Below are 112,227 nucleotides of genomic sequence, written 5' to 3'. Positions count from 1 at the left end.
TTCAGGACCCACAGTTTTAGAAACAGTGTTTCAGGACATAGTGATTCTAGAGGAATCAATGCAACAGTTACTGGTAGGTGTGGAAGCTCTCCCTTGCTAGTGTTCTTAAAGCAAAGGCTGATACTGGGAGTGCTGTAGCTACAGAGTTCCTGCTTTGTGCAGGATGCCTGACTCAGAGCTCTCTCTGTCATTTTTATCATCTTCTAAGATCCCTACTCCCAAAGGGGACATTGGCGAATCCATATTCTGAATCTTTCCTTCTCTGACATTTTTGCAATACTGGTGGGACTACAGAGAGCAGCAATTTTATTGTGTCTCTCAATAAGAAGGATATGTTGCTGTGCTATGCCTTAGATCATATCAGTGAGAACTCCTTGGTCCTGTTTTAGAAATGAACAATTATGTGTGGGGGATTATCTTATGCCAGGACAAGAACTTTGTTATCTTTCATCTCAGACTCTTTCAACCCATTCACATGCCTCTGTAAAACAACAGCGTTTGTGAGAGCTGTCAACTGTTCAGAAACCTGTCATCCTCTGCATGTTAACTCTGAATCACAGCTAATAATATATATCAGCCAGTATATACCTTCACCTTTCTGCCTCCACTATAGCCACATCCTGCAGATGTTGGGCTCTCCAACTTTCTCCCCAGCCTACCTTAAATTCTAGATACTTCTGAAAAGTGTGGTGTCTACTCTTTTTAGAAAGCGCAATGAGTTGAATGCAGCGCATGAAAAAGTGCTCCTTCTATTACACAGATTTACACATGCAAATTGTCATGCATATAATGAAAATTATATTGCATATTTAGAGTCCTGTTCTGTCCAGTCTCAAAAGGATATTGAACTGCAGGAGAAGGGTCAGAAGAAGGCAAGCAAATTGATTAGGAATTAGATAACTTTGCTACAAGACATAATTTAAGGTAAGTACCTACAACTAATGACTGAATAAAGGTTCTTGAGAGCTATTGAGTAGATCTTGCAGATGGCTGCTTACCAATTTGTTTTAGGAAAGTTATCGATGCCGTCTGCCTTGTTATCATTCTGTTCTTCCCAGGCTGACTGGACTAGTAGTGGTTGAATCTACCTACTTACCTACCTATTGCTGGTCTAGTTGCCAAGTCCCTCCTAAGGTGATGCAAACATACATTTTAGAAAAGATTTACACTTTAAAAACATGACATCCATTGTATATTGAAGTCACACTTGTGATACGCAGAAGAATGGCAGGAGCTTTCCCAGTCTCCGTAATTACAAATGTGTCTACTGATGGCCATGTGTCCTTACAACATTATATAAGCTGGCAAATGTTGCCAATGTTTAGAGTAACAAGATTTGAAAAGCAAACAACCATTATATTTCTCTCCACAATTCACCATGATCAATGCAATTACAATGCAGTCTAGATCAACAGATAGAGGAAGCCATTGAGACAGGAAGAAATGTAATTAACATAAATCATGCTAAAGCTTAATTTGGTAGAACAGTGTGATTTATGTAGCACTTTTATCTTCAAAGTGCTTCATAAAAGCAGAAGGTAGATATGGGCAGAATTTTTAAAAGTGTTTATTACTATTACTATTATTATTATATCTATTAATACCCCACTTTATCTCTCCAAAGGGGACTCAAAGCGGCTTGACATAAAAGCATTAGTATCCAATTTAAGGAGCCTCTGGTGGCGCAGCGTGTTAAACTGCTGAGCTGCTGAACTTGCTGACTGAAAGGCCGACAGTTTGAATCTGGTGAGTGGGGTGAGCTTCTGCTGTTAGCCCCAGCTTCTGCCAATTTGGCAGTTCGAAAACATGCAAATGAGAGTAGATCAATAGGTACCGCTCCAGCGAGAAGGTAATGGCGCTCCATGCAGTCATGCTGGCTACATGACCTTGGAGGTGTTTACAACACAGGCTCTTCGGCTTAGAAATGGAGATGAGCAGCAACCTCCAGAATTAGGCACAACTAGACTTAATGTCATGGGAAAACCTTTACCTTTACCTATCCAATTTAAAATATACAAATATACAAACATTAAAACAGAATTAAACACAAATAGTATGAAAACATTCAGTTAAAATCCATAACACGCCCTGACTAGATCCTAAACAGATTCACCTTTAAATGCCTGTTTGGATGAAAAGGTTTTAGCCTGCCAGGAGGTGTCTTTTTGTAATATATATAATCATCTTATGAGCAGCCTGCTTATTTAAACAATGGGTTAAGCATTGCTATCATTGTGTTGGAGGACTGGTCAGAATTCCAGAATTTTGTACTCAAAATGGTCTTGTAAACCCAGTATTACATGGATATAGCCATTAAATTCACTGATGAATATTACATGGCTATAGCCATTAAATAAACCATCCTGACTTGCAAAGCATCACCTGCTTCCTAAAAGAACTACTCAGTCCACCCCCACATTTGCTGACAGTTCTTCCCAGAACCTTTTACCAGGCAAAACATAAAACATTGTAGACAAACAAACAAAATAAGCCCATATCACAACTGGCTATTGGCTAACAATTTAGATATACAGATTTTTAATGCTGTTACTAAAAGTTTACCAAGGAGTGAACAGTTTCTACAGACAGGCAGACAGACAGACAGACAGACAGACAGACAGAAAGAAAGAAAGAAAGAAAGAAAAGAAAGAAAGAAAGAAAGAAAGAAAGAAAGAAAGAAAGAAAGAAAGAAAGAAAGAAAGAAAGAAAGAAAAGAAAAGAGAAAAGAAAGCCCTTTGATCACTGGTCATTGATAAAATCTGGAAAACTTTACTATCCTCTATGCTCTGAAAGAATCTATAATGCACTTTGCTAGACTCATTTATCGACAAGTAGCTTCATATGCCATTCATGTCAAATATTTGATCAACAGGGGTCACTTTTTTTTGATACTGTAGTACCACTTGATGCTCACCACATTGATGCAGTCATCCCATTAAGTTTGTGAGAGCAAATCAAATAGGATTGTTGGAGAGGTAATGATCTAAGGAAGGAGCTTGGGCAAGTTGCACTCTTTCAGCCTTAGATGAAGACCACGGCAAACCATGTTGACACAAAATCCTTAAGATCAGGCCACCATGATTCAGAGTTGACTTAATTTAGAGTCCAAAGGATGCAAACTTAGTTACACAAGTGTAATAGTCCAGGCTGATGTTCTTCCATGCTCCTGTATCTTGTACTTGATGTAGTGGTTGCCAACCTTTGGTCCTTCAGCCATTTTGTTTCCAGAATTCCTGAGAGCTGGCTAAGCTGTATGGGGCTTTTGGGAGTTGAAATCCCAAACACTGGTGGGCCAAAAGTCATACAGTGGAATTCTCCCAGTTTTCAATTTAGGAAAGATTATGTGTGCGAGAGTGCATTTAGGTGCCTTCAAGTCATCTGTTAACTTATGGTGGCTTCCTGAATTTCATTAGATTTTCTGAAGTAAGGAATACTTGGAAATGGTTTTCCAATGATATAGCAAACAGCACCTGGTATACATTGGTAGTCTTCTATACAAACACTGATCAGGCTGACCCTACTGAGTTTTCAAGATCGCATGGAATCTAGTGCCTGCACTAGATTTCAAAGACAGCTTGGAAACTATTAATTTAATCAGAAACATCATTTAATTGGATTGTCACATATTCCTCCATCATGGCCTCAATTTTACCTCCTGCTCATCTGTATACACAGTATTGTTCAGAACCTTCAGCTCTCTCTGTATGCCTACCACCACACAATCTCTTGTAAACTTAACTCCTGTATTTTAGCTGTACAATCTATACAATCTGTAAACAAACTTTCTAGCCAGTGCATCCAAATTAAAGCCAGTGGGACATATTTCTGAGTTAATATATTTAGGCCTGAACAATAAAGCATGCATGCAGATTGGGAACATTTATGCAAAATAAGCACTTTAGCAGACATATGGAAGCAGCATAATTCCTTCTGGGCAAAAAATTGACTTTGCTTGATGGAAGATATAGGTCTCTTTAATACAGAACTTGATTATGAAGCAAAAAGAGATGCAAACATCAAACTCCAGTATAATTTACTGTCCTAATACATTCTGACAAAATATCTTTCTGAGGATATAAGGCAAATGTTGCATCTTCTCTTTTTTTAAAAAGGAGCTTCTATGGACATCTAGTTTATAAATGAATATTTTGGCCTAAATCCTATTAGTTAGACATACTGTCCAGTGAGTCAATCAACAGTGCGGTACAGGTATAACATGTAGTCAATCTGATTAATAGAATGGATGTTTCTGTTCTTTGTAATTTGGTTTTTAGAGCCTACATCATTGCATTTCAAATGCATGTTGCTTTATTTTATACTTTTTTTACCTTTATGACAATATTACTGAAGACATACTTGCACTTTGTTTTGTGTTTAGAAGAAGCACATTCTGCTCAAAAGGCTTGAGATGAGAAGATTTGGAAGCCAACCTGTTTGGTTCATTATTATTAATATTATTGTATTTAACAGTTTTTAATAGTTTTATTGTATTTTATATATTTATTTGTTGTTTTAATGTGATATATTTTAGACACTATATATTCACAATATGGCACTGAAGTGGCCAAACTGTAAGCTGCTCTGAGTCTTCTTCGGGGTGAGAAGAGTGGGGTAGAAATATAGAAAATAAAAAGAAATACATTCATGTGCGTGATGCAACCAGCAGCAAACTAATATATAAATAAATAAAACTATTTAGTTTGTCAAAATACAGCACAAGAGACTACTGTCACTATAATCTCTTAAAAGGTGCAGCTTTAGAGACACAACCAGAAAAGTAACCACACGTTTCTTGCTCTCAGAAAGTTTTATTTTGAAAAACCAAAAAAGAAGTAAAAAAGATACAGAGAACGGGGGCTCCAGTGGTGCACCCAAAATGGAGGGACCTTGAATAGTGACAATACATTTGCTTTTATAGTTTCACAGTGCTGTGCCACCCTTTCGGGACATCAATCAATCATTTTCAGGCACAAATGGTTAAAAGACAAACAGGAAATTTCACATCATGGTCCTTATCTTCTGCCCTGCACCCTTTCTTCATCTAGTTCTTATCTCTATAAACTCTTCATCCCAAACCCACCATGCACAAGGCTAGTGCTGGTGCAAACGGGGCAGAGGAGAGTCCAGCTTGTCAAGGCCATCTGTGTCTAGCAGGGCGGGTTACAGGGTGCTCTCACTGCCAAACTCAATCATAATCAAGACTACAATTCTAGACTGGATTAGAGATTGGATGAACCTTAAGAAAGAAAAACTACGGGTATGGCAGCATGGCGACTGGATGGGTGCTCGTGAAGCTCGCGAGCACCGACCTCTAAACAGACTAGGCAGGGTAGTTTTTTCGCCCCCTCTCCTGGGCGGATCGAGTCCCTGGGAGACTGCGAACCCACCGAGACCCTTATCGCGGATCTTATGGCTGATCCCCCTCAAGGAGATTAGCGGAAAGATCAGAGAACGGGCGGTGGCAGCGGGTCTGATGAGGCTGTGGACAAGAAGGTCCAAAACAGAAGCCTAGCCATACTTCCAAAACCAAAAATGATATAAGATGAACCGCAAATGAAACGTAAGAGTGGATCGATACACAGACAAACAAAAATGCAGTCAGAAAGACTGAAAGCCTGAAGGCAAAAGAAGAAAGAAGAAAGAAGCGAAGAAGCGAAGAAACGCCTAAGGTAAACCCCCCTTAAAACTTTGGATGGGAAAAAATAGAAGGGTATCTAAATATTTATTCTAAATAAACCCAAACAAGCGAACAACAACGCAAGGGCTGAAAGGCAAACAGAACTATACCCAAAGGAGTTGCCATTAAATTGCCCTAAAAGCCATATTCTCAGGACTGGGAAGGGTTAAATACCGACCTTGAGAGCCTGGAGTTTAGTCTACAGAAATCGAGCGTCATAGAAAGCCTCAAAGACCCGGATGAAAGCAGAGAGCGGAAGCCCGTAAGCGGAAGAAGGGATAAAGGAAAATCAAGAAGGTCAACCCTGCCGCAGGAAGACTGGAGGACTCAGCCAAATAAAATAAAATAAACAAACAAACAGCAAAGTCCTGATAGGAAGAAGGGAGTGAGAAGCGGAGAGTGGGAAACACCGGGCAGACAAAATAAGAAGCACGGAAGGGAAACAGGACGAGAATAACCAGCGGTAGAAGGGAAAAGACCGGGACGCGAAGCAATCGGAAAGAGGAGAGACGAAGCAGAAGGAGGCGTCACGAGAGAGGTCAAAGAGGAGAACGAGGACGAGAAGCAGACGGAGGTGAGAGGGAAAGACAAGGAGGAGAAGTAGACGAGCGTGAAAGACGGGGGCCACGAGGACGAGAAGCAGACGGAACGAGTGGAGGAGGTAGACGAGGACGAGAAGCAGACGGGTGAGAGGAGGCAACGAAAGAGAGAGGAGTAGATAGAAGAAGGAGAATAAGAAGAGAGAGACAGTGAGAGGGACTAGACGCGACGAGAAGGGGTCGAGCGGCGGGGGAGAAAGGAGGTAAAAAGAAAAGAAAGACTGGACTGTAGGAAATCCAGAAGGTGTGGAAGGGACAACTTAGAAATACTTCAGGGAATGGCAATGAAGAGAATTAATGCTAAGCAAGTCAAATGCTTGTAAACTCTATAAGGATTGATACAAGATAAGGGGGAAAAGCAGTGTTAAATATATATATATATATAATTAATAGATCTGCAATATCAGAAATAATATCTAACTTATCTGGAATAAGAATATATATGTCCAATTAATTAAGTAGTTTATCAGTGGTTTAAAATATACCTTCTACAGACTTCAGTGGGGAAATTTATTAAGAGATTGTGAGGAACTGAATAGATAATTACTGGGCGGGGGCTGGTTAAATAGGGGGAGGGGGAAAAAAGGAAACGTATATATACTTATAAGCACTTATTCTAATTAATTATTTAACACAGGAACTGCATAGCACACTCAACAATAATCAAGAAATAAAGCTAATTGATTGTGGATAGATATAAACATCCAAAAGAAGAATATACCCCCTCAATAAAATAAGAAGATTAAATTAAGCAAGTAGATAGATATATAAGAACTCAGAAACAATTAGAGTTCTCTAATTGATCGGGTGAAGAAGCCCGAGTATTACACTTAATCCCCACACCAGAACAAAATAGGGAAGATGTCAACGCAGAAACTCAAGACAGACGAAAAAAAGATGACCGGAAGAAAGGGGTCCTTCTCGGAGGAGGTAAATTTAAAAGATCTGATGAAGGAACTTCAAAAAATTTCGGAAAATCAAAGAACCCTCCAAGAACAGATGACAGACATGAGGAAAGAATTATCAGAAGAATTCATAGAAGTGAAGAGAGAAATAAAAGATCTACAAAAAGAAATGAAAGAAGTAAAAGAAGATAAACAAAAATTGGGAAAAAAAACAAGACAAGTTTCAAGCCAAACTGGAAAGACTAGAAGTAAAGAATAACAAACTAGAGGAAAGACAAGAAAAATTGGAGAGGAAAGAACTAGAATTCCAAGTAAGAGTAAGAAACATCGTGGAAGAACCAAAAGAAAATCTGAAGCAAATAACGACCCAAATTTTAGCAGACCTACTACAGATACAGGATGAAGTAATGGAGGACAGTATTGAGAAAGTGTATAGAGTAACCACAAATTACTCAAGAAAAAACAAGGTGGCGAGAGACGTAGTCGTACAGTTTGAAAGGAGGAAAACAAGAGAAGAAGTGTTAAGAACTAGTAATAAAAACACTATCCGCTATAAGGGGCAGAAGGTAACGATACTGAAAGAACACCCACCTAGCACAATGCAAAAACGCAAGAAGTATCTATTCCTCACAGAAGAATTAAAAAAACGACATATTAGATTTAGATGGGAATGGAAAGAAGGTCTGATGGCAACGTATAATCAGGAAAGGGTCTGGATAACTTCAGAGGAGAAGGCTAAGGAATTCTATAAGAATTTAATGAAGAAAGAAAATGGACCAACTCCACCAGATCTAAACTCAGAGAGATTAAGAAAAAAACCCAGAATCACCTCACCAGACAATACCCTCTATGCAACGACCCCACAAACTTCAAACCTAATTTGTCTAGAAGAAGAAGAAGCAGAAAAAGAAGAAGAAGAAGAAACCACCCAGCACTAAATTATGGAAATAAAATGTCACTCAAATAACGTTAACGGTTTGAATTCACCTAATAAAAGAAATAGTTTATTCAAACATTTGAAAAAATCGAGATTTGATTTAATAGCACTCCAGGAAACCCACATCTGCCATAGACACACCACATATTTAAGTCAGACAAATCTAGGAAAAGAATTTATATCCTCCGCCTCAGAGAAAAAAAGGGGGGTGGTCTTATATATAAATCAAAAATTAAATCCAGAACTAGCATTTAAAGATGATGATGGAAGGATGGTAGGAGCAAAAATCAAAGTGGGTAACCAGACAACATTAATCTGCAACATCTACGCGCCAAATGGGTCAAAAACAGCCTTTTTAGGAAAATTAAAAGACAAAATAATAGAGCATGAATTCGATGAATTGATGATCTTGGGTGATTTCAATGGGGTTTTAAATCCAGAATGGGACAAAAAAGGAAATATAAGCAAAAAGAACAAGGATACACAATTAGGCAAGCTCCCAAGAAATTTTATTAAGGCACTGCAGGACTGGGATCTTAAGGATGCCTGGAGGGCACACCACGTAGTAGACAAAGACTTTACATACTTCTCGAATAGACATAATTCATGGTCTAGAATAGACATGGCCTGGATGACCCCTTCATTGATTCTAAAAATATCCAAAATAAAAATTACTCCTAGGTACACCTCGGACCATTGTCCATTAGAATTTACGATAAATAAAACAATTAGAAACCCAAATTGGAGATTAAACGGAAATTTAATAAAATCAGAGGAAGATATCCAAAAGAACAAAAAAATTTTGAAGGAATATTTCGATCTGAATAATACGGAAGAAATATCAATCCAAACAATTTGGGACGCAAGTAAGGCGGTCATGCGAGGCCATTTTATTCAACAAAAGGCCCAAAAAATAAAATAAAAAACAGAGTTATCAACAATATAGAGGAGGAAATTAAAACAAAGGAAAAAAAAATTAAAATTAGAGCCAAACAACATCAAAGTTAAACAAGATTTGGAAATTTTGAGGAAACAAAAAATTCATATAGAGTTGGAAGAGACAGAGAAAAAATTAAGGCTTATTAAACAGCAACAGTTTCAAAACGCCAATAAGCCTGGCAAATGGCTAGCCTGGAAAATTAGGAAGAAAAAACAAGCACATGTTATTACTGAAATCACCACAGGAGGAGTCAGCTATATGACGGAACAGAGCATACTGACTCAATTTAAAATTTTTTACAGCAAGCTGTACTCGAGAGACCATATAGACAAAGAAAAAATATCCCAATTTATCAGTAAGCAAAAACTGGCAAAAATATCAGAGACACAAAGGGAGCTTCTAAATAAGGAAATAACAGAGAAGGAAATTAAAGCAGCAATAAACAAGATAGATGGGAATAAGGCCCCGGGTCCGGACGGACTAAGTGGCATCTATTATAAGGTTTTTGCGGAAGAAATAACTCCGTATCTCAAAAAAATTATGAATGGTATCTTAGAAAACCAAAAAATCCCAGATTCGTGGAAATACGCATTAATAACTACGATCCCAAAAGAAGGTCAAGATCTCAAAAGTGTAAAAAATTATAGACCAATCTCCTTATTAAATGTGGATTACAAAATTTTTGCGAATATATTAGCGGAGAGACTGAAAGACTTTCTGAAAGAGTGGATAAAAGAGGAGCAGACGGGCTTTCTACCAAAGAGACAAATGAAGGACAATGTGAGAGAAATTATAAATATAATTGAATATTATGAATTTACAAGAAAAGAGGAATTGGCATTACTTACTATTGACATGGAAAAAGCATTTGATAATTTAAATTGGGATTTCTTCAAATTATTACTACAAGAATTGGATATGGGGTACAAATTTACAAACGCAATCAATCAAATTTACGACAAACAAGAGGCAAAAATAAAAATAAACTCATTAGAATCGAAAAGTTTCAGTATATGTAAAGGAACTAGACAAGGTTGCCCACTGTCCCCTTTGCTCTTCATCTTCTCTTTGGAAATTCTATTAAATAACATTAGAGAAGACCCCAATTTAAAAGGTGCCAAAATTAAGAAATATAATTATAAAATCAGGGCCTATGCGGATGATCTCATTTGTATAATTGAAGATCCAATTAAGACAATTCCAAATTGGCTATCTAAAATAAGAGAATTTGGAGAAGTTTCGGGTTTAAATTTAAATATGGATAAGACCATGATCTTGCCAAAAAATATGACAAAAAAAAGGCAAGAAGAACTAACAGTAATCTCAGGGATACAGACCAGGAAAAAAATAAAATATTTAGGTATAACGTTAACGGCAATAAACTTTCAATTATTAGAGAATAATTATGACCCCATATGGAGGGAAATAAAAAAGGACTTAGAAAAATGGAAGTATTTAAATCTATCATTATTAGGAAGAATCTCAGTAATAAAAATGTCTATTCTGCCCAAGATGTTATTTTTATTTCAGAACATCCCTATCGTTAGAAACTCACAAAAATTCAAAAATTGGAATAAAGATATTAGTAAATTTGTATGGTTGGGCAAAAAACCTAGAATAAAAAGAAGTTACATGATAGATGAAAAAAAAAAAAGAGGAGGGCTAGGGCTTCCAGATCTCCAAACATATCATGACACATGTGGCCTTATATGGGTGAAGGATTGGGCTACATTGGAGAACACCAAAATCATAACACTGGAAGGTATAGATCTACGTGCAGGTTGGCATGCATACTTATGGTGTGGGAAGAAAACAACGGAGAAAAAATTTGGCAACCATTTTATCCGTTCCTCACTCATAAAAATTTGGGACAAATATAGGAAGAAACTCTATTGGAAAACACCTAGATGGATCTCCCCATTAGAAGCATGTCAGAGAAAAGAAACAGGGGAGAAATATGGCCCAGATACAAAGATATCTTAGTGAAAGAAAATGGAAAACATAGTCTACAAAGTCAGGAAGAAATAAATCGCAAATTCCCTAATGTTGGATGGTTCCAATACATGCAATTGAAAGAATATTATAATAAAGATAAAATTCTAGGATTTGAAGAGAGGGATAGTTTCTGGGATAAGGTAATGAAACTGGGAAAAAAACAAACATCCATAATTTATACAAAACTAATTGAATGGGAGACGGAGGAAGTAGCAATAAAAGAAAACATGACCAAATGGGCTAAAAACTTAGGGGAAAAAATGTATTTAGAAGAATGGGAAAAGGCCTGGAATTCCAGACTAAAAGCAACTTATGCCACAGAATTGAAAGAAAATTGGATTAAAATGTTCTACCGCTGGTATTTGACCCCTCAAAAATTATCAAACTATTATAAAAAAACTTCAAACAAATGTTGGAAATGCGGTGACCAAGTGGGGACATTTTTCCACTGTTGGTGGACATGCAAAAAGGCGAAGAAATATTGGAAGGAAATCCATCAAAAAATACAGGAGATGTTGCAAATTAAGGTTGAGCTGGACCCAAAGTATTTTCTATTGGGTATGCTCAATATAGAAAAAGATAAAAATAAAGAAATTCTGTTTAATTACCTTACCACGGCGGCCAGAATAATATATGCCAAGGATTGGAAAAAGAAAGAAACTCCTGAGCTAAGCAGTTGGTTAAACAAAGTTTTGGATATTATGAATATGGACAAGTTGACTTATTTACTAAAAAATAATAATGGCATACCAAAAAGGCAAACGGATTGGGGCTTGATAAAGAAGTATTTAAGAGAAAAACAAATAATGATGCTAATTTAAATAAACAATTATTAGAAATAGATCAAATGTAAGAGAATACAAAATATCTGTGTATGAGATGGAAGTCAATTTTTATTTTGATTTTTTTTCTTTTTTTTTCTCTCTTTTCTTTGGATCGGTTGTTTTCCGCGGGTTCTTCTGGTTGGATTCTCTGTTTTTCTCTTTTTCCATTTACTCTCGCACACACCCCTCTCCTTACCCCTCCCTCTCTGTTTCCACTATTCAGCTGTAAATTTTATTTGAAATTCCAATAAAAATCTATTTTTTAAAAAAAAAGAAAGAAAAACTACTTACCTTGGAGGGTTATGACTTGAGAGTGGGCTGGCATTCGTACATTTGGTACTAAAGAGAGAAAAAAGAGAAAAATTTTGGAAATCATTTCATTCGGTCCTCTCTATTTAGAATATGGCAAAGGTATAAAAAAATTTTTTATTTAAGGACGCCACTATGGTTATCGACTATGGAAGCCAAACAAAGAAGGCTTTTAGGGTGGTCTAACTGGCCAACATATAAAGATTTGTTAATGAAAGGTTCACCAACCCTGAAATCCCATGAAGAGGTGAAACAAAAATTTACCCATATTTCCTGGCTACACTACCTGCAGATTAAGGAGCAATATAATAAAGACAGAGAAATTGGATTTAGCCAAAGTGAGCAATTTTGGGACAAAATTCTAGTAACGGAAAACAAGATAATCACAAAAATTTACAATAAATGATTGGAGTGGGCCACAGAAGAGGATACAGTAAAAAATTGTATGATTAAATGGGCTGAAAACATTCGAAGACCAATAACCTTAGCTGAGTGGGAATCAATTTGGACTAAAAAACTGAAATATACATATGCAATGGACCTGAAAGAGAATTGGCTAAAAATGTTTCACCGTTGGTACATTACACCAAAGAAATTAAATCAAATGTACAAGAATACAAAAAAATTGTTGGAAATGTGAAGAACAAGAGGGAAGCTACTTTCATATGTGGTGGTCATGTAAAGAAACAAAAAAGTATTGGGAGAAGGTCCACAAAATCTGCCAACAGATACTCAAAATAAATTTTCCTAGGAAAGCGGAATATTATCTATTGGGAATAACGGATCAGGATATCCATTTGAGTAATAATGATGACATCATATTTACATATTTAACAACTGCAGCTAGAATTAGTTTTGCCAAAAGATGGAAGTTAAAGGAAACACCAACTATGGAAGAATGGCTGCAGAAAGTGAAAGAGACAAAGGATATGGACAAACTAACTTTTTTATTAAAGAAAAACACGGGGACCCTGATAAGATTTACAGATTGGTCTAAAGTGGAAGAATATGTAAGAAAAAGAAGTTAAAGGTTAAACGATGAAGGATGATTCATTTCTGTGTCGCTTGTTGTAAGCGTATAGCAAGGTAAAGAAGTAATGACTAAGCTAACAAATAAGGACAATATCCCTCCCTTTTGGTAGGGTTCGTTCTTTACTTCAGATAAAGAGGTTAATTCAATATAGTTTTGAATTAATATAGCAAAGGCGAAAATGGAAGTCTTTTTTTAAAAAAAATTTTTAAATTTTTTTTAATACACATATTTTTTCTTCTTCTCTCTTTCTCTTTCTCTCTTTTTTTTCTTCACTTTCTGTCAAAATTATTGTTCTCACTCTTGCGTTGTTATTTCTTTATTATACACACCAATAAAAATATATACAAAAAAAAAGACTACAATTCTTTGATCTTGTTTTCTGGATAATAGGTCACATGTGGCTAGGAATAATTGTTCAGTAATCTAGGGATATGGGAATACCTGTGTGTGGGGAGGAGGTGGTCAAAAACCAATTTGTGGTCCTTTCTTCTTAAACCATAACTGGTTAGAAAACCATGTTCAAGGTGTGATCAATGGCTGTACTTCAAGCTGGAAGGAGACCTTGAGTGGAAGGCATCAGGTTCCATCCCTTGGCCATTACTCTTCAACATTTTTATCAATGGCAGAGATGATGGATGGAGGTAGCCATGAGTGCAGACTGGAGCAGATATTTCTCAGACTGTGAAGGAATTGACCTGTGAACACACACTAAGGTGTATACTTCCTGCACAGCCACATACTGCTAGAGCTCTTTTTCCAAAGTTGGAGCTTCTGGTAACTGAAGGAGGAGGCATGCATCCCCCATCCAACCTGCCATCCCCCCCCTTAAAAAAAAAAGAATGAGTCCTTCCAGATGTCAATAGGAAGGAAGATCTTATTTAACAAAAGATTAACCTTTCTTTTATTTTTTTCTGTAGGTGCAAGAGGGAGTCCCATACATGATGGTTGACAACAGCTCTAAGAAAACATCTCTTATTATTCATGACCATCTGTTCTGAAAAAGCAAATGAAAAAGCGGAAATGTCAGTTTGGATTTAGCAAGTGAGAGGATGGTCCCTGAAATACCAAGCTGTGACAGCTGAGACACAGGGGTGGGTGTTTGCGTCAATGTGTGGTCAACCAGAAAAAAGTGGTTACACTGGCCTGGCAAACAGGTGGCACAGAAAGTGATTTCCAAAACCACAGACAGCAGGCATGTCACGACTAACACCAGTAATAAAGTACAACTCCTATCTCATCCTAATACTATTGCAATCATTTTACTAGCCTACCAACAGTCTCATATGTTCCTACACCCACACATACTTGTCTTAGTCATTAGTAGCATATGGAAGGGCCGTGGGGAGCCAGTCTTCTTCTCACTGGTGAAGTCTTTTTTGTCAGAGCACCCAAAAGCAAGCCATAACTGCAAGCGAGTAGCTCTTACCAGGGCTAGGTTTTTCTTCTGAGAGATGAACCTCAAAGGCCAGCGAGGAAGTTTGGTGGAACAAGGTCCATTATAGAAAAAGAAAGTGTCTGAGCTTAGAATTACATGACAGTTTTTGAAAAGTAACCAATTGCTATTACGTGTTGCATTGTTGGATAAGCAATCATTACATTATCTGTTATGCTATTAGTGCTTTTCTACTACTTTATGTGACTTTCTGAAGAGAGGAAAAAGTATCATGGTTAGTAACAGAGTGACATGAAACACAAAAAGGTGCTGCTAAGACCCATAAAATAACTTTTAAAATGGACCAATACTAGTACCAATGAAGCAATTATTAATCTAGTTATTTATAAAACATAATTTCATTTAACACTTGTTACCCAAAAGCAACTAGTTAAAGGAAATGGCGTTGCTTGTAATGCATTACTTCTATAGTAATTGAAATGGGGGCACTGTGTGGCTGCATATTGGAGAGTTAAGCATATGTTTGTGTGGTGCTAACAGAAAAAAGAAACTGCCCATGAAGTAGAAAAGAATGAGGCTTCTGTTAGGCTGTAAACTTGTGTACTGTATATCTATTAAGTAAGCATTCTTGAACACAGTGGGGCTAACTGCCAAATACAGTGTTCCCTCACTTATTGCAGAGGTTACGTTCCAGGACTACCTGCAATAAGTGAAAATCCATGAAGTAGGGACACTATATTTTAATATTTATACATTATTTTAGTAGTTATAGACTATTTTAAGTCTTTCTCAACCAATCGTGTGTTGATAAATCGCCTCTTTCTCCTCCCATTGCTGCTTGGGTTCCTTTTCTCTCCCTTCAGCTCCCTTCCTTAGGCTGTAAATTGTAATTTTTTATGATTTATAATATTCTTTTAGAGGTTATTGAAAAACTGTAAAACAGAGAATCTGCAAAAAGCAAACTGCGAAGTAATGAGGGAACACTGTATATGTAAATAGAGACTGGACAAAAATTTTAAATGCTCATTTTCAGCATTTGTTGTTTTCACATATCCTTTGTATTCAAAAACAAAGAGGGGAAATTTTGTAATCAGGTAGAGAGGAAATACATTGTAAAGAGGGAGGAATACTTAAAATGAATCACAATTCAGTGGTACATCAAAGCATAGCAAAGTTAAAAGCAAGTGAACGTTGCTCTCAGTGATTTATTGGTTGCATAAAAGTATTTGTTGATTCCAAAGTGGAGGTTACAAAACAAGCTGAGGCTAGATACTACGAATAGCGCTGAACCACAACACTGTTAAAATGGGTAGAACAGTTTCAAATAATTGTTCATACAATACTGTTCAAGATGCTTGTACTCAATCTTGTATAAGGCAGCATTAATTTGAACCAAGGAATGTATTTCTGTATTTGTTTCTTTTTAAAAAGATCTAATATCTATTGTGAATTATTTCAGAAAACAGTTAATTTTCTGTGTGATATCTGTATTCCAAGAGTTTAATTGTCATTGTACATCATCATCAAATTCTTGATAATATTCTTTACACTTTCCATGCCTTCTCACATCTGAAGCACAAAGGTAGCAAAAATATTTCCTTGGACACTTTTGGAAGAGATGTTTGAATCACCATGTTTTCCATGTTTCTATGTTGATGATCTACCAGCACAGAACACCAGTTCAGGTGTTGGTACGCTTTTCTTTTTTTGGGGGCAGACACCACAAAGGGTCCTTTGGCATCTCAAAGACTAACCTTTACTGTGCCATGAACCTTTGTAGGCAATAGCCTACCTGATTGTCCATAGTTGACCAAATATGCTTTATTTGGTGGCAGCTGATGAATCTCATGTCTGGGATTTGTAAACCTACTCCATTTTTCAACATAAACTTTAAAGGACTTCTCTAAGGTAGTGAACCCCATCCTCAAACTAGGTTCAGTACCCTGAATAGCTGCTCTTTATCCAAAAGCTGTAGCACATTCACCATCCCGTGCTCTAACTTACAAAACTTAGCAATAAATACAATGATATTTAGTCTAGCTCTAGAGTAGAACCATTGAATCTATAGGACTTACCTACTTGCAAGTGTGGAGAAGAGCAAACCACAGACCACTTACTGTAGCCCTGCCACATGCGCATGGGAGGATCTTCTTACAGTGACACCAGAGGCACTCCAAGTGGCCAAGTTCTGGTCAAAGGAAATTTAATATAATGCCAAGTTTTTAACTTTATGGTTTTTCAATACATCATTACTGTATTCTCAATTCTCTTCTGACACAATAAATAAATAAATCTACATGCTGACTCTGACTCACCATTTAACAACAAATTTAATTATTCTTTTGTAGCTAGGACTAACCAACAGGATTTCAACCACTGTTGTAGCTACAGCAGATGAACACTGCTACTCTACTGACATTTCTACAAATGGAAACATCCGTCTCACCATACTGCAGCGCAAGCAAAGCTGTGACATTGAGTATAACCAAATTTTTGGGAACACTCCATCAAAATGTGGATGTGATAACTAAATACCATTTAGAGCATTAGATGCAGATGAATTGAAGCAGAGTACTAGACTTGTGTCCATTGTGTCAGGCTCACTTCAAAGGACCAGTCTGAACGCAGATCAAAGATAGCTGCTCTCAAATCCAATCTTTATTGAAGAATACATGACTTTGGAAAAAGTCGAGAATGACCTAATGTTTACATACAACCATTTTTATCACCTTTGTTGCAACGTCACACCACACGTAAATATCATCACTAAATCCCACCCCCTGTATCACATTTCTACTATCCCCACACACTCTACCAATTATAATTGTTTGTACTTTCAACCCCGAGTTCCCAGGCTCTTCTATCTTCTTCTGCCAGGTGTTTCCATGAGACATCCAGGATTATTTATGTTATGACTCCAAGTCCAGGGCTTGGAAATTCAGCCCTGGGACTTGGTTCCATGACACCATTGGGTAAAAATATTACAGACAAAAACAGATTAATACACAAATACACAGTAATGCACATCTCTTACTATTGAGCATGGGTGACTCAAATGGACCAGTTACTTCAAATTATTTACTTTTCAAATACATCCCAGTTTGGTTAGCTAGGTGAGTGCTTTTATGCAATGGACAATACATGAAAGTATCTTGCAATTGACCACCTACTTTTCCAAGAGTACAGCCATACTAACTGATTTGTCATATAATCTCTTCTTATTGTGGATAGTCTTTGCACCTTAATGCCCTAATCCCATTTGGATGCCATTTGTGTTTTAACACAAACAATAAATTTGTGCTTCCAGTCCCTAATGTACAAGTAGGTTTCTTGCAGCTACAGCTTCAAATTGTTTTCTTTGTTATCATAGTTTCCCCACTGTCAAATGACTAGCTTCTCTGAATTTTCAAATCAAGCTGCAGTGCAAATGAAACTCCATCTAGCTGTAAACAGGACTCTTCCTTGTGTGTTGAAAAAGGGATAGTGTTATATTTGTGTGAGATAAAGTATGACTGTAATACTACTTTAGCATTTCTTTCTGTTACAGGGGTGGGTCCTATCTGCAACTTTGGTATCTTTTCCATGTATCTCTGTGGCAGAGAAAGAGTGCATGTATAGGTCTGAATGCTAGTCATAGTTCTAACTTCAAAATCTTGCACCAACATTAAAGTGGAAACCTCCTTTCTACCATATTGTAGGGCAGGTGGGATGCAACATATGAGACTGGCAAATATTCTGGACATTAATAAAACATTAAATCCAGAGGCATTTATCTATGTGCTGATTTATAATTGAACAATTTATCCTGTAGATTGCTCTAGATGTGACTAACCGATGGGATTTAGGTCATAGTTTTATAATTACTATACAGAATTGGAAAGTAATTTCAAATAAAAGGAGAGATTATTGGGCACAAATAACAGATTTCATGTAGCATTTTAGTGTCAATTATCTATTTGTTCATGGATAGGTTTTCATAAGACTACAGTCATCAGATGTGTTAGATGAGCATGTGTGTCACTCTCAGTTAGCATATGAATAGGCCATGTTGGGTTTGTAGAGGGAGGAGTTGTAGGCCAACATCTGCAAGGCTGCAGTTTGGGGAAGGCTGTCTTGGAGTGACTATTGAGAACTTAGGCACGCATTTACTAAAGTAAGACCACTGCATCAACTGGACTGACCAATACATTGGATGATGAATCAACACAAAGCTAAGTCCAATTGATGCAATGGCTTGATTCAGTGGGTCTGCTCTAATTTACACAAACAAATCACCTATGTTGGTGACTATTTTTCATCAGGTGTTTATATAAATGGGTTTTCCAGACAGAGTCCACCTTTTTTTTAGATTCTGTACATCCTGGAAACGTTATTTCTCTCTAAACCTGGGCCTGAAGAAGAAGTAAAAAAAAAACCCCTCCTTTAAAAAATTAATTTTTATTTTATTATCATTGCCTTTTAATACATTTTCATCACATTATTTACACATATTTCGGTTAGGTGCAGATATTCATAAACCTTTTGTATAAACATTTATAAATCCTATTATTAGTGTTTCCACTTCTTTTCATTTGGTGCAATTACATCTAGGATATTTTGTATCCAGCATTTCTAGATGTTATTCATTTATTTTGTTTATATCTTAAACTTTTACATATCCTTTATCTTATTAGTATTTACTACTAAATTTCTAAGCAGACGATAATAAAAAATAGAGAAAAATAAACTAAAACTCCCGTATCTTCCCCATCACCCACCTCCCCAACCACATTTTCCGCTATATTGTTATTTTTAGCCATGTGCACAGTTCTCTTACTTTCTTTACAATATTTGTATAGGTTTTTTTTTTACCCATTCTATATACATGTTTTCCATTTGTTTTTTGTTTCCTCTATTTTCTCCTCTTGCGCATCCTCCTTCATTACACTTGTCATAATTTGGAATTGTACTTGTTCATATATGTAATTGTTCCAGTTCTCCAATGTCCACTTTTTTTAAAAAAAATTCCACTCTCATGAAATTGCTGCTTGTCCAGCTCAAATCATAATTTTAAACCGTTCTTGTTCCTTTGTATTAATTCTCTTGTTTCCTAATATTCCCATTAGTATTGTGTCTAAATTTACTTGTATAGGCATTTTAAATATTCTTTCCATCGTTTTTGTTATCATTTCCCAGAATATGGTTACTTTTGGACATTCCCATCACATATATGAGTACCATCCCTCATTCTTTCCGCAGTGCCAGCACATTGAGCTTACTCCTTTTATTATATACTAGATTTGCCCGGCCACGCATTGCTGTGGCTTATGGGAATCCTTTGTTGGCCAGGTGGAATAGCAGTGAATAGCCTTGCAGTCTCAAAGCCTGGCCGTTTTCTGGAGTAGCTCAAACTTTTTGTTGTATGAACGTAGAGGCATGGATGAGGGGTTGTGCTGCCAAGTTTAGTGTTTCTGGGAGGTGTAGTTTTGTTGTTTTGTCCTAGGCCGAAATTTCATTATCCTTTTATATATATAGATGATAATTGAGCTAAAGTCATACAACATTTTAGCATAAGTTTCCTTTCTAATTCTTTGTATTTATCCATTCTGATTTCCTTCATCCCCTTCATATCTTGTATCATTTGATTCATAAGTGAGTCTTCTCTTTGTCATTTATTTTGTGTTGTTCTTATCATATAGTCATTGTCCTTTACCATCAATTTGTATATTGCTCCTGTTAACTCTTTTTTGTTTTTCCGTTCTTTTAAAGATATCTCCCCATTCATCTTTCTGTATCTTTCCTTCATATTTTCCTTGTTTAAGTTTGTTATATAGACCTAATAATCCAGTTCTTATCACCCATCATCACTATTACTTTGCCTATAGAAATTAATTGGCTATTCAGATCATACATATCTTTGATTTTACCATATCCTTTATTTCTCATTTCTTCCCACCATCCCAGTTCCCTCTCCTTCTCATATACTCTCTAGAAGTGCCCATAGATATTTCTTTGTTCCATTTCTTGATTGATCTTTTATTTATTTATATTGGTAGAACTTGAAATAGGTATATTCGTTTTGGGGTGAGGAACATCTTAACTGCTTTAGTTTTATGTGAAATGCTTAGATTTTTATTTTTCCACTTTTTTATCTTCTTTATAACTTTCTTCCATGCTTCTTTGTAGTTTTTTCTGCCATATTCCCTCTCTCTATATATGTATTATCACTCCTATATATTTCATTTTTTTGTACCGATTTCCATTTCTGTCATTCTATTTATTTCTGTTTTTTCTAAATAATTTACATCAGCATACATGATTTTGGATTTTTTAATATTTACTCCTAACCCCGAGTTTGTTTTAAAATCTTTTTAAAATAATTTTTAAATCTCTAATTCCATATACTGGGTTAGTCAGAATTGGCATAATATCATCTGCATACAAATTAACTTTAATTTTCTTCTCCACCCATTTTATATCCCTCTGTTCTAAGTGGTGACAATGGGCATCCTTGCTTAACTCCCCTTTGAATATAAAATTCTTCTGATGTTCCCTCATTTACTTTCACCACTAAGGTTCCTTCCCTATATATTTCCTTAATTGTGGTTTATGTATGTTTCCTTTAGTCCAAATTTCTTCATTACTTTCCATAAGAATTCCCAGTTGTGTCAAAAGCTTTATATACATCTAATTTTAGTAGTGCTAGTTTCTCCTTTTGTCTATATCCTAATATGTTTATAATATTCCTGATTGGGTGTCCTGTCTGTCTACCTTTAATAAATCCATACTGATCTTCCTTTATAATTTTGGTAGTATTTTTCTTATCTGTTGGCCAATATTTTTGTGAACATTTTATAATCTTGGTTCATTAAACTGATTGGTCTGCACGAGTGTGTCTCTCTTGGTTTTTTGTGGCTTAAGGATTACTATAGTCTTTGCGTTTCTCCATGTATTGGGGGCTTTTCCTTCCCTCAATATGCTATTAAATAAATATTTCATTTCTGGTGCTATTATTTCTATTGTTTCTTTGTAAAATTCTGCAGTGAACCCGTCCACTCCTGGTAATTTGGCTTGTTTAGGATTTTTTTTACTACATCTTTTATTTTTTGTATTGAAATTTCCCTACTTAATGTTTGTCTTTCTTCTTCTGTTACATATATATTTATTCTTTCATCTTAAAAAAAAGGGAAAAAAGAAGGATTAAAAACCCCTCCTCACTCCTGAATGAAAAACAGAGGCCAAGTAGGGACACACCTATTGTAAACAAGTTGGAACTGAACAAGGTATTATAAAAAGTAGACACATACAGTAGAAAAAATATGATGCACCAAACTTTTAGAAAGATGACAATCAAGATAAGTCTGCTACAATGTCAAAAGAAAACAGAGTGTGATGGTATGTCCATTTTACATTACAAAGTCACCCCACCGCACCTTCTACTATTCAATTATGTAAAGTTCAGAAGGTTGTTACACATTAGAATAATAAACTTTTAATATACAAATGTAATTAGTCATCATACCCTTTTCTTCAGTCCTGCAGTATAAATAGCTTTTTGAGTGTAGTCTGTTTATTCCAAAAGTTAACAAAGAACAGGAGATAAAGAATCATACATAGCCTGCAGATGGTAGGTACGCCATTGTAATTTTATCGTAACACATCCTGGAAGGCTCACACAAAGTCTGGCAAGAGGTTGGATGTGGAAGAGTCAGGTCAAAGCCAGTAAGGCTGTGGTGATTACAAGGAGCAAGTACTGTGAGCCAAACATAGGGATAAATAGAGGCATTGGTCCCTTGCTGTTCAGGGAGGTTCACCGTCTTGGTGTGTTGCTCTTCAGCTGCTTGACTTAGAAACCTGGATTGTGATTAGTGGTGGATTTGAATGCTCTTGACCACTTCAGCACTGTGTGTAATGTCCCATTCAGATATTAATCGTTCCTGTTAGAATCTTTGTCATCTTGATGGTGTACAATTAAAAGATGAGATTCATGAAACCTCAGCTTTAATGTCTACTTAGCAGTTCTGGCTGAATTAGAATAAGCACTCCCAATTCCTGATAACTGAGAGCTGCCATGACACCCCAGCTCTCCAGGCACCTGCATTTCACAGGCACAACTGTAATAAGAGGCCAAGAAAATGTAAAAACCAATAACCACACACATATCCTTTTCATAATGCTGGTTTTGACCTAAAGACCTGCTATGGCTTAGATATCTATGCACTGTCACCTTGAAAAATGACTAGCATCCTGTTAGTGATGTAAAAGGTTTCCACTTCCCATGTTGGCTCATTTGAAGAGTCTCTTGCCTTTGTGCCCATACATTACCTAGCAGCCATAACCTGGGCATAAAGGCTAATGCCCTGGGTGGTGTCAATTCTGCTGCTTCCTATTAGTCATAAAGAGAGGGAGGGGAAGGCAATTGATATAATGCAGGTCCAACTGCTCTGGGCTTCTGGAGACAGGAAAAGGTGGGTGTACCCCATTTGAGAGCACAACCCCATTATTTCACTCATGACCAAGTAGAGACCAGCTGCTTCATCATCCATCCCTCTGATAAGCCATGATAGTAGTGATGGAGCATATGGACTTATGTGTGTGGAGGAACATGAATATGTAGGATCTCACATTTAGTTGAAATGCTGTTTATTAGTAGTGTCTAGCCTGAGTGGAAACTGAATTTGAAAACCAAATAAAAATGCTTTTCTCGCCACACATCTTAGCTATTTCTTTATTTTTTGTTCCCTACTTCTTGTTCTCCTTTCAATGAATTTTGAAATCTTCTCCATCTTTAATACAATAAACAAATCCCATCCTAATCTTTAAGGCAAGAGCTGGAGGGGAGCATTTTAATGATTACCCCAGAGTTGTGCAGCTTCCTATCCTTGGAGACTCATCCAAGTCTATGATTTAGACAGTACCCAAAATCACTGCAACATAAAAGTATTTTTATTGGCTATTTTCAATGTTATTGTTAAAAGGGAAATTTTAATCATGATGCTGGCACTCAAACTTGTTTTGGGGTATTTTGTCTTATTGAATTTTGATGCTCTTTCTCCACACACCCTTGAGGTGTTCTAAGGAAAGCAAATGAATTAATTAGGGAAGTGATGCATTAATGCTTTCGTATTGATGTAGCTTGTGGCTGTTATCCTAGTGTACACATACTGTAGCATCTGCATAATGTAAGCATTGCTAGGTTATACATTTTATAACCCTTTACGCCAATCTGATCTCCAGTGAGCACAGTCATTGGCCATATGAATCAAAATCTAATGCGTTTGGATAGTACCAGGCTAAGAAAAGATGGGTTTATAACCAACCTTTCTTATCTCGGCTAAACTGGGGTAATACATGTATTACATGTATGTTGTTTTGCTCCTTTGGAAACTGCCCTGAGTTCCTTCGGAGAAATAGAGCGGTATATTATATTATTATTATTATTATTATTATTATTATTATTATTATTATTATTATTACATGTTTTCAATGATAAAATTTGCAAATATTTGTACAGCTTATAGGATCAGACTCATTCCTAATCAGCTGTAGCAAGTGTTATGCATTCCAGATTCCCAGACCTCTTTAAAAATCAGCAAAATTCAGTTTTGATTTGCCAGTCATTTTCAACCCTGATGTTTACCTATAATAATTTCTCCTGCTCTATTATTTTGGATTGTTTTGTTACTATACTTTTATAGTTTTAATAGACAATGCCTCAAGGGGTTCAGATGGTGAGTGCTGGTCTACTAAATTTCCAGAGTGAATTCCCAATGTCTCCCTTCTGTTATCCTTCACAGAGTACACCAAAGCTTCCACCTCATCGGCACACACTCACAAATCACCAGTCTTGTATTAAATGGATCTTTGGCTTCTGTCAATCCAGATGTCCCTCCTTCTGTTCAGATGATAAAACCATTCCCACTGTGGTATTTTGCTCTGTAGAAGGATCATTTAACATCTGGTTAGCTATAGGAAATGAAATGTAGAATATTTTGTCCTCCAACCTAAAAAAAGTACCACATAGCAAAATTTGCTTGACTCATAATGGCATTTGCTAAGCTTCAAAGAAGAGGAAGGGTTTTTCTTCAAAAGTTAAATTCCCAATGTCAAATGGGTTTACATTCAATAGTTATAGTTTCAACAGCAATGTTTGAAACTGATTGCGTGTGACACCTGTAAACGATGAGCTTTTTAAAAATAATAATAATAATAATAATAATAATAATAATAATAATAATAATAATAATAATAATAGTGTTCTGAGTAGGGCTTGGTTTTGTGTATTTTTGGAAGTACACAGCTAGACAAAGCAGCCAGTACTTGACCTGCAATAGAACTGCAGACACCAAGTCTTTTTCTGGTTCATGCTCACAGATTGGAAAAATTACTTTTGGAAATAACTCCAAAACCTCGTGGACAGGCTGAGTTACCGTTTCTGGAAGTTGTAGTCTTTAAAAGTGACTTCTCCAAATGCTTCTCATATCAAATGTCAGAATTGGTTGAGGGGACCCTGCTGACATTTCCTCCCCTGAAATCTATGGAAATCACTATTTCTTCAACTTCAGTGACAGGATGCCTTTTAATTAAAAGCAAGCTTTTTCATGTTTTTAAGGGTAGTTTCTCTCTTATCAAAATCAACTATGCACATCAGCGGATTTTGCAAATTGTTCAAACTTTTCCTGAGATACATTTAGACTATTGGACTCTTGTGCTAATTTTGCTTATGAAGAAGGATGTCCATTATGCAGAAAAAAATCTAAGAAAACTAAAAGATGACCAATTTATAAATACTCCTATATGGATCTGAGCTTTGGTAATGAAATTGCCACTCCTTTGTTATTAAAAGGCATATATTTAAATTCCTATGGTGTGGCTCTCAAAGGAAAGCCATCTAATTCACTTAAGGATCTAAGGTGAAACATTTCATGTTCTGCACTCCAAGGGTCACCACAGGAAAAAGCTGCTATGTCCAGCATCCCTCTAACTCAGACATGGGCAAACTCTGGCTGCCCAGGTGTTTTGGACTTCAACTCCCACAATTCCTAACAGCCGGTATGCTGGCTGGGATGTCTGGAAGTTGAAGCCTAAAGTAACTGGACGGTCGATGTTTGCTCGAACAGCTTTTGATATAGACCTGAAGTCTGGTTTAGGCCTGAATTCAAAGAGGCTTATCTCTGAGTAGACATGTAAAAGATTACACTCTCATAGACACTAGTGCTATTTCTGGAACACTGGGTTAAATGAGACTTCACTATAATCTAGATAGTCATTTGATGGATGCTTGTGGATTTTGTGATCATGCTGTATACTCTCTGGTTCACACTTACTATAGTATATAAAGTAAGACAAAAAAGACCACTGGACATAATTTTTCTTGCACGAGTTCTTGATGTGAGAAGCTGCTTCATCACAGGCAAAAAGCAGATCCACTTCATGACAAACACATAAGAACTTAGTCTGTAAAAACTGTCATACTACAATAGATCGGTACATAAAGTAGCCTCTTAGTTGAGTATCCTGTTGCAACTTCACGCTGGTGTTATGCAAATTGTTGTACTTTCTCAGAGGTTGCACAAGGGTGAGGTATCATATTCAGGGTTGCACACACCCCATGAAGCCAATGTACAATGTTGCACTCATGGTTGCACTGCCTAGGAAGTTCTGCCAGTGTGGATCTTTGAAGCAAATAGGGAGTTGTACTAACGATGCAGAACAGGAAAGTGAATGCCATGGCACCGGTTGGTGTGATTAGTTACACGATTCTGTAATTCGGTAGGCTCTGGAATAGCCACATAGGTGTAATGCTCCATGGTGTAAACAGTGAATAGAATATTGGCCTTGTTCTTCACTGCAACGCACTCACATGACACTTCTAGATTCTGGTCCACAATGAACATGCATGTGACTCTGATTACAGGTTGCAATGATTGTAAAGCAACTTTCCTTATTACCAAGTTCCTCTGAAGTGAGACTTGCTTCCCAATGAATCTGACAAGGACTAAGATACAGAACTGTGATCCAAAATGCACCTAATTTGAAGCAAGATCAAGGCAATGGATTAGACTTCCAAGTACACGTGTTTAAGGGGTGAGTGAAGTCAAGCAGATGACAGACCTCAAGCTTTCCCTTCTAATTCTCTTTGCTAGAGGAAAAACCAGGCCAGTGGCAAATAAATTTTAAAAAGACAGTTCTCCAAGCTGGTGATGTCAGAATAATGGTGTCAAGAGAGGCCATCCCATTTTTTCCCAAGATCCTAGAGGGAACATTTGTATTAATATGGCTTCCACACATAGGTGTTTAGTTCTGAAGCTTTCCCAAGGCTTGTGTGGTCTTGTTTGGCAACTGACTTTTAATTGTTTGTGTCTTTGCTATTGCTGCTACTCCCTTTTTGTGAAGAATATTTGGGCAAGTAGTTTTTGCTCTTAGGTGTCCTAAAGTTCATTAGCTAATAATATCCATGAATAGGAAGAATTCAGGCACCATACTGAATTATTCAGTAAATAATTGTGCCCTTAGCTTCGTCGAAGTGGGTGCCACATGGAGACGGGCTTCCTCAAGGTGGCCAACATCTGGTTCCAATGGGTGATGCCCATGCCCCCTGCAGCTGGGCCTATGACAACATGGCCAATGTTTTCGGCTCTTCCATCATCGCAACATTCTGCCACTGTCACCCGAAGAGACAGTTCCTGTAAAGACAAAAATGGATATTTGCAACACTGTTGTGTGCAGCTTTGCTACCTTAAATCTGTGAATACCCTGAGTTATTTAAATAATCAAACCTTTTTTTTTTACTAATAAAAATACAATAGTGCAAATAGCAGCTTGAAGTTATATTCAGGCTTACATTTCAAAAGCAAGAGGTTTGGAAACCAGAGTTTCTATTCTACTGCATCTATCATGTTTGAAACCACTGGAGACATTTCAAGTTTCAGGGTATGGTTGTGTGTAAGACTAAAATGATCAAGGGTCTGGAGAACAAGCCTTATGAGGAGCTGGGCATGTTTAGCCTGTAGAAGAGAAGGCTGAGAGGAGACATGATGAGGGCCATGTATAAATATGTGAGGGGAAGTCATAGGGAGGAGGTAGCAAGCTTGTTTACTGCTGCCCTGGAGACTAGGACGCGGAACAATGGCTTCAAACTACAGAAGATTCTACCTAAACATGAGGAAGAATTTCCTAACTGAGAGAGTCCGGCAGTGGAACTGTCTGTCCCAGAATGTGGTGGAGGCTCCTTCTTTGGAGGCTTTTAAACAGAGGCTGGATGGACATCTATTGGGAGTGCTTTGAATGCAATTTTCCTGCTTCTTGGCAGGTGGTTGAACTGGAAGGCCCACAAGGTCTCTTTTAACTCTATGATTCCATGAGACATCCCTGTGTCTCTTCTGAAGGGATGGGAAGTCTATGGTTCTCTACATGTTTCAGTCTCTTTGTCACAGTGATTCAAAAAATCAGGAGAGCCAACACCTTCCAGCCCAGCTACTCTTTTGTAACTACATCTGCAATCAAGCCCAAACATTTGTGACTAAAATAACTAATGCATTTTTACCAACGTCCTCTGCATTTACATAATTTAAAACTTGATTTTCTTCTGCACTCTTGTATTTTATAAAGTGCAATGCACACTTCAGGACTTCATTAATGTAATGAGTAAATATGAAATACACTGGAAAATTACTGAGCACAATAGGCCCTCACATCCCACAATAGGCTCACACATCCAAAGAAGAAATAAGTCATGATACATCAGTGTTAAAGGACCGGACATGTTTATCTTTCATTGTATATCATCACATTCAGGCTTTCAGCTTATACAATAACTGTGAGGATGAGATTTATGATGCTAGTGACAGAAGTCAGCATTTGCATTTGCAAACAGTGACTCAGGTGTCAACTCTATTTAAATCTAAGGAAGTAAGGGCTGCAATGAGCTTTGTGTAAAACTATATAAAATAATCAGAACTATTTCAGAACACTTACCAAATTGAGCCATGATTTCCATTTTGTTTTAAATTATTTGGGAAAGCAAGCAAACAAGGTGAATGTAACGTGAATTTCAATGGCACCCACAGGATACATGTTCTTTGATCACTGAACTTTTTCATGAGCAGAGCAAAAAAACTGGCATCTCACCAGAACACTGCAACACCCCAGAGATAGCACTGTCATGTCACAGATTTCTTGAAGTGCCAGATGGAAAAGACTACATGCAAAAATTGTGGTGGTGGTGTTCTATCAAGGATCTCCCACTGACATGGTCTGTTGTGCCTAGAAATATCTTCAGCACTTGACATTCCTTCCAAAAAAAATTAGCCAAGAACTGCTATGGTTCCAAAAATGGCACAGCAGAACTTGTGATTATTTTTTCCCATGTGAATAATGAATGCAGGGATCAGGGCAACTATAGAGGAGCTTGTGGGATTGTTTGCTGGGTGTGCAAGATTACTTGGTTCCATTTGAATACTATGCATTGGTGAATCAGAGTGATGTTTGCCTCTGGTTTGAGCATTTGCAATCAGACATTTCCTCATTTTCATGAGTACAGTGTCCAGGAATAATAATAATAATAATAATAATAATAATAATAATAATTGGAAAACTGAACTGTTTGTTGGAAATGAAAGCTATGGACTTGTCAACATCAGGAGAGGAATTTTCCAGGGAGACTCATTGTCCCCTCTGCTTTTCATTATTGCCATGATCCCTCTGTCAACAATCTTACAAAAAACAAATCTCGGCTACCAAACATCTAAGAATTCTCACAAAATTTCGCATCTGATGTACATGGATGACCTGAAGCTGTATGGAAAAACAAAAACTGAAATCCAGTCTCTGACTAACACTGTCCGAATTTTTAGCACTGATATCAACATGGAGTTTGGTTTGGACAAATGTTCGACAGTGGCATTGAAGAAGGGGAAAATCATTGAAAGTGAGGGCATAAATATGCCTAATGGCCAAACAATAAAGTGTCACCAGCCAGAGGCCTATACATATCTGGGCATATTACAGCTGGACAACATCAAGCATGAACATGTGAAGACTGTGGTCAGTAAAGAATACACACAAAGGGTCAGAAAAATTCTCAAAAGCAAGCTCAATGGAGGCAACACCATCAAGGCCATAAACACCTGGGCCATGCCTGTCATAAGATATACTGCTGGCATTATAAACTGGACACAGATGGAACTGGACAATTTGGACAGAAAAACAAGAAAACTCATGACCATTCATCACTCACTGCACACTCGCAGTGATGTTGACCGGCTATATCTGCCTAGAAGATCAGGGGGCAGAGGACTCTTACAAGTAAAGCAAGCAGTCAAAGAAGAAGAACATGCCCTGGCAGAATATGTAAAGCAAAGTGAAGAACCTGCTTTGATTGAAGTTAAAAATCAGAAACTCCTCAAAGCACAGCAGACAAAAAACCAGTACAAGAAAGCCACACTACAAACTAGAGCTGACAGCTGGCACAACAAAACATTGCATGGAAAGTTCCTTGACAAAATTGAAGGAAAAGCTGACAAGGAGAAGACCTGGCTCTGGCTCACGAATGGGACCCTGAAGAAGGAGACAGAAGGCCTGATCCTTGCAGCCCAGGAGCAAGCCATCAGAACAAATGCAATTAAGGCCAAGATTGAAAAATCAGCTGATGACCCAAAATGCAGACTGTGCAAGGAAGCTGATGAAACCATTGATCATCTCCTCAGCTGCTGTAAGAAAATTGCACAGACAGACTACAAACAGAGGCATAACTGTGTGGCCCAAATGATCCATTGGAACTTATGCATCAAGTACCACCTGCCAGCAGCAAAGAACTGGTGGGATCACAAACCAGCAAAGGTCGTGGAAAATGAACACGCAAAGATACTGTGGGACTTCCGAATCCAGACTGACAAAGTTCTGGAACACAACACACCAGATATCACAGTTGTGGAAAAGAACAAGGTTTGGATAATTGATGTCGCCATCCCAGGTGACAGTCGCATTGATGAAAAACAACAGGAAAAACTCAGCCGCTATCAGGACCTCAAGATTGAACTTCAAAGACTCTGGCAGAAACCAGTGCAGGTGGTCCCGATGGTGATGGGCACATTGGGTGCCGTGCCAAAAGATCTCAGCCGGCATTTGGAAACAATAGACATTGACAAAATTACGATCTGCCAACTGCAAAAGGCCACCCTGCTGGGATCTGCACGCATCATCCGAAAATACATCACACAGTCCTAGACACTTGGGAAGTGTTCGACTTGTGGTTTTGTGAAACGAAATCCAGCATGTCTATCTTGTTTGCTGTGTCATACAACATCGTTGTGTCAATAATAATAATAATAATAATAAAAAACTTTATTTATATACCGCCCTATCTCCCGGATGGGACTCAGAGCGGTTTACAGTCATAAAAGCAACACAAACATTACATAACAACATAATACACATTATTAAACAAAGTAAAATAATACAATTATAACAATAAATCACACTTACATGACCAGATCAAGGGGACGGGAACCATAAAGGAAAATCTAATGCAATATATTCTGGCTCAGAAGTTGGCGGTAGTCCAATATAATTACTCAAAAACCTGCCGACACCACCAGGTCTTCAGTTCCTTACGGAAATTGGATAATGTAGGGGATTGCCTGATCTCTTTTGGCAATGCATTCCAGAGCCGGGGGGCCGCTGCCGAGAAGGCTCTTTCCCTCGTCCCCACCAGCCGCACTTGAGACGGTGGTAGGAGCGCGAGAAGAGCCTCCCCGGAAGATCTCAAGGTCCGCACTGGCTCATAGGAGGAACTCATTCTCTCATCTTCAAAAAGAGAAGGGATAAGCCACAACAGTGGGTCTCGGGCTGGTCGCTATGGTAACCTAATCTTTTTTTTTTTTTTTTTACTCGGTGCCTCTGCTGAACAAGGTTTCCTCCTTATTATCACTCTTTTGAAGATGATTGTTTTGGAGATGTTGCATTGGCTTCCAGCACAGAAGCTTTTTGAATGACTGAAGAGCAAATGAAATTATGTATTTGGCCTTCCAGCTGATGCAGTGATTCTGTTTGCATCTCCCGCGCTGGCTTTTCTTTCCCTTTTCCAGGGCTTAATTTCAAAGCCTCTGCCTTGCATGCAAGAACCCTTGTAGGCAGAATCTATTTCCCATTTAGAAAAAAATTGTGAACTCAGAAACACTCAAAAGAAGAAAGAAACTCTAATCAGCAGGAATAAGGAGGCAAGAATGTAATATCCCCCTGCCTCTTGAGATGGGAGCTGCTACTTTCTAATCAAGAAGATTAGAATGCATCTGAGGGTCACACTCACATAATTGTTACCATAATCCACATATTATGTGGATTTGGCTCGCAACTGACGTTAGCATGGGCTTCCTCGGGGCAGGGAACCTTTGGTCCTCCAGATGTTTTGACTACAACTCATGCTGTCCTATTACAATTGACCAATGCTGGCTTGTGGCTTCTGGCCACTGAAGACTGAAACGCCTGTAGGGCAAAAGAGGTCCACATGGCCATATGAACTGGCTCTGAGATAAAAAGTGTCTTTGAATCCATTAATAAACCCCTAAAGGGAGGTTTGTGGGATAAAACAATGAACTAGTTGAGAAATAAACACATGAACCTCTCAGTGTTCCTGCAACATCTCTCAGTTGAGCAATCTGCTCCTATAAACTAGCTCCCATTTCCATCATGAAAGTTTAAACTGTATCTTAACCCTGACAGCTGTGACGGAGAGGCCCTGTTCTACCTTTCCATGCCATTGCTAACCCCAAAGCAACTTCAGGCTGTTCCACAAATCCCACTTTTGAGGCCAGTGAAAACTGTCGTGCTTGAATTACCAGTGTTGGCCAATCTCCACCAGGACATGCCAACACGTAAGGGAAGTTTCTGCATTACTGTGCACAACTACTTCAGTCCAGCCTTAAATTACTGGAAGTGCACTTGCTTTCCATATACAAGATACATGTCTTTATTTTATTTTATTTTTTTAAAGGGGAGGATGAGGGAAAGGGTTAAGAGAACAGTATGCAGGTAAGACCTCTGTCTGAAACTCTTCACTGCTGCTAGTCATAGCAGAAAATATTAGTCTAAAAGGTCTATTAATTTTGATTCAGTTAGCTTATTCATTCATTTATGGGAGAGTCATCTAAATTAAAATGTTATTTGAATAATAAACGAGAAATCTATGGCCATTTATATGTTTGGTGACAATTTCTACCACCTAAACTACTCATAATGTTGATTGGGGCTGATGAGGCCTGGAGTCTAGTAATATCTAAAAAATCAGTTATCCAGCCCTTACAGTGGATAAGCTTGTGATGTTATGGATAAGGTCAGGGTTGCAGCAACAGAACCACATTTCTATCCTGCCATAACTTGAACAAATATTGACACAGCAGCATACCAAGGGTGTTTATCCTTGAGTTGGGCCCCAATACCAGCAGGAAAGTATAGGTCGCAGTACAACATCTCACTGGATAACAATGTATTTTCACTTTGGCACAGGATACTCTTACCTGTAGGACAATTGCTGGCACTGAAAAAATCATGGCCTCATTAAACACTGGATTGGCTTCATCTCTTTTCACTGCAGTCTTTTTCTTGCTGATTTTCCGGCCATCCTGCAGTAAATATACTTTGACGAAAGGATCTGAATGAACGGGAATAAGCAAATCATTTGATTTGTATACAAAAAAAAATTGACTAGGAAAATTTGCAATACTTTATTTCAGTACCTATTTCCACTATGTATTAAAATGTATTATTTAACAGGCATTAAATAGCTTGACTCTGTACACACTGAAACCATTCCTGGGCTTGCCCCCATGTTAGCTGCCCGAAGTCCCTTCAGGGAGATGGAGGCGGGGTACAAAAATAAAGTTGTTGTTGTTGTTGTTGCTACTGCTACTGCTGCTGCTGCTGCTGTTGTTGTTATTCATCAGCCTAGAGAAGAACACTTTTTAGGCCAGGTTTTCAGGAGGAAGAAATGTTGTGACATGCATTCAAATCACCTTTCGTTAGATTGGGACAACACATGTATCCAAATATCTAAATTTTGAAGCAGATTATTTGGCCAAGAACTCACTTACATCAACCAAGAAAATCCAGTTAATTAAAACTGAAAACTACTGGAACACTACCGAGACCCTTCAAAGGCAATCACCTCCTACAGATTTGCAATTTCTGCTGACTGTTATTTAAGTAGCCCCAGCATGATTCCAAAGCAATAGGTTCTCAAATATTTTCATGACTTCTCTGCTGTGACAATTCCCTGGAGATGACCAGAGATGCTTCAAAATAGTAAGTGAATATCCCTTTCCCCTTTCAATTCAATACCTTTAAGGTGAATCTTTCATTATCAGAAGAATGTAGCTAACTCTGGGAGCTATGACCACAAACAAATTTATTTTCTGATGTGTCTCTCATTATTACACCTTTTAGTTAACCATCTTGTTCAGGAGATCCAGGATGGATTCCTGCTGAAAATGTGGATGTTGGATGAAGGCTGATCACTTAAAATGTGACAATTCCCTCCAGGAATTGCCCCAATCACTCTGACTGATAGAAGCAGGGACAATCTTATTAATTATGAATTCTTTTCAAGATGGAGAAAAAGGCCGTGTCTTTTCATTTCGGTGCTACTGATCCATGCATTAACTCAACAGTGATCAATTCAAAACCTTTTCCTCTAGCATCTATTTACATCATTGTGGCAGAATAAATTCTATGAATGTTATAAGGATTTATGGATAAGCAAATTACATTTACCCATAAGTTATTACATTTTTTTGAATTCCAAATTATTCAATCAATCTAAAACCTTAACTAATGAAAGAAAAAGCTATGTATGTTTTTAAAGATAAAAATGGATTGGTTTCCGGCTCAAAAACTAACAGACAAGGATACTTTTTGTAACTCTGCTAATAATCAAGGGAAAGATTTGTGTGCAACACTATGAGTAGATTATGCCATAGTGATTACTCATCTATCATTTCAACAATCTACCCAGCATTGCATGAAGAAGGGATATGCAATATTTGAAGACTCTTTACTGACCTGCAGACATTTTGCCATTCGTCCACACAAGATTCTTGGCTTTAACCACAACTACAGTCAATCTCTCTGCTGTTGGTAGATAGCTAAGAGAAAGCAGGATTTCCCCCACTGAATCCCTAGCCTGCAAGGGAAAAAGGTAGAGGCTGTTAATTGCTCATTAGTCTATCCCATTAGTTGTGTAAAAGAAACAGAGGCAGAAATTGCTTCCTGGTCAATGGCATTGGGGAATATAAGAAGGACAGGTTGCTTATCTATAAACATGTTTCTTTGGGTGGTCTTCTATGAATCCACACAATATATAGTTACTGCGCCTGCATAGGCTCCAACTGGAAGCTGTCCAAGCTGTGATCTTTCAAATTTTGGTGGTAACCCTGCCCACTCCTCCCCAGGGCATAAAAGGTGCCCTGGCTCCACGTTCCCCAGTTCCTTTGCTGCTAAGGCAGCTAGAAAGGGGGAGCTTTGCATAAGGGGGGGGGGGAGGAATGGGAGGATTTGTGTGGATTCACTCAAAGAAACATAGTTATAAGTAAGCAACATGTCCTTTTTCTTCATGATCTCTGTGAATGCAGACTAGCAAGCTTAAGTCACAGGTAGGTGGGACATATGCCAAACCAACAGCATGTAGTGAATAAAACAATGTGTTTCTTTATTGCATAGAAAGAAGAAAAAGAACACATCAACCATGTCTTTGTATCAAAGCAGTGAACGAACTTGGATGAACCAAGATATGGAACACAAAACAACAACTCAAGTACACTGCCTATAAAAGACTGGGTCTGTGTAAGAATAGAGAGAAGTAGAACATACTGTTTCCCCTTTCTTATTCTTATTCTTTTGTACAACACCATTCTCTAATGTGTGTTTTGGATAAGTTCTTTTATTTTCTTTTGTAGCCTTCTGCTCTTGAGGCTATTCACATTTTCAACAATAAACAATGTGAAACATGCTTAACTGAGTTATTTTGTTGGGAAAAAACAGCAGGAATTTCACTCATTATTGGAGTAAGAAGTGTGCACACCTCAAGTCAAGTGACACAGGATGCCAGGACTGATCGGCCAAATGCAGTATCTGAATAAGATCTCAAGTCCAGTCTGTAATGTGACACAAATGTCATTGTGTTCACCCATATGGCAGCCTTGCAGATGGTGTCCAGCAGAATTCCATGAAGGAATGCTGTAGAGGCTGCAAGGCCCCTCGTAGCTCGACACCGGACTGAGGTGGGGGGGGGGGGGGGGAGGATGATGAGCTAATCTGTAGCAGTTCAATCACTGCAGCTCAGAGAAATCAGATGGGACTCGAGCAATTTCCAAGGAGTCGAGGAAATCGGGAACAAGGGAGGCTATGTTGATTTCTCTACCCGGGCTTATAGAATCATAGAATAGTAGAGTTGGAAGAGACCTCATGGGCCATCTAGTCCAACCCCCTGCCAAGAAGCAGTAAATTGCATTCAAAGCATCCCCGACAGATGCCCATCCAGCCTCTGCTTAAAAGCCTCCAAGGAAGGAGCCTCCACCACAGTCCGGGGCAGAGTTCCACTGCCGAACAGCCCTCACAGTGAGGAAGTTCTTCCTGATGTTCAGGTGGAATCTCCTTTCCTGTAGTTTGAAGACATTGTTCCGCGTCCTAGTCTGCAGGGCAGCAGAAAACAAGCTTGCTCCCTCCTCCCTATGACTTCCCTTCACGTATTTGTACATGGCTATCATGTCTCCTCTTAGCCTTCTCTTCTGCAGGCTAAACATGCCCAGTTCTTTAAGTTGCTCCTCATAGAGCTTGTTCTCCAGACCCTTGATCATTTTAGTTGCCCTCCTCTGGATACTTTCCAGCTTGTCAACATCTCCCTTCAACTGCGGTGCCCAGAATTGGACACAGTATTCCAGGTGTGGCCTGACCAAGGCAGAGTAGAGGGGGAGCATGACTTCCCTGGATCTAGACGTTATACCCCTGTTGATGCAGGCCAAAATCCCATTGGCTTTCTGGACTCCTCATGCATGTGTTTGAATGTGATACACATAGATGAGGTAGAGGGTGGTGTCGCCATGATCTATCACGCCAATTGTGCCGAGGCCATTGAACTCAAGGTTGACAGAGGCCTGGATGGCACCAGGCAAGTTGACTACTGCACCGTTTGGGTTGGTGGGCAAGAAGACTTCAAGACTCTAAAAGATGTTGAGCCCTTTGAAGCAGCCAAACTCCTCGAAGCAGCCACTGATAGCACTGAGGTAAAAGCGGCTGTGGAAATTGATGGAGCTAAGGACTACTGGTATAACAGTGCCTTTAGCCTAGCCACCTGTTCTTTCTCGCTTGAGCTGTGAAGGCTTAGAAATGGCAGCACAAGCCGACCACATGGCCCTCGCCAAGGCAGAGCAAGCACTTGGCATAGTCATCGGAATCTGGCATCTTTGACACACAGTTGGTGCAATGCTTGACATGTGTCGTTGACATCTCTTCAAAATTCCAAAGAGAGCTGCACAACGGAAAAAAGGACCCGGGGAGCATGGAGGCAGGGCACTTTTTATCCCCTGCGGAGGAGTGGGCGGGGTTACCACCAAAATTTCAAAGATGACAGCTTGGAAAGCTTTCTGTTGGAGCCTGTGCAAGTGCAGTAACTCCATATTGTGTGCATTCACAGAGACCACAAAGAAAAATGTAATTGAGACAGATTTTGTAGACACGATTCAGTATTTCGATGACCTAAAAGGTGGCCAAGATCTCCACTCTTTTCAGGGTTCTGTAGACACCTTTCTGATCCCTCAGTTGCAGTCTCTAATGAATTGCCTGAAACAAAGTAATAGCCTTGCATTGGGAATCGTTGAAAAATAATGATTGACTAACAACACATATCTTTCTCCATGACATTTATGACCCAGGGCCAGCCCTGGCTATTTTGCTGTTTTAGGTAGAGTTGTAAATTATGCTTTCCATACACCCCACTCAAAAGCTAAGGCAGAAACGTTCATAAGTTCATCTCTCCTTGCATGTCAGTAAGAAGCCAAAATAACTATAGTAATGTTCTGAAACAACAAGTAAGCAATTGGTTACTCTTACATGATATCCCAAATCAGCTGCCTCAGGCAAATATCTCACCCTACCTTATGGGGGAAAGAAGTACCAAGACAGCTAACTTACCTTGTTCATGTCTTGTAGATAGAGCCATGCATTGAAAGGACGAATAGAGAGATCTAAATCTGACAGCTTCAGTTCAGCTACCCCAGTGCTGATGTTCCTCTCATCTTCATCAATGCCAAAGACAGAAAACCTTAAACTGTTTTCCTCCAAGGCAGAAGGATCCAGGGGAATTGAAAATCTCTCATCAAAGAAAACAGAGTACGCACTCCTTTGGATCTGCACAAGAAACAGGAAGCACAGGAGAAGGTAAAAACCCCACTCAAGTCACAGGGCCCTGCCCTGCTTTCACCTTTCTTTTAAAGAAGAGGTGTTTAGGTTATCCTTACATACTTCAAAAAGCATCCATGTCATCAAAGGAGCAAATTGGGGGATCCAAAGGGTTAAAGTATCTTCTCACTATATCAAGTCCTTCTGATGAGTATGATTACAATTTATTTATTTACAGTATTTATATTCCGCCCTTCTCACCCCGAAGGGGACTCAGGGCGGATCACATTATAACACACATAGGGCAAACATTCAATGCCCATAAACACATCAAACAGAGATTGAGAGACACACGCAGAGGCAAGTTAACGTTCTTCTGAGGGGATGTTCGATTCTGGCCACAGGGGGGAGCAGCTGCTTCATCATCCACACTGACGGCACTTCCTCATTCCAGGTCGTAAATTAGTTAATCTTGCCTCCCCACTTATAAGTGGTACCTTATCTCCTACTTGATAGATGCAACTATCTTTCGGGTTGCTAGGTCAGCAACGAGTAGGGGCTATTTTTTATTTTTAATTGACGGGTGCTCACCCCGCCACGGGCTGGCCTCGAACTCATGACCTCATGGTCAGAGTGATTTAAGGCAGCTGCTCAACAGCTGCGCCACAGCTGTTAATATGTTAATATCCTCCAATGTGACCTTGGGAATAGTGAGTGTCATAGTCTATCTAGAAGGCACCACAATAACAGATCTGAATTCACAGAGCTGAATTTTCCAGGAACATGTGTGTGCACACCTTGAAGTTTCTGTTGAATACATCATCTTATTAAGCTCCCCTCCCCCTAAGAACAACACAGCCATTAATATGAGCTAGTCAGTTCTTTGAAGAAGAGACTTTTCCTCTTCTTTTGAAGTCCTCTGGAAACGACTGGATTTCTTTTGCTGTAAAAAGGTGATGGAAAATGTGTTAGCAAAGCCCTTTCTGTGACTCTTCAGCTCTTATTCGAATAATGACATTCCACACTCACACCAGCAATGCCAGAAAACTGGGGAAAGGGAAGGAGAAATCACAAACCTACTTCACCTCAATAGCAAAACTTGATCTCAAGGAGTACTCTCTGGAGAGCGCTCAAAGACAAGGAAAGGAGAGCAAAAGATAATGGATAACTGGCCCTCATGCATTGAATAAACCTAAGCAATTCTAAATACATGTTGTATATGCAAATCTGTGAGTGTCAACAAAACCAACCGCTGTTGAAATAATACATTCTTATGAAACATCTTGGAGAACCTTAGCACACATCAATAGGTAAGAGACTTAACGGGGGGAACTTGCTCTTTTACAGCCAAATACAAGAATACACCACATCTATAAATTTATGCTTTGTACATATATATGATCATACCATACAACAAGTAATTGGACACCTGAAGTAGGATTAATAATCCAGCAGTATTTGATTTTTTCCTTTAAAAATAAATAAACCAGATCACAATGTTGAAATAAAATATAAGAATCCAGGACATCCACTACACAGAAAGATCATGGAATAGACCATCTACTGCTCAAATAGGAAAAGCAGAATGAATAACCAAATAAATGGACCTTTACAGCATTATTACGCCATCATACCTTCAAGGGGAAGTCATATCATCATGTTCTCATTCCCCATTTTATCTTGAGAGTGGTCTTGTGGTGAGGAAGATACAATAAGAGATGGCAACTGGCTCCCTAGTTATAGGTCATTCAGTCAGCTCCATTGCTTAGTGGGGATCTCAATCCTTGTTTCCTTGCACTACCTATCAGTATCCAACCCTCACTGGTTTTCTATATATGTACATAAATGCTTTGTTTGTTTGCGCTCTCAGTGTTTAGATCTTCTCTTTAGCAACACTACAGAAATATTTGCACTAGTGAGTGTATCCTGGAAATATTGCTGACATTTCAGGATTGATCTCAAGGAAGACTCCCTGGAGAGTGCAAATAAGCAAGGACCATGTTTTACCCCAATGTCATTTTTTAGAATCCAAGGATCTGCTTGCCCCTTCGCTATTTGCCTCAGACATCTAGGCGCTTCCTGTATTTCTGTCTCAAAGACTTCCTATACACTGTTGATCGTGCTAATTCTTTTCAAATTGCTTATTGATTCCCTGACTTCTGGTGACACACAGACAGGTCTCATTTCATACTTACTGCCTGCCAGCCAGCCATCCTGTTTACCCAGCAACCTGCTTCCAATTCCAGGCCACAGTCAGATGGGGAAGAGGGATTTTTGAAGATCTATCCCACTCTGTGCAAAATCTATAGCATGCTGGCTTCTGTCTGTGAATCCTCTTTGACTAATGCACTCAGCACACTTTGCTGATTAAGCAGTTTTCTTGTATTTACCCTTCAAAGCATTTGCAGCTAGCAACTCTTGATTTCACTACTTAAGCAATAATAGCTTCCAAAATCCAGGGATTTTGTGCCTATGACTTCTTTAGGCCAAACCTTGTGTCTATGCAGATAGGGACAGCTCTCACTATTTTGCTTCTTGAGACAAAAAACGAACTAGTGCACCTTTCCCCTCCCCATGTATAACCAGGTTGGCATCTGAATCTTGCTTCATCAGGATGGCTTCCTCCACCATCTCAGAGGATGGTCGACTAACCTACTGAAGTGAAGGGGAAGCCACAAAATCCATTGGCAACTTTGGTTACAAGCAGCAGGCCTTTGGGAAGGTGACTGTTTCCAAGCAGGATGAATCAGATGACTAAATGAATAGGGTGTGAATAAGTAGCATAGTCTGGTTAAGGAACAATAAAAAGGATATTGCTGGCACTTCATTTAAAACAGAATGACAACTTAGAATTCTACTTTTAAGTAACTGAATGCTTGGACAGAAGAGAGCTTTCTTTTTATCACTTTCTACACACATGGCAAGTAACATAAAAATGTATTACACTGAGTGAAGAATTTATATACAACCCAAAACAGTTTTCTTGATATTCCTCTGAGAATATAAATTTATATAGTGAACCATTTCTGCTCTGCTCCATTCTCCCCCCTCTCTGTCTCCCATTCCCAGGGTACGTGGGAGGTTTGCTAAATAAATGATCAAGCTTGCAGTGCAGAGACTGTCGCTTTGCCATTTGAAAGGAAATACTGTAAACAATGTCCACTAGCAACACAAACACTCTGCCTTATTTGGGTCCCTTCCACCCCTGCCTCCCTTGATGAAGGTTACTAGTTTTATTAGATTGTTATTTAGTGAAAGAGATTTTTCGTTCTGTCAAAAAACTACAACAGAAACAAATGCTCATGGCAGAGAGGTAAGTGTTGGACTTGGAGAGACCTCTGCTCAGACCCAGAAACCCAGGAGATATTCTTGAGTAAGTTATACTCTCTCAGCTTCAGAGAAAGGAAATGGATGGGGCTTCCATGTAAGAAGCAGGTACAAAGCAAAGAATAGAAAAACCACTACCACCATTAAAAGCACTGAAATTACAAGAGACAGAAGCTGTATCTACATCTAAACCAGAAAAATACTCCAGAGCAATCTGTTCTGGAGTGCTTTGGATAGTTTACACATACAATTCACATAGCTAGCTAGGCCAACAGTGCATCGGCACCAGTGCCCTGTCCCCCTGTCCTCCTGACCAGAAGCGACTCCTCAGCAGAGACTTGCTGGTGCAATTACTTTTGTGAAGCCACAAGAGGCTGAGCAATGTGACCACCATAATGGACCTTGCCAGCAAGACTCTGCCAGGGAGCTGCTTCTGGTCACCAAAGCAGCAGTGGATCATTTTGACATGTGGACACTGGATTGCCCCTGATCCAGCTCTCAACACATCAAAACATTGAGGATCACTCCAAAATTTCCTGGATGCTCCAGAATAACATGCAGTTCTTGTGATGAATTAACAGCTTCTGCAGCAGAACCAGCCATATATCACTGTGGACTGTTTACAGTGAATTGAGGTATGATTTATTTTGCCTGTGTAGAAACAAGGAGAGTGAAAATGAGAGAGCCAGACATGAAAGAATCACATACACAAAACACTGAAAGAATAAGCATGGAAACCTCTACCATGGCAGTAGAAGGAGAGCTTTTTTACAAATTTGAAGGCAATAAACAGCACATGGAAACTGGATTAAAGAAGTACAGAACATCCTTCAAAAAAGTTGGCAGGGAAATCTGGAAACTACTAACGCCTGCATTGTGATGGGCCTGAATGTGGAAGAATTTTAGCCCTATTCAACCATTTATTTGACTATGCATTTGATAAAATGCATTTGATTCAGACAAGGGCTCGGGCTGTGGCGCAGGCTGGAGAGCAGCTGCAATGAATCACTGCAATGAATCACTCTGAGCATGAGGTCATGAGTTCGAGGCCCGCTGGGAGCCTATGTCTGTCTTGTCTTTGTTCTATGTTAAAAGGCATTGAATGTTTGCCTATATGTGTAATGTGATCCACCCTGAGTCCCCTTCGGGGTGAGAAGGGCGGAATATAAATGCTGTAAATAAATAATAAATAAATAAAACTGAGAAAGAAAAAGAAATTACATGCAGTCCCTGCCTGCCTCTGTCAACTTTGCCGCTTCATGTCTGCATCAAGTCAATGCTACTCTCTCTCTCTAGTAATCCAGGAAACTAACAGATTTTAATTAATTTTCTAATAGATTAATTAAAATTAATTGTTTTATTATAAAACAATAAATTCACATTTTTATTAACACCAAATTTCACATGCCTTAGTTTCATTCTTCTGGAACTATATAACACATACTCTTTTTGTTGTTATTACAGAAAACAATTGCCTGGTATTACATGTAGGCAAAAAAAGGCTAGTAATATTTTTGATAGCATATATTTTTTTCAAATATTATACTTTATTGCACTTAATTCTACAATTCTGTCAATTTCCTGATGTAACAGAAATGCCAGCCTTTGTCATTCCAGCAACAACCCCTGCTCTGTTTTGGTATTCTCGTTTTCTCACACCTATATTTTGCTTTGACACTCTGTGATGTGGAAACAGCCTTTCTGCTAGTTTCCAGGTCCAATTCCTCAAATAGAACACCTCTCTAATGAAGGCTTCTGGGCTCAAGCTGTTGTTCAATGCGCCATTGCATTTTTTTCCCCATTCTGCTTCCTCTGGCATCTCTGAGTGCCTGACACAAACCCCTCTGGTGCTTGGAAAAAAACAAAATTAGTCCAGAGAACTCAGCAAGTGCTAGCAATTGTGCGAACATAAAACTTTCATCATTTCTGAACAGCAGGGCACTATGCTGAGGAAGAATGTTAGCCATGTGCAGCTGTCACAAGGCTACAATGCAGGAAGAGCAATGGATTTTCATAGAAGAACAAAATATTTAATATGACCTGAGTTGAAATCAGGTTCTGTTGAAATCAGGTTCTGTTGAAATCTTTCCAAGAAAGTATATTCCACATTGGGATACTGGAGTCATGTAACAGTAAGGATTGAAGAGAGCATGAAGGTACCGACTCTATCCTTTGCACTATAGTATTCATATCCAGAACCCCTATAGTAAATGCAATAATTAATAACTCATTTAATAGCCTCAATAGGTGGATAAATTTGTTTTTATGGATTTAAAACAGTAAACATCAAATTGAACCATGTGTTTCAAGAAAGCTGGAACACAGCTTCTTTGGATGACATTCAATAGCCACAGATAAGAACAGGTGTTGGATGGTAGTACAGTAAGACCATGTTATGGATTGATGATGATAAATGGAAGCTCTTACATGTGTCTGCGATCCAGAGTCACCCACAGAACAATACTCAAGTTTGCAGAACAAAAACATAGGAACTTTACTGAATCCAACAGGTCAAAAAACAGTAGTATTTACAATGGTCCCTCTGGTCACTTACAGAAGTTCAAAATCATAAACAGTCCTTTCTCAGTCCACAAATTTGCTTCAGAGAAGAATACAGTCCTGGTTCTTCACCCTCTTTTCTCAGCAGCAAACAGGTGTCAAAAATAGTAAGGCCTCTCCAGCAGTACTCAGCCAGCACTGAAAAACTTGTCCAAACTGGTTTTGCAGTAGCAGAACAGAAACAGTATCAAATCAATCCCCAGGTTTTTGCAGGCTCAGCCAATCAGCTTCATGCACTTCATTTTTCAGTTAACACACACACAACATAGTGCCTTTGCAAACCATGACAGACCACTGTATTTGCCAAGGATACATTCCTGGCCAGACAACAGTTACCTGAAACTGCAAACACAACCCAATGCCAACAAATTAGCTGACCACTGCCGCTAGAATAACATAGAGTTGTGGTGGGGGATCTAGAATGCCCTGGAAGTCAAATGAAGTCTAACACCAAAGGGTTTCATAAAGATATTCACCCCTACCCCAATTTTTTTCTATAGCCATCACATCAAGGAAGAAGTTGATTAGATATGAGCATAGCTTTCACAGAGTTGCCACAGCATTGTTGACATCATTTAACAACTATATTTTGTTCTCATTCTCACTCACTTTCCTCCAGTTCGTAATAAACTAAATATCCTTCTCTTCCACTGCCTTGTTTCATTTTCTTCATTACAGCACGTCACACTCAAGGAACTCTCTCAGCAGCATCTTAATGCTAGAGCTTTTTGGCAGCGTCTCTTACAGCCTAGGGCGTTTAATCACCCAAATAATGTAAAATAGCATCTATAACAAGAAAACCCTCAAGCAAGAAAACGGTAACTAACATATCACTAATACAATTGTTCCCCAAACTTTTGTTAAGTTGTTATCTGAAAATTGGAGACAAAAGTCTTTATTTTATCTTTCCCCTAAGTTTTAGAGGGAGAGAGAGGGGGGGGGAGGGGGGGGGGGAGAGAAATATGTGTGCTTCAGGTACACCACCTGCAGAATATGACTACTCAGATTATTTCTCATCTCCACAAATTGCTGCTAATATATTCATGGAATATAATTAGAAGCTGTACAATTAGCATTACTAATGAAGGATGGCATTTTTATTGCAATTACAGATCTACATATGGATTCATAGCTGCCTTTTATTCAGTATGAGTACATATCATTACTGTAAGAAACACTCCCTCAATACCATCTTAACGGATAGTAGAGCCACAATGGATAAGGAGATCTATTCAGTTCCCAATCTAGGTGTGATATCGAGAGGTCAATCACCCCCTGCTTTCAAGTTAATCTGACATGCAGCAGGCAGTTCCACAGGTCCCAAGACCCACAATTGGATGGAATGGGGTGGGAACATGATCCAGTCTGCAGCCACTCATCTCAAATGCTTCTTCTGATCTCTTTCCTAACCCCAACCTTGTAACAAATACCCTAATAAAATGTTTCCTAACTTGCAACTTTATTCCTGCCTTCTGATATTTTGTGTCCTTTTTCTTCCAAAAAAATAACAATAAAACCTTATAAACTACCTTTTGGGGCCGTGGGAAGCCACTGGCCAACCCAGGGGGCCTCCATAGGCAACCTGGGGGGAACAGAACCACGTTTCTCCAAACCGCGGATACGAAAACCTCAATAAGCCCTGTAATGGCGGGTCCGCCAAAACGCTCCGTTTCGGTGGCATATTCTTCCTGGCTAAATCCTAACACTAACTGCTATCTCACTTTTTGCGCCAAGGGCTCCTGTGCTCGGAAAATAACCTTTTTGTTTAAGAGCCAAATTTAAAGGGACAAAAACAGCTGAACGGTGGTAATCAAGGAACCGTTGAAGACAGGAAAGCTGGACATAATCCTATCAATGTCTCATCCAAAAAGATAATAACTCTAGACTCCCCTTGTAGGCGAAAACCTCGGCGGGTCGATTGGCAGCCCGATTGCACATGAATCATTCATCAGTACATTGTCTCTTCCTGTCCCGCCTCCCTGCCTCCTGATTCGCTGCCGCGGAGACGAAGAAAGCCCGTGATTGGTTCCTGGAGCGAGGCGGGAGACCAAGCCTCCTCCCAGCTGGGACGCGCCGGCCAATCAGCGGCCAGTGGGCGGGAGGAAGAGGGCGGGAAATTTGAAGAGGCTTCACTTTGAAAATTGTATAAAAATCTCTGTATCCACATGCTTTGCCTGACGGACTATCGCGGCAATTGCATCCGTTTCAGCTGAATCGCAATAAAGATCACCTCGGTGGCATTTCCTTCAACTTTGGCTGAGTCTTTCATTTCATCTCAGGAAAAATCAATAGATCTATAGATTGGGCTTCCCCGGCTCGCTAAAGTAGCGATCCCTCCTTGTTGGGATCATATTGTCTCCCCTCACTGGGGCAGACTTCCCAAAGTTCGCGGTCGATTTCAGGTGCAAGGAGGAGAATGCTTCCTGTCCCCTCCCATTAGTCATCAAGTATGCTCCCAGTCACAATTCCTCATTGCAGCATTGCTCACTGGTAGGAATGGGATTCTCCTTGCTCCATAAATGGGAGCTGAACAGATCTCCTTTGTCTGAACTGGCTGCTGGAAGTTAAGATGGGCTGAGCGAGTGAGACTGGGAGATGTTACTCAGTTACATATCTGTGGATAACTGTATAAACAATAAGACTAATTGTACACTTTCTCACTTGGCTGTTTTTAAAATCAAAGGTATCAAGAAAATTTTGAAATTCAAATTTAGTTTTTAAAAATCCATTTATATTATTTTATTTTATGAAGTCAATGCTTTTTGAAAATATGCCTTACTATCTTACTTTGATTAGACAATCGTTTTCAAAATTCTCAGTGGCTGGTTTTACTTGGAAAGCTTGGAAAAAGTAATTTTGGACTACAACTTCAAGAAATCCCCCAGCCAAGCATGGATTCTGGAAATGGCAGTTCAAACACAATTTCCCAAAACTCTACTCTTTTTATTGGTGGTCCTTTAATTGAACATCCTTTTAGCTAGCAATCCACTTTTTGTTTTTTGAGACCCTTTCAACTGGAAATGCAAGATTTGCTTTGCTATGAAATTGCTATTGAGCTTTTCCTAGGGTGTTGGGCCATACCATCATCCTAAATGAATAAAGATCTTGTCCTAAATAAAATATGCCTATACCAAATCTTGCACTTGACAGCTACTAAGATACTCAGGCCTTTCTAGGAAGTTCATCAAGTAGGACCATTAACCTCATCAAAGAATCCCTGAAAAGATCCCCTGACTGACAGATCTTTCACACAAGATCTATTCTCACAACCTCTGAGAATGCCTGTCACAGATGTGGGTGAAATGTCAGGAGAGAATGCTTCTGGAACAGGGCCATACATCCTGGAAAACTCACAGCAACCCAAGATCTATTCTACTGCCAAAAGCAGGGTGAGGTCTAGAAACAGCAATGGAAGAGGACTTGTTGCCAAGGATGTATGGATGACACCGCCATAAAAGTATTATTAAAAAGTTGTACCAGAAACACTCATTTTAAAATTGAAAATGTATGAAATTTTTAGAGGCAAATGTTTGGACTGGTTTTTTAAAGACTTCGGTGGGAAAACAAATAGACTAACATGTATAGAAGTGCACAGTTTGGATCTTGCAAAAATTAAAATAAACAGTCACACAGACAAAGGTACACATACATTTCCTATCTGGAAAAGGTCAGAGCCACATTTCAAGCACATTTCAAACATCCTATTCAGTAGTTACAAGACTGTGAGTTGGATTTACAATTGTTCAACTGTTAGGGACTGATATTTATAGATGTTAATAGCTGAACCTGATTGGGAAACTCCCTGGATGGAAAGGTAAGTTGATGACAGAGTTCCATCATAAGTTGATGGCAGAGCTCCATCATTGGAGTTATATCTGACAATGCAGTTTCTCAGTCAGAAGACCTGATACTGATATTCATACCTCTCAGTAGCAACCATGCCTATATAGATAAGTGAAAAATCCTGAACTATGAATAGAACTAATGAAGAGCACAAAGAAAAAAGAGAAAGGATGAGCATACTGTAGCAAAGAGACAGCTTTAGTACAGACTACTTATGTGTTCAATTCACAGCCAGCTTAGCAGCAATGTTTACAGTTGCCTTGCCAAGTCTGTGCTCTAGGGATATAATTCATTTCCACTCATTTTTAAAGGCCATTTGAGATGAATGTTTGCAAACATCTGAAACATAGTGAGCGGTCAGAAGCTTTATCATAAGTTTTGCAGGATTTCCTCGTATTTTAAAATCATAGAGCCAATTAATATGTGTACTGATAGACAGAGGCGGCCCTAGGTAATTTCGCCTTGTAGGCGAACCCTAGTGGCCATGCCCCCCCCAAATTGCGGCCCCCAAGCCCTGCACATACCTTCAGCAGTGGTGGCAGCAGCAGTGGCGGGGACCATCGGCTGCCTCCTCGCCAAACGCGGAAGGCCTCAACTGAGGCCTAGCTCTTTTCGCAAGGTCTCACAAGGACTCGCAAGAAGAGCTAGGCCTCAGTTGAGGCCTTCTGTATTGGGCGAGGAGGGAGCGATGCCCCCCCCCCCCCACTGCCGCTACCGCCACAGTGGCGCCTCAACGGTGCCCCTGGGGACAATGTGCCACAAGCGGGCGCTTACATTGGCCATTATGTTGGGCTGGCTCTGCCGATAGAGCAAGAAAGATGCTTATATGCTGGATCAGACTTGTATGAAAGCCGTGCAGGCGGAAGATGACGTGGATATTTTTCTGTATAGGTCCTACAGATATATATTAGTGTTCTGTGGGACACAGTCATGCAACAGAAACTCTCAAACCAACAGAATTGGGAAACACTCCCCTTTTGAACTATAACATCAATCAGCATGGCCACTGGTAATGGTGGCTGGAGGATTATGGGTTCTGCAATTTCCAAGCCCTACATGCTATAAGATAAATCTGTGTACTGGCTTTCTATAATCAGAAGACCAGTACACAACACATATGCTCTTAAAAATAAGTTCAGAGGGCAGCTGTAAAAGAAAGGGACAGAACGCTCATTTAAGGGACAAGTTAATACAGTATCTGTATAACCTTCTTTGTAATGAGAATCTGCACTGCAGGTATGTATATAAGCCACCACTGTCAAAGAACTGACAGGTCAATTGTCTGGATTGTCACAGCTTGACAAATATGATCTGAAACATTTTATTCTATAAATTATCTTCTGATTCATGTTTCATTTTTGTTGCTTAGGATGTCATTTCAAATATCTATCTACTGAAACTATAAGCAGTCCCCAAGTTGCGAACAAGATAGGTTCTGTAGGTTTGTTCTTAAGTTGAATTTGTTTGTAAGTTGGAACAGATACATTTTTAAGTGTAACTCCAGCCAAATGTGTGTGTGTGTGTGTGTGTATATGTATATATGTATATATATATAGCCTTTGGATCGAATAGGGAAGGATTAACACGCCTGTAGAATTTGTTTTGCTGTCTGTGCCCCTGTTCAGAAGATTTTCACCTCCCTTGCTGTCCCTGTGAGAATTGGATTTTGAAATATTTGGCTTGTTTTGACAACAAAGATTGTCAAAGGAGTGAGTTTCCCTTCCGAAGGATAGGTTTCTCTCACTTCCTATTGTCTCACTCCCATTCCTAACTATGAGTCATTTTTAAGTCAGACATTTGTAACTTGGAGACTGCCTGTATATGAAGACAGAAAGTGGATTTTCACAGAGCCACTATATAAAACTGTTTGAAAGTAGTCAGATCAATGTTTCTTAAGCTGCTTGTTGTGAGGTGTTAGCAATTAACATGTTTCCCAGTGTGCTAAGGACATGTATTATATTTATGCCAAATAGTTACAATTATTTCTACCTAGGAAACTTTGTAGGGACTAGCAGATGATGGCTTGTGAACCAGCCTACCACCTTTTTGATCATCATCATTATTGCTGTCAACGTAACAACCACAGCCATCATCTTTATCCCATTTTCCTCCCAGTGTGGAACATGAGATGGCAAAAAATAAAATAAAACTGGGATTTACTGCTTGTATAAAGTGAAGCTGGAGAGCCAGTGTGGTGAAGCAATATGAATGTTGGGTTAGAACTTAGGGAGAGCAGGATTCAAATACCCACTCAGACATGGAGACTGGCTAGGTGGCCTTGGGCAAATCACACTTTCTCAGCCTCAGTGGAAGGCAATGGTAGACCCTTTCTGAACAAATCTTCTCAAGAAAACCCTATAATAGGGGCAACCTTAGGCTCACCAAAGCTCCCATTTATTTATTTATTTTCTTCTACAATTGTCTTGCAGGTATTACATGTTTGGTCACCGTAAGGTGTAGTATAGTGGTACAATTATTTTCTCTCCTTCCCCCATCTATTCTGTTGGTTTCTCATTTCCTGAATAGGAGACATTACAACTTTATAAAACAATTGTAATTCATACAACAGCATCATAAACTATAACTGTTTAAACAAATAGTAAGAAAAAACTAATGCAAAAAAAGATAACAACAAGGAGAAAACTTATTCTTAGACAAGTCCCTTGGTATTTGCTGGGACTGGCTCAAGGATTGCCCCATGATACCTAAATCTGTGGATGCGCAAGTCCCATTATATACAATGGTAAAGTAAAAAGATGCCAATTTCATAAAATAGCAAACTCAAGGTTTGATTTTTGGGGAAAGGTTTTTAAAAGTTTTTAAACTGTAGTTGATTAAATCCATGGAGGGCTGACTTTAAATTAAACATTTTGGGCATTTGCCATTATATTATACAATTCATGTTTGGCCTTAAGGAACTTCAAACACCCAGCGACAATGAAATGTGCAAATCATCAACTTTGTCCTGGAGTTAGCCTTCCACTTTACACAATATATCACAGCAGGGTGTGAGATGGCTGTTTCCTCAGAAGAGTAATGTTAGCATTCTCAGTGGTGGTGATAAATGAATATGCTGCAGATCACAGAGTCTCTGTCTCTCTGAAGTCCTTGACAGTTTTCCCATGATGTCAGGGATTTTGGATGCTGCCAAGCAGACAGGCTGAACTTCAGCAGGGGACTTGGATGCACTTCCAGAAACATGCAAGATGACAGAACCAATGTGGCATGGCTTTAGGCCAGCAAAACATTGTGATGCACAAAACCATTAGATTAGGTTTTACTCTAGTTTGCCAGGCAGATCATTCCTCACACAGATAGACTGCATTCTTGTTCTTAATCAAAGCCAACAGTCAGCAATTACCCAGGCCCATAGTGTGCTTTCCATGTCTTAAAACATAATTTTAGCGTAATGTAGACGTACAAGAAATTGACAGCATTGAACCAGAAGCCAGGCACAATTAGATGCCACGTTTGCTTGTTACACACTAACTGATGACAATTGTCCAGTAAAAGCCTCTCTCGAAAGTGGAACTCAGATTCTTTCACTCCCAATAGCTGTTTGCCAGGAATGTAAATAGGATTAAAGTGAAAGATGAAGTGGGTATGAAGTCCACTGATGGTACAAAGGCACAGACAGCTTCCTAATCCAGAGGAGCATAGAATCACGTAATCTTAAAGATGGAAAACACCACAGAAGCATCTAGTCCAATCCCTTTTCATTCAGGAATATACAACTGTATCATTCCTGAAATATGTCCATTCAATCTTTTCTTAAAGATTGCTAAAGAAGGGGAATCCACCACCTCCAAAACCATCTATTTCATTGCCAAACAGCTCTTAAAGAGGTTCTCCCTAATAATTAAATGGAATCTCTTTCCTGGTACGTAATTTGAATCCATTGATTCATGTTCTAGTCTCTGACGCATGAGAGAACAAGCTTCTTCATTTTCTACATGACATGCCTTCACACATTTAAAGATATCTGTTATGTCAGTCTTCACTTCCCCAAGCTAAACAGACCTGGCTATCTATGTCTTGTATTCTATTTTTGCCTCTTTTTAAATTTGGCTTTTAAAAGATTTTACAGAAACAAGCATATCTGACAAACAATTAATCTCAGATCCACCACAACAAGGTACTGACCGGATATTTCCTGGTTATCCAAATAACAAATCTCCAACTGATATGACAACTGGCCAACACACATTTTGGTGCCTCAAAGGTCAGACCTGTTTTTGGGTATACAGTATTTTACCTGCTAGTCCCTGGTATATTGAACCCATTGATGGAGGATATTGAAACTGGATTTTAACTTTTGTGGATTGTTTTGAATTGTATGTTCTTGTTTTATTATGTTTATTTTTTTTATTATGTTTACATTGTTGTATGGTCAACTGAATGTTTTGTTTTATGTTGGAAACTGCCCTGAGTCCTCCTGAGGGGATAGGGTGGTACAGTATATAAATAAAATTTATTATTATTATTATTATTTCAAAAATATCACCAGTTGTCCCCTATCAACTCTAGTTTTTGAAATTCCAAAACATATGACATACACCAGTCTTCCATTTGCTCACACATAGAAAACTATGATAACAGCATCTAAGAAACTAGAAATGATGTGGTCTAGTCTATCAAACACAATTTTCTGAATTAGTTTCCCAAATAACCCCAGGAACAGGCCTAAAAACCAACACCAAGAAGAAAAATTAAGCAAACATGAGAGAGAAGATAGCATTTTTGTTTGCAAAACTAACAAGCTTTTTGTTTGCATAACAAATAAAGCTTGTACCAAGTTTCATAGAATTTAGAGCATTGTACATAATGGGAATTGAGCATCTATGGATTTTTAAGATCCAAACCCCAGTGAATATCAAGGGCTCACTGTAACTGAACAGAGGTTATAAAAGAGAAAATATTAAATTCCCCAGTTATAATTATTATTATAATATTTATTTATACCCTGCTTTATCTTCCCCGAAGGGGATTCAAAGCAGCTTGACATAAAAACATTAGTGCAGCATTTAAAATATAAAAATATTAAAACAGAATTAAAGATAAACAGTATGAAAAAATTCACAGTTAAAACCATTCAAGGGCTGAGTAATGCTAATTCAAATTAATCACAAAGTGCTGAGGGAAACAACTGGCAGTCAAAGGTTGCTGTGAAGGCAATAAGGCATGCAGCCTGATTTTATGAATGCTTACTCAGAAGTAAATCTTAATGACTTCAAGTAATTATGCACTGGTTGCAATGGATACAGAGTTACAAGTATGACTGAGTAGGTCATATCAAGCAAAGGCCAAGCAAAAACCATTGCAACTACAGTATTTGAGTTACATTCCAGTGCACACCCCGGTATGATGAACAGTTGGGAGACTATGGATTACACATAATCTCTCAATTTAATCCTGGTGCAAGGATTAAAAGGGAGTGGGGAGTGGGAAGAGAACCATGACTTGATTCCTAACCAGAACTGGCCCAAAACCAGAACAATTGCTGAAGCATAAATTAAAGACCATAAATGTTCTGGTTTAAATCAATGCAAGAGGAGGATGTGATGCCATTGGGACCAACATCTCTTCTTGCTGCTTTTATCCATAGTGGAGAAGACAGATGTCTACATACATCTGAAAAGTCTTTAACTGGAAGATTACCTAAACATTTTACAGGAAAACATTAAAAAGAAAAAAAAATCCAATGCGCCTTTATTATCTGTCAAAACAGACTGAGAAAACTAAAGTCATAATGAATTATAAACAGAGGTGGAAATTTACAAATAACAGTAGAGCATAAATATGAGCCCCTGATGGCGCAGCAGGTTAAACCACTGAGCTGCTCAACTTGCTGATTGAAATGTTGGCGGTTCGAATCCAGGGAGCAGAGTGAGCTCCTGCTATTAGCCACAGCTTCTATCAACCTAGCTGTTCAAAAACATGCAAATGTGAGTAGATCAATAGGTACCACTTCTGTGGAAAGGTAACAGTGTTCCATGCAGTCATACTGGCCACATGACCTAGGTGGTGTCTATGGTCAACGCTGGCTCTTCGGCTTAGAAATGGAGATGAGCACCAACCCCCAGAGTTGGACACAACTAGATTTAATGTCAGGGGAAAACCTTTACCTTTACCTATAAATATGCAGTATTCATCTATGGAAGATTCTCTTTCAGCCAGAGCAATACTAGGATATTTTTCAGTCGGTATTTTATAAATTGTATATTCCCTGGGCTTGCTTGGAAATGCAAATCCTTTTGTGTAGCAAAGAGAAGGAACTGATCTGCTCATTTCTCTGTAAAACTCTCTCTCTCTCTCTCTCTCTCTCTCTCTCTCTCTCTCTCTCTCTCTCTCTCTCTCACACACACACACACACACACACACACACACACACACACTGCAAGCTTCCAGAACAGACAAGTCCCAGGAGAAGCCTATATTTCTCTCTAAGTAAGAGATAAACATTTCTTGTCTGAGGAAGGCAGAGGTTTGTAATAGAAAATACTTGAAAACATCTATGGACAGTCATTATAGTGGGGGTAAGAATGACTTGTCTGGATTTTGGAAGTAACATTCCAAAACCTTAAGTGTATACCGCAGTCATTTTAAGATTACACAAATGAAAAACACAAAAATCATCCCATCATCTTGAAGGAACATGTCATTTGGCATTTAAAGTGAAAGGAAATAGATGTGATAGCAAGGTGGAAGGTAATAAACAAGGCTGTAGGGGTTCAAACCCCCCCCCCCCCACCCAAAATTTTAACTGATTAACCAAATCCCCATGAGTGTCCACTGAAGTTTATTGATGGAGCCTGATTTATAAATTATTTTGCGTTATGGAACTACTCTTCATGATTCGCTAAAAAAAAGTTTCACACTCCCCCCCAAATAATAAATATAGCAAAATGTTTACTTGCTTTTGATGTATTTTAAAATATCATTATTAAGTACTGGGCATTTCTTAAATTTGATATATTCTAATGAAAGAACCAATACAGATGAACAATAGCCACCGATATTTTTCATAGGAGACACAACTTGCCTGTCTTCTTGAGATTTTTTTTTATAGAACTAAGATCACAAGGTCACGTCTAGACTCAGCTAAAGAAAGGATATTGAAATGAATTTTATTTCAAGCAGGACCTTCTACCTGAGTGCAATCTAATTCTCTTTAGACATGCTCTGGGCATATACAAGGATATTGAGTATGTTAGGGAAATCCACTCTTCTGCTTTTCCCTTACACATGTAAAAGTGCTTTTTAGGAGAGTGCTGTGAGGGCTAATATCATTCCCCAACTCTCCCTGCAGCTGCCCCACATGGCTATTCCACAAGCAAGGAGTTTCAGGGAAGCCATTGGGAGCTTCCAGACATCAATTTAATGTGGACGAAAATGGGGTTAACCCATTGTCGCCCACGATACTGTCCCCATGCCCATCACCCAAAAAAACAGAGTTTCCCAGTTGGGTATCCCCATGCCATCAAGGTAAGTACTGCAATGGGATGGTGCCACCCCACCCCCCCCCCCAAAAAAACCCCCCCCTTAAAATAAGTAAAAATGCACCAGGCTGCCATGCTGTCTATCTGGAGGCCTCCTAGCACATAGAAATGATGCGGCAGGAGGTGGGGGACCCAGGAGCGATCCCCCCCCTATTATGAAATCATAATACAATAACTGTAGAATGTAAAAGGGTTCAGTGCCTCGGGTATTTCTGGAGAGATCCTGCTGGCAGTCAGAGATACTAATGCTGGGACAAGTGGAGTAAAGTCCTACTGACCTGGTAAAAGGCGTATACAAACACACTTTGGGTGACAAGAATGGCTTCAAGCAATTGGAAGAGATAAGGGAAGCAGGGATAAAAGAATCCTCTATGAAGATGTGGGAGAAGTTGGCAGCAACAGGAGATAAAATGGGAGATATTTTATGTGATTCTATAGAAACAAAAAGGTAAACTGATGGCAATGAAAAATTCAGAACAATAAGCATGTAAATATGGGGGGGGGGGTACGGAATCTGGAAGGCATTTCTACCTATTCAAAACTTTTTTTCCTCAGGCCATATAAACTTTACTAATAAATGGAGATTGTTGGAAATTGCCCTGAACGTAACCTACAAGAGGATGTGACAGCAGCAGGATTTCCAAACTGCATGTCTGTAGCTACAGGAATTCAGAGACATGCTGTTTGCAAGCTTTTTGTTTAGGTGACATAACTCAATAGCCATTAATCATATCCACCCTGACAAATGGGTCTAATCTTCTTTGAAGCTATTTTGCCTAGTGGCTTTACATTTCATGAACTCTTAATCATAAGAAAATCAGAATAAAGGATTGGAAAGACTTGAGATTGAAACCACCAACTAAGCAGCAGATGAGACAAAAGCAGCAGCTTAAAAAAAACACTGAAATCAATGGCTCGTCAAAATTGCAGTAGTGTGTGTTGTATTCAACAATTTCTTTTGTGTCCTGTTAATCTCTGGTGATCATCAAACTGGTTTTGCCCTTTTCCAAAAGCCTCCATAAAATCCTGCAAAATCTGTTCTGTCCGTGATATTAGCAGAACGGGAGAGGGGGTGGTGGTGGTGAGTATATGTACTACATGCAGTGATAGCTCTAATGCACCATTTTCTGCTCTTGGGGAAAAGCTCTTATGTGTCTCTTCCAGTCTATAAATATGGTTAAAGCAAAAGAGATGCGTTCTCTAGCATCTACTCAAAGATAATGGCTGAAATGAGTCAGGAACAAAAGGAAACAAGTCTCTTCCGCCACTATCCCCTCCTCCAGTTGTCTGCCCTTGACAAAATCCTGTGTCTTCTTGTTGAGTTGAAAGTGAAGAGCCCTGTGTGTGGGATTCAGTGAACAAAACATGCTTTGAGAACAGGAAGTTCCAAAAGAAGAGCATAGCTCAGTGGAAAAGTAGACATTTGCAGATGGCATCCAGAAAGGATGGACTACTCATTGTTGACCTGGAGAAAATAACTTTTTTGTACTACAATTTCCATCATTCCCTCAGCCAGAGGAATCATGGGAGCTATAGTCCAAACAGATAACTGTCCCCAGCTTTGCTTATTAACAGCACAGGACTATACATATTTAATGGGATGTAAGTCCCGCCACCCTATATGGTGGGGTTCCTCCTTTGGTGAGTGTATTTAGGGCTGCAACTTAAATAAACCAATTTTCACTCATTTTGCAAATCTTGTTTTCAGTCCCTGCTTATCAGTCTGGAAGTAAGCCAGTTTGTTGACATGGGCAAATAAAGAACAAACGATCATGGCTCATTGCCCGAGCGTAAGAGCAAATGAGAAATATGATTTTGCAATATGTCTTTCAACTGAGCAGAAGAACAAGCTGTCTCTTCTGGACCCAGTAGGATTAGAAGTAGAGAAAATGCTCCCTTTTAAAAACAATAAAAACCACTCATTTCTCAAGCATACTAATTGTCCTTCTGTCTTCCTCATCCAGGCTCCCAAATGCTCCTTTCTTCTGCCAAGTTCATATTTGGCCAGAAATGCGATTCATACAAATTACTCTGCCTGCAATGCTCTATTCCAGTTTAAGGGCATGACTATTTTCAACAAAGGAAGAGGGTAGCCATAAAAACACTAGTCAATCAGAGGGGCAAGATGCTGATAGGACTGCAAGTATTACAGACTTGGCAGCAAATCACCTTAACAGAAGTTGTAATTCAGAATCTGGAAGGCCACATTAAATGACATGGTGGGCCAGGTTCAACCTGTGGGCCTTGAGGTTGTCACACATGCCTCAGAGTCACCCAAAATAAAAAATGACTTGAAGGCACACAACAACAACAACAACAACAACAACAACAACAACAACAACAACAACAACAACAGCTGAGCATTATGCATAAGTATTGTTTGGCAGAAGCAATTTTCTAAGCTACTCTTTCCACAATACTTTGGCTCTGAGGATCCTTAGACCCTGGCATTTCAGAAATCTCTGGCTCTATACAAAGGTGGTCTGTGGCAGAAAGCTGATATGCAATTATATCAGGAGAGCTTTCCACTCCACCAGTTCTGACCAGAACAACAATTCTCAGTCATATAGTTCAGGAAAGGAAACTATTTAAAGTTTTGCTAAGAAAGTGGTGTATAATTTTCCTTTTCGTAAGCTGGGCAAAAGCTATGAGAATAATCAGCCAACCTGACACTAGCAAGGTGTCACACAAGAGTTGCTGTTTCATTTTTTGTAATGATTTCTAATAGACCCAGGAAATGTAGAATACAAGATTTGACCGGGCAGCTCTAAAACTATACCTGTGTATAGAATCACAGGTTTGTGACATCAAAACGACTATACCAAACCTGAATTAATTTTAAAGAGTACCAAACACTAATTTTAACACTGGAGGTGTAGAACAGCTATGCAGCACATTGCTATTCACTTAAACAATACATTTGTTTTTATTTATAAAATATAGTGATCATTTCTATATGTAAATAATACCCAAAGCAATGTATAATTTTAAAAAGACAAACAGATGTCCTATTAAAAGCAGTTAACATACAATTCTAGCAAGATCTAGTTAAAACAAGCTAAGCTTTATATGCTGGCCAGAAATAAAAGCTTAATAAAGATAAGCAGCAACTTCAGAGGCTATTTATACCTTAAATATGTTCCAAGCGTAAAATGTTCCAGGGCGTGGTGTAAATTGATGTTAAATTATTCAACAATAAAGTTTACAGCCTATCATAAAGTTCTGTATCAATATGATTTGTGGCATAAGTGTGGATGTCCCCTTTGTTAGAGCGAATATGCTTTTGCACCAATTTCGTAGAGATCAACATTTACAAAATCTATTGGGGCAATCAAGGAATGCATAACTGGAACAGAGGAAGAGCAAGATGAGTATTAGAGATGCTTGATGCTGTTATACTGGTAGGTTTTCAACCATTACATATACATTGCACAATCCCTGGAGTACAGGCAGCCACATGAAGACAGACTCAGCTGTAAGGAACTACAGACCAACACAACATTAGAAATTTACCCAGACTTTATAATCAATTCTAAAAAGTGTCCAAAAGGCAAAATAAATCTTTCTCTTGATCCCATTACTTAGTTGTACAATTATGGTAAGAACTATGCTCCCATGATTGGAAAACACAATGAAATCAGCTAGAACTTGTGTAATGAACAGTTAATTGTTAATCCTTGGTGAAACTGGTTAGTCCTTGTATCATGCCAAAATGAAAATAGTGGAGAAACTCACCCTAGAAATGCCAACAATTTGTTCATCCGGGAGTAAACTTATGCGCACAAAACAGGACTCAAAGTTGATATCTTCCTTCTCCATGAGATCCTTCCCTTGCAGCAGTGTCACATGCAAGGTGTTGGAATGTACATTGTATTCCATGTTGACTTCCACTTGTCCAACTGTGAATTCTTGGCCAAAGTTATTCCCAATAGAGGAGATGGAACTGAGGGAGTCAGTGGAAATAGACTTTTTCAGGGGACCATAGGGAGCCAAATCAAGCTCTTTATGCATCAGCTCCAAAGTGCCTAACTCATTGATGTTTTCAAAGGTGTCATCCATTTTCAGGCTTGGCTTGCGAACAGGAGATGTCCTGTCTCCTGCCTTTCGGAAGTTGTTTGCAGCTCTCTGTGAAGACAAAAGAAAATCCCATCAATTCTCATGATTATCTTCAATTTCAAAACATTTACTTGTGTGTATACAATGTGTCACTTTGGAAGCCTCAAAAGTCTAATAGCAAATTCATAAAAATACCCATTGTTCTCTCTGGTCTACAAAAAAATACTAATTTGGGGTGGAAGGGTTCAAATGCAAGGGAAAATTGAAGGAAATTAAGTAAAACTTGTAGATTATGTGTAACTAAATTAGGAATACCTGAAATCAAGATGTGTAAAGATTTAAGCAGTATGATTTCTATTCAGAGGGTGCTAGAAACACTTGCTGCGTCTTACCAGGTCCATGGTGGTTGTTACTATTTAAAACATGCATAATGATTGAAATTGGATTCCCTTTTTGTGGGTGAGCAGGTCAAGGAGCCATGCTTGCCTGCTACAAAGCAACTAAGAATCCCGTGACACGTTAAAGATGAAACAGTTTTATTTGGCGCAAACCTTTGTGGACTGCAGCCATGCATTTGAAGAAGTGGGCTGGAGTCCACAAAAATCTATGCCAATTAAAAATGAGCTGGAATTCACTTGGGAACCTACTTATTTATTACAGAAATTAACACCTGTAAGAAATAGAATTGAGCAGGTTCACAATGTGTGTATTTATCGCTGCTATATAGGAGAGTCAACAAAAAGTGACTGTTGCACATTGGAGTCAATGGACAACAGAGTCCATTACACAATGGGATCGATGCACAATGCTATCCAATGCACAATGGGACTGGTGGTCATCAGGACACTCTTGTCTATGTCCCATTATATGCCTTCACAATTCACTAACAGGGTTTCTTAATGTCTTTGCTATCTAGCTAAGTATGCATAAAGTTATGTAATCTAGAGACCTCAACAGAGAATTCCAGCTTCTGTTTTTAAGACGCTACTTCCATCTCTTTATGTATGCACATGTACATGCTTCTGTAAGCTAGCTCAGAGAACACTGAAAACTGATATTAAGAGTCTTGTGCCATGGGATATAACCAATGGACTGTTATACAATCTTTCAGCAGTGTGAAACCTTGCGATTCTTTTCTGAAGACACGGGTCTGTTGTTTCAGCTACAGGGCACCAAGAAAGAAGTGGTTCTAGAACTGAATATCTTTTCATTCATTTTTCTTTGTTAACATATTTCTACATTTTCCTTATCATTTTGGATAGATCTATTTTACAGTCTAAATATCTATTTTATTTCTTACATTTCTTAATTGCACACAAGGTTCAGTTAATGACCTTTATATATGTACACTCTGTTTTAGAGGAAGTTAGTTATGATTTGTAATAAAAAGTAGATGTACTCAGGAATTCGGGGGGGGGGGGGGGGGACAAATGAACAAGAGAAAAAGTTTATTTTTCTACCCTGAACAGCCTACGTACAATACTTTTAAAAATGTGGATGAAATTGTTGAGAGTCAAGATGCTTAAGCATGCATTTCTAAGAAACATCTTACATAAACTTCCCCAATACATCTAGGTTTGTGGTGGGAAAAGTGAGACCCATGCCCTGAATGTGTTACTGGACTACATTTTTCTCCCCCAAACCATGCAGAAAGCCCTCATTTCCATAAACCTGAAATACCTCTTTTCCTCATAGCACCTCTCAAAATGGCAAAAAGAGGTGACGTAATGACACTTCTGATTGCCATTTTGAGAGTGATAGAAGATGAAACCCACTTTTTGAGCTTACTGTGGAAGGACCAACCTCTGACCCTTCACACAGTTGCTCACAATGATCTAGTCAAACACTGTCAGTCAATACTGAATGGAATTGACTGTCTATAACATTTCAAGCAAGATTCTTTCCCAGTTGTCCCTGGAAACCTTCTTGCAGCTAAACATATGCTTTGTCAATGAGCTACAAACTTTTCCAGTGCCTGTTAACTAGGATGTTTATTCAATGGCAACTGACATCATCAGAAAGTCTGCAAGCAACATCAAATAATTATTTTTTTTCAAAAACCAAACACACTAATAAGAGCTGCTGTCAGAACTTCCCACGCACACCACAGGTAATCTAGACTGTTTCTAACAAGATGACTAGAACTGTGGCTTTGAGCCATTAAGCCCTCAACCTCTGCCGGAATATATTAACTCTGACTGAGGATCAATAATCCAATTTATGCAGCCTTTCGCTTCCTGTGTTAATAGCCCCATTGAAGGTTTTCAAACTGTATCCAGTTCCTGCTCCCCCTACTCTCAGTCTCTCTCCTGCCAGTATTCTCTCTCTGCTTGCATGCAGAGGTGCTATTTGGATCAAAACAGGCTTGTTATTCTCATTTATGAAGTACATGTCCAAACAATGAGGAGGGGGAAGAGGGAGCTATGTTAAGAAAGTACAGGGGCTGCCTACAACGTTCTCAGGCTTCCATTTCCAGGGGATTTACACAATTCTCAACATGAGAGAAAATACCCTTCATTGCTTCAAGTAAATGGAAATATTGTTATAATTTTTCAGTAAATTCTAGGAGTGCTTTCCTCTTCTTATCCTTATTGCATTTTACAGCTGATGATATAGCACAGTACCAACATCTGACTCCCAGGGCTGTAGCCAGAAAAAAAATTTGGGAGGGGTTTTGAAAATTTCATCCGGGGGGGGGGGGGGTTGAACCCCTAGCACCCCCTCCCAGCTACAAACCTGTCAATATCTGCTTGAGATAGTGCCTGGAGGGACTCTTAATGTTTTGCGTCTCATAGACTTAGCATGCGGATTTGGTTAACCAGTTAAAATTCATGAGTAAACTAGGTTTTTCTTTAATAACCTGAAAATTTGGGGGGGGGGGTAGAACCCCTAACCCCCCTCCCCCTCGCTACAGGCCTGCTGACTCCAGTTCACAGGGTAAGACACATGTGGACACAGGCCAAATACAGTTTTGAAAGGTGCCAGAAGAAGCTCTTTAGACACCTACTAGCTGCTCCTCCCAATTTATGTCAGCCAAAGAGTCAACATAAAATGTTATGAAACTGCTTCCCAGGGTCCCAAACGCTGACACAGCAAAACATCCCCCTCCTAATGGCCCCAAAATGACCAGGAGTGATGTGACACACAATGGCCACTGTGACCATTTAGAGGTAGAGTTGTGACCCTCCAGAGAGCCAAAAGCCACATGTTGGGGCCCGTTGTGTTCCACAAGATGCTTAACTCTGTATGACTAGATAAATATTTGACACTGGAAAAACCAGGGTCAAAGACCAGTTTATCTGATGGTCTTCTCACCGCTGTGCTACCCATATCATTCCCTCCCCTCCCATGAGTTTGACTATAAGATACCCTCTTTAAGTCTTTTCCTGTCTGCTCTCAGATCCCATCCAAAACTTTCATTTTTATCCTTCAAACAGCTCCATAACCTTCCATCTATCTACTACTTATGCCTACTTGCTTCTGACCATTGCTGCCCAAGATCCACTATTCTTACCTGTCAGAAAGGTTCTTGTTTGACAATAAGATACACTGCCTCAAAGTGTACTTCTTCTCTGAAAGTTTTTAAACAGAGGCTGGATAGACATTTGTTGTGAGTACTTTGATTGTGTTTTTCTGAATGACAGGGGAGGACTGGCTAGCTCGTGTGGTCTCTTCCAATTCCATGATTCTATATTCTAAACAACCTAATGTTTTCTCCCTTGCCTTCCATTATGCCTGACACAAACATTTATAACATTTATTCCATTAGTCGGTACTTGTCAATTCAAATCCTTGGGAACCCATTTTTTCTTATAGTATTTTACAAACATTTATACCTGTACCTTGCCAAAAATGATAATGTGTTAGGGAAGAAATTGCACATTTTTTTGCTAATCTGTCTCTCTCCCTTCCTCCTCTCCTCCCCTCCATTTCCCTACCCTTCCTTTGCTAAATCCTTTGAGTTGATTTGTATGAACTGCTTCTTGGAGCAGGGATATCTCCTCTAATATAAAACTGCTGCACACAGATGGCATTAAGAAAACAATAACAAGGGGAGTGATGGTAGCTCTCATCATCCTAGTGGTAATAGAATATCTCTACATCAGGTCTCATTGCCTTCACTTGAAATTTAGAGCTTGAACTCACGAAGAAGCTCCATCAAAAACTGGGAAAGCAACATATATGATTAGGAGGCATAATAACAAAAGGTTTTACAACAGCGTCATAATTGCTCTTTACCTTTTGCTTGATCTGGGAATACGTGGTCCCATACTTTTGTTCAAGGTATCTGTAGTCATAGTTTGGAAATGGAGATGGTGCAGGATAGCTGCCAGATCTCCAAAGCTTCCACAGGTTCACTCCAGCTATTCCCAGAAGAGCAAGTGCCCCAGTAATATAGACACCTATTTCCCATCCAGGTGGATTTTTTATGACTGAAAAGAAAATAATATTTTTTTTATTGAGGAAGCTGGCACCAATCGAATATATTTAAACCTTATTTCAACCAGAGAGGTTTTCTTATTGGGAGATTTAAAAATACAACAAATTAATAACTCATATAGGAATGCTGTATGGCTATGAAATAAATAACATATGTTATTTCTCCTGAGGCATCATTGATTCTGAAATGAAAGGAAAATTGAAATTCATAGTATAGATAATTCTTAATTCCTTCCTCCCTCCACCACCAAATATAAACATAATTTTCCTCTTGCAATTGCAGTGAAACTGCAGTGAATCTATCTTTCAAAACTGAATAATAGCATCTTTGTATAGTCTAATATGTATGAAATGTGGTGGTTTAACATAATGTAACTGGATATTTCTTCAGACACTAAAACCTTCAAAACCAGAGAAATTATGATATTTTGTTTTCATAGTCTTTGCATCCCTTCTTTGGATAAGAAAAATCTTTTGTTGAATAATTACACACTATTTAGTTCCTGATCAATATTTGTAGTAATCCATGAATACTACCATTAACTGTTTCTAAAGCATTATTTTCTCCTTTTTACCAGCTTGGATGCCCATGACTTAGAACACTACTTTAGTTTTCCTTTTACTGGTGAATATTAAAACTGGGAAGGGGATGTCTTCAAAGTTTTGAAAAATAATCTTTGACATTTTATTTGTTTTCCCAATATTCTTTTCCCATATTTATAAGTGCAATTTCTCTTCCAGAGTTGCACTGTGATCATCTTTTCAACACATGATATATAGCCAATATATCCACTTCCTACTAAGGATTTCATATCATCCTGGAAAATTACTTATACCTAATGATTATAAATGGGAACATCTTGCAGGTAAACACACAGTGATCTACAATAAGCTGACATACAAAAGTTGTTCAAATTGACATAACACAATTCTGTTACCAGTCCTACTTAGAATAGATTCATTGTGTTAACTCAACATTCAACAATTGATCAAATGGGCATACTCTAATTAAGACTAACCCAAAAGGTGCCAACCATTGTGTTCATATGGTCAACATTCCTTTTATATCCAGATACCATTACTTCCTGAGGGGGCAATCTTGTTTTCTGTTGTTCTGGAGTCAAGGACATGGAGCAATGGATTCAAATTGCAGGAAAAAATATTCCACCTAAACATTAGGAAGAATTTCCTAATGGAAAGACCTGTTCAGCAGTGGAATATGCTGCCCTGCAGTGTGGTGACATCTTCTTTAGAGGTTTTTAAGCAGAGGCTAGATGACCATCTGTCGTGGGTGCTTTGATGGTGTTTTCCTGCATAACAGGGAGTTGGACTGGATGGTCCTTGTGCTCTCTTCCAACTCTATGATTCTGTGATATTATGAATCCCTAAACCAACATGGGTGAAGCTGAGAGATTCTGTGGGCTATAGGCAAAGAAGTACCTTTTTCCAAGTTGTGTTTTGGCCCTTAGAATTAATTACTGGCATGAAATGCACAGAAATGACATTGGAGGCCTGCTCAAAAGATATTTTGGGACAAAATCATCAGCATTTATTTGGTTATTTTTCTGTCTCTTGAATTTTAAGAGCTTTGGTCCCAGAAAATAAATACGCAAATAGTAGACATATCATATTATAGTATCTCTGGGGAGATGAAATTCAAGCAAAATCCTATCACAGTTTGTTCCGTATTAATGACACTCACCACTTAGTTGATGTTCATCAATATTACTGTCCATGATGGCTATCCTGGTCTAGAGCAATTGTCTAGGAGAAAAGACAAACAAAAATGAGAAAACAAGGAAGATTGGTGCTGGCACTTCACAGTATCATGCAGAGACTACCTAGAAGAAACACACAAAAAATCTCCACTTCTATAATTCCTCAAAACTATTCTTCTTCACTTTAGGAATAGTCAAAATATAATTCCCCATTTTTGCATTTACATCTACGAAATGCTACTTTATGTGGTACACCCATACACAGGAGTGTGAAAGGATCCTCTTCCATACTTGCACTATACACATGGGAATGCTGCCTTGGTGCATACACCGGCTGCTGCTTTTACAATTCCTCACATCCCTGTCAAATAATGCAGCTGCCTATGACCAGTTACTCATTGCTTGCCAGTACACTGCTCCAATGGATGCAATACCATTTTCAAAAGCTGGGTAGTGTTGAAAAGGATTCTTCAACATGCAATATAGACAGGCAGTGCTGAGAGTTAGGACCTTATCACACAAGGTCTGGGCTCCATTCTAGGATGCTTCCTGAACAAAGTCTGCTGGAGTCCATCACATGATGCAGGGTTATTTTCAGCAGGGCTCCATCCCTAAACTGTGCTGGAAGTGTCCTAGGATGGGAGAACATGGGAGACACCCTGTGTTCTCATAAGTTAAGCTGAGGAAAGCATATGAGGAAGCTGGACAGCAACAGTTTCCCTGTGGGATGAGGGGGGCGCAATGTGGCATGATTATTTCTCCTCTTTCTGCTGGATTCATCCCGCTGTCCCACGGATGCCCCCACTTTGCCCCGGCTTAAGGACCTCAATGTAATAAAGTCCTTAGACTGTTGTAGGAATGGTGATAATTATTCTCAAACCAACACAGAACCTGAAGGGTCCAACATGAACCAGAGCTTTAAAATGCTATTCTCTGGACCACAATTTACAGAATCTTGCAGCCATAATGACCACAAGCTTTGCCTAGCTCAAGAATCCCAGCCCTGGATTTCAAGCTTTGCCACCACTGAATAGTATTGGAGCTTTAACAAAAGAGCAGATGTTTTATTCATGTCTTAAGTTTATATGTCCTCTATAAACTATCGTACTTTGTTCTGTTTTGTTTGTGAATCGCTAGTATGGATCCAGTTATTCTTTAGTTCTAATCATGTTTCAATGCTATTTAAAGCAATACAATTTAAGCTAACTTTTCCCAGTGATTTGAGGCTGAGTACAACCAAACTTATGGGGCCCCTGGTGGCCCAGTGTGTTAAAGCGCTGAGCTGCTCAAGTGTCCATTTCTTTTTATCCTTCCACTTGAAAAATGGCATGAATATATATGGGATCAAATACAACTGGATATTATGGACATTATAAGAAACAAAAAACATGGTCAGACAAACAGAAGAAAATTAAAGAAATATGGACTCCATTTAGCAGGTGGTTACAGATTGTTAAACCATACGACGAAAGTTGGAAGAAAAAACTGGAAAGAATGGAAAGAAGGCTCATGTAACAAGAAAATAAGGTCTACGTTGTCAACAGGGAGGGGGGTGGGGTGGGTGTGGGGGAGGGAGAAGGGAATGGAAAAGGAAAATGTAATTATGATTATGTATTATAAAATAATGATTAATAAAAATTCCCTCTGGGGAGGGGGAGAAAAAAGCGCTGAGCTGCTGAGCTGCTGAACTTGCGGACCAAAAGGTGCCAGGTTCAAATCCCGGGAGCGGAATGAGCGCCCGCTGTTAGCCCCAGCTCCTGCCAACCTAGCAGTCTGAAAACATGCAAACGTGAGTAGATCAATAGGTACCGTTCCAGCGGGAAGGTAACAGCACTCCATGCAGTCATGCCGGCCACATGACCTTGGAGGTGTCTACGGACAATGCTGGCTCTTCGGCTTAGAAATGGAGATGAGCACCAACCCCCAGAATCGGTCACGACTGGACTTAACGTCAGGGGAAAACCTTCACCTTTACCTAAAACCAAACTTACTTACAGCACAATCCTCTACAGTTTCACTCAGAAATGAGTCCTGTAATGTAAGAAGGATTTACTTCACGTATGATTGTAGTAGACAGCCAGTGCAGTGGGCTAGTACACTGTGAGACCAGGGTTCACTTTCCTGCTCAGCAATAGAAACCTACTACATGACCTTGGATGAGTCATACTCTCTCACGCTTCTACACTGCCATATAATTCAGAATATCAAATCACATAATCCACATTATCTGCTTTGAACTGGATTATATGAATCTATATTGCCATATAATCTAGTTCAAAGCATCAGATAATCTGGATTTTATATGGCAGTGTAGAAGGGGCCTCAGTCTCAGAAAGACCCCCCTCCCCATCCAAAAATCCCCTGTGATAAATTGCCATAGGGTTGCCAGAAGTCAGAAATGACCGTAAGGCACTCAACGACATTGTGTATAGTACTAAAAACCTGGTAAGATTACACATTTGTCCAATTCAAACCATGATGATTAATTATGAGTCATTCCCTGGGTTGCTACCATGTTACCTATAGAAGCATTATACTTCCAACAATTATGTAACAGGCAGAAACTCAACAAGTGCCACTTTCACCAAGAGGAAGATAAAAGAAAGCTGCCATGCACTGTTACTAACCTCTGGCAAGAAAGATGGGAATCCCCTGGTTGATATTTACTTTTGGTACTTTAATTTGCATCTTAAGAGCTTCATTTTAGGCTTGCTTGCATATGGTGCTATTGTGGCGCATTTGCTACCGAGACGGGCTCCCAGTCTTCACAGTCAACCTCATGCAAAACAGTCCCATGCCGTGCAAGTCAAATCCAACCAAACACTAAAAACTATTGTTGGGCCGGCAAGCGTTCAGCACCAAATTGAAAAATCAGTTTTGCAATATGCTACCTTTCCCAGTTAGGAACAAAGAGGAAAATCTCAGTATGCATGATTTTTTTGTTTTCTGTTTTTAGTTCTGATATGAAATTGCTTTGGTGAACTAAGAACTGAGGCTGGATCTACTCTGCCAAATAATGCAGTCTGAACTGTATTATATGGTCAGTGTAGACCCATATAATGCAGTTCAATGCAATTAATGCTGCATTATATGAGTCTACATTGACCATATAATGCAGTTCAAAGTAATATAGATCCAATATAAGCTAAGTCTTGGTTATCATGTCATTGCCTTTCTCCTTCTCCTTCTCCTACTACTGCTACATAAGTGTATTAGCTATGATCACAAGTTACTGCGATTATATGCTGCATTCTCAGTATACCATTCACATACAAATAAGATGTCAGACTTTGCACTATAATATTTTCCCCAACAACAAGCAATATCCTGATGAGTTGGTAGACTAAACAAGTTTAAAATTTCAGCCAATATGCTGAAAAATAATGTATAAAGTAATTCTTTCCCCAGTCCTTTACACTGCATGTGTCAGTGGTATATACTCTTGTGTACAAATGTGTTATTTAAACCTGCTCTCAATTAGGTCATCCAAGATTAGAGGACATCGACTGCTGGAAAAGTACTGAACTATAACCTGCCAATGGGAGAGGATCAGATTTATCTTTTTCCCCCTTGAAGAATCTTTCTTTGTTTGCAGGGAGAAATTATTACATTATTCCACTTCATGTCCAAATGATGAACAGCTATGTAAGGACTGGCTTCGACATCCTTGCTTAGTCTTTATCATTTCAAGTATTTAACAATCCTCAAGTTTTGAAGCAAGAATCCCTGCCAAGTTTTCTCAACACAAACTTTAGTGGGGTGAATTGCATTGCCCACTGTGCCTAATTTCTCAATGATTTCTCAAGGACTCCTATATCTCAGTAACATCTTATGGTCTAGCTTCTGTTTATATTGAGATGAACAAAAGAATATACCGTTGAGTCCGACATGGGAACCTGTAAACAGTCATGGAAATCTTGATAAGTTTTATTTATCTCATGTTTTCCTAAAACTAAGAAGAACGACAATTGTTGAAATAATAAAATTTGACTGTTTCTGTGGTTGAAAACAAAACATACCCAACAATACTGCAGATTTAATGGCAATTTAAAAAAACAAAATGACTTCAAATTCTGTTGAATTCTGTTGAACTGACCCCTCTTTTTCTTAGAAATACATTCACATGCATATCACCACTAATTTCTGCAAGAGTATCAGATGCTTTAAGAAGGCTCAGGAAGAGATGGAATGATGCCACAATTGTGCATATAGAAAGTAGGTTGTTTCCAATTTCCAATAAATAAACATAAAATACCTTTTAGGGAAATGTTTTAAATTCAGTGGCAAAATCTAAATAAAGTTAAGTGTATGTAAATATCAAGGACACATATGCTGCTGAAGTAAATGAGACTTTAAAGTTGTATAAATTATATTGTTATGTTAGAACAGTGGTTCTCAACCTTTGGGTCCCCAGGTATTGTGACCTACAACTTCCAGCAATCCCAGCTAGTTTGCCAGCTGTTAGGATTTCTGGGAGTTGAAGGCCAAAACATCTGGGCACCCAAAGGTTGAGAACTACTATGCTATATATTTAAGGTGCATTTACACTGCAGAATTAATGCAGTTTGACACCGCTTTAAATGCCATGACCCAATGCTATGGAATCCTCGGAGTTATAGTTTTAGCTAGCTCTGTCAAAAAGCACTGGTGCCTCACCAAACTACAAATTGCATGATTTAATAGCAATGAGCAATGGCAGTTAAACTGGTGTCAAATTGCATTGAACCCTAACAGCCAATTATCAAGAAAGATTGAAAGCACTGTATTAGGCAACCAGTTTACAATGTACTAACAATGAAATGTCAGAATGAGTTATATTTTCAGTCCACATCAAGAACCTTCATAAACAGTAAGCCTAAAGAATAGGTACGGGGGACAAAGCGAGCTGTTTCTATAATTCAATGAAATGTTGTATAGGATAATAGAATTACAGAGTTGGAAGAGACCACAAGGGCCCACCAGTCCAATCCCATGCCATTCATGAAAAGCACCAAGTGCCCATGACAGATGGCCATCCAGCCTCTGTTCCAAAGCCTCCAAAGAAGGAGCTTCCACCATACTATGAGGCAGAGAGTTCCACAAGCTCTCATGGTCAAGAAGCAATAATTAAGACATTTGTTTACATGATGTATTTACTCACTGATACTATTTGTATACCTGTTCTAATTTTTCATTGTTAATATTTTTTTTATTCATCTGATATGCTATTAGCCAGTTTGGACATAGTCTTATTGGAAAGGAAACAGATAAAGAAATACTTAATAGTGGCAAGATATCCTGAGTGTAAACTACAAGATTTTTCAGATGTAGATTAAATTTAGTTGGAAGAAAGGATGTTCTTCAGGAAAAAGGCTTAGTTTAAAAAGAAAATCTCCCTTTTCACTTTGGGACCTATTATGCAATTTTGGTGCCCCTGATGGCGCAGCATGTTAAAATGCTGAGCTGCTGAACTTGTGGACCGAAAGGTCACAGGTTTAAATCCGGAAAGCGGAGTGAGTGCCCGCTGTTAGCCCCAGCTTCTGCCAACCTATCAGTTCAAAAACATGCAAATGTGCGTAGATCAATAGGTACCACTCCGGGGGGAAGGTAATGGTGCTTCATGCAGTCATACTGGCCACATGACCTTGAAGGTGTCTATGAACAATGCCGGCTCTTCGGCTTAGAAATGGAGATGAGCACCAACCCCCAGAGTTGGACACGACTGGACTTAATGTCAGGGGGAAACCTTTACCTTTTATATGCAATTTTGGTAAAAATGAGAGACAAACAAATGAAAGCAGGGATATTTATCTCATTTCAAGCTCAGAAATGTGGCTCAGTTGCTGCTGGCTTTTTTGGTGCCTGTTTCATTCTCCAGGGAAACAAGAAACAGGAGGGAATTCATATATCTTATAATCTAACCTTCGAAAGGAAATACACAAAACAGTACAAATAGGAGTACGCTTCTACTATTTTGGAGATCATCCCTCTCCTTGCTCCTTACATCCCATCAAAACATCCCACTGCTCCCCTTTCCAGCTCTTTCAAATTCTGCAGCTATCTTATGCTCAGTGTTGCTGTGTGGCTAGTTCTCATTATTTTCCCATCACTTGCCTATTTCTCTATACGAATGATCCTGTGCTGGATAATATATAGCCAAGTCATTTCATATGAAGTTGGCCTTGTTCAGAGGTCACTGCAAAGTAGATAGATTTTGCCAGAGATAGTAAATGGTTTCCTTCAACAAAAACTGTTTATTATATCACAATGGCCTGGAGGGATTTTCTGCCATAGTAGTGCGTGGGAACTGCTCTAGATTCTGTTATGTTAACTGGCAATCCGTTTCAGTGAAATACATAATATGCAACTGGGGGGACTCTTTACCATTTCTGGTGGGGGGGATTTTAATTGAGAGGAAAATCTACTACTGGCTCAGTTGCAGGGGGAAAGAGAGAGGCCAGCCACTTTCTACCCCATTCCAAAGACATTTAGAAACAGAAATTATATGTAATCGTTATCTTCTTGGGACACTTTTATACTCTTCTCCATGATAGTCATTTTAAAGTGGAACAAGGGATCCAGTCTCTGAGGCAACACAATGAAAATACTGTATCTCTGCTGAAACTACTTCACACACACACACACACACTTTTGATATTTTATTTGTGAAAACTGCCCAACACATTTTGGCTAATAGTGTTGAGTTATTTTCAACAATAAAATCATTTATTTTTCCAACATCTGGAGTCTTTGTCTTTTTCTGCATTATAGCTATAGGGTGTTTCAAGTCCTCTTTGCTTTTTTTTTTTTTAAGACAGGATCAGGAAATCTTCTAAATGATAAAAAGGTAACATGTTACTTATATCTTTCATCACTTGCTACTTGTATTAAGTATGCAACAAAAAGTCTGATGCATTGCTTGTAAATTTTAAAGAGAAACATGTTTGACATTTTAATAACATGTCCAAATTCTGATTAAGGCATTTAGGGACTTCTATTTGCAGTTTTAGTGTACCTATTAACAAACATTCAAATCATCAAGAACTATAAACACATCTCTAAAACATGCTAGGGACATTCAATTTAGTGTAGCAGATTTAAGCCACTACAATGCCTCAGGGCAAATGTGAATGTAAATTTGCTATAGATCCAAGATCATCAGTCATCCTTGGAGCTGTCCTTGGTGCTGAAGTACACAAGCCCTGAGCTGTCAAAAAATAGAACAAGTAAAATATAAAATAATTTCTTCTAATTCACAAGCTCTGACTTCCTCAAATAATGCATGGGAAGACACCCCATCATATCCACCCAACATGACCATTGTCTATGCCATCTGAGGATTGGGGAGTGTATTTGTTGTGCATCAGACTTCAGCAAGATGTAGCAGGTTAATGAGATAATGAGATTTAGGGCTCTCTATGAAACCTCTGGACAAACTCCTTACTCATCATCCCTTAGTCAAAGGAAGCTTGCAATTCTAGGCACACCTTCTTGAAAGTAAGTCAGACCAGATATGGCAGGACATATTTTTGAATAAATACTGAAAGCCTGGAATTTGTGCAGCAAGCATTTGCTCACATCCATCTTTGTTCTTCTTAGATCTCCCACTGCTCTTTTCTCTGTGTGTTTGCTATCACTGCCTCTCTTTCTCAGTATTGTATGCTCTTCGAGAGATGCTTGTATTTTGCTCATGGCATTCTGGAAAGCGATATGTTCAGTGCACTGAATTAATATTTTAAAAAATGAACACAAACTGAATTTGAAAATGTAATATAAACACTAAAACTATTCCCACTCTCTAATTACATACTTTGAGACTTTAATCCCAGATTATCCATCACTTCTGCATTGCCACTTATGGCATCAGTCAACAACAAAAATACAGCTAGTTACTAAATACTGACAAAACAGTAGCCCTAAGAATTTCACATAATTTGCAATGTATGGAAGGATGGCATCTGATAGCTATACACCAATATTAGATAACAGGCATTTTTTAAAAAATGTGTCTTATTAGATTTATAACCTAGCCATGTTTTAAAACCCAATGTTTTGTTTTTTTCATTCATCCATCAAAAAGCCCAACAGAGTAGTCACTGTTTTATTTCTATGGTACAAATGGGAAACACTGCTCAGAAATATCCCTAAATCCACTGTCTAGAGAAGACTGAACGGGAATTCAGATTTCTAAAGTCCAAATTCAGGAGATTTGTAAAATGAACACAGTAGTCTTGCTTCCCCCAACTACCACCAAGGGACGACTAAAAGACTATTGTCCCTTGAAGACAGCATTAGTTTGGTTCATGCTTATTGCTTCACTGTTTTCATGTAAACTACTTTGAGAGTCACCTTTAAAAAGTGCTTGAACTAATGAGTAGGGTAAGCCTACTTCAACAATGTACCAGAGGTGTAAGGGTCATGATTAAGCAGGACCTTATTCTGTTTGTAGAATCCTCCTCTGCTAGTTGATTTCATAATATCTGCCAAACTATCTGCAGTAAGAACTGCTGTTAATAACCCAAAAAGGGGGATGGACAAAAGAGGTTTTAAGTTAGGTCAAATCCAAATCTTCTCTAGCCCAAAAATGCAACCACAACACCAAATCAATTAGCTCAAGGAGAAGACCTAAGTAATTTCCAACATTTCCAGGTTGGGATGAGATTCAGTGCAATTCCAGTTGAACTTATGCCTGTTCCACTGCACCTGGCTATCTAGCCCAGATAAAGAATACATACTAATTCCATCTGGAAATCTATGCCCTCATTGTGAAAAACCATGTGGATCCAGAATAGGTCTCTACAGTCACATATGGACCCACCACCAAGACTCATGGAAGACAATCATACTCAGCCACAAGTGATAGCCTATGATGAAGACATCCTAATTCTTAAACAAGACTTATAGCACTTGCAAAGAGTCTGCCAAAGGCTGGCCACAAACCATTGCTGGAGGGACACCATATAACTGCTGGAACCCATGCATGGCTGTGGTGGCACTGGGGCACCTCAGGTTTGTCATTTGATAGTGTCCTCAGTAAAATGAAGTGCCTTCCACCAATCTGCCCATACCTTGCTAAGCTTCAAAAAAAAGTCTGATTGGATCTATTGTAATGACAATGGCACCTAGATGGCTTCTGGTAACTCTTAATTTTGGGATTTTATAGTTTTATTATGCAGGTTTTAGCATTCTTCAGCACTGTGTTGTTTCAATGTTTGTATTGTTTAATTTTATTAATGAATGCTGTTAACTGCTTTGGGCCTTTAAGTGGGGAAAGACGGGATAGAAATTGCCTAAACAAACAAACAAACAAACTGGTTAGCCCGTTGTGGTTGTTAATTGATACTCTGGCTACATATCTTGGTAATCTGAAAACTAGCCTCCCCCTGTCCTTGATATGTGGAGCTTCCCCAGATACCACTTGGAAACTTGAGTTGATACAAAATACAGCCACCAGAATATTAAGTGGCATGACTAAGACTATGCAAATCATGAGAATCTTTTAAAGGAAATGAAGAAAAGATGTGAATTTGCTTTCTGGTTGAATTCCAGATGCTGGTACTATGTAACTTGGGATCCACACTGAAAGAATGCCTCTATCCATATCAGTCTGCCCATAATTTACTATTCCCTGATGAGATACTTCAGCAGAGACAGAGCTGCTTAATAACAAAGGAAAGGGCTTTCTCAGCAGTGGCAGCCTGGTTATGGAATGCCCTTCCCTACACAGCAAATAATCTTATGCTGCAGGCCCCTTTCTCAGCAATAAGCAAGAATGCATTTGTTCACCTAGGCATTTTAATTCACTTAGAATTTTAAGTTGCTTTAAGGAATTTAATTTCTTCTTTTATTATTCAAGCACCACCATTCTAACAATGGACTAAAAGCCTAAAAAGAAAGAAAAGACCTATGTAAAGGCTTCCATTAATTACAAATTTTACAGATATGGAAAATTTCTACCATTTCTCTGCCTCAGTAACTTGTTACAAGGATAAAAGCCTTCAAGTACCTATTCAGAGCAGCTCAGGATGAAAATAAAACATAAAAAAATCAGTACAAACCTACATTATGCTATGAAGAAGACACAAAGATCCGTGGGGAATGTTAGTATTTTATGTTTCCTTTTCAGTCAAAACAGTGTGATCATATTCTAAAATTTCCCTCCCTAGCTGTATTCTTTGATACCAATTCAGGTGTTGAGGAGAAAAAGTAGGTATTGTTTTCAAATGCCAGGAAGAAACAACATTTTCTCTCCTGCTCAAAAAGGAAAAAAGAAAAAAGAAACAGTGTTTCTGTGCAGGGAAAGCCTTTATAACTCCTCTGGCTTTGAAAGGGCTACGTGCATTGACTGCTCTGGTATTTAAACCACAGTAAATATTTTCAACACGAGGATTCAGTTCAGTAGTAGACCATAGGCTTTGTCTGTATATCTTAGCTCCAACTCCTGGCATTTAAAGTTAAAGAGATCTCCAAAATCTTCTTCGCTACGGATCTTTGACTTTTGAACTAAGTAAGTTCCAGTCATAGAATCATAGAGTTGGATGAGACCACATGGGGCATCTAGTCCAAATCCCTGCCACACAAGAAAAGCACAACCAAAGCACCCCTGACAGATGGTGAGCCAGTCTTTGTTTAAAAACCTCCAAGGAAGGAACCTCCACCATACTCCGAGGCAGAGAGTTCCACTGCTGAACAGCTCTTACAGTCAGGGAGTAGTACTTCCTAATGTTCAAGTGGAATCTCCTTTCCTGTAGTTTGAACCCATTGTTCCGAGTCCTAGTTTTCAGGGCAGCAGAATACAAGCCTCTTCCTTATGACCTCCTTTCACATATTTATACATGACTATCATGTCTCCTCTCAACCTTTTCTTCTGCAGGCTAAACATACCCAGCTCTTTAAGATGTTCCTCATAGGGCCTTTGATCATTTTAGTTGCCCTCCTCTGGATACCTTCCAGCTAGTCGATATTTCTCTTGAATTGTGGTGCCCAGAATTTGACACTGTATTCCAGGTGAGGTCTGACCAAAGCAGAATAGAGAGGTATGATAACTTCCTTCGATCTAACACTATACTCCTTTTGATGCAGCCCCAAATCCCTTTGGCTTTTTAGCTGCAGTATCACACTGTTGGTTCACATTCAACTTGTTGTCCACTAAGACTCCAAGATCTTTTTCACATGAACTGTTGTCAAGCCAAGCGTCACCCATCTTTGTATTTCATTTTTTCTGCCTAAGTCTAGTATCTTCCATTTGTCCTTGTTGAAATTCATTTTGCTAGTTTTGGCTCAGCTCTCTAATCTATTATGGTCATTTTGAATTCTGATCCCTCCCAATTTGGTGTCATCTGCAAACTTAATAAGCATGTAAAAGAGACCAACCTAAACTAAACAGACCAATGATGAGACTCATTATAAGGCAGTTCCATAAGATTGTATATCACAGAAGAATTTTATTTCTCTTTAAAAGGGAATATTTCTCCACTTTCCATCCTAGAAAATGGGAATCCTAGACCATGGGGCTACTGCTGAAGGTCTATGTTCATATATTATAATAACATTATTTAATATTGTTAGCTTATGTCACCCACAGTTTCACAGCGCCAGTAGACCCTATTTTAGCTGATGAAAATCTAATGAAGACACAGGTGATAGGAGACAAGTCCTCATTAGTGTTCTTTATGAGCTGCTCTAGACTGGAGAGTGATGACAAGCAGGGCTAAATGATGCCAGGGAAAATACATTCCATTTGAAAGAAGAACTAATAATTGGATGCCATGAAAAAAACACCACCATAGACAGAAGAAAGACTCCAGAGAATAAAGGAAAAGCTAATTGTCACCAAATAATAGGAAGCCCAACCATGATTAAAACCTGGGCTCTGTGCATTAAACAGCAAATCAATCAACTTCTCTACTAAAGCAAATTTCAATTAATGGATGCTAATTTTAATTGGCTGAGATAGAAAGCCATGCTAGTTTACATTTTGAAGATGTTCTTGTTATGGCATGTTTGTAACAGGAAATTAAAAGAAACTGGGAAGCTTTTTCTTATTACATTTCAGGAACACTTTTTTTTCAGGAACAAGTTTTTATGTTATCTCACACATACAGTATATGAAAGTTTATTTACACTTAGATTTGGCAGTAGCCTGGGACCAGGTTATCTGAAGGACTCCTTTCTCTCATTTGTATCTGTCCACCAGTAACAGGACGAGTGCTGAATGGTTAAAGAAATACATGCACTTAGTTAAAATATAAAGTTAGAACATCTGTGTATTAGACAGCATAACATGAAGAGCATAGGTGCATTGGCTTGCCTCATGCATGAAGCCAAGCTAACTCAAAATGATGTGAATAGGAGAAATGACCTGAAAAAGACCATAAACAAATGTTTAACCAATAATGAACCCCAGGAAGATGTACTTCATTATTACGAGGGTGGGGATAGGATTTGCTAATATCTGATGGCTGATGGAATCTGATTTAAATTCACAATCCCATTTAATTGGTCCATTTGAATATGCTTCTAAATTTTCTCAGCTGATTCTCAGATTTTCCCCAGTGGGCTTGTAATAGATAATACCTAACTAAGGAACCACTTTCTAAATATTCGATTTCATTTTAGGGAACAAGACTCTGACTCTTCTGGATATCCCTTTCCAATGTTACAAAGCATTGGCACCAATCATTTGATTACATATCTCTTGAACCTACTTCTTATCAAAGGCTCATATAAACATCAGCTGATAAAAACATGTCTTCTGATGGTAATGGCAATGAACTTATCATGAATAGAACACAAAGAATAGGAGTATGTCTATTCATAAGGAGTATGTTGTTGCTCATTATCCAAGACCAACACACATTAATTTAAAAGCAGAGACATGACAAAGTAAACCAAGGAAACTCCATCAGTTTACACTGTAGTAGAAGCTGTCCCATTTGTTATAATAATCCTTTCTATTTTCCAACTTTGTTGGATGGGTACCACCAGTTATTGAGTCAAAATGAAATAACCATCCACAATAGCATACTCAGGAGAACTCAGATATCTGCGTATTTTAATTATGGGGGGAGGGGGGCAAAGGAGGCACTAGATCCCATCTGATCTTGGAAGATAAGCAAGGCCAGCCCTGGTTCATACTTTGATGGAAGACTGCCAACAAATACCAGGTGTGTATGTTGTATTTCAGAGGAGAAAACTGGCAAACCCATCTCCAAGTATTGCCTAAGAAAGTTCTATTAAATTCACAGGGTCATCCTAACCCAACAGGTGATATGAACACACATATACACAAAGGACAAATTGTGTTTCCCTCAGAAAGAAAAAAGAGAAGGGTATGAAATTCATTTAGTGATCCCTAGGCATCAAGTAATAATGGGGAAGGAGCCTAGCAGTAAGACAAACTGATGAGGAGAGGAAACAAAGAGATGTATGAAAGTTAGGTAAGAGGGGAGAATAAGGAAGAAAAAGAGATGAACACAATGGAAGGAATCTGAGGAAGAGGAAGCCAGAAATGGAGAGCTGGAGGGGGAGAGTGATTGTGCCAGGGGCAGGAGGGGAAAGCAATGATAAGCGTGTTTATTTTACTGCTGCCACCATGGCTACCAAAGTGGGCATTCGGGTGTGGGTCCTGGCCTCACATCAGGCAGAAAGGAAAATTGAAGAGCACAGAACTATACTATGTTGCTGCTCCTACCTCTCATAATTAGAGCCACTTACATCTCTTTTGCCGTATCACTAAGCAGCATGCTTCAGATATGTAGATCAATAGTTAATATCTTGCTGGATGTAGAGATCCAATTGTAAGAGTTACTGAAGCTGGGCATATTCTTTTAGAAGTACTGAAGATAGATTTTACAGCAGATATAAACTGTTAAGAGAGGAGCTCTTTACTCACTTATATTCCTCTATAGCTCTACTGACATTAATGCTGAAACTCCTGGACTATAAAGAATAAGGGTCAGAATGAGAAGTTTATACAAAGGAAGGGCAGGAACTCTTTTGTATGTTGAGACAGGCATTGCCTTCAAGAAAACTGGTTGGGCGGGGAGTGTGAACACATTCTGATTAGGGAAGGAGCCAGCAATAAGCAGAGCCAGACATAAAAATGGCTGAAGTCAAATCTCTGTCAGTCTTTTACAGAACTGAGGCAATCGTATGCATGGGGCTTTTAGCCCAAGGGCTGTAGGTTTCCCATCTATAATGTAAAATGACTTGAATGTTTCCTTGTCTTCTTTTTTATCAGGTACAAGATACAACATGTTCAGGAGGATGGATAATTTTAGTAACCACCCCATATTCACAGGGAATACATTCCCAGTGAGACCAGTTACTCGAAATGAATACCATCAAATTACCACACTTCTGATCCCAGCATTAGAGAACCTAGGTGCATCTACACTATAGAATAAATGCTGTTTGACACCAGAAGCTAAGCAGAGACCACCCTGTTTAGTACTTTAATGGGAGATTGCCAACAAATACGACATCCAAATCATAGTAAACCTAAATATGTATCACTATAAATCACTCTTAAGTATATATCTTTGAGGCACTAACTTGTGCATTATTCCTGCCCAAAATGTAGTTTTCCAGAGGGATGCTTTAAGTCCAGAATTTCCTCAAGAAGCATAAACAGTAAAGACTTCCCAATATTTTCAAATATATCTCTTGAATTCTCCTCTTTCTAAAGTTTATGTGTCGGCCTTTCTAATAGTGTTACTGACCAGACTATCTAATCACCTTTGTACAGAAAGATCTTCTAAAACTTGCCACAATTTCACTATTTCTAATCTTGAAGAGCTTAACAGAAATTCTACTAGGTCTGTTTGGCAGTTTCTTTTCATTTTCAAATAAGGATATTAACAATTCACTGATTTTATAATACTGTATAATGTTTATCCTAACCTCTGGCTTTTCCAGTTTATTTATTTTTCTCAAAAAGTAACTATTTTCAGACAGTTTACTCAGATATACCACTAACGCCTATTTTAACAATCTTTTCAACATAACTTTAACACATCCTCATTAATATTTATCTAATTTTAACTGCCATTCATGAATAATTATAATACATTTTGTTTAACCTGGGCAGGTACTGATTGATAGGGTAGAATTCTCCAAACTGAATTATGCTGTTTAAACAACTTAAAATGAACAGAAATGTGAAAGTGCTGATGCTATGACTTTTTATGATTTAATCACTTGGATCAAGAGATACAGCTCTGTGGTAGACATGGTATACCCTCTCAAAATGTTTGACCATAATTGTCATTGTTATTACAGAGTGGTGAGAACAAAATGGGACATGAGGGTGTGTGGCTATGGGTCTCTTAAGATGGTGAATTAGTGATTTCCTATACAGGACTGGACTACATTTCTCCAAAACTCTAGTAGAATCATAGAATCATAGAGTTGGAAGAGACCAGCAGGACCATCCAGGAAAGGCACAATCAAAGCACCCCTGACAGGTGGCCATCCAGCCTCTGCTTGAAAACCTCAAGGAGACTCCAACACACTCTAGGACAGCATATTCCACTACTGAACACTTGTCCTCAGGAAATTCTTCCTAATATTTAGGTGGAGTAAGTATACACAACGTATAGAAAGCACTGTGAGGGAACTGTATAAGTTCCAGCTCATTTTGTTAGGCTGTCTCACCCACAGCTTGAGAATAGCCATTTTTCTGTTAGTTTTATGAGGGTGGAGCTTAAGAAAACCCTTTCTGGTTTGAAGCAGTAAGTCGGCCCGCCCCTTTACCCAGAGAAAGGGAACCATCTTTAGTTTAGGGTTATTACCACCAGGGAATCTTGGAAGCAAGATGTGTCTATAGTTGGTCTCAGTGAGATCCAGGTTTGGACAAGCCATTTTAAGCCAATACTGCTACTATTCTGGGAACTTATACACTATACTAACCTATAACTAGTCCGTGACAGCCTGTGGAGTTTCCAGCGCCTTTAGCAAGGTGCCAGGTCTCAACAGGAGAGACCTGCTCTCTCAACCTGATCACCTTGGGCATTGAGCGCCCCAGAGGCCCCTCTACCAGAGAAAGAGAGTAAGGGAAACTTTAATCTGTCCTTTGTATCATCCACGAACAGTGACTTCAAGAACGACGAGTTACCTTCAAACTTTAAGTATAGATTTTTCTGTGGGGAAATCAAAATAGTGCCTGGGTAGAGATAGGCCCAAAACCAATTAATAAATCATTACTGTTTCATGAAAACAATAGAGTAGACATTGATTCTGTGAGGTTCCTTGCTCAAACAGAAAGGCAAACCAGCATCCTCCAAGCTAATAGAAAGTTAAGGCACATTAGCGCTAAATACATTTAAAGCAGCTTAGGTGAGACAGCACAAGCACCATTTGGAGGATAAAATATCCACCATGCCTATTCTAAATACGACAAAATGGGATGATGATGATGATGATGATAATAATAATAATAATAATAACAACTTAATTTTTCTATCCCATCTCCATCTCTCTGCAGGGACTCAGGGTGACTAACACAGGGCCAAGCCCCTCTCCCCAAAAAAACAAATAGTAAGCAAAGTAAAATACATGTAGAAACAGCATCTTCAACCAGATAAAACACATTAAAACCAAAGTATTACAACATAATAACAATACCAGTAAGAACCAATTTAAAACATAGAATGAAGATATAAAAGGGTGGCTTGTTATAGTTGAATCCCTCTATGTTATTTCCTATAGTGATCCTATTATAAAGTTTGTGGCATGCCAAAAATCATGCTAGTAGGTTTCCGTGGCTGAGCATGGATTTAGGCCCTGGCTTCCAGAGTAACAGCCCAATGCGCAAACAACTATACTACACTTGCTCTATAAACGGGATGGCATCACATCTTAATTGCAAATTCCTAAGAGTTTTACAACATTCTCTAATCCAGTTTTCCCATCCATCAAGAGATTGTATTGTTTGCCTGATATAAGAGTGACAAGAATACAAAGAATCAAGTGAATGTTTTAAGTTGGTACTGAATGTTTAAGTACAGAAAGGATAGTTCTAGAGACAGGAGATTAAATGTTGACACACATGCCAGTCTGACATCTTGTTAGACTGATTTCATAGCAATTTGCATACATGATAACAGCTAAAATGTGGTTCCAAATTCTGTTCAGGGCCTTACTTTGCTCTTCCCTACTAGAGAGAGTGGCTTTTTGCTGCAGAAATAAACAACTGCCTTGTGCCTTCTATGCTTCCTTGCTTGATTTGAACCAGCAGCTAAACAATGAATCCTGACTCATGCCACAACAAGTGAGAACTCTGTGCTGGTGGGACAAAATGTTATCACTGGTTTGGTGCTGTCTGAATACCAGAATTATGTTTCCGAACTATGGAAAGACAGAAAGAACTAACAAAGAATATGTCAAACACACATCTCTTGTCATGAAGTAACCATGTCACCACAGACTGGAATGTCTCTAATATACAAAATTTGTGGAAACCTTCTTAAAGCCCTTCAGGTGTGTTAATCTACAGTTCCAGCATTTCCTAGTTAACTGCCCAATACTGATGCAAAAAACAAATCAAACCTAACAGAAGGCATGAAACTACTTGGCAGAGGCTTCTTGGAGAGGATCAGTCCAGCAATGTGTCAATGACACCCACTTCTATTTCCAATTTCTATCTAAATTTGATAAAAGCTGATTCAGTTCTCAATTAGTGGTCCAGCAGGGCATCTGGATACCACCACCCCTGTGCAGGAAAGCATGGATGTTGGGCTGGTGTGTGGACTGTAATGCAAATCAGCCCAAATTAAAGTGCTGTCTGGAACTGCCCCCAGTCTGCAATCCTGCCATCATTGGCAGCCACATCTGAAACTACAGCAGCAGGACCTCAGGTTTTAAAGCACAAATAACTGAAAACATAAATAGCCTAATATAATGGAGCCTAGTTTCTGAGTGTTAACAGTTTTTGTTTTTAATGAAACTGTGTCCCCAGTTTCCATTTCTTGATGAAGAAAGCAAATCTACACCCTTTATGTATCCGTGCAGGAAAATCCACATCTACTCCCCATACTTTTATTTATATGCTATGTTTTCTAGTGGTAAATTTATGTGCCTGATGCTGGAGGAAAGATAGAAATATCTAAAGATGCATACATTTAAAATGGTCTGATAACCATGACATTTTCTAAATAAATGTACCAAACAGGAGACCTTTGCAGAATCCTTCCTCAAATAAACAGATTAGTATAAGATCTCAGAGTCCAAAGCAAGAAGCAGAAATGACACCCCCTAGCTTTAACCATCACCTGTTTTCCAAAATATATCCCCATGGCAATGTTTCTCCATTCAGAAATCTGGTGATATATATGGGAAGATGCAGACAGTTACTTTTATATACATGGGAGTTAGTGTGCCTTTCTCCATTGTGCCTGCTCTCTGTTTTTGACAGAGTGGTGGTCCAGAAAGTACAGAATCAATCTGTATGGGTGGGATCCGAAATCCACTCTTGAGGCCATCCCAAATTTTCATTTGCACTATGCTAGCCAGAACTCTTTGTGTAAACCTGTATAATCTGAGATAGAACAGGGACAGCCACAGAAAATGGGTAGCAATTTAAGCTGCAGCCTCATTAACAGGCAAGAAGGGGTGAAATATAGATTCCCCAGGAGGCTTTGCAGAGAAAGAGAGAATGATTTACTGCAGCTTCTAGGACCATGGGCTATTCAAACAAAGCTTTCCTAATGAAATGCAGATAGCCACTAGAAGCATGTCCTCTGATTCTCATTTCAAGCTTTAATACTACTTTTCTGCAGTTACATTCATAACTGTATATTTGGCTCATAAATAATCGCATGTTACAGCAGGTTTGTAGTTCCAGCCATTTTCACTTACAGCAATACTAAAGAGAACATTACCATAGGATTTTGTTGATGAGTTTGCCATTGTCTCCCTTCTAAGGCTTTGACCTGTGCAAGGTCACACAGTGTGTTTCCATTATCATGTAATGGCTTTTTCAGGATTGTAGTCAAACCGTTGCACCATGCTGCCTATGGCAGGTAAGTTAGACTCTATTTCTGAAAGACTTCAAACAACAGTGATATACAGTGGACCCTTGATATCCGCTGGCGTTTGGTACCAGGACCTTTCATAGATAGCAAAATTATGTACAATGGCACAGTAAAATTGTGTCTTTCACATAAAATAACAAAATCAAGGCTTGATTTTGACTTTTTAAAAAAATCATGCAATGGATGGTGAATGCAGTATCTCTGGATACAAAATTTCAACTGTATTGGGAAAAATCTGGTTCCTTTTTTCCTTTTAGGATGGGGGAAAATTAACTTACAGCGGTATATTTGGACAGGAAGACTAGCAGCAAATTTTGTATATTCCTTTTGTGGATTCTTTTGTGAAGATTTTTTATATATATATATATATATATATATATATATATATATATATATATGGATGATGTGATTCTAATACTGAATGTAATTGTTTTTAAATGCTTTAATTGTTTAATATGTATTAATTTTAAAATTTTAATTGTTTTTAAGTCATTGTTTGTATGTTTTTAAGGCATCTAATGGTTGCCATATGTAAGTTGCTTGAGTCCCCTTCGGAGTGGAGAAAGACGGGGTAGAAATAAAGTAAATAAATAAGTCATCCATTGGGTGCTGCATACTACTTAATTTTTTTAACAAGCTGTGTGGTAGAAAACCACACATCATGTTTACTCAGATATAAGACCCAACACTTTCAATGACATTTAACTCCATGTAAATACACGATTACCAGCTCGCAACCTTTAAAAGGTTAGTTCACTATCTTCACTATCAAAACATATATCACTGCCACTCCTGTGCTTTATGGTAGCACAAAATCACTTTCGGGAGATTGAGCAGGGGAGTGAAAAAGAGGGCGAGAAAAGCTGCCATGAAGACACTTTTATTATAATTGCTTTCAATTATGTTTTATCTTATTCAATATTTGTGAACATACTATAATAACTGAGTATAGTGCAGAGGTTCAGATTGTGATCAACAAAATCTGGTTCAACCATGGCATTTACTCAGTAACCATCTGTCATCCTTGCAGGGCTCTTGTGAGTATGAAATGAGAAAACTTTGTCTATGTATCTGCCTTGAGATTATAGCAGTAAGGCTGAAATACCAAAATAAATACGTAAATAAACAATGAATTATTATGGATAAAATATCAGCCACACAAAGGGCTTCTCAAAAGAGAGTGGAATGGTTTCTAAAGGCAGTCATCACAATAAAACTTTTTGTAATTTAGCACTTTAATGGATTTTATAGATGAGAATTCTTCCCTCTGCCATCACATTTTTTAAAAAGCCCAAAACTGATGACCGTGGCGCCAGCTTTCAAATTGATTTGAACCCGCAGCGGAGAGTTCCGCAGATCCATCACCAAAAGGAACGGAGCGGGACCGCAGCAGACTATTATTAAAAGATCTTTTTTCTTCACTTTCCCCTTCCCTGAACTATGTAACAAATCCCCCCAATAAAAGTACATTCATTTTTAACAGTAACACTCTCTATCTGGTTATTTTGTGTCTTTCTCTGACTCCTTCTTTTGCACGCAATCCCCCCCCCTCTCTCTCTCTAACCCGTCCGACCTTTAAACCCTGGCGGAGGCTTCCCCGCCATAGGTTAATACGGCAGACGATACAAATTGGCTCATATCTTTATCAAAATTACCCCTAGCACGCTCTTCTTTTAGTCCTAACCCTTCCTAAGGCTCCTGACCCAAGGACCACCAGCGGAACCAAAATCGGTCCAGTTCTCGGCACCTCATCAGCTGACTGTCAAACGGAACCGACTGCTCTTTTCAAGCCAGACTGCTCTTTTCCAGCCTTATCCCGGACTTTCCTCTCCCCGCGACCCGCGGGATGGTTTTAAGAGATCACTGGTCCCTTTCTGTGAACTGTGGATGGGGGATCGCTCTCCCGCTGGGGAGACACAGTTCTCCAAGGACCTTCACCCTCTCTACAGCGGCCAGGAGGGTGCCTGGACGGGCGCCCTCCACGTTTCATTCACACCTTCATAATTTTATGAATGAGAAGAACACTCTTCCCCAGACCTACCCCTGAACTTATGAAATCCTATACTTCCAAAGACTGCAACCCACATGTATCTCTTCCCCATGCTATTTCTATGAATTCCTTCCACCACAGATGAACTCTTTTCCCAATGTATCCGTGAATTTTCATATTCTATGTACCTGGACACCCTCATGAATCACTGTTGTATGAATTTCTAATCGTTGGGCTAACTTCATGAATTGTAAAATCATGCTGCTAAAACTCCACTTTTATGAATTTCCATATTGGGTTCCCCAGATGTTATGAACTTCGTTCTTATCAAATATTTTCAATTGTTTATATCATTCATGATTCCCCTTTATGCAATGTAACTCACTTTTATGGATTCTCCCTTATTTCCATGAAATCTATCTGTCTGCCTATATGTATTTGTACTCTTTGGGATCCCCGGAAAATATGTATTTTTCCCAGCAGGGTTTATATTCCAACTTTATTTTATTTTTCATTTTATTTCATATAATTGTCAAGTCATGAAATCAAATAGGAAATATTTTGAACTCAACCTGAACCCCAGAACCTATCCCATTTCCTATGACCCAGGCTTCCCTTCCCAAAAACAAAAGGATAATCTGCCACCGCTTAACCCAATCAAATTCAGATTGCATGGACAATATAGGGCTTGAGTCGCCGAATTCGGAGTGTTGTCCTAAAGGTGATTCGCCTCAAGGCAAACATTGTCATATCTCACCCAAAGGAAAAACCAGGACACCTCAGGAAGGCGCCCTGCAGAGCCTGTCAATATGGCTCATCACCACCCATCTCTACTTCCACCTCTGACACCCCAAGGCATATCAAAAATCTGTATACGTGACAGAAACCCGGACATCCTTGATTGCTGCCATTAATCCCTTTAGAAATCGGTCTAGCAGGAATTAATCCGATATTTCCTGCCCTGTCACTTCATTGTTTCAATAACTCCCGCCTTCTCCTTCCTGATTGGCTCGAGTAGAGACAAAAAGCAGCTCCCTATTGGGCCAACAGAGCAAGGCGGGAAACGAAAGCCCGCCTCGTTCAACCTTCTAGCCTATCAGCGATCAGATGGGCGGGGGAGCGGGGCGGGAAATTCAAAGGGCTGTCAGACTGAAACTTTGTATAAATATGGCTTTATTTTGATTATGTGGTACCCTAGTAGACTGAATGATCGCTACTAGAGTCCTTTTCAGCTGAATTGCTCAATAAAGACTCCTTGGCGGATTTTCCTTCAACTTTGGCGGACCTTCTTCATTTCGGCTTCAGGTTGTATTGCGGCTCATATTTTCCTATTGGCTCCGCCAAGGTCCGTTCTCTCAGGACCGGATCGGCTCTCTCCTTAAGGGCCCGATCCCCTAAAATGCGGTCGACAACAAAACTACCTAACAGATTTTTAAAAACTGCCTCCACAGCATACATCGTTGATTTATACATGAGACATATATTACCTTTTCTACAATGCAATTCATTATTCATGCCACACTACACAAGCTATCTTCTAAAAAGGCAGGTGGATTTTCCTGGGAAGATTACAAAAAAAAATCAAACAAGCAAGAATGGAAACTGAATGCTCCCTTATTGCTCCAGGGAGAAAATAAGCCCAGGTAGATGGGGGAGGTGGGGAGAAAACAGCTGTAAGCAAGGAAGGAACTACCTACCTGCTTACCTTCAGTTTGCCTGTGGTCTTGTGGGCTGAAATGGGCCTTCTGTATCATTTATGTGACCCTTCAGATGCTAGACTACAACTCCATCACTAGATATCATGACTAGAGCTGATGGGAGTTCTGATACAGTAACATCTGGAATGCTGCAGCTTGTTGTGTTTGGTCAGGATAGTGAGGTCTGGGTTTAGATACAAGGCTTGTGAATGGGATGCTTGACTTTCAAATGTCCTTTAACCTTTCCCCAATCTCAGAACCACAAAAGTGCTGTTGGGTTACAATTCCCATTATCCCCAGTCTGCATGGTGGACAATCAAAAGTGACGGGAGTGTTCGTCATGTCAGAAGCAGATTGAGAACATACTGCAAGTTGCTTCTGGTGTGAGAGAATCGGCCATCTACAAAGACATTGCCCAGGGGACACCTGGATGTGTCACCATCCTGTGGGAGGCTTCTCTCATGTTCCTGCATGGGAAGCTAGGACTGACAGATGAGAACTCACCCCATCTCATGGATTCGAACTGCTCACCTTCAGTGATGGGATTTGTCATCCAATAACAATTGGGGACCCAAACTGGGCACTATGTAAAATAATATTTACAGTAGAGTCTCACTTATGCAACACTCACTTATCCAATGTTCTGGATTATCCAACACATTTTTGTAGACAATGTTTTCAATATATCGTGATATTTTGGTGCTAAATTCGTAAATACAGTAATTACTACATAGCATTACTATGTATTGAACTACTTTTTCTGTCAAATTTGTTGTATAACATGATGTTTTGGTGCTTAATTTGTAAAATCATAACCTAATTTGATGTTTAATAGGCTTTTCCTTAATCCCTCCTTATTATTCAACATATTCGCTTATCCAACGTTCTGCTGGCCTGTTTATGTTGGATAAGTGAGACTCTACTGCAGTTGGCCCTGTGCATCCAGGGATTCTCTGTTCATTGACTCATGGCCAGGGTGAAGACAACTACGTATAAGGTTGCTGTAGACCTCTGATGACCCGCTGTATTTCATGGGTTTCTCTGAGGCAAGGAATATTCAGAGGAGGGTTGCTGTGAGTTTTCCGGGCTGTATGGTCATGTTCCAGAAGCATTTTCTCCTGACATTTCACCCACATCTATGGCAGTCATCCTCTGAGGTTGTGGGGTCTCTTGGCAACTAGGCAAGTGGGGTTTATATATCTTTAGAGAGAAAGAGCTCTTGTCTGTTTGAGACAAGTGTGAATGTTGCAATTGGCCAGCTTGATTAGCATTGAATGGCCTTGAAGATTCAAAGCCTGGCCGCTTCCTGCCTGAGGGAATCCTCAGTTGGAGGTGATTTGCCATTGCCTTCCTCTGAAATATAGCCTAAAACAGTGGTAGGTAAACACCCTCAACATCCGCCTTCTTAAGGGCTACAGCTCTATACTCTTGTGGCCAGCTGTTTCAAAGGCCAAGGGGAGAGAACAAGGAGGTCAATTCCTCACCTCCAGCCATGCCATCTCTTCTCCACCCTTCCCACCACTACCGGGAGCGCAATCTAAGGAGCCAGAGTGCGGGTCTTCTCCCCTTGTCACCACAGCAAGAGGGTGGCGGCGCAAATGCCTCTCTGCCCTTCCTTCCCCGCCCTCCTGGGTGGCTTTCCCTCGTCCAAGGGCGGGTGGGGATGGGGAAGCTCTCTCGGAATCGCCCTGGCTCATATGCTTCCAGTCGGGAAGCAGAAACTTCCAGGAAACGCCACGCTTCAAGAAGAGGCGCTGGCGAAAGTCTTCTCCTGCCCGAAGCAGATGGACCCCTGAGCTTTCAGGGCTCACGGAAAGAAAGGGGCAGCCTTAAAGGATCGGGAGCAGGGGAGAGGCACAAAAAGCCCAGTCGCAGAAAACAAAAAAGACTGAGAAACTGCAAGTCGCTTCTGGTGTGCAAGGACGTTACCCTGGGGACGCCAGGATGTTTGATGTTTTTACCATCCTTGTGGGAGGCTTCTCTCATGTTCCCGCATGGAGAACTGGAGCTGACAGAGGGAACTCACCCGCTCTCCCCGGATTCGAACCGTCGGCCTGCCGGTCAGCAGTCCTGCCGGCGCAATAGTTTAACCCAGGTATGGGCAAGCCTAGGCTCTCCAGGTGTTTTGGACTCCTACCGGCTGTTAGGAATGGTGGGAGTTGAAGTCCAAAACACCTGGAGGGCCCAAGTTTGCCCAGGCCTGGTTTAACCCATTGCGCCACCGGGGCAATGAAGGATCAAGCCATGGAAGAGAGACTATGGAGCCCGTAAACCGTACACATCAATATGGGCTTTGGAACTGGCCGCCCTTTCCCTGATGAGGGTGCCCGGGATTCAAGCACCTCCTGCCGTCCTTAATCCCCCTTTTTCTGCACCCCTTTTTCTTCCCCAAGGCTGTCACTTGGGATAGTTGGGGTTTCCACCAGCATTCCCATTCCCTGGAAATCCCAGGGAGGCTCGGAAGGTCAACCCGCCCCCAGTCCCGTTCTCACCACGTTTGAGAAAGGCAACCCCCTCCCCATCATCTCGGGAGGTCCCTGTGTCGGGGAGCGAGGACTTTGGGGTGCGGGGTCCCCAACAGGAGCCCTCCTCCCGCCCTGAAGCCCTGAAGCCCTGGCCCGAGGAGGAGGGAAGGCTGCGGGATGCGCTCGCCTTCCTTGCGGCGCCTCACTCGGATCTCTTCAAGGCTCAGAGGAAGTTTCGGGTTACTGCAAGACCAGAAAGTTGGGGACTGAAGGGGAATTTCCGTGGGGAGAAGCAGAGCGAGGATCGGGAGAGCCATGCCCTCCTCCCCGAGAGGAGCTGGAGCCAGAAAATGTCATGGAGGGGAGCAGGAGGATTGCTGAGCGGGGGAAAGGACCTTTGGCCAAATGCCTCGTTGGGGGAAAGCAGCGGCGTCGTTGTCACCCTCCGCGCCTCTTACCTGGCCGGAGTTTGGCGCAGCGCTAATGGCCCGCGAAGTCTGCAGAGGAGCAGGAGCGCCGCGCCAAGAGGAGAGCTCCCTTCCCGCCTTCCTTCAGCTTGGCTTGCTTTCGGGAGGGGAGGGGAGGGGAGGGGGGCGGCCGCAGCAGTCATTCAAGCCCAGCCCCACGTGCTCCGGCCGCCAAGGGTCCGCCAAGGAGGCCGAGGGCGGCGATGGGCTGCGTCCCCGCTCGCTGCCTGGGCTCGGAGGCGCGGGAGGAGGCCGGAGCCGGAGGAGGAGCGCCGCCGCGTCCCCTGCAATGCCTGGAGTCGAGCTGGCTCCTCGGCGCGCCCGCCCACGCCCCCCTCCCGCCTCTCTTCTCGAGGTCAAGGGAGGAGGTGTGGCGAGGAAGAGGAGGATGAGGATGGGGAGAGGAAGGCGCCCGCCAGCCTCTCCTGCTCATCTCCCCCCTCCCGAGCCCCTGCTGCAGCGAAGACAGGGGCGGACTTCAAGGCTGCACAAGGGCACGGCCACCTTTACGCGCCTCGCAGGGGCCCCTTCAGCCCCAGAGCCATGGAGAGAGAGAGAAAAAAAACGCCAGAGAGGACGAAGCGACCCCTTGCTTGGCTCCCAGCCCACCGCCTCTCCCAGCCATGTGCAAGAACATCCAGGCAAAAGAAGGGTGCATGCGGCGTCCCCCCCCCCCCCGCCCAACTATTTCCCCAGAGCGAGGAGGGGATGCTGCTGTGCCAGGGTCACCTTGCCAGAAGGGCTCCAACTCTGTTCCTATTCTAGGCATGAAGTGTCAGTTGGGTTCCCCAAGGCAAAGAAATACATATAGACCAGTGGTTCCCAACCTTTTTTTTTTTTTTTTGACCAAGGACCACTCTCCAACATGAGTACCAAAAGGGTTAAAAAGGTAAAGGTTTCCCCTGTCATTAAAGTCCAGTTCTGACCGACTCTGGGGGTTGGTGCTCATCTCCATTTCTAAGCCGAAGAGCCGGCGTTGTCCATAGACATCTCCAGGTCATGTGGCTGGCATGACCTCATGGAGCGCCGTTACCTTCCCGCCGGAGCAGTACCTATTGATCTACTCACATTTGCATGTTTTCGAACTGCTAGGTTGGCAGGAGCTGGGGCTAACAGTGGGCGCTCATTCCGCTCCCGGGATTTTAACCTGGCACCTTTTGGTCTGCAAGTTCAGCAGCTCAGCGCATTAATGCACTGTGCCACATCTGTTTTTGGTCAACTTTAGATTCAGTTTGGTTATTTGGGGTGCTGATTCAGAAAACTGCATTGGATAGTCCACATCAGCTTTAGTTTCTGATACAGAACAAATGCCATCCAACAGTCGCCATCTGCTCGCCCACAGAAAACCATATTTAAGCTACAGCAGATGTGGACAAAGCCAGAAAAAAAATGGGAGGGGGGGGGGTTGAAACTTTTAAAAGTGAATCTTGAAGAGTAGTTCCATAATACAAAATAATTTAGAAATCAGGCTTCATCGATAAACTTCAGTGGGCACTCAAGACAGATAAACTTCAGTGGACACTCATGGGGATTTGGTTAACCAGTTTAAATGCATGAGTAAACCAGTTTTTTTAAAACCTGAAAAATTTTGGAAGGGGGGGTTCAACCCCTAACACCCCCCCCCCTTCTTGGCTACAGCCCTGGGTGTGGTCTATCCAATGCAATTTTCTGAACCAGCACCCCCAAATAACAGGCCTAAAAACAAAGACACCAAGGCACTCCCTCTTCCAGGTGTTACATGGAATGGCTTCGCTGAGGGGAAGGGAGGAGGAGGAGGAGAAGCGGCAGTCAAGAGGCTTGTTGTAGCACCTTTCTTGGGTAATCAGCCTCTCCCCTCCCAACATCCCTGTTGCCTCGACACTATAAGAGGGTTTCGTGAGACCAGTCACTCTCGTTGCAATGTCGTAGTAACGGTGAGACCGTGGACCATATTTTAGTTCTTGGGGACTACTGGTGGTCCATGGACCACAGGTTGGGAACCACTGATATAGACATTTTAAAACCTATATTGAAATGTGTTGTCTCTAGACCTCAACCTGCCTGCTGTCGTGTCCTGCTCAGACAATGGAGAGGAAGAGCAGGTGGAAGAGGCCGCAACCCTGCCTGACGCTAGCAGCCCCCAGTGCCCACCTACCTTGGAGCCTTTGGAGGTTCCAGGGGATGAATCGGAGGCTGGTGGCTCCAGGCAAGTTCAAGAAGAAAATTTAGAGACATCTGCATTGTTAGATGTCAAGGATGGGAAGGGCTCAAGAGGTATAGCTACCTTTTTAAGAAAAACACTCAATAATCAAAGAGCAGCTTAGAAGTTGAGCCTGGGTTATAAATCTAGCAGAGGCATCCTCAAACTGCAGCCTTCAAGAATCCCCAGCCAGCTTGTTCAATGGCTAGGAATTCTCAGAGTTGGAGGCCCAAAAAGCTAGGGGACTGCCATTTGAGGATGCCTGATCTAGCAACTGTGCTTCAACTTCCTGTTGCGGACAGCTGATCTGACCTGATCAATAACACCTGCTCCTGGCCTTGTGTACCTTTGTCTCAGCCCTGCTATAATTGACCCAAACCGGCTCCTTGGTTTATCTTCTTGACCTCAGACTGTTCTTGACTGTGGCTCAGGCATCTTCTGCATTCTGGCATTTTGTTTTGTTTGAATCTTAAGGAACACAGGAAGAAATATTTAGTTACTAATTACACTATGCAACACAATTTTTGTTCCTGGGTTGAAATTTCATTTCTTAATAGGTTCTTTCATAAAAACATGAAAAAGTGTATTAAACGGCAAAACTTTGTTTTTGCAAGACATCTTGCAGCATGTTTTATTATAGTTTTTTAATGAATATCGTATAGAGTCTCAATCAATTCAATATAGGTTGTGGCAGCCACAAAAACAAAGTTTCTGGAGCATAACAACTCCTTTCAAATTAAGTACCACACAATTAAACATGAAATAACACTTTCAAGCCAGGGACAGAAAAACTTTCAAATTTTGTTACATAATGTTTGGACAAACCACTTTGAACTGCCACTCTGATTAGGATACCTGGCCCACAAAAGCAGAGAGGCTCAAAGTCAAGCAGCTTGCCAATAAGAAAGGAGAGATGGAGTAGGACCAAGTATAGGGCCTTTTGACATTTTCATTCCAATCATATTTGGCCAGGGAAGGAAGAAAGCGCTACTGGAGAAATGTGCAAGCAGCTTTCTAGAGACAGGGAGAAATCCAAGCAGCCACCTACAATGACAAGGGAATCACTTTCTTCCAAGAATGCCTGAAACAATCTTGTGTCTTTCAGATATCAGCTTAAATGTTGCCTGAGTGCGTAACAGTATTTTACAGTATTCCATTGGCTGTGGTAGCCGAAGGATTCTGGGAGTTAGGAGCCTAAAACCGTCACCTTACTAATGTCTAGAATGGACAATGTCATGTTTTGAAGGCTGTTTTGAAAATGGCAAAATAATGAAAGCACACTCAATACACTCAAACCCTCAGTAAACATTATTACTGCAACAATAAGGCTGAATCCAAATGACAACTCTTCACATGCAATCTATACATTTATGGACTTTTGCAGATTTGATTATTCACAAATTTGATTAAACTGTTCTCTCTAGGAATCTCTAGGCCCTACAGTGTGATTCTAGGGTCAACATCCTTCAGTCATGCTGGAGAATCCAGAGATTTCTAGAGATAATACCTCTCTAGGAATCTCTTGGTTCTCCAAGCAATTATATGGCCAACGTCTAGCAGACATTGACCATAGAGTCATGCTGGAAGACCTAGAAATTCCTAGAGAGCCAGGTTAAAAATGCAATTTGCAATTTTTCCACTTTCACGCTAGCTCTGTACCCCTAACTAGCAAATTTGGAGGGCTGTATGCTTACACTCACTCATAAAATTGCTTTTAAAGGCTCATTCTGCTGCAAATACCAGAACTAAATTATTTTGGCAGGTAGTTTTTGATGGATTTCAGGAAAGTATTTGTTGGCTTATCTTGTTAGCAGTAGCTGATCAAGGCAGAGGAAAGACATAGACCCCACCTACACTGCCATATAAAATTCAGATTATCTGCTCAGATAATTTGGATTTTTTGACAGTATAGAAGGGACCATAGTGATCAGCAGGAAACATCCAATGGCAACAAAACCCCATGGTTGTTATTGGCTTGACTTACTATTTTTCCTACCCACTCTCCTAAATCTAGACTCAAGCTGGCTCACAAATTAAAACAAATATAGCTGTAGTTTAAACACACAAAAGGCCAACGGCCCATAGTATATAAAATGTGTAAATATTCTCATAATACTTAAAGTAATTAAACTGTTGGTAATACTAAAGCATGTTAAGACATTGGTTTTATAAATAGTGCCTATAATACCAATGCAGTTTCCTGGCAAAAGCCTGTTATGTTCTTTTAACACATGTACAATTTATTATTACACCGCAGAGCATCATAAACCGATCACTTAAACTGTCTTTCCTGACTACGTCCTTATAACTGTATTCCTGTTCCTACAACACAATGACAACAGAATATCTCATTTCCAAGCTCTCATGGTAAAAAGAATAAAGTAGAACTCCTTAATCATGGAACAAATATCTACTGTTTTACTGATCCACCATTTTACTTATTTAGTTATTCACTAATGGCCTCCTGTACAAGTTATATTCTTCCTCTCTACTTTTACCTTTCACTCAATTGAAAGTAATACAGTTTGCTATTATCTGCAGTTTCATATATTGATGAAAAGTGCAGAAACATATCTCATGCAGATACAACATAGTTTAAAAGTTAAAAAAAGCCAGTTGTGTTGGAGAGCAAAAATCCAACATCCACAGGCAGGGAATACCTGTATTAAAACTAATCAAAATGTCACCAAAGGGCATATCATCAAGTTCCTCTTCATCAGACTGCTAGGGCATCAAAAACGGAAGGGGGGGGGGAGTGGGTCATAAGCTTGAAATTCACTCAAATCTATTTCAACTGCACAGAATGGATAAGAATATAGTATGGTTATATACTCATTTATTTGTTGGTTTCTCATACTATTAAGAACATAGGAAGCTGTTGACTGGCTTCCAAACAAGGACTATGCTGTGGACACATTTGTGTAAGGATGGCCTCCCCATCCCATGACAGGACCTCATTGTTTTCCATAACTTTTTGTGTGGGATCAAAATTATGACCAAAATCCTGTTGGTACCTTAACACACATCTATATGTTCTCCTATAGAAAGAGTGGGGAATTATTTGTCCAGTGCAAAACGAAGTTATACACTGTGCAATGGAGATGCAGTGCACATGAAGGCATCTATGGACATGTTGATTTGGTTTCACTTTCAGATATGTATTCACCTGCACACTGTCATTCAACAAAAGGGTAGGTTAGGACAATCCAGACATAAGTCCATATGCAGAAATGTATGTAAACATGATATAGGATCTCAACTTATATATTCAAAAAATAGTTGTCATGTAAAACCAATACAAGTAGACAGACCCCTGCCCTAAGGAAGATACAGGTTAAATTCAAGTACCATGAGACAACAGGAAAAGGGGAAAGGGGGCAAATGAGGAAGCTATGTTCTCAGACTTCAGTTATAAGTCATCATGTAGAGCAATGGTTCTCAATCTGTGGATTCCCAGGTGTTTTGGCCTACAACTCCCAGAAATCCCAGCCAGTTTACCAGCTGTTAGGATTTCTGAGAGTTGGAGGCCAAAACATCTGGGGACCCACAGGTTGAGAACCACTGACATAGAGAAACATAGGAACTTAAAAATACTACAATACAAAAAAAGTTAATATTCAGAAGCCTATTTGGAGCCTACCTGATCCAAGTAACTGGAGTGGAGGAAGATAAGCCAAAATGCAAAAATGAATAAAACAGATGAATCCTGCTGCTGAGCAAAGCATTGGTTTTAAGGGGAAAAAACTCCAATCTTTCATCACATCTCTTCCTTGCTCTTTTCTTTTAGAGCCAAGGAAATGTGAAGTTAGCTGTTGAGATTTCCACCTGTCACTTTCAGTTATTACCAAGCTTGATAAAATGCAGAGAAGCCTTCCAAGTGCTACCTACATAATGGATGCCCAATGAAACCCTATCTTTGTTTTTAATTTAGCAGCTCCATTTCTGTAACAACTTCCATCACTGACAGGTCCCTTTCAGGCTGGAGCTGACTGAGTTGTTCTCAGTTTCTTACTTGTACTGCATTTAGATCTGTATTGACACCCTGGATTAAACACTGAAAGGACACCAGAGTTCATGATGGAGCATCTTTTTTTGCCAAACCATAGCTTGTGTTTATGGCTTCTGATTTTACAGCCTTTGCCTCAGTCCTGCCTTAAGGTTTTGAAAGACCATTACAAAGTGCCAGCTGTGGCTTTTGTGAGACATTTGTCCTCCTCATTACCACTGAATCTAGATTTTCATCTGCTTTTGCCTGCTCAGAACCAATTCAAGACATTTCCTCCCCATTCAATGCAGAAAAGGCTGAGTGGAGTGCCCATTGAAAACTGAATAGTTTTCACTACATCTTTCATCTCCAACACAGACAAGTGTAGAAGGAAGGGCTAAACAAGCCATGGAGCTTTAGATGGCAGTAGCAGTTGGCTCATCCTGCCTAACAGTAGGGCTGGCTCTGTTCTGTTAATTTGCTAACAGGAACTTACAGATGAACACGTGACAGTAGCAACATCTCTTTTTCAACACCATCTTTTATCTTCCCCTCTTAGCTTTCAAGAAAAGGGCAAGTGAGCAGCAGGATGAAATAATGGTAAACAGGAGGACCTGAGGCTAGAACCTCTTGGTGGAGAGCAATGCAAAACAGAGGCCCTGGACTATTGTCCAACTTTGGAGCTTGCTCTGCTCTCCTAAATGACTCTAACTTAGCAAACCTTTGTAATGATACAAGGCCTCAATAAGGAATTCAGGAGCAGCTATGTTGGGACTGGAGGAGAAAGGGGATTTCTAGTTCACCTCCATCTGCTTCCACGGTGATCCCTTGCTTGTTTGTTGTTGCTTGCCTTCTTGTCTTATCTAGCCTCTCTTTGATCCCTATTGTTCCGGAGAGCTCTTGTCATCATTATACCCCACTTCTTCCCCAAGACTAGGATTCTAGGCAGTCTACAAATTAAATGATAACAGTATACTTAAGTACATAAAAGGAGTAAACATTAAAAATAAAATTGCACTGTTAACAACATTGAAACTATTTATAAGGAAGTCTAAAGATTTCCACCCTAGTTTTAAAAAATAAGCATTTCAAGGTTATGCATGCATGCAAAACACAGAAACAAAAAATTGACCTCCAAAGAGAATGGGCCTCAAAGACAAAATGATAGCAAATAAGTATTAAAAGAGAGCCATGCGCAACAGTGTAGTCATGAGACTGTTCTAACATTTTATGAACACCTTCTCCCAGTATGTGAAGTGAAGCTGAGCAAAATGTTATGTTGTCAACATATGATATGAATCATTCTTGTTGGCATTTGATACAAATGGCAACCAACATTCAATGAAGTGCTCATTCTCTGCTCTACAATATAAAATGCATGAAGGTGTTGCAAATGTTTGTTCATAAGTGCAAACTTCAATATTACTTTATGCCATTTCTGACAGATTTCAATATGCTTCGTTTTTTTCAGATGTACATTACTGCCCATTTTTTCTTCCTTCTCTGTCTTAGTATTTGCCTACCATATGTCTGAGGAATCAGTTAGGGGGAAGAGTATTCCTGTCTCCAAAATGTTGGTGAGGAGAAGAACAAAATGCAGCTGAATGTCAGCACTGCATTTTATGAATATAAATTGAAGCTGACAATACAATATTCAGGCTGTAGTCCTGTGTTCATATACCTGGACATAGACCTCTTTGTATCCTCTTTAAATTAAAATGAAACAAACTCAGTTGCAAACCCCAGCTGAAGAACACTGGGGTGGTTATTGCTCATAATTTGTTGAAATGAAGACTTACTTTTAAGCACTACGTAAGATTTTCATGATATTCAGAATTGGGAGAGGCAAGATATTCATGGTTGCTCACCTTCTGACTGTCCTGACTTGGCTCAAGCCTGATTAAACCTCTGAATTTTTGTTCTTCCAGCTCTTTTTAAAATATTCCTGGTTTTTTTCTCCTTATATTTTCACTTCTCATAATCAGTTTACTTAAATTACTGTAAATTGAAACACCAGGACCCCAAATTGAACCCTGAAATCTGCAAATGTCATGGATAGCTTGGAAAACAAGGATGAGGAGATGCTGGTGGAAGGCTCAGCAGTCGAGTTGGAGCCCAGCAGTGCCCAGCAACTCCCTCAATTAAATTTTGAAGCAGCACCCATAGAATGAACTACTACTACTACTACTACTACTACTACTACTACTACTACTCAGCCTGCTGAAAAAGTGCAAGAAAGCTCCTCTAAACAGGTTGAGGAAACAGCCATAAAATGTCAAACTGATCAATGACAATTCATTAAATTATCAGCCATGCCTGGAGCCTATCAACAGCGACAATGGATGGCACTCCTGCACCTATCAGGGAGCAGATCCTAGCTGGCCATGATTCTAGACTAATCGGCAACCAGAGGGATTAAATCCTTTGTTTCAAATGCCTATCAGATGCTATTAATGTTTCTGTATGTTTGCATTGAGTTATATCAGTCTTTGGAGCACAGATTCTGGTGACATCCTCTTTTGGTCAAGGGAGAATAAAGTCTTTGGCTTCATCCAATCTGTGTCTTATTCAGTCCTTTGGGGAGCTTCGGAACCTGTGGTTCTTGTGGAGCTGAAATCACGCAACAAAAGTGCAAAACTAGTTTGCACTAGATTAATGAAGCAGGGGAGGCGAGAGAAAAGAGAGGAAGGGACAGAGTTATCCCCTTCCCAGTAGACTCAGTCAAAAGCAAACCACTGCTGCCTCTATCAGCCATGTGCGTTTTTCCTCATTAATAACTTTTGCCATCTTGGCATTACTCTAATGTTGTTTGGCCACACATGTCCTGTTTTTCATCTGTAGGTTGAAAGTGGGATGACATGATTAATCAGGGCTGCTTGGCCAAATCAGGACAGTTGGAGTATAAGAATTTGCCAGAATACCAATCTTTCTTTCCCGTTCCCTACAAGTGCTATTTAAAGAACAAGTAGTTCTATGGATTTAACACTGTGTTGCTTGATCCTCATATATATATATATATATATATATATATATATATATATATATATATAGGAACCGCATTAAAAGCAGGGAGGGATTTATTTAGGCTTGGCATTTCGATCAGAAAAACAAAAAACGCTCTTGACAGGGAGATGAAGCAACAGCACTCCCCGGTGGCCGGAACCGAGCACAGCCTCCAAAGATGCCAAAAGATGGGAAAGCCTATATACCTCTATACAGTAGAGTCTCACTTATCCAATGTTCTGGATTATCCAACGCATTTTTGTAGTCAATGTTTTCAATATATCATGATATTTTGGTGCTAAATTCATAAATACAGTAATTACCACATAACATTACTGCGTATTGAACTACTTTTTCTGTCAAATTTGTTGTATAACATGATGTTTTGGTGCTTAACTTGTAAAATCATAATCTAATTTGATTTTTAATAGGCCTTTCCTTAATCCCTCCTTATTATCCAACATATTCGCTTATCCAACTTTCTGCTGGCCCGTTTATGTTGGATAAGTGAGACTCTACTGTATGTTGTCTGTCTTGTCATTGTTATAATCGGCACTGAATGTTTGCCGTATGATGTGTTCTGTGATCTGCCCTGAGTCCCCTTCAGGGTGAGAAGGGCGAAATATAAATGCTGTAAATAAAATAAATAAATAAATAAATCTTACTAAGAAAACCTCACAATAGGCTTGGAAATTAGGCAGAACCTACTTAAAGGCTCAAAACACACACACCAGAGGCAGTATACTTCTGAATAATAGTCACTGGGGAACATGAGGATGGCACAATTATAGTGTTCTGTTTGTGGGCTTCCCAGAGGCAAGTGTTCATAACTGCAAACAGAAAGTTGGGCTAGATAGACCTATAGTATGATTTATTCTAACAGAACTCTCATGTTTTATCTGCATTCATTCTTGAACTTTGTAGCCTCATTGGACAGATGGGACCATAACCTATCAAACTCTCTGCTTTTGGAAAATCATTTTTAGACTATAACTCCCAATATTCTCAGGCCAACATAGGGAATTTGTGAGCTTTTAAATAACCTATAACCATTTCCAAGTCAGAGTATATAATGAAGGAAACTATTTATTTATTTATTTACTATATTTATATCCCGCTTTCTTTCACCCCAAAGGGGACTAAAAGTGGCTTACAGTATAGCAAAATTAATTCTGCATATACAGACAAAAACAGATAAAAGTACAATGCATGATATGCAAGCCAAATTTTAAAAAAGCTACTTAAGGTCTTGTGGGTAGTTGTGGAAATACTTGTTCCCAGTCTTCTTGCACTTTCTCTTGTCCTTGTAGCCTTGGTGACTATAGCAGAACAATGCTCCAATTCTAGCAGGAAGGATGTTTTGGGAATTCAGATGGTTCATATTCTGCTATGAGCTGACTGGAGCTATACCTGTGAGACTAACGTGATGGAACTAAGTGACTGCTCAGACTTTGCCAACTTATAGTAGTCAAGCGGTCTAAGGATGCTCTTTCAAAATATGTTTCATAGATAACAGCCAGTAGTTAGAAAGCCCATCTTCCCCCACCATAATCATTTGCTATTTAGACAGTCCCCTTGGCTAATTCAGCTCCTGCTTGAAAGTTCAAAAACTGTTCAATAGCAGAAGCTGAGAAAGAAAGGGTATTCAGACAAATGTTTCCTTATTTTCATGTGTTTCCATATTTGGCAATAGCAGCAATGCAAGATGACTCAAGTTGCTGGCTCAGGCCAGTGCTATCATTAGGCAGAGTGAGAAAGCTTCCTCTAGTAGCAGGGAAGTGTGGGATGTAGAAAAGTTAGATGATAGCGGCAACTTATACTTTTGATTGCTGAATTTAATGCTAATAGGAAGTATAGAAAGTTGTATTAGGAGGAGGGAATAATATTTTTACAGAATAATCGTATAGGTTCAGAAGTAAATCCCACTAAATTAAATGGGACCTATTCATATGTAGCAGGTGAAGGCTAATAAAACTCTTTCATTAGCCTTTACCAATTACTATGTAGAAGACTGATGGGAGTTACAGATCGACAACATCTGGAGAGCTTCAAGTTCCCCATTCCCCATGCATGGGATTTCAGCCTGAAAGCTCTCTAGTGCTTCATTTCTAAGCAGTCTCTTGCACTCCCCATGCTCATCCTGGTTTGGACTAGTGGAGACTGGGTGTAGACTGCATTGGATCAGCAGTCCTGTAGCATTATATTTAAAGTGTAAGCACACACCTTCCTTTGGAAAGCTATGCACCTGAATTTGAAGCCAATCATCTGGGGGACTGCTGCACAACTAAAACTGAGCAACTTCATAGATAGCACTGAAACATGGCTGAGAATGCCAACAAAATAACAAACATTTTAATGGAAAATGTGACCAGTTGAAATTTTAATGGAAATTGGGGAGGCGTTAAACAGAAGATTTAGATTTTTAATCAAAAAGCTTATTGATTGAAGTGGTCAGAAGAAACTGATAGTTTTCTGATAATTTCTAGAAGAAACATTAGTTGGCTCTTGTTTATTTGAAAGCATTTTTCAGTCCATTGACTGTAAGCATCCACTTATGTAAGCCATGGAAGCATCGCATGATGTAAACAAAATCCCTACAGAGAGATGACATCTTTCAGTGAACCAGATACACAGATCTTTGTCTTGGGTAGCAGGGACAGCCATAGCCTCACCTTAGTGAAGCTAAACATAACAAACATAATCTGAAATGAGTCAGAGTGAGAGGCATCTTGATGTAGGTTGTCTTTCCTATTATTTGAGACTAACACAAAAACAGCACTTGACAGGGAAGGACTTCCTCACCTTTCCTGCATAAAAACCTATACAGCAGTGAAGCTGTAGGGGTATTTTTTTTTTTTTTTTGCATTCTTATGACAAGAATGACAATCCCTTTGTTGGGTTGTTGTATGTTTTCCGGGCTGTATGGCCATGTTCCAGAAGCATTCTCTCTTGACGTTTAGCCCATATCTATGGCAGGCATCCTCAGAGGTTGTGAGGTATATTGCAAAAAACTAAGAAAGTAAGGTATCTATGGAAGGTCCAGGGTGAGAGAAAGAACTCTTGTCTGTTGGAGGTCAGTGTGAATGCTGTAATTAATCACTTTGATTAGCATTAATGGCCCTGCCAGATTCATGTCCTGGCTTCTTCCTGTCTGGGGGAATCTTTTCTTCAGAGGTGTTAGCTGCCCCTGATTGATTCATGACTGGAATTCCTCTGTTTTCAGAGCGTTGTTCCTTATTTACTGTTCTGATTTTAGAGTTTTTTTTTAATACTGGTAGCCAGATTTTGTTCATTTTCATCATTTCTTCCTATCTGTTGAAATTGTCCACATGTTTGTGAATTTCAATGGCTTCTCTGTGTAGTCTGACACGATAGCTGTTAGAGTGGTCCCTTTGTTCTCCAGATGCTTTGGACCACAGTTGGCACCATACCTAACCATTGGCTCCTCTGACTAGGGCTTTGCTGGGGCTTGCAATCAAATAATATCTGTGGAGGGGGTCATAGGATTATCACTCCTTGTATAGAAGCTGAAGTGACTTGTAGGAGCAGAGCCTTCTCCTTATAGAGGCAGGACACTATTCTGTCTCTTCCAGTGCTGAAAACAGAAATCATGGGGAATTTATCCGTTTCATTTCCTGTTTCAAAACCACAAGACCAATGATTCCAAAGTTATATCATGTGGTGAACAAAACACATGGAAAAGAAAAGTTTTAAAAGCACTGCACAAGAGAACTAACTATGACACCAAACTACGAATGCCAGGATTCCATCTAATAGAGTAATGGTGTTTAAAGAGGTTATGGAGTCACTATTAATGTGTAATACAGATCAGTGTTAATTTTTATCTTCCAAAAAAGATTTATAGTAAGGATAGGCAAAGTTTGGTTCTTCAGGTAATCCGGCTGAATTTTCCAGACAATGCAATGACATGGTACATTTCTGTGGTGTCTGGTAGCTTTTGGGTCAGCAAAACATTGAATTTGCTCTGGGCTTTATTCTGAATTATAATGGAGTTATCCAAAATTCTGAAAATGTTTGGAGGATAAAGTTCAGCACCTGAGATAGCTCCTTTGAAGTTCAGACTAAAACCTGGACCTGATTCACTATGCCCTCACTGACTTGGAAGCAGCTACTGGTTCATCTCAGACATGGGTCAGTAGGACTGAGCAGTAGGCTTGATCGATCCACGAAAAATTTGATTCTAAACTCGTTGCAAAAGTAGAGGGGGGCAGCGTTTCGTTTTTGAAGGTATTTCCAAATTTTGCCCCCAAAAAATTTCGAAATTAACGAAAATTCGTTATTTTCTAAATTAATTCGTTAATGGCGGACGCGCATGCGCAATTCCCAAAAACAGCACAGAGGGAGAGGACTTTACAGGACTCTCCCACCCTCATTTTTTGAGTGATCTTCTTCAAACTTGGTACAGTGGTAGAACACATTTAACACTGATAGCTCACCAAAATTTGGAACGTTTCCCTTATCCTCTGATTTTTGGTGAATTTTCATAGCTTTTATAATAAACCATTTTTTAATAATTGCAGAAATCTGTTCCTGGTTTGAAAGTCTTATTTCCTGTTAAATTGGGTTGTCTTTACTGTGAAAGTCATTGTTCTACTTCAGAAACTTTGTTTTTGTGGCTGAAACTTTGTTAAATTGGTGTGTGTGTGATATATACTGTGTATATATATATATAGTCCCTGCATATGTGTGTGTGTGTTTGTGTGTGTGTGTGTATAGGTAAAGGTAATGGTATCCCTTGACGTTAAGTTCAGTCATGTCTGACTCTGGGGGTTGGTGCTCATCTCCATTTCTAAGCCCAAGAGCCAGTGTTGTCCATAGACACCTCCAAGGTCATGTGGCCGGCATGACTACATGGAGTGCCATTACCTTCCCGCCAGAGCGGTACCTATTGATCTACTCACATTGGCATGTTTTCAAGCTGCTAGGTTGGCAGAAGCTGGAGCTAACAGCGGGCACTCACTCTGCTCCCGGGATTTGAACCTGGGACCTTTCGGTCTGCAAGTTCAGCAGCTCAGTGCTTTAACACACTTCGCCATCGGGGCTCATGTATATAATATATATATAATATACATACACATACACACAATGTGGAGAATATGTGGAAAGGTAGATAGATAGATAAGTTGGGAGCCACAGCGAAGGCACCTTCCTGGGAGCAAGGTCTAATAATAATAATAATAATAATAATAATAATAATAATAATAATAATAATAAATCCCTTACAATATCCAAGATGGGTACCATTATTGGCAGAGAAAGCCAAGCTGTGGGAGTTGAAATCCAATCATTTATCCTCCCTATAGAATCAATTTTATATGCATTTTTAGCTACAGAAAAGCTAAAATCAGGACAGTAAAAGAACAACACCCAGAAAATGGGAATTCCAGACAGGAAACAATCAGGGCCAGCTAATACCTCCCAAGAAAGGATTCCCCCAGGTAGGAAGCAGCCAGGCTTTGAAGCTGCAAGGCTATTCAATGCTAATCAAGGTGACCAATTGCAACATTCACACTTGCCTCCCACAGACAAGAGTTCTTTCTCCCACCCTGGACCTTCCACAGATATATAAACCCCACTTGCCTAGCTTCGCACAGACGTCAAAACCTCACTGCCGGGCCCCTCTCTGTCTCTCTCGGTCTCTCCATTCCCGGCTCCATCCGCCGCCTTCTCGCCTCACAGAGAGACACCAGGCCTGAGCTGAGGCGAGGCGGCGGCGGCGGCCATTTCCCCCCTTCGTCTTCCTCCTCCTCCTCGGCCTCCTTCCCCCTCGCCCCCTCCCATTGGCTGAGCCCGTGACGCCCCTTTTGCTGAGGGGCAAAAGGAAAGGGCCTGAATGGTGGGAGTTTGGGTGATTTGCAAAAGCTTTTTTTTCCTAACGAAAAAAACGACGAAATAAGAAAAAACGGCCTCTCGCGATTCGAAACCGCGATATCCAGACGTGTGGACAATCAAGGCCGTATATTGCTTCAAAACAAACGAAAATAACGAATTAATAACGGGTAACGGGGAAATCGAATTATTTGAGCAAGCCTACTGAGCAGCACTGCACTTTATATGATCTTCCTTCTGTAATTTCACATTTTCTAAAACCTTGTACACTAGCATCCCCTTGTGGAGGACAGAGATATTTCTTAAACGCTGTTGGATGATTTCAAACAATGTAACACAGCTTTCTCTAATAATATTGGAAGAAAAAACCCCTTGTAGTCAGGGTCATCCATGCCCTTATCACACCCAGTTTGGGTTATCGCAACACAGATTACATGGGGTTGCACCTGAAAGGTATTTAGTAGCTTCAGACAGGGCCATAGCCAGAAAAATAATTCGGGGGGGGGGGGGTTTGAAAATTTGGGGGGGGGGGTTTAACCCCTAGCACACACCCCTCCCCGCTACAAACCTGTCAATATCTGCTTGAGATAGTGCCTGGAGAGACTCTTAATGTTTTGTGTTTCATAGAGTTAGCATGGGGATTTGGTTAACCAGTTAAAATTCATGAGTAAACCAGTTTTTTTTATAACCTGAAAAATTTCGGGGGGGGGGGAGGGGTTGAACCCCTAAAACCGCCCCCTCGCTACAGGCCTAGCTTCAGAACAAAGTTGCCATATTAATGATGTGAGAAAACTTGTGTTCCATTTTCTGACTAAGGTCCCCAGAACCTTCCAGCCCAGTGGTTCTCAACCTGTGGGTCCCCAGATGTTTTCGCCTTCAGCTTCCAGAATCCCAACAGCTGGTAAACTGACTGGGATTTCTGGGTGTTATAGGCCAAAACACTTGGGGACCCACATATTGAGAACCACTGTTCTAGCCAGTAAAGCCAGTGGACACATTGCCTAACAGATTTGAAGAGAAGTCATAAAAAAATAGCTTTCTTGAACTTTTAAGGTGGAAAAGTACAGCTCTCCAAATATTGTTGGATTGCAGCTCCCATCACCTATAGCAGTGGTTCTCAACCTGGAGTCCCTAGATGTTTTTGGCCTACAACTCCCAGAAATCACAGCCAGTTTACCAGGTGTTAGGATTTCTGGGAGTTGGCCAAAAACATCTGGCAACCCCAGGTTGAGAACCACTGACCTATAGGCAGCATAGCCAATCATGAAGAATGCTGGGAGTGGTAGTCTAACAAACTGTAGAGAGCCACACTTTGCCTATCTTTGGTGTGGAGTAGTGTGATTACACTACCCAGTGCTGTTTAGCTTCATTATCAATTTACTCTCAGGCTCAATTAAAAGAACTACTCTTCATTTTTAAAACCCAGAAACATGGGTTCTGATTCTGAGTGAACCAATTTGTTGACAGATACCCTATCTGAAATTTGTTAGAAAGGACAGGAGTGTTTTTGAGTGATTATCTTTAGGTAAGCAGATGAAAAGTGTTTTAAAAGGAACACATTGGACTTGAAGTTATTTTATATACTGATCTTTAGAACAAAATTATCTTACAGTAGTTTCATAGTTTTTCTCTTTTCTGTGCTTTTATTTTGTTCATTTTGGAGTCCTTGGGGCCTCTGCTGGAAACTCTGAGTAGTATTGCTGAAATTAACAAGATGTAATAAAGAAACAGTACATTTCAGAGCTCAAATGAATAAATGGTGAAAAGTGCATCTTGGACTAAGAGGCTGCTTTTGAAAACTGGTAACTGTCAAACCTAGATAAGTATTCATTGATTGGTTAACCTAAATTATTTTAAAATCAGAAACGTGCCCCCCTCATTTGGTGGAGATGAATATATACTCCATCCTTCCACTAACCTTTTTGGTAATATTTGTTTTTTCTTTAGGATTAATTAAATTGTGGACTGTATAATGGAGCAGATTTTAGAACATCCTATTGTTTTGCACTTGGCTTGTTGCTCAAAGGAAATGTCAGCTGTGCTTATCTTCAGACATGGTTCCAGAGAAGAGATCATCGAATGAGTTGGAAACAGCATGACAATGTTTCTAGGTCATCTGGAAAACAATCCAGCGGTTTATGCAACTTGCAGCCTGACTGCTTAATGGACTGTACCAGAATTAGATGCGTAGATGCCGCAGTCCCAGTGTAGTCGTTTGTTCTAGTTCTGCTGCTGAATTCTACTTAGCCAAGACTAGATTTTGTGAAAGAAAAGGATGCGGGACACAACTATCAAAACGCATTTTGCATGTTTGCATTTTATTTATTTCTATTTACTAGTAGATTGGCATAAAGGTTGAGACTCGGCTGTGGCCCAGATAATCTCTGATTCAAATTAAATTTTGGTTGTCAATTCCTTAGTTGTCTTTTCAACCAGTAAATCCAAAAGAAATTTGGCAAAATGCAAAAACTTTGGAAAAAAGTATCAGATTGCCTTCTTCCTGCTCCCACTTTTTGAAGTACTAGTACTATAGAAAGGCCTCCGGTAGCGCAGCAGATTAAACCGCTGAGCTGCTGAACTTGTTGACTGAAAGGTCAGCAGTTCAAATCTGGGGAGCAGAGTGAACTCCCACTGATAGTCCCAGCTTCTGCCAACCTATCAGTTCGAAAACATGCAAATGTGAGTAGATCAATAGGTACCGCTCTGGCGAGACGGTAACGGCGCTCCAGGCAGTCATACCGGCCACATGACCTTGGAGGTGTCCACGGACAATGCTGGCTCTTCGGTTTAGAAATGGAGATGAGCACCAACCCCCAGAATCAGACATAACTAGACTTAATGTCAGGGGAACACCTTTACCTAAGCTTAGTACTATAGAAGACCTTTGCTTTTCAGCCCATGGCAAGTCACTTGGCATATTTATCTATTGATGAATAGAATCTTCACCTCGCATTCAACCACACTGTTTATGGTAGTAAATATTTCAGTTGAGTGTTGACTTCTCTTAATATATTTTGTATAGACCCTGGCCATATCTATACTGCCATATAATGTGGCTTCAAACTGCATTATATGGCAGTGTAGATGGGGCCTCTGAAAGATAACTCCTTCAACTTTTCACACCAAGTATCTCTTTTCTAATTGAGGATAAAACTCTACAAATAAAGTTAAGAGGATTATGTACTGTCCAGCCAGCGTTTCTTAGCTGAAATTAACCAGCTGTGCTAATGAAGCCGGGATTATGATGAGCTGCTTGCAATGTTGGTGTGGGATTTGTGGTCACACAGAAATTGAACCACCTCAGCATATGTGGTCTGCAGAGATGTTCTGCTCTTCAATTGCAGCAATATGCAGGATGGTCTCTGCAACAGAATGATAAAAGACAGTACAGATTCCCTTAAAAAAAAAGAGTTCATTAACTTATTTGAGGTTCTAAAAGGGAGTGAGATTTCAGGTACATCTACACGGTAGATTTAATGCAGTTTGAGATCACTTCAACTGCCACAGATCACTGTTATGGAATCATGAAAGTTGTAGTTTTACAAAGTCTTTAGCATTCTCTGCCAAAGAGAGCTGCTGTCTTACACCAACGGCAATTCTCATGATTTCAGTGTAGATACACACACACACACACAATATATATATATATATATATATATATATATATATATATATATATATATATATATATATGGCACAGCGTGTTAAAGCACTGAGCTGCTGAAATTGTCAACTGAAAGGTTGCAACTTCGATTCCAGGGAGTGGAGTGAGCGCCTGCTGTTAGCCCCAGCTTCTGCCAACCTAGCAGTTCGAAAACATGCAAATGTGAGTAGATCAATAGGGACTGCTCCGGTGGGAAGGTAACGGTGCTCCATGCAGTCATGCCAACCACATGACCTTGGAGGTGTCTACGGACAACGCCGGCTCTTCAGCTTAGATATGGAGATGAGCACCAACCCCCAGAGTCGGACACGACTGGACTTAATGTCAGGGGAAAACCTTTACCTATATTATATAGGTAGCCAGGATTTTGATTCGGGGGGGGGGGGGGCTGAGTCTAAGTGGGAGAGGATCTATCCTAGCAAACCTTTTGTATGGTTATCCCAATACCCCTATGCATATGGGATATATTGAGCATGGTGATTAGATCATGATATGATTAAACATAACAGTTTAAATAATACCAGTAAGGCCTTCTCATGGACCACCCTGAGAATTTGGGGGGGGGGGAGGTGTGAAGCCCCCCAAGCCCCCCCTCCGGCTACATGCACACACACACACACACACACACACACCTCCTCAACCCAATCTATTTTGAAAAAGAAATATTTTTACATACTTCTTCAGGAAAAATCAGTATGCAAGTACGGTATTTGTTAAAGTGTCTTCAAAACATATGCCTGGCATTTGATCTGTTAAGAATTAAACCAAGTTGTCACATATGAGTGACTACTACATATGTGACCATTGCCATATATAGCAGTTACTTTAATAACTGGGACTACACAACTAGATGTGGATTTGGCATCGATCCCTCTCAAGGGAAGAAGTGAAAGTTCTGTATTAAGAAGAACCTGCCATGTGAACATGGGCCCCTGTAGTCATTCAAAAGCAGCTACGGGGATTATAGCTATAGCAGATGGTTGCTCTTGTAGTCCTTTGCTTACACAAGTGGCTAAATTAAAACCCACAGTAGGTAATATTAGCAGTAAGGCAGCTCCTGTTCATTTTGTACTCCCTGACTCTTCTTCCACGTGTTAGGCATTGCAACACAAGATCCAGCAGCACCTTTAACTGTGGAAGGGAGATTGCTAAGGAGAGGACATCACAGTGCGTCCCCAGCCAAAAGGACAAGTGGGAAAACTCAAGTGAGAGGTTAAGGGTTTCGAGTCTCTCAACCACCACTAGAAATGTGAAGATTTAGAAAAATATTGGGCATGGTGAAAGGGAGACAGTTGTCCTTATTTTTTCCCAAAGCTGATTTTGTCTTGGAAAAATTGAAACGAAGTTGGATTATAGAATATTTTCATTTAGAATGTTGAATACACTATTTATAAAATGTTGTCAAAATATTTACTTCCACATTTCTCCTGGTCTGTTTCTTTTTCTGATTTTTTTTAAATTGTGAACTGATGCTTTATGTCTGCTTGGATTGTGGAAATACTAGATGAAACAAATGTTTCCCTGCTTTACTACTACTACTAATTTCTTATAGTTTTACTGTACTTTTGCTGCTTGTTTATGCTGCTTGTTTCTAATTAAAGGAAATGGGTCTCTTATTCTTCAGGTGTTCCTTTGATATCAGGATAGCACAGCTCCATTTAGAACAGAAAATAAAGTTTTAAATAATGTGTAATTCTGTGTTGACGAAGGCGTTCATGGCCGGAATCACTGGGTTGCTGTGAGTTGTTTGGGCTGTTTGGCCATGTTCCAGAAACATTATCTCCTGACGTTTCACCCACATCTATGGCAGGCACCTTCAGAGGTTGTGAGGTCTGTGGTTGTGACCTCAAAACCTCTGAGGGTGCCTGCCATTGATGTGGATAAAATGTCAGGAGAGAATGCTTCTGGAACATGGCCAAACAGCCCAGAAAACTAAAAGCAACCCAATTTGTAATTCTTTTCTGAAAAACTGTTAATATATCAAACATGCATTAAATGCCAGACCAAGTTATCAAAATACAGTTTATGCTACTAAAACAACAATGTGGTTTTCATTCTGTATAGAATATCAATATAGCATGTTCTTCATCATTTTCAAATATTTCTATTCCTACTCCCTCCCATGGCTTCAAAATTTCTGAATTCCCGTAAGAAGGGAAAAGGCAACTAAAGGCATTATACTTCAGTCATCTTATATCTTGTTACAATCTTTCAAAGGCAAAAAATCTAGTCAAATCCAGTTTCTTTTTGTATATGTCCACGAAAAGAGACTGCCATCTCCTTAGGCAAACTGGTTCCACTGCCAACCTGCTCTTATTATCAAGAGGTTCCTTCTAATATTCAACTGAAATCTATTCTTTCTGTAACTTCAACCCATTAGATTTGGTCCTAATTCTCTAGGGAAGCAAGGAACATGCATGCACCTTTTTCCCTGTGAAAGCCCTTGAGGTTTTTAAGAGCATATGTCATCCATGTCTTCTTTTTGTCAGGCTG

At 39.7% G+C, this 112,227-nt stretch overlaps 1 protein-coding gene across 2 annotated transcripts; it reads right to left on the bottom strand.

Annotated features, from left to right (window-relative positions):
• Positions 1-19,033: 19,033 nt before the first annotated feature.
• Positions 19,034-91,483, bottom strand: syt12 (synaptotagmin 12). Of its 2 annotated transcripts, XM_003214791.4 has the most exons (8): positions 91,045-91,483; positions 65,406-65,467; positions 63,503-63,696; positions 58,943-59,332; positions 37,773-37,988; positions 34,647-34,767; positions 33,107-33,240; positions 19,034-27,277 (listed from the first exon to the last, which is right to left on the bottom strand). In XM_003214791.4, exons 2-8 carry the CDS (start codon positions 65,437-65,439, stop codon positions 27,104-27,106), a joined length of 1,263 nt encoding a protein of 420 aa, XP_003214839.1. In that variant the 5' UTR covers positions 65,440-65,467; positions 91,045-91,483; the 3' UTR covers positions 19,034-27,103. The 2 variants fall into 2 exon arrangements, with proteins under 2 accessions (XP_003214839.1, XP_062823594.1); XM_062967524.1 differs by lacking the exon at positions 63,503-63,696 and having other exon boundaries at positions 91,045-91,476.
• Positions 91,484-112,227: the final 20,744 nt, after the last annotated feature.

This window comes from Anolis carolinensis, chromosome 1 (genome assembly GCF_035594765.1).
Source record: "Anolis carolinensis isolate JA03-04 chromosome 1, rAnoCar3.1.pri, whole genome shotgun sequence".
Classification (NCBI taxonomy): Eukaryota; Metazoa; Chordata; class Lepidosauria; order Squamata; family Dactyloidae; genus Anolis; species Anolis carolinensis.
The sequence above is the reverse complement of the archived record's forward strand: the minus strand, read 5'-3'. Positions and strand labels throughout refer to the sequence as shown.

Excerpts from the sequence above, each read along its gene's own strand:
- syt12 (XM_003214791.4), bottom strand. The coding sequence starts at position 65,439 with ATGGACAGTAATATTGATGAACATCAACTAAGTG. Across the intron at positions 63,697-65,405 it reads TGATGAACATCAACTAAGTG|TCATAAAAAATCCACCTGGA; the intron begins GTGAGTGTCATT and ends TTTTCTTTTCAG. Across the intron at positions 27,278-33,106 it reads TGCCAGCAATTGTCCTACAG|GAACTGTCTCTTCGGGTGAC; the intron begins GTAAGAGTATCC and ends TTGTCTTTACAG.